We start from the raw sequence: 144,179 nt of genomic DNA, 5'->3' as shown, positions 1-144,179 counted from the left end.
AATTTTTCGCCATATCCACACACTACATAGCAGCGCAGGTGGCCGAGCTATTCTTCAGAGAGGTCTTCAGGCTACATGGTCTTCCTAAGATCATCATCAGTGACAGGGATAGCTGTTTCATGGGCGGGTTTTGGTAGGAGCTTTTCCGGTTGGTGGGGACGGAGTTGACACCTAGTACCAGTTATCACCCACAGACGGACGGGCAGACAGAGATACTTAACAAGTGGCTGGAGGGCTACATGCGTAACTATGTCAGTGGGCAGCAGCGAGAATGGCTAAAGTGGTTGCATCTGGGGGAGTACTACTACAACACTACACATCACATGTCCATTGATATGTCACCATTCTACGCTTTGTATGGATATCATCCTTTATCTTTCGTTGACGTGATGTTTGGTGATAGCAAGGCCCCGAGAGCCAAGATTTGGATCCAATAGAGTTAGGATATCCTTCGAGCTCTCAAGGATAATATGGCTACAACGCAGAACCAGCAGAATCTATATGCTGATAGGGGTCGGGTGGAGAGACAATTTGAGGTAGGAGACTTGGGCTACCTACTATTACAGCCATACCGACAGTAGTCACTGAAGCAGAAGGGAGCTGATAATCTCAAGCCCCACTTTTATGGGCCACACAGGGTGATACACAGGATTGGATAGGTTGTGTATGAATTGGAGCTGCCCCAAGGCAGCAAGATTCATAACGTTTTTCATGTATCATGCCTAAAGAAGGCATTGGGGCAGCAGGTGACAGTGATAGATGAGTTACCACCCATGGATGATGAGGGGCATTTGGTGTTGCAGCTAGAGGTTATTATTGATACCAGGGAGAGGCAGCTACAGAGTAGGACGGTCCAGGAATTCTTGGTGAGGTGGAAGAATTTACCGCATGAGGATGCGACTTGGGAGAGTGAGAAAATTTTGCAGCATCCATCACTTCAGTTGCTTGAAGACAAGCAAAATTTTGCCCGGGGGAGACTATAATATTTCTAATTAGCCATGGCTAATTGGAATATTCAATTTTGCTTAATTTTGCCTTCTATAGTTATTTATAAATAAAAAGGTGAGGAAAGGGGGACATAACTCACTTTATGAATAAAGTCACTTCCTATTAGCACAACGTTGTAACTTAAAAGGGGAGCCAAGGGGGCCCAAGGACCAACTAGCGAAGGGGCCCACGTAGACACTTGGAGGGACTTTGCAGATAGAGAAGGAACACATGGCAAGAGAGAGGCTACGTTGGAGGAGGTGGGCCTTAGGGTTTTGAGAGAGGCCAACACTATAAAGGAGAGAGGAGCCTCCTCATTTTGATCATTCGATTATGTTGCATTTGAGCTAGTCACTTCGACTTAGAGCACGCTGGCTGTTTAGCCTGTTTGCAGCACTGTTTAGTGCATTGAGTGTCTTCGTTCGGAGATCTCACCCTTAGCCCCGGGGGACTTCGAGTGCCTACTCGGGAAAGGTAGTTTCAGCAGTATTTTGTAGGAGGAGCGATTTCTGGAGTTGAGGAGGAACTAAGCATTTTGATGACTGCACAGTCTTGAGAGGGGAGGATGCGTCTCTTTTGGTAGGAGCTCCGGACTGGGTTTGTGTGGAGGATTTGAGCTTGGAGATTGAGCAAGGGATCAGCCCTTGCATATTGGACGATTTTGGGAGAGTTTCGGTAGAGTTTTGGAGGATTCTCTTTAGGGGCAACGCAGAGCCTTGAGAGATTGCGTAGATCCCCAAGGGGGTGATTTTCGAGGGTTAGCTATTTTAGAAAATCTTTCTGGGCTTTTCTGGGTTTATTGAGTAGAGGCTGATTCTAGAGTTTCAACATTTTCTGAGGAGGGAAACAACCCCAAATCTTCATTTGATTCCAGTAGTAGCAGCAGCGCAACAGTTCTCCGACAGTTTGGACGCAGTTCAGAGAGAAGCCATTTCCTTACCATTCTGAGTGTATTTCTTCACTTGCCTTGTGCAAGTCAAGGTGCCATCTTTCTGATCACCTCTTGTACTCTTTCCATTACTCAGTATAATAAAATGGCTTAGCATTTCTCTCTACATTTCTTGAGTATCTGCTTATATTCCAGGTATACATTATTGTATGTTGCACTACTGTTATTTTTCTGGTTGGATTTTGCTTGTGTTTGAGGGATATATCTGATAAGGGATATTACACAATCACAAATCCTCCTATGATGCGATTGAGCCAATGATTGACAGCTTGGGCGATCTTATCCTCTGATGCTTCCAACCTTCACACTAGCTCTGGGGTCCACACAATAGGACCGTCAAGTTTCCACCTTCCTTGGCTATTTGCTAGCTTCACGATCCACTCGTATAGCTCAATAGGGAAGGAGCAGAAAAATATTTTGTGGATCTCTTAATACAAGTATTGGTTCAACCGTTGTTCTTTTGACAGTCGCGGGTTTCTGTTCTCCCGTGCCGCGAATTCATGGATCTTTCGATCCAACCAGTCTCCAATCTCCTTCTTAGTTGGATTCTAGTGATATGACATCACACATCTTTTATGAAAATTCCAGTCCCGACAACGGAACCATTTGTTGGCTTGAAGGGGGCCTGACTCAGGTTCAATGTTATTTAGCCAAACAAATCCCTATACTACTGGCCCTTTCGGCATCAACCCGCGGAGAGCGGATCAAAGTCTCACCTGAAGCAGTATGGGTGTATGTTGTAACCAAGTTTTCGCACCCTTGAGATGGTTGTGACGTCGTTTGATCTCTTCTATCCCTACCTTTGCGCAGGTGATCTCGCTCTAGGCCTTGTGAGACAAACCCTCTGTTCCGGCTTTCAATACCTTCACAAAAATACATGATCGACCTTCGTGCAGCTCTAATCTGTAGCTCAGGTACTTTCACGCTGCTATAACAGCGTGCCGTGCAACTTCCTCAATTATCCTAATTGATTTTCTCATCTTGTCAAATACTTAAAGTTATCATCACGTAAGCAGATATTCGTGATTGCGATCATTTATTCAATGTAATTAAATTCATTCGCGCATCATATAACCATAGTAAAGGAAATTCATACACAACATATCCAAACCCATTAACAAAACAAATACACCAAAATTGCAGAATATGTCCTTTTGTTTATATCTTCCAAGTATTACAGACTCTGTTCACCCTGCGCACACAGCTGCAAGGGTCCACGCACTCAGCAGTGGACTTCTACCCTAGGCCTCTACGCACTCAGCTGCAGAGCCTCTACCTACGCTACAACCCAATATTTAGACTTCTTTCTCTAAAGATATGACTGTATTCCTTGTGTTATCCTCCTAATTACTTAGAGCTTAGCTCTTTTTATACAATCCCATGGTCCGTGGACACTGGGTAGATCTCTTACAACCGACTTTACTTTACAAACCTAAGGGCAGACTACCCTTTGTGACACATAATATCTTCGTGCTCGGCGACCACAAAATGTGGAGTCTTTACAATAATATCACAAAAACTCGACTAAAACATGGGATTTCAGCTGCAAAAATCCCCTTGGGGGATCCTACTCCCAACAATATATAAAAAAGAATAAACAATAGACAGATTCTTTGTGGACTCCCAGACGTGTCACTCTATGCACCCGATTCACTCTTGGACATTTTTCTCGGATCTATATGACCATGATGCCATAATACTGGAATGGTACGATGAACTAGACCATCTGAATCTACCTTTCAAATTCAACACAATGTGGATAAATTACCTAGACTTCCAGCCCTTAGTCCATCAAACATGGTGCGCCCTTGTCACTGATGATATAAACAATCCTATACTGGGGGTTAGGAACAAGCTTATGCAGCTCAAATCTGAAGTCAAAGTCTGCATATATAGTCGTTAATCCATCAAAAAAGGAGCTTCATTTTATTAAAGTCAAAATTGCACATCTCTAGGATCCAATTTTTCCAAATTACTTATCTTTTCAAAAGCAACAGGAAATATTGGACTTGGCACTCAAGCGAGATAAAATTCTCAAACTCTAGGAAGAGGAGTTCCTGGAGTGGAGACAAAAACGTAGGCTAGTATGGATTAAAGGCGGAGATCACAATACAAAATATTTTCACCATGCTGCGTCCACGCAGAGGAAAATAAAATCCATCTAGGAGATGCTAGATGCTTCAAGGAATACTCTATCCAATAATAGAGACATAAAGCTGGAAGCTTTTCGCTATTTCAAACATCAATTTTTGGATAAGGAAACAGATTACATCACAGAAAAAATGGATCTGGTGGACTTGTTCTCGATAATGCTCAACGATGAGGACATAGCAATCATGGACACTCCTATTAATGAAGATGAACTGCTACATTCCATCAAGGAGATGGCCAAGGAAAAGAGCCATGGCCCCGATGGCTGGCCTATCGAACTATTTCAACATTTTTTTGATTTGATGGGCTCTGAGCTGGTCAAAATGGTGGAGACTGTCAGAACCGATGGACATATTCCAGGTGCCATCAACTCTACTTTTCTTACCTTAATTCCCAAAAAATCAAAATCTTTACTTTTCTCTGAATATCGTCCAATTTCTCTCTGCAATTCTGTATATAAAATGATGTCAAAACTCCTAGCCAATAGGATAAAGAAGATTATTTCACCATATATTTCGTTAGAGAAATTTGGTTTTATGTCTAACAAGAGAATCCAGGATGTCGTTTCCATTGCTCAAGAGTGTATTCATTATGTGAAATCCAAGAAGCTAAAATCTTGTCTCATGAAGATTGATCTCAAGCATGCATTCGACTGTGTTGATTGGGAATTTCTCACAATGATTTTATATCATATTGGATTCATGCGTTGTCATTTTTGGTGGATCATGGCTTGCATTAAATCCACTTCCATGGCGGTCCTCATCAACGACGAACCTACATATTTCTTTAAAGTTTTCAGGGGACTCAGGTAGGGCTGTGCTCTATCCCCACTACTTTTCATACTGGTCATGGACGCCCTCAGTAGAAGTATCATCGCCATGAAGGAATTTGGACAAATTACTGGCTGTAAAATCTCAAGAAACTGTGAGGTGACCCACCTCATGTTTGTTGATGATGTGTTGTGTGTTGGGGCCACTGAGATCACAGAATGGGACACATTCCACAAGATATTTGACAAATTTGGAAAGGCATCTGGTTTAGTCATCAACTCCTCCAAAACAGAATTAATCACTGATGACCAAGGCTCAGACATAATCTTGGCTATTGTTGCATCTTTTGGGATAAATATTTGCTCCATGACTGAAGGCTTCAAATACCTGGGATGTTTTTTGAAACCAAACAAATACCTCTCCCATGACTGGGAGTGGCTTATTACAAAGTTCAAAAACAAGCTGACTTGCTGGGACCATCACTGGCTCACCTTGGGAGGCCGTGTTACCCTGATCAAAGAAGTTCTACAGAGCATCCCGGTGTTTTGGATGCATCTCTTTCATATCCCACAATCCATCATCTGCCACATTGACAATATCATTGCTACCTTCTTATGGTCTGGCATAGAGAACAAAAAAAAGATACACCTTGTCAGTTTATGTACCTTATCGAAACCCATAAACTTTGGTGGTTGGGGACTCCTTGACTCCCGAGGCTTCAATATTTCTCTCCTTGCCTCGTCCCTCTGGAGGATTTTTTATGCTAGAGGCCTGTGGTAGAAAATCATGTTCAACAAATACATTTCACAGACAAATATGGAGGATTGGGTGGCTGTTGGGGTGCCCCCTACACCTGGTGCATCTATTGTTTGGCGTAGTCTTCGTCGGAAAATTCCATGGCTATGCAACAACTTGCAGTGGATGGTGGATGGTAGAAAAATTCTTGTCGGCCTAGATGTCATCAAAGGTATGAATGGCTGCCATACACTTACAACACCCTTGATTCATTTTCTACACACACAGGGGATCACTTCACTGGAAAATATTTGGGACAGGGCTTGTCTCCCAAACGCTGCTCTTGCTTGGCCACATGCTGGGAATATTGGTCTACCAAACCAACTAGAAGAGGAATGGGATGAATAATGTTGCTCTCTCCACATGGCTGGAATCCGTCCCTTCTTCGCTCAAGTAAAATGGTGTGGGCAGGAAATGTTGCGACTGACTGCATTATGGTCAATGAAGTATATGGCCACATCACTTCTTGTTCTCAACCACTGCCATTTGATGCTACTACTGCTACATGGTGGAAGTGGAATGCACCACTTAAGATCAAGTGATTCTCATGGTTAGCCCTACATAATCATATTCTTACTTGGGACCGACTGAATGAGAAGGGCTTCATGGGACCCTACAGATGTCCCATGTGTGGGCTGGATTCGGAGGACTACACACATCTATTCATAAAATGTTCTTTTGTTGTGGCTGTTTCGATGGAGGTCTCCATACTTCTTGGGGTCCCTATGTGTTACAGGGAAAAGTGTCTATTTAGAATTGCTCTATCCCACTAAGGTGTGACAGCTGCCTTAGAAACAAACAGAGAAAAACTACTTTTGTATTTCCTTTATGAATTATAGACAGAGAGGAATAGAAAGAACCAACCTGTGTCTTGCGCTAATCCTTTGATCCAATTCCTCTCTTCTTTGATAGTCTCCAGCTACCTGCTCCCTTGCTTGCCCAGCTTCACAAAGTACCTGTAAGATCACAGAAGAAGAGCACTATACAAAGACAAGGATCTATATTCATAAACAACTTAGGATCAGATTTAAGTTAACCACACAAAATGTAACAAGCATCAATGATACAAAAGCATGGAGGAAAACTCAAATAGTTTTTATTGATAAGCAAGAAAAGATCCAGGAGGAGTTACAACCAATGGTTCCGACCCAGCATCAACCTCCCAACAAAGAAGCCCCTCTTCACCTCAATCAAAGCATAAATCACCCAACAATCTGATGTATGTCTCTAGAAACCAAAAACAATTCCTTACAATATGCAAAATTCCAGCCTCTGGCTCTCTGGGATGAGGGATCCATATATAGATATGTGTAAGGAGGATGAGTCAGCTTGTGATTTGATTAGAGTCTTCTCTCTGTCAGTTCTTGCTTCCACTTGGAGACTGAGGGTCTCTTACTCATCTTTGGTCGAATTCAGTGAGGCAAGTGTCACAGGAGAAGATTCTGGAAGCTTCCATTGCCTCTCCACCTCGCGGAATGACACTGCCATTTGTCATTTCTCACCCATCGCACCCTAAAGAAGGGAGTTTTGAAATGCAATGCACCCTCACAGTGTATTTAGGTGCAATGCAATGCACTTAGCTAGTGGAGCAGCTGAAATGATCCTATTTTGACCAATTCTGAGCAGTTTCTGGTGGAGAACTTCTGGGATAAGCTGTAATCTGTTGACCTTGTTCCTTTAGGGGTTAGAACAACACTTTTAGGGACTTAGGAGCCCTTGGTTTATGGACATTTCATGCTTGGAGTTGTAAGGCACAAAAATGTCTATAACAGTTGCCCCCTAAAGTATGAGGCTGTTAACCTTTTGGTGTCAGGTGAAATGCTTTATTATGAGGATCCGAAGTTCTTTCAATGCTGGGAGGAGACCTGTAATAAGATACAATACAATACATTATCTTCATACTATTTTCATGATCTAGCTGAGGCGGGCATTCCCATGCTCAGCTTTATAAATTCATTTTCATGTACATAGGACAGACAATCGTCTGAGTGTAGACTGATGATTCTGATAGAGCCATCATCCTTTTGGTAGGATGATTATCTGTGCTGCAATGCTGTACATTTAATGTCTTTTTTTCCCTGAATATATCTCGCAACCCGGATGGATGAAACTAGATCCGGGGTCTTCAAACTCGTCCAATCTTCACTCGAAGTACAAGTCGATCTATGTGAGAAATGTTCTGAAGTCGAACATGGAAAGACATCGCTTGATTACCAGTCAATGATGTAAACTGTTAACAAGCGCGAGAGGAATCACCGATAATGATAATGATCCTCAAGGTATTGCAGTACAATTCACGTGGTGTGAATAAAGGACTTGGCGTCGAACACCACGCAAAATCTTTCGGTCGAAGGCCATTGATGTAAACCTGTCGCCGGGAGTGAGAAACTTGCCATTGAGGCATGCAAGTTTCAAAGTACTGAATGGGGTGTTCCTAGATCAACTTCTTGGATAATGAGCTGATGTCGACAAGAAGTGATCCGTCATAGGAGGGCCTTAATGAATCCCACATCAATGACACGGAACGGAGCAAATGATTTTGATGGATGTGAAAACGATCTGATGATATAAGGTTCAGGGTGGCGGTCATGAAAGAATGGAGTATAATGTATGGTAGTGGGTGAGACACAGGTGACTTCTCTGGATGAATTCTCTTGAACATATCGGCGACACTGATGTGATGGATTGGTAGCATTAACCCCAAATGTGGATGGTATGGCGTGACCATGGTGATGTGACCGGTGAATGAAACAACCTAACCTGACTTGGACATGGAGCGGAAGTGTCATGTTCAAGAGCGACTTGCTACCAACAAAATTTCTTTGAGTTTTATTCCCAATTTTTCCCCAGTCATTGCTGACCAGTACCTCTTTATTTTTGTCAAGATTGAGGAGGATAACATATGCTTGTTCTATAATTTGCCCTTCGGGCAAACCCATCGCTATGTTTTAACGAGCCTAGCGATAGTGAAACTCGTTCTCGTCTAAAGACAGGTTTGTCGCTCTTAATCTTTTTAACGAGTTTAATGACAAAGATAACTCGGTCCTTTTCAATTTTAGAGAGTCTGAAAAGGAACGTAAAGGTAACTCCAAAATTCCTTTTTCGTCATCTAATCCCTTAAGTCTGAAAAAGTATAAAACAATACAGAAGGGATGAATTTTCGATAGCTTTAACGAGCCAAACAAAACAAGCACTCGATCTTTTTGTGTAATAATCCCTCAGGTCCAAAAATATTAAAATCTAGAGGAGGGATAGCACTTCCTGTCCCTTTAACGAGCTGGAGAGGCCAATGGCTCGGCAATCTTTTCATATTTTACGAGTCAGTTGAAAAGAGCTTAAAGGAGACTCGTCTTTTGAGGAACGAGTGATAAAATGGGTAGCAGCTGATTCCAGGTAAGGTTTGGAATTTTCCAATCACGGCAGTGTCACAAGGATGGCTAGTGAGATCACTCTTCACAGCTGTTCCTCAAAATGGGTAAACAATCAAATGGAGGTGAATGATCGGCCAATGAAAAGTGGAGGTGATGGTGCAAACACGACCAAGGCTTTAACGGCTGAAGTACTACATTCACGATGATTATTTACCGGGGGATAGTTCATTTTTTAATGAGCTTAAACGCGGGTGGAAACATTTTCTCATGTATTATGTTTATTTTTTAACGAGCTTGAACTATGTGCTAAAACTGCTCGATTAATCCAGTCTTGTGATAAGAATGTCTCATATAAAAACGACAACTTTTAGAGTTTTGCCCCACATCCTTTCTTTATGCAAGTTAGGAAACGACCAATCCTACGAGTTTAAAGGGTTAGAGGTCCTAAAACTTTAAAAAATAAATAGTCGCCCTTCGCTTGCACTCCAAAAGGTTTGCATGCCCCCAGGTATAAAATAGAGTTTCAAGGTTACCCCTACTTCTTTCCGATAAAACATTTGTTTTAGCGAGAGAGGCCTACCTCTTACAGGTTACCAAAGATAGTTCTCTTTACGGCGTAAACAAAACACTTCTCTGGCGATGTCTACCGAAATAAACAAAGGTGAGTGACGATGCCCGCCAAATCACATAACTTTGACAAGAGAATCTTGTTCTAGAATAACCCCCTCTTCCAATCACGGACGGGGGTACAGACTAGTCATATTCTCCCGCGGAAACCTACCCTATACCCGAAGTTTTCCTGACGAAGCAGACCAGGGTGCATGCCCCCTGGGTTTCAGTCACGTCCCTCCGAATCACTCGCGCTCATCGGGAGGACAGACTGGAGATTGAGACATTTCTTGCGTGAAAATACCATTCAGGGATGGTATATGACTATTTGCTATGCGTGATCCAAGAAATGAAAGCTGGTCCACGAGCTTGACCACTCTTCCTTCGTGCGGAAAACACATCACTCTAAAGAGTGATGAGACAATGGCTCTCATGCAATAAATATAGTCTCGTCCAAGGAGTAGATTGTAATCCAGGGGTCCTCGAACCACCATTACATTCATGTGAATGGTTTTCCCTCTCAATGTTATGGGCACATCGGGAAGGATCCCTAACGGTCGACTGGTTCCTTTATCAAAGCCTGTTATATTTCTCATCTCAGGCAAAAGCGATGGCGAACCAAGCACTTTCCAAGCAGTTGAGGAAAGGATACTCACAGAAGCCCCCTCATCTATGATGGTTCCAGCCATAACCATTCTATATATCTGAACAATAATCCGGAATGGTATACTGGCTGGTAAACGCGGTTTGCCTAGTTGATTCCAGTTGAAGGAGACAACTAGGTTGCTTGGAGGTGGGACCGAATAGACGGCCGGGTACGACTCTGACGAACCTCCTTCCTGCGGTAAAGGAACAGGTAAATTGTCCCCATGTCCGTTGGAGTCTGTGCTTATGAAAAGAATTTGGACGGTGTCATCCTTGTTCTCTTCAGTGATTGTATCATCTGAAGATGGAACCTCTGAAGGTAAGACCGGGTCAACTGCCGCCTCGACCTTTTGACTTTCGTCTGGTATGGATTCAGATGGTTCATCTTCAATGACAGATGCTTCGGCCGACCACCTGAGCGGGTCAGCCAGATTTTCAACTAGTGACGGACTCGGCAAGAGTTTTTTATATCCAGGAGGAAGTCGTAACGGTGAAACCGGACGATCATCCAAAACTCTTTTAGCTTCGTCTAAGAAGGGACAACGGTGGACGGCATGATCGCCTTCACACAGTTTACAAGGAAATCTATATTTTCCTTTTTGTCATGGGGCTTCACTTTCACTAGTTGACGGTGTGTTTTCAACATGATCATCAGAGGTTGACGACACCGGGTTGTGAAAACGAGGAGACCAGTCCCTTAAGATCCGAGGGATGCAGGGACAATCTCTGTCAAAATGGTCTCCTTTGCAAATGACACATGGCGATTTAGGCCTGGTCGGTGCAGTGTGTGGATTTTCGTTAGACGACACTCGTTTGCCCCCATTCGCTTTTGGATCCTTCTTATTCTTCTCCTTCTTCTTCTTTTCTTTCTTCTCCTTAGGAACTTGACTTTTGGCTTTACCAGCCCCATCAAGCGAAGAGGAAGGAGGAGAGGAAGAATTAGAGGAAGTAGAAGGTTGGTGGGTAACTCTAGACTCGTCTAATTGTTGATTCGATTGTTCAGGAATAATGGTGTTCTGAACGACAGAGGTTGATAAGAGCCATATAGGCAAACCAATCGTCAGTCCTGGAAGCGACAATGTGGCCATATGGGGTGCACCAACATCTCCCCATGAGGAGAAGGGACTAGGATTTCCTCCAAGGGGAATTCCTTGGTTTGTAGACTCCATTTTCTCAACCCAAGATCAACGTAGGAAAGGGGTAATGAATATTCCGTTTAAAATAAATTTTTAGACGCTTTAACACAACTTGTTTTTTCAGTTTTTAAGAGTCGAGAAAAAACAAAATATGACTCTAGTCACCTTTGATTTTTAATGAGCCTGAAGTGACAAGTGCTCCGATGGACGTTTTCCGTTAAGGAGTCTGAAAAGGAACGAAAGGGACTACTCTGGAGATCTAGGTAGAGGGAGTACCAAACAAATCGCAAAACTGCAGAATACTTTTTACGGTATGGCAGTCAATCTTCCCGAACGCTGTGTTCAGTGCATTGCGATCGATAGGGCAGCAGACACGGCTTCCTAAGGATAAAGGATTTAAGCCTATAGGGGTCTCCCAAAATATACTCGACGGTATGTGGGAGCACAAGTCCGTACTGGCACTTATCGTCTCAAAGTGGAGGAATCACCCAACCATCAGTGAGGACAACAATTACCAGGCTTTACGACGCCGGAATACGTCTCTAGCCTAGACCTCTAAATGTTGTGCGTTAAGTTCCAAAGCGTTGTTAGATTCATTGAATTTATTTTAAGTTGATCTTGTTTATGAAGTTTGCCTTTCGGGTTCACCACGAGATGTAGATGTAATTCCTAAAATGCAATCTAAAGATGATAAACAAACTTTTATCTCTTTTGCGCAATGAAAATCCTAGCTACTAGGGGAAAAGAAAGACATAATCTTTTCACAAAGAGCAAAGAGCACACCGTAAATGCACTTTCCTAAATCAAGCCAAACAGACTGTCTATATGCAAATGCACATGCATGTATTTGTTTTTCGACTTTCTTAGTATTGATGCTAAAAAGAAAGTTGATGTACAAATTTGAATTTCTTTTCAAGCGACAAATATAAACAAGCTCTTTTTCGAAATCGAAAAACAGAGACGATTACGACACCTTACGATTTTGAAATGAACACTTGTTCTTGACACTAGAAAATCACAAATTCAGACCAAAAGCAATAGTAACAGTATAATCGACCATCAATAGCAAATAAACTTTCTCCTATGATCGAAATCGACACTTACGACAGATTCAAATCAAAGGACAACAGTACGACTATTCTACTTTTGCAATGGAAAACTGTAAATGACTCAACAAACACATAAAAACATCTACAGTTCTTTTGTACAAAGGAGGCAGAATAACAGTAAGGAAAAGAGGCTTCAAACAGACATATACTGATCACAGGGAGCAAAATTCAAGGATAGAACTGGAAAGAATGAAGCACAGGAACCACAGCTGCACAGAGCTAGTCTGATTAGCGCACCTGTAACACAGAGAATCTGAAATGCAGCGCAGGTTGCCCCTTCAGGAAGTGCGCTGAAATTCAGGATCTCTGAACATTACCTGCGCTGGGCCAGAAACGAGATTCTGTCGGGTTCTGGGTCACAGTTTGCAGTTCAGTCCTTGGTTTTTGGCCGAGTAAAAAGCAATCAGTAATGCAACAATCATGGGTAGATCTAAGGAGGATCTAAGAGCTATCACAAGGGCAATCAGATAGTCTATGAATCAGCTGTTCAAATCATAAACAGATCCAGTGAATGGATTGAAGTAGCAGTTATCTGCTTTGCATTTGTTATGGAAAATTCAGTTCGAGAGCTACTTATAAGTTTATGAAACAAACAACAAAGAGTGATACACAAACAAACTAATTAGACATTCCTCCCCAGTGGAGTCCCCATTTTGTTACAGGGAAAAGTGTCTATTTAGAACTGCTCTATCCCACTAAGGTGTGATAGCTGCCTTAGAAACAAACAGAGAAAAACTACTTTTGTATTTCCTTTATGAATTATAGACAGAGAGGAATAGAAAGAACCAACCTGTGTTTTCCGCTAATCCTTTGATCCAATTCCTCTCTTCTTTGATAGTCTCTAGCTACCTGCTCCCTTGCTTGCCCAGCTTCACAAAGTACCTGTAAGATCACAGAAGAAGAGCACTATACAAAGACAAGGATCTATATTCATAAACAACTTAGGATCAGATTTAAGTTAACCACACAAAATGTAACAAGCATCAATGATACAAAAGCATGGAGGATAACTCTAATAGTTTTTATTGATAAGCAAGAAAAGATACAGGAGGAGTTACAACCAGTGGTTCCGACCCAGCATCAACCTCCCAGCAAAGAAGCCCCTCTTCACCTCAAACAAAGCATAAATCACCCAACAATCTGATGTATGTCTCTAGAAACCAACTACAATTCCTTACAATATGCAAAATTCCAGCCTTTTGATCTCTGGGATGAGGGATCCATATATAGATATGTGTAAGGAGGATGAGTCAGCTTGTGATTTGATTAGTGTCTTCTCTCTGTCAGTTCTTTCTTCCACTTGGAGACTGAGGGTCTCTTACTCATCTTTGGTCGAATTCAGTGAGGCAAGTGTCATAGGAGAAGATTCTGGAAGCTTCCATTGCCTCTCCACCTCGTGGAATGACACTGCCATTTGTCATTTCTCACCCATCGCACCCTACAGAAGGGAGTTTTGAAATGCAACGCACCCTCACAGTGTATTTAGGTGCAATGCAACGCACTTAGCTAGTGGAGCAGCTGAAATGATCCTGTTTTGACCAATTCTGAGCAGTTTCTGGTGGAGAACTTCTGGGAGAAGCTGTAATCTGTTGACCTTGTTCCTTTAGGGGTTAGAACAACACTTTTAGGGACTTAGGAGCCCTTGGTTTATGGACATTTCATGCTTGGAGTTGTAAGGCACAAAAATGTCTATAACACTATGCCTAGTGACTCTGTCTCGATTATGGACTGCTTCACCACTTGGTCTCTACATGCTAAGGCACACTAGATTGTCCCACTATATGTGTTATGGGGCATATGGCGAGCAAGAAACATGCTTATTTTCAAAGATAAACAACCTCATGTCCAACTGGTGGCATTGAACATTGTTGAATATTTCCAAGAAGTCAGCCCTTGTATACATTTGGATCCTGGAAGGAACATCACACTGGTTGATCTAGACAACATCTTCCCCATCTGCCATTTTGATGGGGCTGCCTCAGGGGGATTTTGTGGCTGTGGGGTTTACCTTTCACTTGATCACACAACTCATTACCACTTTCACTGGCATGGTGGTGATGGCGACAACTGCAGAGCGAAATTGATAGCTTTATGGGGTGCACTGCAAGTTTCCTCATGGTTGGAAATGGACAACCTTCTGATCGTGGGTGACTGACAATGATCAACTGGATTAAGGGGAAACACATGTTGGAGGTTCCCTCACTATGCAACTGGATGCAACAAACCAATGATCTCCTGATGACCTTCTCCGCTGTCACCTTTCAGCATGTATACCGAGAACAAAACACTTTGGCCGATGCACTTTCCAAACGAGGTCTTCCTCTTCCCCCCAACTTCATGGTATACGAGCTGGAAGTTGATGGTTGGGAGCGCTCACTAGACTACTTTGAGATCTAATTTTGGAGTATCATCCTGAATGTTTTTAGGTATATTTCTCATCCCTCAAAATATTTTTTCTATGGATTGTTCCCCTTGATGGGACCAGCTTTTAACACTATCTAGTTCGGTTCCTAAGCCATATTACTTTTTTTTTTTGTTGCAGTGTATCGTGCACTGGGCTTGTTTTGAGTTTTCAGATGTAAATAGAGTTTGTACTCTGCGCCAGACTAGCCACACCCAGATTAGTATACACCTGATATATGTTATTTGAACTGTTATAGGGGATAAAGCACCTTGCCATTGTAAAACTTTCACACTTAAATGAATAAAAGTTTCATTTTTTTCTTTTGAAAAAATTCACAATCTCTACCACTAGCCGCGTAATCACATTTTGTTTCCTCATACGTGCATCCAAAAGGTATGACCTGCCCTCCAATACGACTGTGTGGCCTCTCCATAAGTCACAATTTTTAATTATGGCCCTCCTTGTTGTTGAGATTGCGGCCTCCTTTGTTCATTGGATGCTTCATATACCCTCTTCGCGGTTATTTATACCTCAAACACCCTTATTTTAGTCTTACTTCCTCTGCGCTCAAAATTCCACACCCTCACCCTTGAATTTTTGTTGACTCCTTTTTTCATATGTGGAGAGAGGAGGTACGTTTGTAGCTATTGGTGAAATTATTTTGGGTTGATTGAATGGAAGGATGAAAAATTGTTAGACTCTAGGTGCCTATTCAGATTGTCTTGTTGTTTGTGTTACCATGCAGTTACAAATACTGAACACACACAAAAAGCCTCTTCAATTAACTGTGTGGTATGGACTTTCTAGTTTGTATGGCTAGTTGAGCATATAGCATATGGCTCAAATCAGTGTTAAATTGGTTGTAGTCATTCTTGGTTGTGGTCATACTGTGCGTTGGTCAATAATTTTGTGAGTTTAAGCCTCAAGCTATGTTAAATACATCGCTTGATATATCCATTAATTGACCATATTCCCAATATTGTTGATGGAAATACTCTATCCATTCATCGCAGATTGAGACTTAGGTAGCAGGATCCCTTTATGTTATGAGTAGTCACAATGAATGAAGTTACAACTTGGTTTCCACATGCATATTCCATCTCTAGTGAAACTGCGTCTCCCAATGGGGACTCACATGGAACTTTGGTCACATATTGTAGTCTTGACATTTGTTCAAGTATGCAACATGTTCTATCAATTGGAGTTGTGGCTGGTTTTGCACCTTAGGCCTCACCTGTGACATCAAAATTATAAATTTCATTTGTTGCTTCCATCAAGATTGAGGTTCCTAATGCAACATAAACTATTGGTGAAACTTGCGACTAGGTCACAAGTTGCCATGCCAACATTCAATGGAACTACTAATAATAAATGTGACCTACTATAATTGCAACTATGTCATTTTTGATTCACAAATAAAGAAATTGCATGGCTCACATACAAAAAGGGTCGAATCTGTGGGAGAGCTTTTCCCTCATGACACAAAGAGTGCAATGGTTTGATTATTTGATTGGAATTGGAGAATCCAGGTACAATCCACATTAGACTACACCCAATAATAACATGGGTAAAGGTTTTACTGGTAGTAAATTTAATATGAGACTCAATGTGAATTGACTTATAATAGAGAATTATAAGATGTGAACCTTAGTTGGAAAATTGCTTATTGATGATATTAAAAATTATCTTAATACACAAACATTGATAGTGGCACAAAAAATGGCCCCTACTCATGATATGTTTCTTGCCAAAATTTAGTATAAATCTAGTTGAGATGATATCTACTAGGTGGAAGATGATGGTGAGTTCTTTGTTCACTGTCTTCTCCATGTTACTTCATGCAAAGAATGCCTAGACTTACATGCCCCATGGGTTGGCTCATTTTCGTGAATAGGTAATTCTCATTAAAAGCCTTACTAAGAGCTTGATATGTACCTACCATAGAAAACAATATAAAGCTGCAAATTCGAAAAGAAGCTTTCCCTTAACACTGCTAGCTAATACAAAAATGGAAAATCATGATGGTTCATGGAAAATGATTACAACTTAAGAACACTAAACTATCGAGGTACACTCTTTATAGTTTGTGTTTAGGGCATGACTAAGCAAAAATAATGGAAACCATATGAAGACATTGAAGTGACCTTTGGGCCCTTATTAAAATATGAATGAGGAAGAATACTGGTAGTTCTTTTGGAATCTTCTATGAACATTATAAAACTCTCCTACATTGACCCCATACATTGACAATATTGTGGTGTAGAAAGGGACTGCATAGTGGTCCATATTAGTATCATGCTTTTAATCAATTTGTTGTATTTATAATTTTATTATTTATTTGCAAATATGTTTGAACAATGTAGTTTGCTTTCTGGTATAACATGTTTATTTGCGTGGAGAAAGCTAGGGTTTCTTACAAGAGGCTGCGTAACTAGGGTTTCCATTAGCATGCGAGATGGCTCATTACAAGCTCCAAGAACCTTTCATCAATCCCAAATCCATGACATCAAAGTTGGTTGGATGTAAAGGAGGGACAATAGTAGGAAAATAGATATTTAACACTTAGTTCATTGGCCTATGCAAGTATCCATATCATTGCAACATTATTAGCGATAAGGGTTTTAGGGTTTCCATGGACCCTCTGTACTCTCCTCTTGTCTTCTCTACTACCATAATGTAAATGTTTCTCATCATGATTCTAATGGATATGCAAAGATCGATATGAGCATGTAACAACCTATAGATAGTAGAGAGTCATATTGGAGATCAAGAGTTATGAGGGTAGGTGAACAGTAACAATAGGTGAATAATCACCTCATCTTTATAAGTATACCCTCATGCCTCATTTGTTTGGGTGGGGGGGATTTTATCACTTGAGCTAAGACTAGCATTAGATAACTTATTTGCGCTCCAGTGCTAAAGGAACTCAACTCTTGGTAGCTAGTAGAGTGAGCTGTGGTGAGGCTAATGTTTTGCATTGGAAAATGATATTAGTAGCTCATGTTCCACTGTTGGGATTTGATGAATTGAAGGATATGTACTTGTTTTTACAACAACATTAATAAGAATTTCTTCATTCCGACACTGATTCCCATTCTTACTCATACTGATTGTATTGGTTGTCTTATATTTTCACTATATTTGTATGTGTGGTTTCATACACGGAATATGTTATGGACTAGTTTGTAGTTGTTGCATGTGTGTTTTATTTTTAGTTTGTGCTTACTTATTCCATGCCATGTCGATGACCTTTTTTGAACTGATTTGCAATTAAACTCTATTATGTTCTTGTTCATGTATGTGTGAGGTGGTTTTGTCTCACTGATCTTTCTCATGTCATACTTCTTCTTATTATTGCAGTGAATTTATTGTACCTCTTTCTATAGTTTTTCAGTATTGGGTTAACCTTATTACCATTGTATGACACTTATTTCTTGCCCTCGCTCTAAAATTTTTTCATCTTCCATTAATAATCTAGGTGACGAAGAGTGTTTGTAGGGTAAGAAACCAATTTGTCTCACTTTCAAAACTCTCATACATCATGGTGAATTTGAGCAATTGAGAATCAGTTTGATAAAAAAATCTCCTTGTTGACAAGATTAAGCTTGAGCCCATTGAGTAGCATCCTGAATCTATTCATGAATCCCCTCATATTATGCTTCATCATACACCCAATTTCAATGACCTAAGTCTTGTCTTTGATAAATTTGAACATCCTATCAAATCCATGAAGCATGGCATGCTTGTTGGCTCATTGCTTCCTCAAGATGACACCAATGTGTAGAGTTTGAGTTCTGAACCAAACTTGGTCGAAAGTTCTGTCTCTTCCCCTGATTATTTTCATCCATTGTACCCTGATTTATCTGATGAGTTTAACACACTAAATTTTTCTTTATATCCTTTTGATCTATATTATGTTGGTTTTGATTACAATAAGGTAAATAATGATTTGGTATAACAATAAAAAGATGAAAATATTGAATCCTTTGTTCATGATCCTTTCAATCTCTAATCTATAATAGGGGAAGAAGAAGGTAATAATTTTCAAAAGGTTCAGGGAAGCTCGACGATTGATTCATCATCATTCCTAAACCTTCAAGAGTCTCATGTATTAGGTTCCCAATTTGACAAAATTAGTGGCTTCAACAACCATCATCCTATCAACAATGTATTCTTTGACACTTCTGATTATTATTTTACATGTTCACTTGTTGATCTCACTAAGCCACTGTAATTTGATGATTCACCTTATATAAGTTTAGAGACTTGTTAGGGAGTTGAGGCACTTCATCTTCCACTGATGGTTATGTCAGGTTCTCATGACCTTGATGAGACCCCTGAACCAAGTCAAATTAGGGTTTCTAGAATTAAGGTTTCCTCACGCAATTCCACTAGTAGCACCATTTTTCCAAATGAAAGCTCATTTTCAAAAGCTTCTGATATGCAATATCATTTGTACCCTGACTTATTTTCTGAAGGAAGTACAATATTTATTGTTTCAAATAATTTTTGTTCTTTCTTGGATGGTGTTGATTGTGATCAGGTGAAAGCTAGCACTACCCTACCTTCCATTATATGAAAGGGAACAAATCACTTGACTCCTCTCTTTCTTGACACTCAGCATGTTGATTCGTCTCCATCTGATCTTTTGGACAAATAATTAGTCAATACTAAAACATTTGATGAACCAATAATATATTCAACGACAGTTTTTTTGCCACAACTGATGATGACCATATGCATTCATCTGTTAATATTATGAAAACACCCATATTCAATGATCTACCATTTTATGCTTCAAAAGTTGGTATGTACGATGAGGTACTTCGACTCCCGCCGATGGTTATGTCAAGTCCTCACGTCTTTGAAAAAATACATGAACAACCTCAAATTAGGGTTTCCATGCTAGAAACGTATGGTATCTTAGTTGAACTTGATGGATGTCCATATTTGGAAAATTATGATGGTCTTCTAGTTGATCATCTTGAATTTCATGATAGGATTGATGAATGGCTGGAAGAGTCTTATCCAACGAAATCCTCTACAATAAGGCACCATCTTTCCTCTCTTTTGAATGATTTAGGTTTGAACATAAATAGATCCATATCATGTATGGACGATCGCGTTGTTCAATTTTATCATTCGGTTTACTAGGGTAGAGTTGCAGTTTGGATGGAAAATCCTTTTCTAGCATGTTTTCCTGCTGACAAGTGCGACCTTCTTGCTCTTGTGCATGTTTTACATGTAAGAAATTTTGTTTTTGCACAATTCTTTATATTGGTTCTAATTGTGATAGGCCAAGAACTACTTCGGCGATTGCACTAGAAGTTTGATTTCACATGACCTAGTCTACTGTCTAGTTAAATTAGGGTTTTAGGTTTAGGCTAGTTTAGGTTTTTCTAATTAGGGTTTGCTTGTTAGGATTTGGTTTATGGTTTAGATACAATTTACTGTGTTTTCTTTATTGAAGGTATTTAGTTTACTGCATGAAATTTTGCATTCAACATGCATTCATATTTTTCATTGCATTTATAAATTGTTTGCATAAGCATGACATGGATCTCTTAGTTGTAGTTATCTGATTCTTCCTTGCATCTGCATTGCATTACACTACATTGTTTTTTCTGCATCACATGTAGTTTTCTCTATTGCATTACATCATTCATTCATCTCCTTGCATAACATACACTAGCTATTGACATAACATTGCATTTGCTTTCTATGCTGCATACCACTGCATGAGCCTTCACAAGCCATGCTCCTAGTATCACTTGCATGTTGTGATGAGATTTACTTATCCCTCTTTGCACTTTCCGAAACCCTAGAGGATCTCCCCCAACCAATTCTCCTTAATGCTAAAACCTTAACCCTAACATTTACGTGTGGATGTAAAAAATACTCTAGGAGGCAACCCATCAAAGGTCCAATCATCAAAACTGTGTCATGAACATATTTCTTATCAGTCTATCTCATTAGCAAGGAAGATATTAACAAGTTCTCATGGGGGACCCTACCCAGTCCATATGACCTATACCTACAACCTAAACCCTGTGTTCGGATTGGTCTTGGATATTTCGATGGTTTGTTTTCACTATTCACCAGTCAATTGGAGATATGATGTGGAAGCAAGGCATGAGAGAAAACCTAAGTTAGAGAAATCATTTGGTTTATGAAAATAAGAAACAACCTGTCTCACTCGTGAGATAAGTTGGATCCCTCATTCGCCCTAATGAAATGAACACCTAATATATGATGCCAATGTGTATGAAAGAGAAAATCAATACATTAAAGGGTAAATGATTGACAAAATATTCCTGCATAGAGAGGTGATGCAAGTGACTTTGCCGAGCACTGAACAAGTCTGTTGGAAGTGAAGAAACACTTGTGATTTCTTAAATGACTCCACTTGGGTACTGAATAGGCTTGTTGGAAGCAGAGAAAAACCATAAAATTTCCTTAAATTTATGTGTACAATAATCTCTCTGCCTTGTTCTTTGCATCATCATTAATAATTGGCATGCATGAGCACCTGGTATGGTGTTTAATGATTAACAGAGCCTAGTTAGGAGACAGGGGAATGGAATATTTATAAATGGTCAGGAAGTTCAAGGAGTACCCATAGTGTCTGTTCAATACTTCCTTGCACTATTATCAATATTCTATTTGTTAAATGGACAAGGTCAGAGATACTGGATTATACGAGTGGTTTTTCAATTGTTGTAGTTGCTACGACAACACCCAAATTTTTTGGGCATATCCAAAACTTTTGGGCCCCGCCTCCTGTCTGCGTGAAGCCATAAGGGTTGTGATCATGTTGTGTATTTATTATACTCTCCATGACTCAATTACTATCAAACTCTATAGGTGCACCCACTCATGCGATGTATATGGAATTCATTAATCATGTTTCATCTCAGGTTCGACCTTATGATTTCATTAGGGTTTTGGGAGGTTTGTTGCTTCAACGACACATCAAGAGTTTCACATGACTTCAAAGTTTACACTTCTATAATATGCCTTGTAATTAGTGGAAATACCTTGTATTAATGAACAAAACTTCATTTTGGCTTCCATTTTGTTAAGGTTTGGGAGATGTCATTATACTTATCTACCCTTGGAACCCTATATTGTCAAAATACAAGTGCCCTTCATGTTTTAACCTAACCCATACGCCTCTATGGGTGCATTCTCAACAAATTTAAATGACACTTCCATTACATCATGGTGTCATCAAGAATCACAATGCAATACCCTTATCACTCCGTGACCACTAGGTTTTTTCACTTGCTTCCATATCGAACCCTATGATTTCTTCAAAAGAAAGGTGTGATTTTTCTTGTGAAATTAAGTTCCTATAGCTTTTACCTCTTTCATCCTGTGTAGCCCTCTCAAGGGAGACCTCCTAGAAATTTTTATCATAATAGTATGTAAAACCCCTGATGACACTCAATTCATTCAATTAGATTATATCTCCTTTTGCTATGTCTATTGTATATTCAAACTTTTAATATACACATTTGGGAAAGCTCATCTATAAGCTCCACTAATTTACTTTATGTTTCATCATGAAAGAATTTTTTTCTATTCCTATATGTGCATAAGCTTCACCCTTTGATAAAATTGACCTTCAAAGATTAAAAATGACCTTCCACCACCTCTTGGCATAGAAAGCATTAGGTGCATCCCGAATTTGGTGGGTAATAGAAGGGACATCATTTTGGATACACACTATCGTGCAACACATGACTATAAAAGGGGTGTTGAAAACATTCTAAAGGTTACATGGTTTCATGAGCAAATCATTGAAAAAAAATTAACATTAAGCGCTTCCTCATATGCTTAGAAGTAGCCTAGGCTACATTGAAATATTACACCAGAATTTCATATTAAACATACCTTATGGTTATGCAAGGCTATCATAAAATATCCTACCATAATAATTCAAATGCATTCAAATATGTTGAACATTAATGGTATAGGAAACACCTATAACAAAGGAATCACATTATGGTAGCATCAAATCCCTTAAAGGTTGCTTCGAAAGCCAACAAATATGTGTTGGAAAGGATATATAAGAGAAACGGTTAGGAGCCATCAACACATTTAGTAAAAAAATAATGCATAATGGCATGAGTGGCACATGGAGGGTAACGTGTGCAAGGTTAAAAGTTTATGAGATGATTGGTAATGAAGAACATTATGTCCCATCTCAAAAAAGACATGATGACACATCATGGAGATACAAAGGCCCAAAGATGTGATTTATCACTTATGATCATATCTCATATGGATATAGCGACTAAGCACTGGGTGTTGATTGACACACTTATATCGACGAGAGCTCAATCACATAGAGAACGGATGCATCAGAATGGTTACACTGATCACGTGGCATATACATGAAAAAGGGAACACCCATATAACCATCGCACATAGTTAGAAATGCAACCCTCAACTACTGCATGCTGACACACAACAAAGAAAATGAAAGTGTGGTTGCTATTATGAGCTGGGATAAATTGGAAAACCATATCATTTAGTCTTGTGGATGAAATTTGGTAACATTATTAAAGACTGATGATAAGATTCCTCATGCAGCTATTGAAATCACTAGAAACATAATATTCACTATACATAATATTTTATGCGTGATAATGTCACAGAGGAGTTTCATTAGATAAAGACAAAGAGTTAAACAAAGCATAAAATGTTGGCAATTTTTAAATGCTTCCTCTGAGAAGATGAATAACACCAATGAAATTAAAGAAAGTGATGAAGATAAATTTCCACCTTCTATGGAGACAATCCAAAAATATTTGAAGGATATTATATGTCATTGGATGACTTATCAGCCAATGAAAGAAAATATTTCTTGCGGGCTGTAGCATCAGTTGAAACTTTCTACATATACAATCTCTATTTCTAGTCAAATATGTCAACTTATTCAGTCACTGGACATATCAAATGATCGAATGTCAAGGGTTCTTAGTCCAGGAGTTGCAAATTTGGGTGAGAATGACCTGAGTGATATACCAGCTGGTCCGGAGAATCCCTTATCTTCAGTAGGGCAATTGACTAAATCGGATCCATCACCCTTACTGGTTGTTCATATGGTTGACGTGATATACAGTTACTGCTTTACTCTTCGGTTCTTTAATGGAGACTGGAAAAGTGATCCCCTGGATGCAACAATGGTTTTTTTAAAAATTGTCTGTAGTATTAAGTTAGGTGGCTTTGTTAGAGAATGCTAGTGAAGCTTTATCAAAGTTTTTATAGACATCATGTCCTGCAAGCTTCAAACATGTGAGTGGATTGAGATTATGGATTTACCCTTTTGATGATGTGCATACTTTTCTTAGCCTAGGTTGGGAAACCCTTGTATGCACACTTATGGACTTATACATGCTACTCGAGGTTGTTGCAAAGGAGGAGAAAAGGATCAAATGTGACCTGTTCAGTAAACCAAGAGTGCGATTAGGCCATATTATTTTCACGAGGTTGCGAAATTGTAATTTTGAACTCCAACACGCAACCAAAAAGTGTGATTACATTAGAATGTGACTGTGCAATTGATCCTAGTCACATCCCTCACTTGCAACCTCTATTAAGTCACACTTTTGATCTATGAACTCTCCTAAAGTCATAAAATCACACTTTAAAGCCTTAGACAAGCCACCAAAATTTCAATCTCAACTAAAATACAATTATGCAACTTTTAGTAGTTGTACTCTCTACAACCTCCACAAGTCACAATCTCTTCCACTAGTTGCATAATCATATTTTTTTTCCTTATATGTGCATCCAGAAGGTGCCACCTGCCCTCCATTATGACTATGTGACCTCTCAGTAAGTCAAAAATTTTAATTGCAACCTTCTTTGCCTTCAATATTGCGACCTCCTTTGTTCATTGGGTGCTTCATATACCCTCTTCGTGGTTATTTATACCTCGAGCACCCATATTTCCTTTCTACTACCTTTGCGCTCAAATTTCCACAGCCTCACCCTTGAATTTTCATTGACTCCTTTATTCATATGTGGAGAGAGGAGATATATTTGCAACTACTGGCAAAAATATTTTGGGTTGATTGAATGGAAGGATGAAAATTTGTTAGACTCTAGGTTCCAGTTATGATTGTATTGTTGTTTGTGTTTCCATGTGGTTACAAATATTGGACACACATGAAAAGCCTCTTCCATTAAACATGTGGGATGGAATTTCTAGTTTGTATGGATTTGAACATATAACATATGGGGATGTAGTCTTTCTTGGTTGTGGTCATATTGTGCATTAGTCAATGTTGTTGTGAGTTTAAGCCTTGAGATGTGTTAAATACATCACTTGATATATCCATTAATTGACCATATTCCCAAACTTCTTGATGGAAATACTTTATCCATTCATCATAGATTTACCCTGAGGTAGAAGGTTCTATGTATGTTTTGATTAGACATAATGAATGAAGTTACAAATTTGTTCCCAACATCATATTCCATATGACTAGTGAAACAATGTCTCCTAATGGCGACTTACATGGACATTTGGTCACAAATTGAAATCCTGACATCTCTTCAGGGATGTGACTTGTTCTATCAGCTATAGTTGTGGTTGGATCTACACCTTAGACATCACCTATAAATCACAATGATAAAATTCATTTGTCGCTTCCATCAAGACCGAGGTCCCTAGTGCGACTTAAGCTACTGGTCAAAATTGCGACTAGGTCACAAGTCGTCATGTCAACATTCAGTGGCACTACTCATAACGAATGCGACTTACTATAATTATGACTAGGTCATATTTGATTCAAAAATAAGGCAATTGCATGGCACACATACAAAAATGGTCGAATCTATGGGAGAGCTTTACCCTCATGACACAAAGAGTGGAATGGTTTGATTATTTGTCTGGCATTGGAGAATATAGGTACAATCCACATTAGAATACACTCACTAATAACATGGGTAAAGGTTTGACTGGTGGTAAATTTAAGGTGAGGTTCAATGTGCATTGAATTATAATAAATAATGATATGATGATGCACCTTAGTTGCAAAATTCCTTATTGATGATATTCAAAATTCTTAATATACACAAACAATGATCGTGCCACAACCAGTGGCCCCTACCATGATATGTTTCTTGCTACAATTTAATATAAATCTAGTTGAGATGATATCCACTAGGTGGAAGATGATGGTGAGTTATTTGTTCACTACCTGCTCCATGTTACTTTGTGCAAAGAATGCCTAGACTTACATGCCCCATGGGTTAGCTCGTTTTGGTGAATAGATAAGTGTCATTAAAAGCCTTTCTAAGAGCATGATATATACCTACCATAGAAAACAATATAAATAAGTAAATTCGAAAATGATCTTTCCCTTAACACTATTAGCTAATACATAAATGGAATATCATGATGGTTCATTGAAAAGGATTGCAACTTAAGAATATTAAACTGTCAAGGTACATTCTTTATAGTTGGTGTTTAGGACATGAATAAGCATACAAAATGGTAACTATATGAAGACTCTGAAACAACCTTGGGGCCCTTATTAAAATCTGAATGAGGAAGAATACTTGTAGCTCTTTTGGAATCTGCTATGAAAATTTTAAAACTTAGAAGGATCCTACACAAACCCCATACATTGATAGTATTATGGTGGAGAAGGGGATTGTACATGGGTCCATATTAGCATCACATTTTTAATCGATCTTTTGTATTTATAATATTATTATTTATCTACAAATATGTTTGACTAGTGTAATTTTCTTACAGGTAGAAGATGCTGATTTGTGTGGAGAAAGCTAGGGTTTCTTATAAGAGGTTGTGCAACTAGGGTTTCCATTAACAAGCGAGATGGATTCTTACAAACTCCAAGAACCTTTTAGCAAGCCCAAATCCATGACATAAAAGTTGGTTGGCTGTAAAGGAGGGTCAGTAGTAGGAAAATATATATTTAACACTTAGTTCATTGGCCTATGCAAGTCTCCATATCACTGCAACAATATTGACAACAAGGGTTCTGGGGTTTCCAAGAACCCTTTGTACTCTCCTCATGTCTTCTTTGCTACCATAATTTAAATTTTTCTCATCATGATGTTAATGGCTATGAAAATATCAATTTGGGCATGTATCAGAATCTATATAATATAGAGTTGTATGGAAGATTAAGAGTCATGAGTGTAGGTGAACGACCACAATAAGTGAATAATCACCTCATGTCTATAAGCATACCCTCATGCCTCATTTGGTGGGGGGTGGGGGGGGGGGGGGGGGGGGGGGAGACTTTTAACACTTGAGCTAAAACTAGCATTAGATAGTTGATTTGAGCTTGAGAGTTAGAGGCACTCAATTCTCGGTAGCTATTAGGGTGAGCCGTGGCGAGGCTAGGGTTTTGCATTGGATAATGGTATGAGTAACCCATGTGCCGCTATCGGGATTTGATGAATTGGAGGATATGTACTTGTATTTGAAGCAATATTAATAAGAATTTCTTTATTTATGGTACTAATTCCTATTGTTACTAATGGTGGTAGTATTGGTTGTCCTGTATTTTCACTATATTTATATGTGTGCTTTCATACAAGCAATATGTTGTTGAATTGAGGCTTCTGTGATCCATATCAAGTTTAAGAGAAGTTTTTCGGCGTAAATCATAAGATAATTCATTTGTCGACACGTTTCAAACCAACAAGTGTGGTTCATCGTCAGGACAAGTTGAAAAATCAGATCCATCTTTACCTGTTGAATAGCATGAGCAGAGCCTCCAACGGCTAACAAGGGTAACGGTTAAATTTGACTAAGGATCCAGGTCAAACAAACTAGTAAAAATAAGGGACCTTACCTTTACCTATAATTTATAAAAATAAATTAATTTTTAATTAAATTGGTGCATGAGTTAATAAATAGATAAAAGAATTCACTATTTTATAGATAAATGGAAATTATAAATACTAGAATAGATCATATAAATAAAAATATCTAAAGGAATAACTAACTAATTAAAACTATATAAATTATATGTATAAATATATATAATTTTTAAATGAGGGGTTAAGTAAGTTGAAAAAAATAAATAAATAAAAACAAAAATAAAAATAAAAAAATAAAAAAATAAAATAAAATAAAATAAAATAAAAAATATAAAAATAAATAAATAAATAAATAGATAAATAAATATTTAAATAAATAAATAAATAGATAAATATTTAAAAAATAAATAAATAAAAAAAATAAAAAAAAAAAAAAAAAAATAAATAAAAATATAAATAAAATATATATAATATATATATATATATATATATATATATATATATATATATATAACAAACAATAAATATAAATATTATAAACAATTTAACTAATTAGAAAAAATTGTAAATATTCTAAAAATCTAAAAGATCAGGAAGAAAGCAACTAGGAAGAGAGAGCTGGGACCCAACACCTACTAATTTTCCAGCCATCCTCTCTATTGAGATTACTTGGTCTCTTTTCAATCTCAAGAGCTTCTCTAAATTTCCGATGATGGAACTGCGAAACTCTAGCAATGACACTAGCCTCCTTAATACAAACATGATGATTGGTTTTTTCCGCATGCTCAGCTAAAGCGAAAGACTTTGATCTCCTATAATTGAGGTCAGCTGCGTGTCCACTGATCCTTTGATTGATGGAGCGACCTATCTCACCAATATAGGGGGTCCCATAGGAACAAGCGATAATATAAACCCCTTTCATATCTTTAGGGTCGATAGGGTTCTTTGCTGATCTGAGGGACATACGAATGGTGTTAAGGGGCCTAAAGGTTACAGGGACACTATGCATAACGGCTTTGAAGTCCATTAGATTGGAGGAAATTCGGAAGCAGAATCAGATGTCTAAGTTTCAGAGATTAGCTAGAAATTCATTTTTTTTGGGTAGAGCCACGAATGGGGTTTCTCAGAGCCGTATCTCTTCTGGTCAGATTTCAACGATTAAGGAATGGTTATCTGGTAGCTGAGAAGGTCAGCATGCTACCCTCGCACCATGCAGTTTGGAGCATGCTCTCGCCAGACCAGATCCAGCGTTGAACAATGATCGGTCTTTTCTCTGCTCTGAGGGTAATCGTTCACTTGTTCCGCCGTCCAATCCAGAGAGTAGCGAACGATCTTCTTCTCTCTGCGTAGAAAGTGATCTCATTCCCTGCGATTTGGAACATGCTAGTCCTGATCATACCCTTGCAGAGAAAAGAGACGTTACCTCGTCTCCTCCTGTTAGCAGATTGGCAGATCGCGTAGTCGTTTCCGCGTCTCCTCCTGCTAGCATATTGGCAGATCGCGTAGTCGTTTCCGCGTCTCCTCCTGTTAGCAATTTTGTAGATCGTGGAGCTATCCCCCATGTGTGTCAGCTGATTGATGGGAACCCGGTAGAGGACAGGTCTATCTCTGGGTGGAAGGTCGGGGTTCCAGGCTTGCGTTCTAGTCCGGCGGTGAGCAGTTCCGAGAGCTCCTCATCCTCATTGCGTTGTCACATCGTGAAGTCGTCCATCCCTCTTCTTAACTCGTTCAGTGGCATTCGCCCTCATAATAATCTCACATATAAGAATATTAATAATTATTATAATATTAATAGTAATTTTAACATTAACAATAATTATTTATTTAACAATAATAATATTATTATTATTAATAATAGTTTGTTTAATAATAATAATAATAATAATAATTTATCCAACACCCATAATAGTAATAATGGTATTACTAATAATATTAATATTAATAATTATGATTGTAATAATATTCCTAATAATAAATTTAATAGTGGTAATAATTTATTTAACAATTATAATAATAATCATAATATTTTATTTAATAAAGATATTAATAATAGTATTATTAATAATATTAATAATAGTAATCATGATTGTATTAATATTCTTAGTAATAATAATAATAGTGGAAATAGTAGTAATAAGGATAATGATAATATTAAGGGTACTTTATTTAATAAGGCAAATAACTCTAACATGGTAGGTAATAAGATATTAAATATTAATAACAATAGTTTAAATCCTAGTTCTAGTAAATTTCCCCCTCCTTCTCATGGTAATAATAAGGTTATTAACCTTTCTAGTTTCTTTTTCCCCCCTTCAGTTTTTAAAGTTTTGGGTAAAGGATTAAATTTTGCCTTAGCCCCTAAGAAGATTCCTGTTGATGATATCATTTGTGACATTGAGTTTGGGATCAGAGGTTTACCTGATAAGATCAAGGACACTATCAGGCAAGATTGTGCGGTTGTCTTGAGAAAGGCTAAGCCCCCTAAGAGCAACCTTAGCAAGGAGGAATCAGTAGCCCTCAGATCCTTAAACCAGAACAAAGATATCGTTGTTCTTAAGGCAGACAAGGGTGGGGCTGCCGTTATTCTTAACAGGGTTGATTACCGCAATAAGATGTTGGATCATCTTCATAATAGTGGTAGCTATAAAAAGCTCCCCAAAAACCCGTTAAAAAAGGTCGCTAGGAATGTGGCTCTTGCCATTAAATCCATTAGCTCAGTGAGTTCCTTGCACCATAAACTCATTGAGAGCAACCCTATCACTCCTAGGATCTATGGTCTCCCGAAAATTCATAAGGAAGGAGCTCCATTGAGGCCCATTGTCAACACCATTGGAGGTCCTACCTACCTTCTTGCTAAGTTCCTTGCATTAAGGCTTAAGCCCCTTGTTGGTCATACGGATTCATTCGTAAAAGAACCTACTTCCTTTATTGATGAACTTGAGGGCATTAAACTTAACCCTGGGGACATCCTTGTTAGTTTTGATGTGGTTTCCCTGTTCACCTGCATCCTTATTAATGAGGCCTTGGAGGTTATCAACCGCCTAACAGATCCTGACACCGCTCGGTTAGTCGAGATCTGCCTCACTTCCACCTTTTTCTATTTTGAGGGAGAGTTCTTTAAGCAAACCTGTGGAGTTTCCATGGGCTCACCCCTATCCCCTATCGTTGCGAATCTTTTTATGGAAGATTTTGAGTCTAGGGCTCTAAACTCTTCCCGTCTCCTTCCTAAGCTTTGGAAAAGGTATGTGGATGACACGAATGTTATTTGGTCTCATGGCCAAGAGGAATTAGATCTCTTCTACTATCATCTCAGCAATCAATCCTCGACCATTAAGTTCACTAAGGAGCAGGAATTTGATGAGGCTGCAGGAATTTGATGGTTGCCTCCCTTTCCTGGATATTCTTATTTCTAAGAATAGTGATGGTTCTCTCTTCCACCAAGTTTTTCGAAATAAAACGCATATGGAGTAGTATCTTCATGCCAATTCCCACCATTTCCTAGCTCAGAAGATGGTTGTTCTTAATACCCTTGCTACTTGGGCCCTAAGGATTTCAGATAAAAAGAGTTTTGAGAAGGAAAAATCCCATCTCCTTGATGTCTTCGTTGAGAATGGTTATAGTAGATACATGGGTCAGAAGGCGTTCCTAAAATCTGCCAAGAATTCTCTTGTTAAAAGGGAGCCGAAGGAGCGGATTCCAGGTGTCCATCTTCCTTTTGTTCAAGGGACCACTGACAAGATTGCAAGGATTCTTAAGATGCATAGTGTCCCTGTAACCTTTAGGCCCCTTAACACCATTCGTATGTCCCTCAGATCAGCAAAGGACCCTATCGAACCTAAAGATATGAAAGGGGTCTATATTATCCCTTGTTCTTGTGGGACCTGATTTTTCAACTTGTCCTGACAATGAACCACACTTGTTGGTTCGAAATGCATCGACAAATGATTTATCTTGTGATTTACGCTGAAAAATTTCTCTTAAAGCAATATGTTATCGACTAGTTTGTAGTTTTTGCATGTGTGTTTTCTTTTGAGTTCGTGCATACTTATTCCACGCCATGACGATGACCTATTGTGAACTAATTTGCAATTAACCTTTGGCATGTTCTTGTTCATGTATGTCTGAGGTGGTTTTGGCTCATTGATCCAACTCATGGCATACTTCTTCTTATTCTTGCTGTGACTTTCTTGTACCACTTTTTGTAGTTTGTCAATCTTGGGTTGACCTTGTTTCCATTCTCCGGGCATTTCTTTCTTTCCATCACTCTGACATATTTTCGTCTTAAAACCAAGGTAAAAACATTCATGGTGGCAATCAGGCCCACATACTGAATGAGGCTCCTATCCAAAATGGTGTGAGGTTTAATTGGGAATTCACACTAGGGACAACCGTAACTATTGGCAAGACATCCAACATTGTCAACACAATCTCTTTCACATAAAGATATAGTTAAACAAGACAAATATTGATGCTCTATTTGACTCAGATTGTAAGCAAATATCATTTCAATAAAGTTGGTCAAAAAATTGGGATTGAAAGTTCATGATAATCCAAACCCATATTCATTGGGATGGGTAAATAAGGATGCATAGTTAAAGGTAACAAAATAGAGCAAAATTAGATTTGCTATCAGCGGTAATTTTATTGATGAAGTATAAGTAGATGTAGTTCACCTTAATGACTGTAGGATGGTGTTTCAAAGTACCTACATGTATATGAAAGATTCAATATTCATGCGAAGAGCCAACCAATATTGGTTCGTTAAGGATGGAAAATAGTTCACCATAAACATGCATAAAGGAAAGTAAAAAATTTCACTAGTAGTTGCTAATGAAGTCAAGAAACTGATCAATTAAAGCAAGAAGTATGTTTTACTATTTTTGAGAGAAAATAAGTCTATAGAAGAGTCAGTAAGAGGAAATGAATTCATAGAGGGGTGTACTAATAAATAAAAACAACAATTGGAAGAGTTTCTATAGGTATACAAGGATGTGTTTCAGGATACTAAAGAGCTATTTACCAAGAGGGAAGTGGAGCACAAGATCCAAATATTTTTGTACTCCCCATTGCCAAAAATTGGGTTGTATAGACAATTTATTATAAAAGAAAGTGAGGTGAAGACAAAATTGTAGTAGTTATTGGATTAGGGTGTCATTTTATTGAGTACATCATTGTGTGGGTCTCCCATCATCATTGTTCTGAAGAAAGATGGGACTTGGCGAATGTGCATAGATTATAGGACGTTGAAAAAAACATGGTCAAGAATAGGTACCCCCTGCCCAATATAGATGATCATATGGATCAATTGCAACAAGAAAAATACTTCACCAAGATGGACTTAAAGTTTGGATATCACTAGGTTTTAGTCAGCAAAGAAGATGCATGGAAAACCACCTTCAAAACCATGCCAAGTTTGTATGAGTGGTTAGTCATTCCATTTGGCCTATGCAATTCACCAAATAGGTTCATGAGGTTAACGAATGACATACTACACCCTTTTATAGATCCATTTATTATTGTCTATTAGGATGATATACTTGTATACAATTCTACGTTGGAGGGGCACATCTCACATTTTACACAGGTGTTGGAGACATTAAAAAAGCACTACCTATTAGAAAATCTCAAGAAGTGTGAGCTTCCACAATTGTCTTTGTTGTATTTGGGGTTTGTGATAGGTGGAGAAGAGATGAAAATAAATCCTACCAAGATGGAAGCCATCATGAAATGACCAATGCCTACTAATGTTTATGAAGTTATGAGTTTTTTTGGGGCATCACAATAATTGAGGAAATTCATAACCTCATTTTTAGTGGTATCAACACCAATCCATGCTATAATATTAAGTGGTAAGAGTTTCCAGTGGGGAAAGGGTCAACAAAGGGCCAAAGGAGAAGATCAGTCAAGCACTAGTTCTGGAATTACCAAATTTGCAAAATCCATTCAACATGTAGACAAATGGGAATCGATATGCTATGGGAGTGATCTTGTTATAGGGAGGAAGGCCTGTATGCTACCATTATGAAGTATTTCATGGGGTTATTCTTAATTACCCCACCTACAACAAGGAGCTTTATGCACTAGTGAAAGATGTAAATAAGTGGAAGCAATATTTAATGGGAAACTAGAGAGTAATCCACATAAATAACCAACCACTACAGTACCTACATACATAGAGTAGGCTAAAATAGACGAGGCATTGCAAGTGGATGGGGTTTCTATAACAATTTCATTTAGTCATCAAGTATAAGAAATGAAACACAAATAAGTTTTTTGACATGCTTTGGAGGCCACCCACACCAAAGATCACAACTTTGGTAATTCTGATGCACATTCAGCCATTAAATCATGATTCATACAAAGAGGCATATCCAAAGGATGAGGACTTCAAGGAGGTGTTTCAATAGTTTCAGAACCAGAGTGATGTGCACAATGGTGACAACACCATTGAATACTATATCTAAGATGGGTTACTCTATAGGCTAGATAAGTTATGTGTTATTAAAGGTGAGTGATTAGAGTTGATCAAAGAGGCTCACACCTCTAAGGTTGTAGGGAAATTTGGTGTAGGGAAGACAATGGAAAATTTTCAAAGGCATGTGTATTGGCCCAAGATGCAAGAATATTTAGCTAGGTTCATAAGGATGCATTCTTTGTTGTACCAAAGGGCCTGATAACAAGAAATATGGTCTATATTATCCCCTACCTATACCCGTTCATCCCTAGGAAAGAATTTCCATGGAATTTGTGAGAGGCTTACCAACAACTAGGAAGGGACATGGCTACCTGTTTGTGGTAGTTGACAAGTTCAACAAGATGTGTGTTATAATGTCCTATAAAAATACCATTAGTGGGAAATACGCATTGAACTTATTCTTTAGATAGGTATATGTACATTTTGGGATACCAAGGAGCATCGTTTTAGATAGGGACACAATATTTATCAATGAATTTTGGACTAAATTGTTGGAGAATATGGACAAAAAGTTAAATAGGTCCACAACGTTCCATCCTTAGATAGATGGGAAGACAAAAGTAGTCAACAAGACTTCGATGCAAATTTTGAGGGGTTAAAATTAGAAGAATATGAAGACCTGGCATGGAAAGTTTATAGTGTATATACAACACTCTTATAACAAATCAATCCACACTTCTACTGGTAAGTCCCCATTATAAACTTTTTTTGGATATTTTTCACTTCACTTTTGGATATTACATATGGGTAGCAAGGAGGAGTAAGGGAGGATATTAAAGGGGATTCCTTAAGGGAAGAAAAATTTGTAGAAAATATTAGGAAGATCCTTATACAAGTTCAAGAAGCATTGAAAAATTCACAAGAAATATATAAGGCCAGGCATGATCGTCAAAGAATAGAGAAGTCATTCAAGGTGGGAGATAAGGTATGGTTATAGTTGAACAAGGAGAGGAAACAAGGTCTCGGAAGGAAAAATCAAGGCTCTATAGTATGGTTGTTGGATTAAGTTTTCATTAATGTCAGTGATGGAAGATGATGAAACCCTACAATTGTTGAAGATGATGAACCCTAAAGTGTATGGATAAAGAATTATATGTTAATTTTGATAAAACCTTACGTGAATGAAATAGTCCCTAATGATGAGTGGCTCTGTGTGAACTCGTCATGGCTGGAAAGTATGAAGATATTGTATTGGATTAGTGTTATGCAACCAACTAACAAAAAGATAGATCAATGAAATAAAAAGTATCATTTTCAAGGGAGAAACCTCCTTTACATTACATAAATGAACAATTCTTGGATGATACAAATGACAAGACTTCCTTTATATATATAGGAGTATAAGGGGCCACAATATAATCAGAACCTACATAATAATAATAATGTAAGGGAACAACAATAACAATAGTGGGCCTATATAAAAATATGGGGGATACATGGGCACAACAATAACAATAAGGGGGCTACACTAACAATAACAATAAGGGGGGATACACTAGTATTATAGGGACCTAACATGCCCCTATACTTCAAAAAAGTGTTGTCCTAAACACTTGAGTAGTTCTGGATGCTTCTATATAAAATTCTCATCCTCCCATGTGGAATCTTCAACGGGTAAGTTCTTCCACTTAATGAGATACTCTAAAATTAGTCGATTCTATAGCTGTCAGGTTCTTGTTTCCGGGACTACTTTAGGCTCAAATATGATTTTTCTTTCTTCATCAAGTTCTGGAAACATTGTTTGAACTGGAATCTTGTCACCAATAACCTTCTTTAAGCATGAAACATGGAAAACTGCGTGTACTTGGGAAGATGTAGGCAACTCAAATTTATATGCCATAATACCAACCTTTTGCAAAACCTTGTAAGGAACATAGTACTTGGGTGATAATTTATTATCCTTCTTCTTAGCTTGCATGTGAGACATTTGTTTGTATGGTTGTATTCGTAAAAATACCCAGTCACCTACAACAAAACTTATTTCACTATGATGTTGATTTTCTTGTTGTTTCATTCGATTCTGCACCATACTGAGGCTATCCTTTCAGAGTTGGAGAAATTGTTGTTGATGCTTGATGTGATCTTCCACTACTTGAACCTTAGAATTTTCTCTTAAAGATGATGTGACGAATGGTGGATGATATCCATAAAGGGCCATAAATGGGGTCATTTTTGCTCCAGTATGGAAGGAAGTGTTTCAGCTAGAGGTAACCACTTGACCCATTGTGTTTGTTTATTAGATACAAACAAACAAATATATCTTCCCAATTTTTTTTTCACTATACTAGTTTTCCCATGCATTGAGGATGATAAGATGAGCTATGACCTAATTGAGTACCAAGATAAGAAAATAATTCCGTCCAAAAATTTACAGTGAGAATGGGATCTATTTCACTTACTATAATCTTTGGGTTTCCATGAAGCTTTTGAATTATTTCCATAAATGCTGTAGCAATTATATTGGATTAAAAGGATGAGATAATGCACAAAATGTGCATACTTGGTAAGTCTATCAACCACTACCACGATGACACTCTTTCCTTCAGACTTAGGTAAACCTGTTAGAAAATCCATTGAGACCTCCTCCCAACATTGACTTGGAATGGCTAAAGGTTGTAATAGAGCTAGGGTCTTAATTATCTCAACTTTATTTTGTTGGAAAACAAAAAATTCAGCCACAAACTTCTAAATATAAGATTTAAGGCCAGCCCAAAAAAATTCCTTCTTGAACCTATTGTAATTTAAAAAAAATCCCGAGTGCCCTCCTAAGGGAGAGGTGTGCAACTGAAAAACAATATTTTGTTTGAGATGGGAATTATTACAAGGATATAAGCGAGCTTTGTACCATAACAAATTATTTTTCTAGCTAAATGTAATAGATGTACTAGGATATTGCTGTAACTTTTGAATAAGTGACCACACCTCTTCATCATTCTTCCATTCATCCCTTGCTTCAGTTATCCACTCAGGTTGGATAATAAAATGGCACAAAGAAATGCTTCCACATCCTCATCCTTTCTTGAGAGTGCATCTGCAATAACATTTTGCTTCGCCTTTTTGTAGATGATTTCAAAGTCATAACCCAAAATATTTGTCACCCATTTTTGTTTCTATTCTAAAGATAATATTTGTTCCAAAAAGTATTTGAGGCTATCATGATCTGTTTTAACCTTGAAGTGTCTTCCCATGAGGTAAGGTCACCATTGGTTTAGTGCATGTAGTATTGCAACATTTCCTTCTCATAAATAGGTTTGTGTAAATACTTTCCTTTGATTGGACGACCTTTGAAAGTAATGGGTCTTCCTTCTTGCATTAAAACAATTCCAATTCCATTTCCCGAGGCATTACATTCCACACCAAACGTTCTTTTGAAGTCTGGCATAGCTAAGACCAGTGCTTGGCACATTACCTCTTTTAGATGTTCATAGGCCTTTGTTTCTTTTGGAGTCCCAGAAAATGTATCTTTCTTTAGTAATGATGTTAGATATGTCATGATTCTCCCATAATTCTTAACAAACATGCGATAATATACTGTCAACCCAAGAAATCCTTGAATATGCTTTATGGTTGTGGGGATTTTCCATTCCTTAATGCATTTAATTTTGTTAGGGTCTACCTTAACACCCTCATGAGATACAATATGACCCAAATATTCCACCTCATTTACTCCAAAGAAACATTTGGAGGTTTTTACATATAATTGTTTCTCCTCCAATAGTTTGAGCACCCTGTCAACATGTTAAACATGATCCTTTCAAGACTTGTTGTAGATTAGTATATCATCAAAAAATACTAACACAAATTTTCTAAGGAAGGGTTTTAAAATGGAATTCATCAAAATGTGGAAGGTGCATTAGTAAGGCCAAAAGGCATGACCAAAAATTCACAATGACCCTCACGAGTTTTGAATTCTAGTTTTAGAATTTCTTCAGTCTTCATTCTAATTCGATGATATCCTGAACGAAGATCCAACTTAGTGAAGTAAATTGCTGCATGTAATTCATCCAACAATTCATCAATGACAAGAATGGGAAATTTATCTTTAATAATGAGCTTTTTGAGCTCCCTATAATCCAGAAACACACACCATGATCCATCCTTCTTGTGCACCAATAATATTGGAGCAGAGAATGAATTTTGACTAGGTTGAATTATAACAACCTCTAGCATTTTTGCAACCATAGGCTCAATTTCACTCTTTTGAGAATAAGGATATCTCTAAGGCCTGATGTTTGGAGTAACACTTCCTAGAATTAAATGAATTTCACGATCATGATCACAAATAGGTGGGAGGCCTTTGGGAGTTTCAAACACCTTGGAATGATTGTCCAAGGCTTTTTGGAGATCTAGAGAAATAGATGATTCTGATGTTTGAACCACTAGTGAGCATGATTGTGCAATTATGCCATGTTGTTATTTTTTTATAAGCTTTGTCATGCCATTATATATGATTATCTTTTCTATTTTCCCTATGATACCTCTTAATTCAACTTCCTTTCCTTCCCAAAAAAAAATCAAGAAATTTTCTTGAAAATCAAAAGCTATCATCGACAAATATTGTAACCATTTGACTCATAGTACAACATCAACACCACCCATTGGAATGGAAAGCATTGGATTACATATTTTCCCATGGTTAGATTTATATGATGACACTTTCTAGAGAAATTTATAGTTCCTCCTTTTGAAACCATCATTTGACACTCTGGTGCTGGATATAGGAAGCAGTTCAATTCCTTGGCTATCTTACAATGAATAAAATTATGGGTCCTATCCGAATCAATCAATACTATTACCTTTTTATTCTTGACATATCCTTCTATCTTGAGAGTTTGAGGAGTGGTAATTCCTGCTAATGCATTACAAGATATGGTCAGATTCATTTCTTCTTTCTCCGGGGTTGATTCTCGCTGTATATCCTCCTCTTTTGATGTTTCTTGTTCCTTTTATTCCTCCTCTTCACAATCTATGTAGAATAATTTCTTGTTAGCACACTTATGACCTTTAGTGTATTTTCTATCACAACTGTAAAAAATCCATTTTTCTCTTTTTTCCTCCAATTTTTGCGGTGTTAACTTTGTAGATTGTGGAAAATTAGGAGAAACAACACTTCCATATTTATAATTGCAAGTGGCAGACTTCCTTGTTGCCATAATTTTTCTTTCAATTTTTCTTGCCACCATAAATGCCTTCTCCAACGAATCAGGTTCCCAAAGGAGAACCTCATGTTGGAGCTTATATTTTAAAGTCCCTATGAAGACATCAATTCTATGCTCTTCTGGAATATCAGTTACCCTAATATTCAATTTTTGGAAGTCTTCAGTGTGCTCTGCCATTAAACCATTTTGTTTAATATTTATCAATTGGCTAAATAAGGTGTTTCTCTTTGTATCTTCATAATGTGCTACCATTTCCTCCTTAAAAATTGACTAGGTGACAATTGGTTTATGATAACAAATCCATCTATACTAGACAAATTCATTGGGTTCTAAATATAGATATGAAATACGTACATTTTGTGAGGGTTGCACATTTTGTAGATCAAAATATTGCTCCATCTATAGTATCCATGTTATCATATCCTTGCCATCAAACTTCCTCATATCTATATATGGAATGTGGTGTTTCTTAAAACCCACATTGGAGTCTCTAAAATAATTGATATTCCTTTTGTCCTCATCATGATTTACATGGATTACCTTATCACTTACTGGAAGAATTTCTTGCAACAACTTTTTCAATATTTCCATCTTGACATTCATCATTGCTTCCATGTATGCTTTTAAACCATTCATGTCACCTTTTATTTCCTCCTTTGTATATATAGGAGTCTAAGGGGTCACAACATAATCAGAGCCTACATAACAATAATATTGTAAGGGAAAAACAATGACAATAGTGGGCTTCTATAACAATATGGGGGCTACACTAGTATTATAGAGACCTAACAATTAGATCTATGCTTGTGAACTTGTGACACTTGGTTTGAAGTATTGAAATCACTTGGGAGAAATCCTATGGATATTGTTTGGACAAGATTGAAGGTGGCAGATTCTGTGATCATTTGAAAGCAGGTTTTGTGGAGCAGAATTGAAAAATATAGTGAAGGACACTCAAGGAGACAAAAATAGTAAGGATATAGGTCTTAGAAAATCATCTCTTATCTCTATTGAAGGAGTTTACACCAGTCTTGAAGGTGCATTTCTTTTGAGGTTTAATATTAGACTTGGAGTAGTATTTTTAGAAAAAATAGTGATCACTTTAGACCATCCTTATTGAAGTTATTGAGAAGACCTTTGAGGACTTTCTTGAAACAGTCCCTTTGCATATTTTGGACTTATTTTTGAGACAAGTTTGAAGATCATTTGAAGTTACTTTTATGATAATATTTGGAGAAAAGAAATCATCTTGGAGCATTGTTGGGAACTTTGGAGAGGACCTTGAAGACTTATTTGAAGAGGACTAGCTGCGTTTGAAAACTTGTCTGGAGAGAAACCTTAAGAACTATTTGGAAATGACCTATTGAGCACTCTTGAATATCCCTCGAAGTAGTCATCTATGGAGCCTTTATGAATAATTTTTTAAGATTGGAGAAACATTATTGAAGTTGATGATAAGGATTTGGACACTTTCACAGAGCCAGATTAAAAAGGGCTTGAGTATAAAAACTTTGAAGACATATCGAAAACCCTTTGAAGTTAAATTTGAAGAACACATTGGAGACATTCTTTAGAACTTGCGAGATTTTATTTAGGACTTATTGAGGAAATATTTTGGAAGTCTTGAGAATCCACCTGGAAGCATAACCAGATTGAGAGGGTTGGAGCCCTAGAGGATTGGAGTCCTCACACAAGGTTGGAGCCTTATGGAAAACTAGGTTGGAGTCTGGATTATTGGAGAGGATTGGAGTCCTAAAGAAGACCAAGTTGGAGCTTGGTGAAGTACATGTTGGAGCCTGGCTTGATTAAAGATTGGAGTTTTCATCTAAGGTTGGAACCCTGTAAAAATTATAAGTCTTGTTGTATAAATTGATTGATGTAAAAATAGGATTGGATTCCTCCCCATTAGTTTTAATAAAACTATTCTTTTGTTGTTCATTTTGTGTTCTAGTTTTTAAGCGATCTTAATTGGTATAAAATACAAATTGTAAAAGCAAATACTAATTCACCCTCCCTCTCAGTAATTCCAACAATGGTCCTTTTTGATATATTGGAAAATTTCATAGATAATACCTATAGACTCATTATACCCCCACACATGTATGTTTAATCATTTGTGAATGTAGAGAATCTGAAACTCTTTGAGCCTTCCATGTTAGATCAAGAAGAGGAACATGTCCTACCTTCCTTAGATATTTGGCACCCGATGATCAAGAAGAGTTGAAAAAAGATACAATTTTGTGGAATAGGTATGGAACTACAAGACAGGGGCAACATTACCTTTTGAAGATTGGGTTTAAAGGAAACTTCTAGGAAAGGCTAAATGGTACACTTGAGAGAAGGTGGAGGAAAATTTTCATCACCTCATTCAATAGAAGCTTTTAGGGGCCAAAATCCTCCCAAAATGCAGAGGTGTGATTTATATTAGATAATTATATTGTTTTTAATCTATGCCAATGCTCTAAGAGTGGAAAAAGTGGAGGAATCAACTCACATGACCATTTTTACCGACGAGACCTAGTTTTTTGGGAGCATTTTGAGGAAATAAATAGAACTTTTTGGGGGTGAAAATTTGATACTTTAGCACATAAATATATTTTCCTATTATATACACAAATTAATTTCTAATGGTTTAAGAATATCTTGAATCAAAGTCTACATGTAAAAGTCACTTGGAAGTTGACGTTCCTGTTTAAGCCCCCATAATTCGAGAGGATGCCACGTCAACCCCCATTATTCATGGAAAAGGGTCTAGACACATGATTATGATGAAGAAGAATCTAGAAGAGTCCATATTATATCTCTTGTTAAGTGTTGATGTACTCAAACCTAACCACTAGTAGGATATTGAGCTATGTTATAACCTGATCACTAGGAGGAAAAGGGGTTCCATTCTTTTCGAGTGTATCTTGTTTTATAGATGAGAAAAGTAGCCAAGAAGGATATAGAGAGAGAATACAGAGAGGATTTGTGCAATGTAGGAGCCCACATGCCATAGGCCATACTTCTTTTCACTCGTAACCACAATATATTTAGAGAAAGAGAGCAGAGTGACCACACCTTCTTATTGGGTTTTTCTCTCGAAAGGGTTTCCTAGGATATATCTTGTGTCGATCATGGTTTCTGAATTTTATTTTGGTATTGTATATTTTCTACATAATTATAAATTAGATACATACACAATAAAAAATCATATATATATATATATATATATATATATATATATATATTTAAAGAGGACTAAACCCTAATAGTGTAGATTTCATATTTTTAAGTATAATTTATCATATTTGTTGTGATGAAATGTCTAGTGGAATGTCCATGGTAGTTTGCGAATCAGTTCAAGAAACCAATATGCTTTGACATCAAAGGTATGGGAATTTGTATATGCAGTGTATTTCTCATTTGACTAGAGAAAAGTTAGTGGATTATCTTCTAGAGATTTGACAAAATAAATATGGAATTTATGAAGCTTGTTAGGAAGGAAAGAAACACCGAGCTTTATTTGATGAAGAAAAAACTTGGGGAGACAAGGAGGTTTTCAAAGTATTTATATAGATGTTTATGGGCCTATGAAAGCAATATTGGTCTTCAGTGCTAGATGTTTCTTCTTGTTTGTAAATGATTTTGGTAGAAAAATGTGGGAATAATTTTAAAGTTTGAAGTATTTGTTGAATTCAAGAAGTTTAAAGCAATGGTGGAAAAATAGTTTGGGGGTTGGATTAGAAATATTAAGTTTGATAATGGTGGAGAGTTTTTCTCTAGGTCATGTAATAACTTTCGTAGGCAAGAAGGTATTTAAAATTAGTACACCAAACTATACATTCCATATCAAGATGGAGTAGTAAAAAGGCATAATTGTACTATTGTAGAGATGACACGTTGTATGCTAAAAAACAAATATGTTCCTTTTAGGTTTTGCACTAAAGCAATGTGCATAAAGGTAAGTTTTCTTAATAGATATTTGACAAAGGTAGTACAAAAGAAGAATCTAGAGAAGCATGGTCCAATTATTAGAGTAAATTTGGGGTCTAAAATGGGCCTCCTAAGGAAAATATTAAAATCATAGGGCCATGCCACCACTAATGATATGCCATATTACACCACTATTACACTAGGGAAAGGTGTTATTTAGAGAAGGTTATCTACATTGTCTTGTTAATTATAGTTGTTAAGTATGTTGGGTTAATAAATAGTTATGGGATGAGGGTTAAACATACTAATGAAATATTTATATCCTCATTTGAATATTGTTTTTCAAGGTGGTCCACAGACACAAAGTGGTCACTACATCCATGGGAAAATATAGGTATATCAACCCGAAGGGATCTATCCACTGGCCAAACTAGTAAGGCCTAACCCCAAGAGTGTCGAGGAGATTTGACCCCGTGACCTCCCGATAGGTGAGGCACTTAGCAACATGTACTTGACCAACTTAGCTATCCCTTGGTGCTTCCTCATTTTGCATATTATAAACGATAAAATAATATACAATATTATTATATTTATTAGTTGTTCTCTTTATATATATATATATATATATATATATATATATATATATATATATATATATATATATATATATATATATATATATATATAAACAAGAAAGAGTATTTTATATTATACATTCGTGCTTGGTCATGAAAAATACAACAAAAATACATCACTTTTTGCTTCATATTATCTAATTTATGACCTCTAACTGTGATAAATTCAAAGCTATCTACTAATACATGCCTTTGTACATCAAAATTGGGGATTCTACAAGTGTTTATATTGCATAATTTCCCATCGAAAGACTTTAAAGGAAAATATTTTTTTATAACATGTTGATATTTCCCATGGAGACACTAGACTAGAATCCTACTTGGCTAAGAGGTTAAATTGACTAGCTCACCGACGCTATTGATCTATTGCTTGAGTTGATCCTTCAACTCTGAGATTTATTGACCAAGAGCATCCATATTGTCCTCTTGATGACCTGTCTGGTGCTTCAAAATATTAATAATACAAACTTGATTGCAGAGGCCAGACAAGAACATCGAAATTTATTTGGAACTTCCCCTCTAAACAGACCCCCAAGCCAACAAATAAGATTCGATGGAAAAAAACAAAGATCTCAGTGTTTTCCAGATAAGTGTACTCTATACTCAAACATGTTCCTTGAAGCGTTACTCTTATGTTGTAAGGGTTTAAATATTGGATTGATGTACAAAAATCTTAATCTTTTTGATTGGTGAGGTATCCACCTAACAAGAAGAAAAAAGTAGAAAAATATGCTAAAACCTTGCAATCTTCAATTTAATCCTTAGATCTACATAAAATTGTTAGAAAAGTACAAAATAAATTGAAAATATCCAAAGATATATCTATCTATCTATCTATCTATCTATCTATCTATATATATATATATATATATATTGGAATTACAGATATAACACCCAATGGAAAGGAACATTTTTATTAATAAATTTCACCTGAGGATAAGAATGTAGACAGGGGCCTCTGAATTCCTCTTCCATGGGAGGGTTATTTTGATATCCCTATGCTTTGCTTGGCTATTTCTCTCTCTCTTGGTTGTAGAAGAAGATAATGGACGTTGAGCTCACAATGGAGGGCTCAAAAATAAGAAGATAAAAGTGACAATGATGATAATTATGATTGAAATATTGAATCCGTTACAAGAAGGATTTTATTTATTAAAATATATGAAAAAAACTTGTTTGATAATATTTGGAACCAACATTTCGGACTACACAAGTGAGTCCATCATCAGGGTGAATGAAAACCTAATTGAGAAGATGGAAACGAACTTGAGGGAATATACATATTACATTAACAGGTTGACATTATGTTGGCTAGTTTAACATTATCCTCCAAGTAACCTGTTATGTTATTTACCTTTTTCCAAAATTGGTTTCCATGTGCTACTTATTCTAAGACCCTCATCCCTATTCATGGTATTGCTTCTTTTTTCGATCTCTAATGCTTCTTTTATTTTTATTTTAAGATATTTTTCTTCTTTACGGATTAGTTTGGAATTTTCAATACAAATATGGTGAGATGAGGAGTAGGCATGTTCTGCAAGAGTTGATATGGAGGTTCTATTTTTGTGTATATTAGCCATATGCCCTTTTAATCTGGTGAATATGGACCTCCCTGATTCCCCTATGTATTATTTTCCCTAGGAACATGGTATCATGTGTACACCTTTGTGAAGTTTTGGGTCTATGGAATCTTTAACAGAGTCTACAAATCTTCTTATGGAGTTTGGAGGTGTGAATTCTACGCTAATTTTTTGTTTTGTTTTTGTTTTTTTTTTTAAATTCTAGCTATTATATCAATTGTTCCTTTGATATAAGGTAAGGTGATATTGGGAAAATCTTAGGTGTTTTTATTAGTCTTATTTCTCATTTCTAGAAGGATGGTTTTATTTATAGAGTTTTCTTGGTAACCATTTCTTATAAAGACATTGCGTATATGGATTAATTCTTGGTTTATATGTTTTGGGTCAGAAATTTTGGAGGCTCTGGTTGCAAGGGTTCTAATGATACCATTTTTTGTTTTGTTTTGGATGGTGATGTGAATTAGCGTGGAGGTATCCGTTTGTATGTGTTTTCTTTCTATATACCTGAAATCCTAGCTTTCCATTCTTCTTTGAGAGGAGGACATCTAAGAATGCTAATTGGATGTATTTTTCAATTTCCATAGTGAACTTGATGTGTTTTGAAAGGTTGTTAATGTGTGAAATAAATTCATTGAGTTTTTCCCTCCCATGCCTCCATTTTGAAAAAAATCATCCACATATCTCTTCCATTCATCTGGAGTCAGAGGAAAATAAATAAGTGCTTTTGCTTCAAAATGTTCCATGTAAATGTTAGCTATAATTGGAGATAATGGAGATCCCATAGCCTCTCCATGGGTTTGTTCGAAAATTATTTCTTTGTAGTTGAATTATGTAGATATGAGGCACAAGATTATTAGGTCCATTGTCTCATTATCGCAATTAAGGATCTCATTACTTCAATGGCTTCGTCAACCGATATATTATTGTAAAGAGACATAATGAAAAACTAACGATAATGTCTTCATTTTTAATATCAATGTTCTTTGACTATTGAGTGAAAGAGGTTGAGTCTTTAACATAAGATGAAGAGTTTCCTGATAGAGGTCGAATCTTTTTTGCAAGGTATTTAGCAAGAAGGTATGTTGGAGAACCAATGATGTTCACTATTGATCTCAATGGAATACCTTCTTTATGTATTTTTGGAGAACCATAAATTCTAGGTATGATCGAGCTGTTAGGGATTGTTTTCCTTTTTCTGTCCTTGTCAAGCGATCAATTTTTTTATCATTTTTGTTACCTCACGAAGGATTTTATTGCTAGTGTATTTATCAATAGGTCTGTAGAAACCACTAGAGCTGAGGTGTTCCTCCATCTTCATTTCATAATCTATTATGTTCATGACTACTGTAGCGTTACCTTTATTTACTTTTAATATCACTATGTTGTTATTATTCTGAAGATTCTTAAGCACTCTCCTTTCTTCTTTTGATATATTGTTGACAGGAGGTTTGGTTCATTTGAGCAGCGTTGCCACATCTTGTCTAACTTCTTCATCCTTTGATTTTTCAAAGATTTTAATAGCTACTTCCATGCTGCTGGTGATTTTGTCAACGAGGAGCTTTATGGGTGAAATGGAAAAGTTCAAACCACATTCTAAAAGATGTTGCATAAGTTTATCCAACGGCTCACTTATTAGGTTGATAACTATGGAGCATGTCATGCTTTCAGCGTTCTTGGATGGGTTAGAGAAAGGATTAACCTTAGCATTCTTAATTTTTGTTAACTTAGCACTTTTTTTTTCAAATTATCAGTCAGCCACTTCTTAGTCTTGATGAACGAGCCAATGTCCAAATTGATCCACAGGTCGTATCTAAGAGACGTCGTTAATTTTAGGTGTAATCTAAAAATTAGTTCTAAGGTTTTTACTAGCCAAGATCTTGTTTTTTTAATTTCATTTCTTATGAGGGTGTCATTCAGTTTTTTAAACACAGTGAGGTTTCAACCATGACGTAAGGGATGTCTGCACGAAGTGAATATTGGAGTAACATTATCATCTTTGCATTGTTTTAGGAAACATAATTTGGAAAAAAGTTTTACTCTTAAAAATCATAGCTTCTCAAACAATTTTGATCTCTCCACAACGTTCCTTCCATGGTGGGACATGGTCAACTGAAAAAGTGAATCCATTACAGGCTGGAGTTTATTTATTAAAATATATGGAAAAAACTTGTTTGATAATATTTGAAACCAACATTTCGGACTACACAAGTGAGTTCATCATCAGGGTGAATGCAAACCTGTTTAAGAAGATGGAAATGAATGTGAGGGAGTATAAGTAGTAGATTAAAAGGTTGACATTATGTTGGCTAGTTTAACATTAGCCTCCAAGGAACCTGCCATGTTATTTACCTTTTTTCCAAAATTGGTTTCCATGTGCTGCTTATTTTAAGACCCTCATCCCTATTCATGGTATTGATTCTTTTTTTAATCTCCAATGCTTCTTTTATTTTTCTTTTAAGACTAGTTTTCCTCTTTATGGATTAGTTTTTCATTTTTAGTACAAATATGGTGAGATGAGGAGTAGGCATGTTCTGCAAGAACTCATTTGGAGGTTCTATTTATATGTATATCAACTGCATGCTCTTTTACTATGGTGAATATGGATCTCCCTAATTCCCCTATGTATTCTTTGCCATAGGAACATTGTATCATGTATACACCTTTGTGAAGTTTGGGGTCTATGGAATATTTAACAGAGTCTACAAATCTTCTTATGGAGTTTGGAGGTGTGAATGCTACACTATTTTTTTTTTTTTTAATTTCTAGCTATTATATGAGTCATGCCTTTGATATAAGGTAAGGTGATATTGGGAAAATATGAGGTGTTTTTGTTATTCTTCTTTCTCATGTCTATAAGGATGGCTATATTTATAGAGTTTTCTTGGTAACCATTTCTTATAAAGACATTATGTATATGGATTAATTCTTGGTTTATATGTTCTCGGTTAGAAATTCTAAAGGCTTTAGTTGCAAGGGTTCTAATGACACCATCTTTTTGTTTTGGATGGTGATGTGAGTCAGCATGGAGGTATTAGTTTGTATGTGTTTTATTTCTGTATACCTAAAACCCTAGCTTTCCATTCTTCTTTGATAGGAGGACACCTAAGAATGCTATGTTAGAAAAATAATAATATTGAGCAATGGAAAACATAAAATATTGTAGAAATATAAACACATAAAACACATAAAACAAGAGAGACATAGATATATGTGGTTCAACCAATTTGGGCTACATTGGAGAAATATCCAATCCTTCCTTTATATTATCCAGCAAAATGAAGAGATACAACCTACAACAGATCCATTGTAATTGCCTCTTCGCTCTTACATAATCTCCTCTCTCTTTCTCGTTCAGAATACACACACATATCCAGCCGTAATAAAATTCCGTCATATATAGCGAGGGGTTTCCTTCTAGGACAAAAAAACCCTAAATTAAACATAACTTCTACTTTCATATCTTCGCCTAATGAACGACTGAGATTGACTATGAAATTACAACATTTTACAAGGCAATTTTACATCTATTTTTAGCTTCGGGGGCACTACCCGCGAACCCCTGTCAAGGCGGGGGGGGGGGGGGGGGGGGGGCGAGGGGAGGGGGCAAGACAGAGATTAAATGATGGGCAAATTTGTCGCCACGTTATGAACTGGGTTCTATCACGACAATACCTTTGAATAAAGAAGATAATCAGGATCCACACCCAACATGCTAATTGGCTATCTTTTTCAATTTCCATAGTGAACTTGATGTGTTTTGAAAGGTTATTAATGTGTGAAAGAAATTCATCGAGTTTTTCCCTCCCATGCCTCCATTTTGAAAAAATATCACCCACATATCTCTTTCATTCATCTAGAGTCAGAGGAAAAGAACTAAGTGCTTTTTCTTCAAAATGTTCCATGTAAATGTTAGCTATAATTGGAGATAATGGAGGGCCCATAGCCACTCCGTGGGTTTGTTCAAAGTTTCTTCCTTTATAGTTGAAGTATGTAGATCTGAGGCACAAGCTTATCAGGTCGACTGTCTCATTATCAGTGAAGGATCTCATTACAGGTAGGAGATTATTTATCACGTGTGTAGAGTGAAGGAAAAACCTCTCTATTTATAATAAAATGTTAGGATAGATCTAAATCTAGTCAAATAATAATATATTATTAGACCAATTCAAGATCTAAATGTTATGACTCTTTTATTATATGTAGGAGAGGAAAATATTAATGAAATGGTAAAAAATGTTTATTTACTGAACTAACTCAAAAATAATGATTAATTAAGTTAATTAAGAAAAGTTGTTAAAGTATCTTAATAACTAAATATGATTTATTAATTACTTTAAGGAAATCTGGTCAAGGTGAGTTATAAATAATTACTAAATAGTGATTTAATAATTATTTCATAGGAGAAATGTGTAAAGACTAATGGATAATAAATAAAATAATGGTTTATTTAATTATTCCTATGGATGAGTAAAAATATTTTAATTATTTTCACTAAATTGGTAAAAATATGAAAATAACGTGAAATTAAATAAATAATTTTTGGGTTATTTTCAAGTGGGTAAATCAAACCAAAAAATAAAAAAAATGGTTTTCTAAATTATTTCCTATGGTGAAAGTGGGTTTTAATGTGTAAAATCCATACTACATAGTGTATTTTGTTCATCCTAGTAGAAAATGGTCAGGTGCTCACTTTTTAGGTGATAACATATGTTGTTCATAAGTTTGGCATAAATAAATGACAAACTTTGAATGTCAAGCTTTGAAATAGTGTAACCCTATGTTGTCCTATCAAAGGGATTTCTCATAGTAGAATAAGAATCCCCAACACATTTATATGGAGCTTTATTTTATCTATCAAATGTTAGCTGAGACTAACTTGTAAACCACTTGTGAGTGCCAACAATTTCCCTAGAACAAAAGGTAAGTTCTTGAACTTTTGTGGTTTTTTGTTCCTTCCTTCTGCTTCTCAATGGGATTGAATGACAAGTGATACTTCCATGGACATAAAATCCCACATCCATGCTAGTACTTTGTTCATGATCCCTTCATTATTTCTCTCCCATAATTTGGTTGTCCAGTCCTTACAATTACCATCCTCATCAATGAGATGGTTTTTTGAATTAATTTGATAGGATATGATGACAATGCATGATTATGCACACCATTGATTGCCACTAGGCTTCTAACATCCCCAATTTCTAAACATTTTCCATACAATTAACTGCACCTTTTTTTATAGTATTTAACCTTCATTAGGGGATAATAAATGGCCTTAGTTGGCCATTAATACACATATCTCCCATATTCAACTTACAACCTTCATTGGTTAGCTTGTCAACTTCAGCATTATAATCTTGTAAAACATGGGAGAAGGATTTTGTTGGGATGGCTTTCATCTACTCATACACTTTTTTCATAATTTTCTCTAGGGATTTTTCCTTAGGAAGTGTGTCTCTGGCTAGGTTATGCATAAGGAGAAGAGAATCTCCCAGAATACTAAGCTCTTGCACCTGGTTGTCCTTGGCTATCAGGAGGCCTTGTTAAAGACCATGTATCTTTTTCTAGTTGTTGATCATGATACCAAGTCCCCATGCATATCAGAATACTGTGTTATCCTCAGAGCTACAAACATCCCCTCCCCTTCCTACCACCCTCTATTTATGTTTATGTTATCCATCAAAGAAGAGAGTCCATCCTTGTCGAGAGTTTGCCAATCTCTGAACTATGTCTAAAACATTCTAAGTTTCCAACTTTATCCCTACTTTTTTCAAATTCCAATAGTTGGGATGGTGGGTGACCTTTACCCATGTCATTTATGAAGTCAATATTGATCCAGATGGTCTAATTCTCTTGATGGGGCACTTTGAACCTGCTTATGAGCTACAAAATTTGCACACAATGTTATTTCTTTAATTGCAGTACTATGAGGTGGGGTAAGATTATCATTGAGAATTGCTTCATTTCTAGTGAGCCATAATTTCCAACATATAAATTTTGTAAGGTATTCCCAAAACAATTTAAGGAGAGGTGTTTGAGAAAGGCTACCTTTGTAATATTTTTCCCATGAGGAACAATATTCCTATAGATCTGAGGGCCATTTAAGCTAGTTATGTATAGGAGAGATTGCTTCAACCCAAATATTTCTTGTCTATTCACATTTTAGGAATATGTGTGAGATGTATTCTACTTGGATCTTACCCAATGGGAACCTTGAGGGACCATAGATTCCTCTTTTTTCAATCTTTTTAGCAGTTAAAATTTTCGGACGGGTAAGAAGCCGAAAAAGTGAATTCACCTTTGGATTCACATTTAACTTTCATATTTTTATCCAAATATTGAGCTTTGGAGAAACTATGGACTTGAAGAGAAATTCAGCATAGTCTTCGTTTACAGGATGTTCTGAGATTTTCCACTAAAGGGTGTCTTCCACATATTTTCTCCAAGGAACACAACCAATGAGACGAGCCCAAAAATTAGTAGCCACTCACTTGACGTTTGGAGGTACATTCTTCAAATCCCAATCCACCCAATTTCAAACCTTGTCCCAAATGGAGATATCAACCAATGGAATTCTCTTATGAGAGCATAGATATTCTTGTAGGGGTAGAAACTCCTAGAATCTCTCAAGGGGTTGCTGATGCATGATTTATTAGACCATAGATTAATTTTAGTTCTATTTCTAACTTCTAATGCAAATCAAAACATATGAGGGAAGAAGTTGAAACTAAAAGTTTCTAAATTAATGAATAGCCTTTCACAAGCTAAATGGTACCCAAACACCTAACTATGTCTCCCTAGATATATTTTGACTTCAAGACAACTTTCCGCAAGTCCTCTTCCTGTGTAACAAATCTCCATATGATTTTTTCCCATATTTCCTTGTTCATAAGCAGTCAATCCTTGATTCCCAACCCCACATGAATTTTAGGGGCCTTCACCAAAGCCCACTTGATAAAATAGAACTTTTTCTTGCTTGTCTTAGCTCCTTGCGATAAGAATTTGTGGATTAATTTTGTTATTGAATTGAGTATGCTTTGAGAAGCCAAAATCACTGACAATTGATATAGGGGTAGCGCAAATAGTATTTATTTAATGAGAACAATACATCCAACAAGATTGAGCGAAAAATCCCCCCAAGAGGTATGTTTCCCTTTAAATTTTGCTAAGACCCCTCCCATACTCGAGGAGAGTGCACCTTTAGACATATCATAATTCCAAGATAATTTAATTCCTTCTATGTTTCTGCTATATTAAAGCCCATAATTCTTCTAATTTGTGTTTTCTTCCTTAATGATACATCCATGCATAAATATGAGATTTTCCTGATTTTTTTTGGTCTCCAAAGGCCTCTAGGAAGAGATCGAATACCTTTTTGGATTGACAAGCTATTATGATAGATGCACCTACCAACATAATCCTACAATCCATTAATTGAGTATGGTTGATACTATTTATACCTCTTGAAAATCTGATTCCACGAAGGTTCTCACTTCTTCTTTCATTTTCTAGCTCGTGACTAAGAAAATATGTTATTATAATACATAGGAAGGGAAAATGTGGAAAACCTTAATGGAGCCCTCGAGAGGCTCAATAAAATCGAATCACTCTTCCATTTACTATAGGAGCAATTCATGGTGACTTTATGCACAATGCAACCTAGTTTAATAATTTAGAGTCAAATCCAAATTTACCCATCACTTTGAGAAGGAAATCATGACTTAACCTATCAAAAGCATTTTCCATATATAATTTAATGATAATTCATTTATCCTCCCTATGCATGTTGAATTTAATTCCTTCTTACACTGTAATTATGTTTCCAAAGTTTTCTTCCTGTTGAACAAAGCATCCATAATTTTCTTAAATAATTCTTGGTTGAATTGGCTTCAGATCTTTGTCAAAATATTTGAAATCACCTCATAAGAGACATTGCACAATGAAATCAAATGAAATATTGAGAATGAGGTTGTGTTAAGCTCTTTTGGGATAAGAACCAAGAATGAGGTGTTGATTCCTTTCCCCACACAATTTTTTTTAAAGGTATATCCAACCATTTTTCGAAAATCATATTTTATGACCTCTCAAAACAACTAAAATAAATGTGCAGAGAATCCATCTAGGACTGGTGCTTTGTTTGGATTAAAGGAGAATACCACATGGAAGATTTCCTCCTTGGAGGGTACTTTTGACAAAACCTCATTTTCGTCTGGCATGATTAACTACATAATATAATATAGCATTGATCGTTTTGCTACAAGGCTACATGGGTAGCTATCACTATACAATTTCATTGAAATAGAGGATCACCTCATCTTTAAGCTGAAAAAAGTTTGAGATCATGATCCCTCTTGTAGTAACCTGAATTATGTGTTTTTCCAAACTAGATCTTTTTCTTGCTTATAAAAGAATTTGGTGTTCATATCCTCGCAATTTAACCAAATGCTTCAAGACTTCAAGCACAAAATAACTTCTTCTTATTTAAGAGACGTGTAATAGGATGTAAACTCTTATATCTATTCTTGTAGCAATTCAAGTGTTGTTGGACCATTCTCTAAGATCTGTTGTATAATTTCCTTTCTTCTTTCATGCTCTTGTAACTTCATTTGTCTTTTTGTATGCAGATATTTCACTCCTTTTTTAATGGCTAGCTTCAAGTGCTTTATCTTTGTTTCCCAAATTGTGAGAGAACTGACCATCACCCATCCTCTCTAAGCATGTTTTACTAGATCTATGAAACTTAGCAAATTTCCCCAAATTGAGCAATAGTGAAAGGGAAAGGGACCATAATCAGATTCCTCTAATATATCCAAGGCAATTGTCCTATAATCCGAGCTATTTCAGGGAAGGATTCTGGAGCTAACCATTTTTTTTTTGATAACCGTGTATTTGTATGTTTAATGCTATCAGAAATGGTATATGTTACACAGTCTATTTTAATTGTCAGATCGGGGTTGGTAAACTTGTGAGGCCCTCTGTGCTATATACATAAGAGGGAAGTCCTCACACTTATTGGATGAACTAAGAAAAATATTACATGGGAATTTGGAATCAAATGAGAGGATCAACCTACAAACAATGCACAAAACAACTACATGTCGCTACAATCACCTGGCTTCTCTAAGGGTTAACTCAATGTCACCGGGTGTAAGTTAGATAATTCTACAACACTTGATTCTACCGTGTTGGATTCTGCGACTCCTGCTCATAGAGAAGGATTTCAAAGTCCCTAAGCTACTTGGTTAATAAAACCATGCATTCACACTTTCTTGAAAAGAAAACTTCACACTAAATGGAAATAAAATATGACACCGACTTGGAAAGCAAATTAACTCACACTTTTGTAATGATAATGAAATGAAATTTGAAATATTATAATAACAACTGCAAATCTACTTACACATTAACGAAAAATATTATTGGCATAAGACCATACCTTGAGTGGGCCCCTGCTTAAGGACGACCTGTGCCTCTACACTCTTAGAAGCTCAACATAGGCAAGAACTAGGCTTCCAAATTCATATGAGATAACAAAATAAAATGATATAATGCATATGAACACACACAAAGTAATGTATATTAATTGAGAAAAATTGATAATAGACAGAGTGTCTCCAGAGTCCTTTGCTTAAGGCGCTTCACATGTTTATACAAAATTTATAATTACTAAATTTAAACAATTAATAGTAATGGTTTTGTTGTACCCACATTTGTACCTAATTTTTTTCTATTTCAAAGTATTTAAATTTTTTAATATATATCTCCTCCGCCACGAAATTGGCTAATAAAATGTATTATTGTTTGAATTCTAAATATTTTACTTGCAAGTCAACACAGTCTCGGGTCTAGAGTTCAACATAAATGGTTAATTATAACATTCTAATCCAGATATCATAATTTTTCAAAGTGTAAATATATTAATAATTTATAGAAACTAAGTTAGCCCGAGTAATATATAATTGATATATGCAAATCTTGTTGTTTTCCTTTTGAGCACAGATCATTTTATAGTTGTGCAAAACAATGAATCTTTGTGTGCTATCGGATGGAAATAAGAGGTCTTCGTTAGCACCTCCCCCTCTATCCAAATCCATTCAACGATTGTGGTGAATCTAATCCAATGGTCAACGATTGCTTGGTTGTAACTAGCACGAGACTTAAACTAATGTTCTCGACCCCAAATGATCAAACGTTTGTGGGTGTTTTGATCCAATGGATGCTGAAACATTTCAAGGGGGGAAACTTAGGCCTGATTAATGCCCCTTGCCACCCTAAATGATCCAATGATGGAAATTTCAACCAACTGATGAATTATATTCTCCTTTAGGTTGCAACTAGCAGCTATCTTAAGAGCGATACTATATACCTTAATCTCCACACGATTCATGGTGTCCTAGTCGTAAGGATGCATTTAACCCATAGTCTCATCACATTCAAACCTTATCAATGAAAACAAATGTGGCATATAGTTCAGTAAATACATGGTACATGAATTCTTAATTGATTTTTGAATGTAGGAAAGGCCAAATTTTTCACTTTCACTTATGTTGAGCTCTAGCTTTTGGTCATTCTTTGAATGTTCAAGATTCTCATCATGAAGCCAAATAAAGCAATTGGAATCCTGGTAAGCATGTGTAATCCTACCTTTGAATTTTGCATTATTGTTAGCTTTTTCTTTTTGAGCTCATAGCAAGAAAAATGGCCCAAAATTGGGGAGAGGAAGTTTTATTTGAGCCTATGACCCATGTTTGATATATGCAAGTAGAAAACACTAAAATGTATACATTAAGAAAGGATTTAGAGACTAGTATTAGTCATAGCAAGAATCAATATTGAAAAAATGCTAGAATCCTCTAGGAAACCTTACCGTCTGTGCATTTTGACCCAATTCTATTATGTTAATTGCTAATAATTTACACTACGAGACACGAAACATCACATGTCCCATGAATGGTTAGGTTTTCCTTGAAATTTATCAAGAATATTTAGCTAAAATGTTGAATTTACCTACTTCTAGTAAGGTTTTGTCAGATAAAAAGATAAATGAGGTATCCTTATTTGGCCCGATGAAGAAAAATTGAAGTTTTTATAGTCTACTAAAAAACCCTAGTGAAGTCTCTAAAATTGTCATGCCTATATCAACCAAGTCTCTTAAAACTTTATACCAAATGTTATCTCACTCTTAGCAATTATCCAAGGATAATCATATGATTCGAATATGGATGAGTCAATGTTTGCATTTATGAGGGAAATACTGATGAACCCCAACAAAATTACTAAGAATTTCCCACGGTACTTAGGTAGGAATATTTATGTGAACTTGATTGCAACTCTCAGTTTTCATATCTTCAGATATTGTATATATTTGATACACTTAGTCTTATTTAATTATACTAAGTAATTTACCAACATCAGATTGATAGAACTAAATAAAGATGAGACTAGAAAGGAAAAAGAGATATATTGTTGGACACAAACATTGTATCCAGGAAAAAATCCTAGAAGTTATTCAATGTTCATGGATTGTTTCTCTCTCTATCTACATATTAAAATGTTACAAAACACCCTTGATAGGATATCAGTGGAATCAAGGATAATTTTATATCTAACAAAGGAAAATAATTTTGGTCAGTGGTTTTTGCTACTTGATTGCTTTTTCCATTCGAGCTTATGGTTTTGAAGGTGAGCCATACCATTTTCCCAAATTCATCCCTTCCCAACTATTTTCTTTAGAAATTGCTAGACAACAAATAAATCTTAATGAGTATCATTTTTTTTTCGAGAAAAAAAAGGTTGTGATTCAAACACCTTTGCTATAGGTCCTTTAATGATCAAACAAAAATATCCTTTGGAAATCATAGAAATGGAATTATTATCTTTTGGTCTTAAAAATATATATATCTTAGTGGTTTGATCCTTTCCAAATTATATCATATGCGAGAAAGTCAGATGGTTTGGTTGTATATGTACATGATCCAAAACATGAGCTTGAAAAACTAGTTAATATTAACTGTTCTTCTCATAGTGATATAAATCTAGCTGAAATGCAGGTATTTGAAGTGGCCATGGTTGAGATAAATTGTGTCAAAAGGGGCCATGTGAAGCAAAGTGCATCTTAAATAGTTAACGAATGGAAAATAATTTAGGAAGAAACAAATATTATAATTGATAACCCTCAGGGTAATCTTCTAAAGAGAAAGGTAGAAGAAATCAACCCTGATGAAACAAAGTTTTCAATAAAGATAGTAAAGGATAATATTGACGATGATAAGGAAGAAATCATGTTCCAAAAAACCAATGATGAATTGTTGAAACATTTGGACGATACATTGGAAGAAACCAAGCGAAAGGAATATGGAAAGAAAGCTATATCAGTTGATAATAGTGTAAAAATAAAAAACTTATAAAGGCCAATGGTAAAGAATTAATGTTAATTGTTGGGTCCCTATAATACTAGTGATTACCCCATTACTATTGTAGTTATACCCCTTATTTATATTGTTGTGCCCCTATTATCCCCATATTGTTATTTATGTGCCCCATAGAATCCCTCTATTGTTATTTTTGTGGCTTTATATTATTATTGTTAGGTCGACTGGATTATATTGTGACTCCCTAGACTCCTATATATAGAAAGGAGGTTTTGTCATTTGTATCATCAAAGAATTGTTCATTTATGTAATGTAAAGGAGGTTTCCCCCTCGAAGAGGCTGAATTCTAAGGCGTTGATCTATCTTTTCTATCTTTTCTTGAGTTGGTTTCATAACACTTGGTATCGGAGCTTTGGATTCTAGGGTTTCGCTACTCCAAACAGGTCATTGTGGCATTTTCGCTATAACGTTTTCTCTGTGACGTTTCAGAAGTCGAAAAAAAAACCCATTTGAGAAGAAATCACGCTGAACCTTGGGTCCGAATTTCAGAGCTTTTTGCGCGATATTTGCGGAGATATGATCTAAGGAAGAAATGCTACATGATATATCAAAATTACAAGAACAAGTGCAACAAATGTCATGCTCACAAAAGCTAACAGAAGCTAAGATAAGTGGCGTGGAATCTAAGATAAATGGCATGGAATCTAAGATAAATGGTGTGGAATCTAAGATAAAGGGCATGGAAGCTAAGATAGATGATTCAGAGACAGATTTGAAGAGAGACATGGCCGATTTGAAGATAGATATGAAGACAGACATGGAAGAATTGAAGAAGTTGCTACAAGAAAGGGTCACTAATGGTGAAAAGGTAGTAAAGGAAACTCATGATGAGAACAAAAGAAATGTTAATCATGATTCCATAGAAGCTAATGTTGGATCGAAGAATCACCATATTCCAAAAATCGATATGAGGAAGTTTGATGGCAAGGATCCCGCCACATGGATATTACAGATGGAGCAATTCTTCGATCTCAATAAGGTGCAAAACGCACAAAAGGTACGTATGGCAACTGTATATTTGGAACCAAATCAGTTTGTATGGTATCAATGGCTTTGCTCTCGTAAACAATTTATCACTTGGGCAATTTTTACGGAAGAATTGATAGCACATTATGAAGATACAAAAAGCAACACTTGTTTAGCCAATTGATAAGTCTCAAACAAAAGGGTTCAGTAATGGAGCACATTGAGGAGTTCCAAAAATTGAACATAAGGGTAAAAGATATTCCAGAGGAGCATAGGATTGATGTGTTCATAGGGTCTTTAAAGGATAATATCCAACATGATGTTCGCCTTTGGGAACCTGATTCATTAGAGAAGGCATTCAGGTTAGCAAGAAAAATGGAAAGAAAAATTATGGCAACCAGGAAGCATACCACTCACAACTATAAAGACGGAAGTGTTGTTGCCCCTAGTCTTCCACAACCTATAAGGTTGACACCACAACAATTGGAAGAAAAAAGAGCAAAAGGGCTTTTTTACAGTTGTGATAGCAAATACACTAAAGGTCATAAGTGTGTTGAGAAGAAATTATTCTACATAGATTGTGAAGAGGAAGAAGAAAAGGAGCAAGAAATGTCAAAAGAAGAAGATATACTTCAGGAACAAAGCCTGGATGAAGAACAAATAAATCCGACAATATCTTGTAATAATGTTTATTGATTCAGGAAGCACCCACAATTTTATTCATTGTAGGGTAGCAAAAGAATTGAATTTCTTCCTATATCCAGCACCAGAGTGTCAAGTGATGATTGCAAATGGAGGAACAATAAATTGCTCTGGAAAGTGCCATAATATCAAGCTATCCATGGGAGAATATGTATTGACTAGCCCAATGCTTTCCATTCCAATGGGAGGTGCGGATGTTGTACTAGGAGTCCAATGGCGACAATCCTTGGGTACAATAGCTTTTAATTTTCAAGAACTTTTCATCAAATTTTCTACGGAAGGAAAGGAAGTTGAATTAAGGGGTATTGCAGGGAAACCAGGAAAGATAATCAACTCTCATGGTATGACAAAGCTTCTAAAAAAGGAGCAAAGAGGTGTAATTGCACAATTATGCTCGCTAGATGTTTCCACATTGGAATCATCAATTTCTCCAGATCTCCAAAAATTCTTGGACAATCATTCCAAGGTATTTGAGACTCCCAAGGGTCTCCCACCTATGCGTGATCATGATAATGCTATTCATCTGATTCCAGGAAGTGTTCCTCCAAACATCAGGCTGTACAGATATCCCTATGTCCAAAAAAGTGAAATTGAATGTATGGTTGCAGAAATGCTAGAGGCTGGTATAATTCAACCAAGTCAAAGTTCTTTCTCAGCTCCAGTAGTATTGGTGCACAAGAAGGATAGATCATGGCGCATGTGTCCGGATTATAGGGAGCTCAACAAGCTCACTATTAAAGATAAGTTCCCCATTCCTGTTATTGATGAATTACTGGATGAATTGCATGGATCAATTTACTTCACCAAGTTGGATCTTCGTTCGGGATATCATCAAATCAGAATGAAGGTTGAAGACATTCCGAAAACGGCATTTAGAACTCATGAGGGTCATTATGAATTTTTGGTCATGCCTTTTGGCCTTACTAATGCACCTTCAACATTTCAAGGTTTGATGAATTCAATTTTCAAACCATTCCTTAGAAAATTTGTGTTAGTATTTTTTGATGATATACTAATCTACAGCAAGTCTTGGAAGGATCATGTTGAACATGTTGACAGGGTGCTACAACTATTGGAGGAGAAACAATTATATGAAAAAAGATCCAAATGTTTCTTTGGAGTCCAGGAGGTGGAATATTTGGGTCATATTGTATCTCATGAAGGAGTTAAGGTAGACCCTAGAAAAATTAAAGCCATTAAGGAATGGAAAATCCCCACATCCATAAAGCATCTGCGAGCATTTCTTGGGTTGACAGGGTATTATCGCAAGTTTGTTAAGAATTATGGGAGAATAGCAGCACCTCTAACAACATTATTGAAGAAAGATTCATTTTCATGGAATCCGGAAGCAGCAAAGGCCTTTGAACCTCTTAAAGAGGCAATGTGCCAAGCACCGGTCTTAGCTACACCAGACTTCACAAAAAGCTTTATTGTGGAATGTGATGCTTCAGGAAATGGAATTGGTGCTGTTCTAATGTAATATGAAAGACCCATTGCTTTTGAAAGTCGTCCAATCAAGGGAAAGTTTTTAAGCAAAGCTATTTATGAGAAGGAAATGTTGGCAATACTCCATGCACTTAAGAAATGGCGACCCTACCTAATGGGAAGACACTTCAAGGTAAAAACGGATCATGATAGCCTTAAATACTTTTTAGAACAAATATTATCCTCTGAAGAGCAACAAAAGTGGGTCACAAAGATGTTGGGTTATGACTTTGAAATCATCTACAAAAAGGGGAAGCAAAATGTGGTGGCAGATGCACTCTCAAGAAAGGATGAGGATGTGGAAGCATTGTTGTGTGCCATTTCTATTATCTAACCAGATTGGATAAACGAAGCAAGGGAGGAATGGAAGAATGACGAAGAAGTGTGGGCACTTATTCGAAAGCTACAACAAGATTCCAGTACTTCTAATACATTTAGCTGGCAAAATGATTCGTTATGGTACAAAGATCGCTTATACCTCTGTAAGAATTCCCAGCTAAAACAAAAGATTCTTATGGAATTGCACACTTATCCCTTAGGAGGGCACTCAGGATTTTTAAAAACTTACCACAGGGTTAAGAAGGAATTTTTTTGGGATGGCCTTAAATCAGATATTCAAAAGTTTGTGGCGGAATGTTTGGTTTGCCAGCAAAATAAAGTTGAAACAATTAAGACACCAGGTCTATTACAACCTTTATCCATTCCAAGCCAACGTTGGGAGGAGGTTTCAATGGATTTTATCACAGGTTTACCCAAGTCTGAGGGAAAGAGTGTCATCATGGTGGTAGTTGATAGACTTACCAAGTATGCACACTTTTGTGCATTATCACATCCACTTAAAGCCAGTACAGTTTCTACTGCATTTATGGAAACAGTTCAAAAGCTACATGGAAACCCAAAGATTATTGTAAGTGACAGAGATCCCATTTTCACTGGAAATTTTTGGACAGAATTATTTTCTTGTCTTGGTACTCAGTTAGCTCATAGCTCATCTTATCATCCTCAATCTGATGGGCAAACTGAGATAGTAAACAAATGTTTGGAAGGATATCTTCGTTGCTTTGTATCTGATAAACAGACACAATGGATCAAATGGTTGCCTCTGGCTGAATGGTGGTATAACACTTCCTTCCATACAACAACAAAAATGACCCCTTATGGCACTTTATGGGTATCAACCACCATCCATCACATCATATTTAAGAGAAAATTCTAAGGTTCAGGCAGTGGAACATCACATCGAACATCAACAACAAGTCCTCCAACTCTTAAAGGATAACCTCGTGTTGGCACAAAATAGAATGAAACAACAGGCAGATCAACATCGCAGTGAAAGAAGTTTTGGTGTAGGTGATTGGGTATTCCTACGGCTACAACCATATAAGCAAATGTCCCTAAAGCAAGCTAAGAAGGATAATAAATTATCACCAAAGTATTATGGTCCGTACAAGGTGTTGCAAAAGATTGGTACTATGGCATACAAATTGGAGCTTCCCGCAGCTTCTCGATTGCACCCAATTTTCCATGTTTCATGTTTAAAGAAGGTTATAGGTGACAAGATCCCAATTCAAACAATATTTCCAGAACTTGACGAGGAAGGAAAAATTATATTGGAACCGGAAGCAGTCGCAGAAACAAGAACTCGACAGCTACAAAATCGATCAATTTCAGAGTATCTTATCAAGTGGAAGAACTTATCTGCTGAAGATTCCACATGGGAGGATGAGAATTTTATGCAGAAGTATCCAGAACTACTCAAGCGTTGAGGACAACACTTTTTTGAAGGAGAGGGGCATGTTGGGTCCCTATAATACTAGTGATTACCCCATTACTATTGTAGTTATACCCCTTATTTATATTGTTGTGCCCCTATTACCCCCATATTGTTATTTATGTGCCCCATAGAATCCCTCTATTGTTATTTTTGTGGCTTTATATTATTATTGTTAGGTCGGCTGGATTATATTGTGACTCCCTAGACTCCTATATATAGAAAGGAGGTTTTGTCATTTGTATCATCAAAGAATTGTTCATTTATGTAATGTAAAGGAGGTTTCCCCCTCGAAGAGGCTGAATTCTAAGGCGTTGATCTATCTTTTCTATCTTTTCTTGAGCTGGTTTCATAACAGTAGTCTATGGAGCAACCAGAGTCACAGATGATGTTGCAATTAAGGAAATGAATTTGTGTGCATGGCCAAGGTTTTTATCAAATATTGACTTTGATAATAACATGTTTAATTTGACTGTCCCTTAGCTATGGATATATGCAAATGCACTGTTGCTTGGTTCCATAGATACTTCCATTAACATCAACATATTCAAAGTTAATGACATTTATAGAGTTGATTGGTACAAAAAATTAGGTGACGTAGTGGCTAAGAGATGACTGGAATCTACTACCAATAATAAAAGGTATCAAACCCTTACTGCCAAGGCCCAAGCACAAATCAATCATTCTAAGGAAGTTAAAACTAGAGTTAATAAGATAAAGCACCTTGTATATAAAATAATCAAACAATCAAGCATGCCAACACATGGTTCAATAACTAAGAAACTGGTGGAAGATAAAGACAAAGAAATCAAGAGTGTAAATTTGAGTATGAAGAATCCATATTACAATATGACTAAACTAGTGGATAGCTTTCAATAGAAAGAAGAACAAAAAAAACTTGCAAGAAATGGAAAAATCATTGACTATAAGTGATGCTCAATGAAGAGAATTGAAGGACAATATTGACAAGTTTATTAAGGAATCAAATGAGAAGTAAAAATGATACCTAGATGAAATATAAAATTATAAAAGGACTTTCGATACAACTTTGAAGGCAGAATCCTCAGGAAATGTGGATCCTGACAAATTAAAGCTATTTGAAGCCAAAATTGATGAAATATAGGAGTTAAAAGAGAAGAAGCCGGAAAGAGAAGAATTAGAAAAGGGTTGGAACAATTAGAATGAATCAAAAAATAGTTTCATTGAAGGGTTGTAGGCTATCCAAGTAAATAAGGAAGATGAAATTTAATCTCTCCAAAAATGTTTGTTAGATTCTACTTTGGGGAAAGAGACCCTAATGCACAAGATCTGGGACGTGATCAATGAGAAATTCCTTCAATGGTGTCCATATGTGAATATCTTAGGAGACCATGAAAAGACAATAATTTTAAATTTGATTATAGATATTAAGAAAATGAATCCTCCAGTCAAAGAAATATTGAAGTATGTTGATTGGATCATTGATAGTTTTAACTTTGTAACATATTTGGAATTGCAAGAAATATATTTTTCTAACATGGACAACTCTATCACAGCCCTCATAATGGTCAAACAAAGTAAAAATTTGATTCAAGAAACAAATGATCAGATTTATAAAGCTATGGAAATCATTGACTATTTTAAGGTTGAATGGAACTATATTCAAAGATTTTTTATCTTGTCTCTTTGGACAGATACAAGTTGGGTACTAGGAGAACAACCTTTCTCGGAAGCATTAAAAATGGAAAAACAAGACCTTATAACTTTCTCATATAATGAAGAAGGAGCTATCTCTATCTAGGTAATTGTGGATTCCTTTATAAGGGAATGCAATATCCTAACACTCATAGATAAAATGATATAACAATTACCAACTACCATATACCAAATCAGATTAGAATTCATTGTTACTTAGTCAAAGCCTAAGAACATGCCATGGGTATAAAATCTTGATTGGTATAAGTTCATGAATTTTACAAAAGGATTTGAGTGGCCTACTATTCCGACTTCATCTCTATAGATTGTTATGCTAATCCAACCTTTACATCTACTATTGAACAAATTGAGGATTTAGATACAAAAGCTACAATCGTGTTCCCTAATCCAAAGAATAAGAACGTGTTTATTCTAGAGATTCTAGTACCAACTATTATTCCAAAGAAGACATCAAAAGTTTCTAAAAAATGCGTAAAAAGAAAGAATATTTTTAGTTTATTTTATTTATGTTATTAATTTTCTAGTTACAAAGACAATTTTTAAGAGAATTATCCAAAATTTTGTATATAATTCCCTCATTTCTCATTTGAGGGGGTCTAAATTTTGAGGAGAAGAAACTTGTGTTTCAACGGTCTGAATGTACCTAATACACTAATTGATCATGATGATTTTACGATATTTTTTTATGAAATTCTAAATATAACATGTCCTCAACTTCCTTTTTATTTCTATTTTGTGTGATCATATGTTGATTCATGTTGTGGTTTTCATAATTGACTTGATCAATTGTTTAGACCATTCTACGTTACTCGGTTTTGGTTCTTGGCCAAATTTATTGCAGAAGTGTTTTCAATCAAAATAAGAGTTTAATGCAATTGTTTCTCCTGCAAATCTTCTAGGATTTTCTAGAGCCACACAATTTCCTTTGTTTCTTCAACTGCTACCACATATTCTGCCTCAATAATGGAATCTGCTAGAACTGATTATTTGCATGACCTCCAGGAGACAAATCCTAATCCAAGACTCATAACATAACCTGAAGTAGATACCCCAGTTTCTTTATCTCCGTGGAAATATGAATCAGAGTATCTAATCAAACTAAAGTCACCCACATATGTATACTTGATTCCAAAGTCTTGAGTTCCCTTCAAGTATTTTAGAACTATTTTTGCAGTAGACCAATGACCCTCTCAAGGCTTTTGCATAAACTTGGAGAGGATTCTAACAATAAATGAAATCTATGGTCTAGTAGTAGTTAAGTAGTTGAGACTTCCTACGAGCTACCTGTACTTTTTTGCATTCTCAAATTATTTTCCTTTAGTGGATGTGAGATTTAAGTTCTGTTCCATTGGGGTAGTCAAAGGATTGCACTAAGCCATGCCAAACTTGTTCAATAGATCTCCAATGTACTTCTTCTAAGAACGAAATATAAAATTTGGATGTTGGGTTACTTCAATACCAATATAGTAGTGAACATAACCCAAATCTTTCATTTTAAAACCTTTCATCAATTCTTTCTTTATTGATGCAATGTAGCTCTCATTGTCCCCTCTCATTAGAAGATCATTTACATACACCACAAGATATACAAATTTCTTTCCAACTTTCTTGATAAACAAAGTTGCATCATCAAGATCATAATGTTTGAAGTTGAGTTTCAAAAGATGCTCAGTTAACGTTTCGTACCAGGCTCGCGGTGCTTGCTTGAGACCATACAAGGATTTTACAATATTGCATACTTTATGTTCCTAACCCTTCACAACAAATCCTTCTAGTTGGGACAAAAAAATACTCTCTTTCAGATCTCCATTCACGAAATCAATTTTTACATCCATTTGAGGGACTTTTCAACTGTCTTGAGCTTCTAAGGAAAATAGTGTACGAATGGTATCCCATTTTTCTGTGGGGGAAAAATTCTCCTCATAGTCGACCCCTTCCTTTATGAAAAACATTTTTCCACAAGCCTATATTTATGCTTTTCAAGTGATCCATCTGCTTTATACTTGTTCTTGAAGACCCACTTGTAGCCTATTGGTTTGGTTCCTGATGGAGGATCAACCAACTTCCAGGTGCCATTCTTTATCAAAACATCATATTCTTTCTGCATTGCTTCTTCCCATTCATCATGAGAAGCAACTTCTTTGAATGAAGTTGGTTAAAAATCTATGGACAAATTCAGTTCACAATCATAAGAAACATCCATATCAAAAGGTGAACCATGATTGTGTACATCACCTCTATCCTGTCTAACATAGATTCTTGTTCCTATTTTTCCAACCTCATCAAGACAAACACTTTCAAGTGTCTTTATCAACCATTTTGGAGGACCTTTCTGAGATGGCCCAGACTGCTCAGTTGATTGAGTTGGGGCTGAATCAAGATTTAGTATCCCAATTTTTTCAATCACATCACTCAAAGTGTCATCAGTGCCTGGAGCTTCATGCGGCGGAGAGAGTGCTTCAAAAGAAGATTCCACATATTGATACAATATAGGGACCCCCCCTTCAAGATGTGGAATCTTATTACCAAACTCTCAAAAATAGTTTGCATGTCCAAATCTATCCAAGTGATCAAGCTTCCGCTCAATAACATTGCCAGTCTTGGAAGATTCAAGAAATATCACATCTATAGATATTATAAACTTCTTATTCACTTCATCATGGAGACAGTATGATTTGGAGGTGTTTGAATACCCAAAGAAGATAAATTTGTGACTCCTTGCACCGAGTTTGTTTCTATGTTCCTTGAGTATCAAGGCATAACAAGTGGAACTAGAAACCTTGATATGCCTCACTGAAGGAATGTGTCCATACAACATTTAATAGGGAGTCTTGTTTTTTATATCATTAGATGGACACGTATTATTTATATATACAACAAATAGAACTGCATCAACCCAAAACATCAATTTAACATTCTTGAAAAACATCATGGAACATACCATATTTAAGAATGTCTTATTAATTCTTTCAGCTACTTTGTTCTGTTGGCGATTATAAGGCATGATTGTTTGATGTTTGATCCCATGTTGAAAAATATAGTTTTCAAATTCATTTGATGTATATTATTTTCCATTATCAATATGAACATACATGCATGAAAATTCTTGAATGTTTCAAAAGCTTCAGATTTGTTCTTCAATAAATAAACCCAACAGATTCTGGTGTAGTCATCAATAAATGTCATCATATATTTATTACCATTTATAGAAGGAATAGGAATTGAGCCACATGAATCAGAATGAATGAGTTCAAGTTTTATATGTGCCTTGGAATGAGAATCATGAAAAGACTATTTGTTGTGCTTTCGCAAGATACAAGCATCACATTGCTTAAGTTTCCTAGGAATTGTAGGAAAACCAGTAACACCATTTTTCTTCAACAAAAAAAGTTTGTCATAGTTCAAGTGTCCAAATATAGCATGCTAGAAAAGACTTGATGGAAATTTACCTTCATCATAATGAGAAATATATGAATAGTTTTGTACATGAGGAGAGGTTCCTTGCAACTTCAGAAGTCTTTCTTCTCCTATGCCAGTCATGACAAGTGAGTGATCTGATGCTTTTTTGACCTCAACCTTTCCATCAAATATGTGAATGGAGTGTCCTTGCTATAAGATGTGTACTAAAGAAAGCAAGTTTCTCCTCAAATTTGGGAGGTATAGAACATCATGTAGAAGAAAGTCTGGAAGACTAGGTAGTTTGAGCCTGATGGTGCCAAGCCTTGATGGCTTGAGTTTTGAATTTTCTGTAAAGTATATTGCTCCATCAAAATTATTAGTAAATTCTTCAAAGAAGCCTCTTTTGAAAGTCATGTGTCAAGTTTCTAATGAATCAAGAAACCAAGCATATTTCCATGAAACAAGTGAAGAATTAAATAAGTCTTCATTTAATCCATTGTTACAATGTGCCACAACATAATGAGCGGACTCCGGTGATTTTCCTTTCCCTTTGTTTTTTGTCTGACCTTTTCCTTCATTTATTTCCTACTCAATTATATCCCAAGGCATCTTACATATGGATGCATCATGTCCATCTCTATTGCATCATATTCAATGAATATCAAACCTTTCTCCTTGGAAATGTCTACCCCCCTGCTTCTAAAATTATTCCTTCCTCTTCCTCTTCGAACAACTCTTCCTCTAGAAGAATATTTTGCATGGTTCTTCTCTTTCTGTGCAAGGCACACAACTTCTTTAGAAGATTGAGGAGTTGTCTTCTTCCCAAAATCCCTTTCTCTTTCAACAAACTTCTTCTCAAGGGAGTCAAAGGTAATCTCTTTAAGGTTTCCACTTGCTTGCAATGAATCAAGATAATGTGAATAGGTGGGATATAATGCCTTGACATAATCTATAAGAGGATATGTATTTCAAAACCAGTGGATTTTATTTCATGCATAATGGATCTTACATCTGATGCTAAGGCAAAAGGGTCATCATTTTTCAACTCAATATTGAACAACTTCAAGTTCAAAGGGTGAGTCATACAATTCCTTAAACTTCTTTAAGGCTTAAAAAGAATTTGAAAATGGATAAATATGTTGACTCACCTCTTCATTTGCTGACACTGCAATCAAGGAATAAGCCTTGTTGTTCTTGTTTTCCCAATTGGAAATATCCTTGGTGCATTGTCTCCTTCTCCTTCACAAATTCCTTTCCAAATATCATTGAAAATGAGAGTCTGTTTTATATTCTAGGACCACTCATGATAGTTCTGTTTTCTAGAGAGAACTACTCCCACAATATAGATAAGTGAATGCACCATAAAATTTTAACTGGGCCCAAAATACTTGCAATAAAATTGATATGTCTCTGCAGCTAATTTGCATATAATTATGCCTTCAAATGCAATCTCTCATATGCTATCATATATCATATGGCATATAATACCATATGTCCCATTTATAAAAAAAATCAATTAACATACGACCCTTTATATATGTATATACCATATCATTGATGTAATCTTTTCACCATTAAAAAAAACCCATATGGCCTTCATAAAAACAAGGATTTTTTCACCATTTAAAAGCAATATTTGGTCTTCATAAAAATGGATAACGCATTGTCAACAAACGATATATATGAAACACACACAAAATTCATTTTTAATCAACACATCGTTGAATATATAACATACCATACACAGATTCCAACACTCTGTGTTTAAGGTTTCGACCAACATACATCCCAACAACCACACCAAACGAACCATACACACGACTTGCAGGAATTACTACCACACCGCTAGGAATTCCATAACGAATATCAAAGATACCAACGCACAACCAGGAATTAAACAAGGGATAGCATAGATACCCACTGAACAACACAGAGAATGGATATGTAATCAAATTCATCATCCCCACGAGCAAAAAAGAGAAGCATTCAATGTGTTTCAAAATTTTAGGACTAGTGTATACAATGCATATGATAGACCAATGCTACAACACACATATAACACCAATATTTGACCAACACAACAAGGAGCACGAAAATGAAGCTACATCAACCAATGTAGAATCTAAACATTCCAATGGATCGGTGTACACAGTACTCAACACAGAGGGATATGTGACCACAACACCATAGTTTGGAGATATTCAACGTTCAAGGAGTATACACTAGTGGATAAATGATAGAGAATTCAATGGACATAGAACAAAGCAAGGAATCTAGACAATTTTTCTGTTAAGGAAGAGAGGAGTTCCGTAGCAGAGAGTGGTAGGAATTACAATAGAAAGAAACTAAATTTGGGTCCGTGTTTTGATACCATGTTAGGCCAAGAGTAACTCCATGATTTTGATTGGGTTTTCATTAAGACAGAACATGAATATCTATAGAGAGGGATACTATTGGGTTTCATCTCCCAATGTCTCTTCGTCTACCAATTCCATTTATTTTACTATTTACAATATTTACATGGATTTACCTAATCCCAAAGATTAGGTGTCAACATCAGGGGTAAACAAATTGAGATATTTACATGACTTCTTGTTAATTGAATTTCAAATTCTTGATATCATCATTTATATACTTATGTCTTAGTATATGTTAACAAGGTAATAGTTGACTTGATTAATATTATGTTGTTGTAGCCAATAGGAGATTCATTTTTTTATTGATATTAATATTATCATTGGATGATCATATTATTGGCACTTGTATTTTGGTTAAGTGAATGAGAATTAATAATACTTGATATTATGCTTTTCATACTTTTCGTTATGATAAGTTATCAATAAAGGCTATAAGCATAACTTGCTTTATATTTTCATTTTCTTATTTATATTTAATTGTTATTTTCATTTTTAATCTTGTGAGATGTTATTTTCTTATTGCATAATTAATGTTTTAATTTGAAATTGATGATTATATGTAATATGTGAGTTTCTTCCACCTGTAAGCCTTAACATTCTATACCTCTTTTTATGATTACTAATTTGGTGATATATAAATTTTCTTATCTAAATATATTTTACGAACTACTCACAAGGAATACCCCCTAAGGTGGAGGGAGACCAACCTCATCAAATATAAAGAGGGAGGATTTTATCCTCATTGAATGTGTTTTTGAGTTGTTCTTTGTCACCAGAACAATTTGAAAAACAACATTCCTTTTGGCACCATTGCCAGGGAACAATAATTTTGTGTTAGCTCATGACTATTAGTAACCTTGTACAACCTCATATTCTTATTGGGTTAGTCGATCAACATAGTGTTATGAACGAGCTTTATAATTTGACTTTGCAGGTTTCCAGTACCCTAGAAGAAATTCATAGGATTTTGGAAGTTCTAGCTGAGGAGGATGAGTGGGCACAACCAAACCCACAAGTTCCTCAATGACAGGATAGACTGAGATGATGAAATTGTTTAGAAACAAAATATACGAACAATTCATGTTCATAACAAACTCAACCTATCGAAACAGGTAGGCCTATTGTACATTTTAAATTTGAAATATATAATTGTTAGTATTACTTGGTAGCTCCAAAGTAAAAATCGATCCCCTAAAACGAATTACTCGATCACAATCTAATTTTTCTCATCTACCTCTCGAGGATCAAGAGGATTTGGTAGCCATTGTAAATAGAATAAAAAGAATTGAGACATTTAGACAAAAACTTAGTGATCCTATTTCTCTTAACCCTAATTCACAACAAATATTTTGACCATCGACACCTCCTAAGGGTTCGACAATTGCCTCTCATCAGACATGAACTCAATCTAGTTCCTCATCAACTTATTTACCCAAACCTCAATATATGTTAGTTCATCCTCCTCCTACAAACATGAATGCTTGGGTTAATGTTCATTATCAACCTTTACACTTTCCTACTCCATTACATGATATTCCTTAAAAATATGATAAGAATTTTTCATAGGTTTGATAATGAAGGGGAGCATATAACTGAAGAGCATGTAGTCAAACTCTAGGAATACTGCGAAAACCTCAGGGTAGATTACAATGATATTTATATGAGACTTTTCATACAAAGCCTAGAAGATGATGCTCATAAATGGTTCCAAACTTTAGCACAAAATTTTGTTGATACTGTGGAAAGACTATTAGAATATTTTATCAAACAATTAAGGGTTAAAAAAAGTAACCAACTATGGTTAAATGAGTTTGGTTCCCTCAAAATTAAACTTGATAAATTAGTAAATGAATTAAATAAGAGATTTAATAAATGTTATAATAAATTACCTGATGATATAAAACCATTAGACTTTGCTACTTTGGTAGCATATTCCACATCCCTTGACTCTGGTGTCTCATGGATGTTGAGAGAAAGAAAGCCTACAACACTGTCAGACACCTAGAATAAGGCTTGTGCCTAGGAAATTAATATAATATTCACTGGGAAATGTGGGGTCATGTTGAGGGCCCTGAAATCGGGTCAACAACAAGGGGGATACCCACCCAGTCGGGAACCTGGTTGGCGGCTCTGTGCCCGTTTGGTGTAGCGGGTCCGACTGGGGATAACGGGACCAGCTTCCCGCTCTAAGGGGTGTGTGTGTGTGTAGGGTTTGATTATGTTGTTTCTTTGAGAACTTTTGAGAGCTAATTTTAATCTAACTCATGATTTGACTATAAGCTGCTGAAATCTAATGAAAACAACATGTGCAATCTACGCTAACCCGGGGTATATCTTTTCCATCATGCGATCTAAAAAGATTTCATATAATAACTGGTAATGAAGATTATTCAGCTACTATAAGAATATAAACCATTTAAGATAAACCATTTTGCATAAGAAGTTAAACAGGACAGTTGTGGACTGCATATCGCATGATAAATCATTCATATGTCAAGCATGAACAAATGACTCCATCATACAAAAGTGCCAAATGGTAACCACACATTTATACATTAACATATAAATAACATCAGCTGTATATCACTTTAAGCAAATAAGTAGAAATTCATCAAGAGATAAAAGTACCATTTATGACTGATTTTTACTCACAAACTTCAAGCAATAATGATTTACTTCTACTTACTTTTAACACCTACTAAGAGTACAGAAATGCAACATCAGTAGCAGACATTAAGATGCAAATATGAATAAATCCGATCCTTCCATTCATCAAAACCTCCTCTGAGGTGCAGAAATGCATGTTCTGAGGACAAGTTTTTGACAAATTTCTGGACCCTTCTCCAATGCAATGAGAAGGGTTAAAATACTATGTCCTAATTCTAATAATAGTATTATTACAAAATTAAGGATTCAGTTTTCAAACGACCGTCCTTTTTCTAATTTAACTAGAAACAAAAAGAAACAACATTCTAAATAAAACTACTTGTGGATTTGGTCTTTGAAGTTGCATGTTTCTAACATAGGCTTGAGAAGAGTCGGCTGGTTAATTTCCGTTCTGAGCTGGGCTGCGAAAACGACATCTATAAGAGCTGGCGCTACCTTCTCGGCTGCGTTCATGATACACTTTACCGTCATCCATTGGCTATGTGGTTTAACCAGGTACATCCAGTAACTTTCCCAGTTCAGTCTAGCCAGTGCTTGGATAGCTTTCCTTTTTGCCTGTGCCTTTTGCCTCCATTCTGTCTCCAGTTTCAACTTGTTTGGTAGGTATCCCGGGGTGGTCTCTGAAATCAAATTGGCCCTGTGTAAATTTTCATTTACACAGTCGATAAGAATACTTGCCTGTGTCGCTGCTGTCTCTGCTGCTTGCTCTGCCTGCGCGATCTGCTCGTCCCATTTACTAAAGAGCATTTCTTTATGATTTTCATTAATTCTAGGCGCTCCTGCTCTTTTTCCCTCCTCATCATCTTGCCAAGTCAGATACTCTGTCACCTTCTTGTCGTTCTGATCATATTCGCTTCGCAATTCCACCACCTGACTGGTGATTTTGTCGCTTAGCTCACAGAAGTGTCTCCACTGTGATATTTTACGCCCCAATTCTTCTTGTTGCTGCAGTAGTTGCTCGTTCAAGCCGATGGACTTTGAAATAAACTCTGCAAGCTTAGGTTCATCTTTGTGCGTTTCTTGCTCCGTCTACAGTTGTTTTTCTTTTTCTTCAAGACTCTTTTGGTAGCCTATTTGCATCTGTTGGAAGTCTTCTTGGAGCTTTTCGAGCTCTCTGGAAGCTTCATTGTTTGCATTGGCTTGCTGTAACTGTTGTTGTAGCAGTTGTATGTGGTTTTCTTGTTCCTTTAAGAGCTGCTGAACTTCAGAGGCCTTGTCAATAGTTGCAGAAGCATACGCTCCTGCAATTTGAGACAGCTTCGTAAGATTTTTTGTTGGATTATTATTTGGGTCTTTCCACAAGACGTCTAAATGTTCAGCGTCTTGAGACAGTGCGTTTGCGAGCTTTCTTTTCTTTCTTTGTCTTCTCACAACTGCTTTGTGCTGGGGACTGTAGAACACATCTAGTGGGGGAATTTCTTCTATGTTAAGTAGAAGTTCTGAGGATGGAGTGATGGAGAGGTCTTCTGCTTCTGTGGTAACGCTGATTATGGTTGGAGCAACTTCTTGCACCTCCTGTGTATCATTCACAGACGTCTTTGGGACTTGCCCTTCGAGGTTGATTAATTCATTGAAGGACTCCCACTCTTTATCTAGCTCTGCTGTGACAAGAGGAGCTTCGATAACCGGAGGGGGAACATCTCTTGGTGGCGAGGTGATAACTTGTTGCTGAAACATTACACTTGACTGAGCTGTATCTTTGACTGCTTCTTCGTTAATTCTTTTGTCATGCACAGACTCTTCAGGATGTTCGAAACCTTCTCGCGCGGCGTTGGACTTAGATCTGGAAGTGTTGGAGTTCTCGCTGAGGCTGATGCTCGGAGTTGGCTCTCTAGTAGGTATTCACAGCCTTTCTAGTGGAATGCTGGCCAGCCTTCTATCTCTATATGATGTGAATTTCTGGAGTTCACCTGGATATAACCTTGACTGAGCTTCTCGCAAAATCTCTTTGAGTGAGCTCTTACCCTGAAAGAGATCGTCGAACAAATCTTTGTGTCCGAAGAACACTCTTATCTTGACGTTCGTAGTAAACTCTTGGGCAACTTTATTTGGGTCGAATGGCCTCATCGGGAACTTATATAATTGAAGGCACGTCACGTTTTCCACCTCACCAAAAGCGTGTCCTACATCGAATAAAGAGAAGGCCCCACAATTGACGGGAAATTGAGGCCAAATGGCCTTTTTCTTATCTTTTAATTCTTTGGTTAAGCCGCCTTCAGAGCAGGTTTGATAAGCGATTTCTCGAGCCAAAATCTTATCAGGGACATACAAGGGTAGGACATGTGGAGGTATAGTGCTTCCATAAACTCAAATGTAAGTAAACCATTCTTCCCCAAACCATCTTGCGATGGAGATGATGTTTGTCTCGGCTTCGGGAGAGCATCTTGGGGGATCCTTATCATATATCATTCTATATATGGGCAATATAAGCCCATGGAAAATCTGGTAAAAATGAGGGGCAAACTGGGAATCCCACAAGACTTTGTGATAGACGTGAATAGGCAATGGGTCTTGGGTAGTCCATTTCCATCACATAATGGGGAAATTAGATACAAGGCAAACAAAATCCATAACATAGGCAGCCAAATAGAAAGGAGGATAGACCCTTTGAGAAAAGGATCTTTTGGACCTGTAACTAACCATAGCCGTATATAGAGTATCGGAAAGAATTTTAGCCCAATCTACTATATCAGCATTTGTGGCAGTGTCAATTAATGGCAGCCACTCAGATGAAAACTTGTTGATATCGGGCATACCAAACAACCTACATAGCATGGCTGCAGCAAAACAATATGGAGAAGTAAGGGAACCAGTGCTGTACATACCGTTCTTATCCTTCTTTAACGGCTCATCTCTTCTAGACCATTCTTTAGTGGTGTCCGATAGATCTGGGTTCTCCATTGCGAACTTCCTAAGAAATTGTGCATTATAGGTCGCTTGCGGTTCGGGCAGATGGTACATTAGCTTCAGATCTTGGGCGGCGAAAGATCCCACGAGCCCATGTCCCTGAATCTTGAATTGTCTGTTGTTTAATTCTGCATCATCCAGAATCCACTTGACCATATCTGTGTATGGTAGAATCTTAGGCCTTGCCGCTATTCTGTGAAGGAATGAACATGCTAGGTCTTCTAGGGTTGCTTCAGAGGAGCGTGGTGCACCTGCAACGGCAGTCACCTTCATTATTCTCGGCTTCTCCTCTTCTAATAGCCTGTACATGCCTTCCCATGTGGAGATTCCTGCATCTCTGTTGCAGGCTGTATCTGTGTATAGGGGCGCCATCTCCTTGGTCTTCTCTCTTGCTTCGGAGCTTTGAGCTTTGTTCTTCTTTCCCATCTTTACTTCGTGCTTCTTTCTGAGTCGTCTTTGCACTTTGTTCCTGCAGATTACAAGTGGAATGGAATGTCCGATCAGAAAGTTGATGGGAGAGTTTTAAATGCAAGAGATAAATCAATCACGCCACCTTACGTGAAGCAAATATCCAACAAGGCACGCGTCTTTAATCCTCTTAATGACTGACAACCAATTCATTTACTAACATTAAAAGCGCATGATTTCAGGTCATGTTATGGTAAGTGGCTTTTCCTTTGAAAGGCGCACCCGAAGGATTCATACTAAGGTGATTTTATGATTTGCTGACGTACCCTCGCATGTCGCACGATCGCGATATCACAGATCGCAAAACTTAGTGCTTGCCAAACCTCGTCTGGCTTGTTTCTGCGATATGCGATCTAGCGATCGCAATATTGCAGATCGGTGAATTTCTTGGCTTTTCGCTATGGACATTAGTATGGTGCGATGCGATGTCGTTATTAATCATGAGGGTGGCGCGTATTTTGATTTTTAGAAGAGTAACGAAGATGTTTCCTATCTTTTTGCATACGTGACTTTTAAAAGACCTATTGTCTACCATAGAAAAATATCTAAGATGCCTTTTCTAAATTATGATTTGTAACTCTAAAAAAAGAAAGTCTAGCTTTTCCTAAATTTTTTTATCTAAGGGTCCCCATTCATTTGGAGTCATGATTTGATACTAAATGAATAAAAAAGGGGGGGGGGGGGGGTTGTTGCTGGCCACAACAATTGGCGATTCACTTGGGAGAACTAGTTATCTCTGCATTTCTATTGACGCTTTTAAAAACTTCTGAAAAATTTAAAAACTTTGAACTTTATTATAAAAAGATAAGACAATTGAGACTTCAAAACCGCATACGATGTTTTGTTTCAACCTCCTTCTGTTTTAATTATTTGTACACCCAGTTCGTCTTTGCATCTAAATCAGCTGTTACTTGGTCTTTATGAAACTTAAAATAAAGTCTTCTCTGTTTATCAGTCCTTTAGTATGCTCCTTAGTCACAGGTAGAGCCTCTGCTGCCAGCAGGCGTCCATAGCCTCGACAGGGTTACCTTTTAACCAGCAATGATCCTCTATCCTGCTTGAGGTTACTCGCAACATTCTAGAGAAAAATCCTTTTTGACACACTTTTCCTTTTTTAATTCTCTAAAGAACAATGTCTTGGTTTGGTGGCCAAATTATGACACAGTCATTCACTTGATTTACACTTTTGCTGAACAAGCCGGCTCGTGATGAGACCTCTTGTCTTTTGATTGCAACAATCTTAAGTCGTTGCCCTGTTTTGATAGACAGTATTGGCAAAGTCAGCAAGTTATAATATCTGTGATCATGATAAGCCGGCTCGTGATGAGACCAGTTATTCTTTGAGATATAGTGTTTTTCTTGGGTTGTTTCTCTGAATGCTGTAATTCCCTTTTAGCAGGGAGGAAGTCATTGTTTTTCCTTAAGAAAGTTCTGGACGACAATGATAGGGCAATAATGGCTGTTTTGACAGAGAATACTTATCTTAAAATTGATACCTTTCATTGTGTTGACTTAAAAAAAATCCTATACTGAGATAGCTTTCTTTAAAATTTTGGAGTTTGAAACTATCATCATATATGGGTTGAAGTTCTAATGATAATAAAGACCAAATTTTTAAAAGATTCGCTGTTGATAGTAGCAGAAGTTCCAAATTTTCAACAGAGACAAGGTATCTTCAGTAAATGTCAAATGTTATTGAACCAGAACAAACATTATTATGGCGGAAATTAAAAAGGAATGATAGGCAAATATTTTCTAAGGTTATGAAGGGAACATGTATAGCTTTGCCTATCAGTTATTAAAACAAAAACCTAACTAAATTACTCCTACTCCTACTCCTACTCTAACCATATACAGGAAATAACTATGTGAAATGATATTTCCAATGGAACCATCTATTCATTTTTATCCCTAGCTGAATGAATCTTCCAAGCATTAATAAAAAGAATCGAATTTTTCTTGGATTGTAATTGTTGGCTAAGAAATAAAAACACAGAACCTCAATTGGAATTCTGGCTGATTTTCTTTTCTTATGCAAAGTTGTTTCCAACTGGGTACCTATTGGATCATAAAAATCAGAATGAATTTCGTTTGTGAATTGATGATGTCGCAATAGGAAGGATAACAAGTCAAATGGTGGACAAGATTTTTATATTTCAATGACTTGTAACCTTTTATCTGTTAATTTTGAGTTTTTTGTGATTTTGTTCGAAAAGAAAATTCTCATATGTAAGTCGCTAAAACATAATCTATCAAAAGTTTGAAGATTTGAAAAGAAATCCGATTTTGTACATAATGAGTTTGAGTGAGAAAGGAATGATTGGGAATTTATACAAATAGTGTTACATCACGACTGGGTTTTACTTGTAACATCTTGTTTTTCACAAAAACTGGCCAGGTTTTGTGAATAGGGAACTAGGTCATGATTACAAACAGGGATGGGGCTTTCCTCATGATACGAATCATAGATCGGGGTATTACCTGGGATAGTAAAATCATTTAAGTGATCTTATACTTCGAGATGAGGGTGGACTGACATGATTTATGATTTAAGATGTCCTTTATCCTCTGACCCTAGTTGAGTTACCTGAGAAAACTCAACAACATCATCATTGTCAAAGTAACTATCGCAAAAGACTCTACAGATTTCCCTAGGTTCCTCCTTTTCATTGTATGTTTTCTGACAAGGGAGGTTAGGCAATTCCTTTTTGTCCTTGATCGAAAGCTGTGTTAATGCGATCTCTTTAACTTGAAAACCTAATGATGAGTCATTTAAACAACCCTCTGTAGTTTTTGAGATATCTTGAATATTAAGAGGGGAAAGATTGTCATCACTAAAAACATCAGGATAACGAGAAAAATGTAAATCTGGAACAATGCATTTGAAAACGTCATAAAAGAAACTTTGTTCATCAGATCCATCACAAATGTCGGGCTTTAGATCATACCTTTTTGTGCTGATACTTTTTGAAAGAGAAACAATTGATTGATCTAACCTTGGCATGTGCATTCGTTGACTTGAAATTATATTGTCAGAGTCATCTTCTGTTTCCAAGGTAATTTTCTTTTTAGCATCCTCATTTCTCTTTTCTGGTAGTAGAGCATGCATGACTCCCAGGCTTTGTAGATTTTCTTCATTATGGATGCTTTGTGTATTTGATTTGGAATGATCATTCATATTAGAAGAAAAGCTAGCAAAGGTAGAATTAATTTCTGATTGGTCAGATACAGGAGGTAGGAAATACTCATTGTAATTTGAAGATTCTTCATCTGTGAGCTCATTCTTGAGATCATACTGTAGGCATTTAAGATGAAATCGCATATTGAAATCCCTTACGGGTTCATCTTGTTCTCTAAGATAATCAATTTCATCATATATCTGGTCGTAATCATAACAATCAAATTCCAAGATGAAAATCTTAACGAAATGGTCCCAGCTGTGAATTGATGCAACTGGGAGGGTTCTGCACCATTTTGTAGCTTCTGCTGTGAAGGTAAGAGTAAAAATCCTGCACAAAATGCCTTCATCAATCTTCTGAGTATCAGAAGTTGAAACTTTTTGCATGAACTGAAGGGCGTGATTGAATGCGGAAGAGTTTTTCTTACCATTGAACTTTACCTGAGACAATAGCCTTACCACGTCCGGTGGAATGTTGGAAGAGGTATGAACATAGATGCAACTCCAAATAGGAACTTCATGAGTAGTCATCCTGTTTCAAGATTTATAATTCGAAAAACATTCCAACAGGTATTATGCTCAGGCCCTCCTTCTAGCGCCAAATATGTTGAGGGCCCTGAAATCGGGTCAACAACAAGGGGGATACCCACCCGGTCGGGAACCTGGTTGGCGGCTCCGTGCCCGTTTGGTGTAGCGGGTCCGACTGGGGATAACGGGACCAGCTTCCCGATCTAAGGGGTGTGTGTGTGTGTAGGGTTTGATTATGTTGTTTCTTTGAGAACTTTTGAGAGCTAATTTAAATCTAACTCATGATTTGACTATAAGCTGCTGAAATCTAATGAAAACAACATGTGCAATCTACGCTAACCCGGGGTATATCTTTTCCATCATGCGATCTAAAAAGATTTCATATAATAACTGGTAATGAAGATTATTCAGCTACTATAAGAATATAAACCATTTAAGATAAACCATTTTGCATAAGAAGTTAAACAGGACAGTTGTGGACTGCATATCGCATGATAAATCATTCATATGTCAAGCATGAACAAATGACTCCATCGTACAAAAGTGCCAAATGGTAACCACACATTTATACATTAACATATAAATAACATCAGCTGTATATCACTTTAAGCAAATAAGTAGAAATTCATCAAGAGATAAAAGTACCATTTATGACTGATTTTTACTCACAAACTTCAAGCAATAATGATTTACTTCTACTTACTTTTAACACCTACTAAGAGTACAGAAATGCAACATCAGTAGCAGACATTAAGATGCAAATATGAATAAATCCGATCCTTCCATTCATCAAAACCTCCTCTGAGGTGCAGAAATGCATGTTCCGAGGACAAGTTTTTGACAAATATCTGGACCCTTCTCCAATGCAATGAGAAGGGTTAAAATACTATGTCCTAATTCTAATAATAGTATTATTACAAAATTAAGGATTCGGTTTTCAAACGACCGTCCTTTTTCTAATTTAACTAGAAACAAAAAGAAACAACATTCTAAATAAAACTACTTGTGGATTTGGTCTTTGAAGTTGCATGTTTCTAACATAGGCTTGAGAAGAGTTGGCTGGTTAATTTCCGTTCTGAGCTGGGCTGCGAAAACGGCATCTATAAGAGCTGGCGCTACCTTCTCGGCTGCGTTCATGATACACTTTACCATCATCCATTGGCTATGTGGTTTAACCAGGTACATCCAGTAACTTTCCCAGTTCAGTCTAGCCAGTGCTTGGATAGCTTTCCCTTTTGCCTGTGCCTTTTGCCTCCATTCTGTCTCCAATTGCAACTTGTTTGGTAGGTATCCCGGGGTGGTCTCTGAAATCAAATTGGCCCTGTGTAAATTTTCATTTACACAGTCGATAAGAATGCTTGCCTGTCGCTGCTGTCTCTGCTGCTTGCTCTGCCTGCGCGATCTGCTCGTCCCATTTACTAAAGAGCATTTCTTTATGATTTTCATTAATTCTAGGCGCTCCTTCTCTTTTTCCCTCCTCATCGTCTTGCCAAGTCAGATACTCTGTCACCTTCTTGTCGTTCTGATCATATTCGCTTCGCAATTCCACCACCTGACTGGTGATTTTGTCGCTTAGCTCACAAAAGTGTCTCCACTGTGATATTTTACGCCCCAATTCTTCTTGTTGCTACAGTAGTTTCTCGTTCAAGCCGATGGACTCTGAAATAAACTCTGCAAGCTTAGGTTCATCTTTGTGCGTTTCTTGCTCTGTCTGCAGTTGTTTTTCTTTTTCTTCAAGACTCTTTTGGTAGCCTATTTGCATCTGTTGGAAGTCTTCTTGGAGCTTTTCGAGCTGTCTGGAAGCTTCATTGTTTGCGTTGGCTTGCTGTAACTATTTTTGTAGCAGTTGTATGTGGTTTTCTTGTTCCTTTAAGAGCTGCTGAACTTCAAAGGCCTTGTCAATAGTTGCAGAAGCATACGCTCCTGCAATTTGAGACAGCTTCGTAAGATTTTCTGTTGGATTATTATTTGGGTCTTTCCACAAGACGTCTAAATGTTCAGCGTCTTGAGACAGTGCGGTTGTGAGCTTTCTTTTCTTTCTTTGTCTTCTCACAACTTCTTTGTGCTGGGGACTGTAGAACACATCTAGTGGGGGAATTTATTCTATTTTAAGTAGAAGTTCTGAGGATGGAGTGATGGAGAGGTCTTCTGCTTCTGTGGTAACGCCGATTATGGTTGGAGCAACTTCTTGCACCTCCTATGTATCGTTCACAGGCGTCTTTGGGACTTGCCCATCGAGGTTGATTAATTCATTGAAGGACTCCCACTCTTTATCTAGCTCTGCTGTGACAAGAGGAGCTTCGATAACCGGAGGGGGAACATCTCTTGGTGGCGAGGTGATAACTTGTTGCTGAAACATTACACTTGACCGAGCTGTATCTTTGACTGCTTCTTCGTTAATTCTTTTGTCATGCACAGACTCTTCAGGATGTTCGAAACCTTCTCGCGCGGCGTTGGACTTAGATCTAGAAGTGCTGGAGTTCTCACTGAGGCTGATGCTCGGAGTTGGCTCTGTAGTAGGTATTCGCAGCCTTTCTAGTGGAATGCTGGCCAGCCTTCTATCTCTATATGATGTGAATTTCTGGAGTTCACCTGGAGATAACCTTGACTGAGCTTCTCGCAAAATCTCTTTGAGTGAGCTCTTACCCTGAAAGAGATCGTCGAACAAATCTTTGTGTCCGAAGAACACTCTTATCTTGACGTTCGTAGTAAACTCTTGGGCAACTTTATTTGGGTCGAATGGCCTCATCGGGAACTTATATAATTGAAGGCACGTCACGTTTTCCACCTCACCAAAAGCGTGTCCTACATCGAATAAAGAGAAGGCCCCACAATTGACGGGAAATTGAGGCCAAATGGCCTTTTTCTTATCTTTTAATTCTTTGGTTAAGCCGCCTTCAGAGCAGGTTTGATAAGCGATTTCTCGAGCCAAAAGCTTATCAGGGACATACAAGGGTAGGACATGTGGAGGTACAGTGCTTCCATAAACTCGAATGTAAGTAAACCATTCTTCCCCAAACCATCTTGCGATGGAGATGATGTCTGTCTCGGCTTCGGGAGAGAACCTTGGGGGATCCTTATCATATATCATTCTATATATGGGCAATATAAGCCCATGGAAAATCTGGTAAAAATGAGGGGCAAACTGGGAATCCCACAAGACTTTGTGATAGACGTGAATAGGCAACGGGTCTTGGGTAGTCCATTTCCATCCCATAATGGGGAAATTAGATACAAGGCAAACAAAATCCATAACATAGGCAGCCAAATAGAAAGGAGGATAGACCCTTTGAGAAAAGGATCTTTTGGACCTGTAACTAACCACAGCCGTATATAGAGTATCGGAAAGAATTTTAGCCCAATATACTATATCGGCATTTGTGGCAGCGTTAATTAATGGCAGCCACTCAGATGAAAACTTGTTGATATCGGGCATACCAAACAACCTACATAGCATGGCTGTAGCAAAACAATATGGAGAAGTAAGGGAACCAGTGTTGTACATACCGTTCTTATCCTTCTTTAACGGCTCATCTCTTCTAGACCATTCTTTAGTGGTGTTCGATAGATCTGGGTTCTCCATTGCGAACTTCCTAAGAAATTGTGCATTATAGGTCGCTTGCGGTTCGGGCAGATGGTACATTAGCTTCAGATCTTAGGCGGTGAAAGATCCCACGAGCCCATGTCCCTGAATCTTGAATTGTCTGTTGTTTAATTCTGCATCATCCAGAATCCACTTGACCATATCTGTGTATGGTATAATCTTAGGCCTTGCCGCTATTCTGTGAAGGAATGAACATGCTAGGTCTTCTAGGGTTGCTTCAGAGGAGCGTGGTGCACCTGCAACGACAGTCACCTTTATTCTCGGCTTCTCCTCTTCTAATAGCCTGTACATGCCTTCCCATGTGGAGATTCCTGCATCTCTGTTGCAGGCTGTATCTGTGTATAGTGGCGCCATCTCCTTGGTCTTCTCTCTTGCTTCGGAGCTTTGAGCTTTGTTCTTCTTTCCCATCTTTACTTCGTGCTTCTTTCTGAGTCGTCTTTGCACTTTGTTCCTGCAGATTACAAGTGAAATGGAATGTCCGATCAGAAAGGTGATGGGAGAGTTTTAAATGCAAGAGATAAATCAATCACGCCACCTTACGTGAAGCAAATATCCAACAAGGCACGCGTCTTTAATCCTCTTAATGACTGACAACCAATTCATTTACTAACATTAAAAGCGCATGATTTCAGGTCATGTTATGGTAAGTGGCTTTTCCTTTGAAAGGCGCGCCCGAAGGATTCGTACTAAGGTGATTTTATGATTTTCTGACGTACCCTCGCATGTCGCACGATTGCGATATCGCAGATCGCAAAACTTAGTGCTTGCCAAACCTCGTCTGGCTTGTTTCTGCGATATGCTCTAGCGATCGCAATATCGCAGATCGGTGAATTTCTTGGCTTTTCGCTATGGACATTAGTATGGTGCGATGCGATGTCGTTATTAATCATGAGGGTGGCGCGTATTTTGATTTTTAGAAGAGTAACGAAGATGTTTCCTATCTTTTTGCATACGTGACTTTTAAAAGACCTATTGTCTACCATAGAAAAATATCTAAGATGCCTTTTCTAAATTATGATTTGTAACTCTAAAAAAAGAAAGTCTAGCTTTTCCTAAATTTTTTTATCTAAGGGTCCCCATTCATTTGGAGTCATGATTTGATACTAAATGAATAAAAAAGGGGGGGGTTGTTGCTGGCCACAACAGGTCAACTAAAGAAAAATGAAGGTAAAAACAAAGTTGTTGACTATAGCCCTAAAGCCCCAGGTATGAAATATCCTCAAGAATAGAATATTGAGGAAATGGCCAAATCAATTAAATCATTGTCAAATAAAATTCAAAGGCTAGAAGTAGGAAATAGGGATCCAAGCCCGGTACCTCAAAACCAACCTCCCTAGAATAATTTTCAATATAATAATAAAAACTTACCGAATAGAAACCCTAACGTCCCGTTTAGAAATCAAGTTCCTTACAACAAACCCTTTAACCCCCAAATTCTATAGTGGGGTCAAAGAGGATATCAATCCCCCATTCAACCCCCATTAAGGAATAATGCGAATCTTCTAGAAGAGTTCAATTATGATACTGCTAGTCAAAAAATGATTCTCAATGGGGAAGAATATCCTCAACTAAATTGTTTTAATCAATACAAAAATCAATATTATCAAAATATCGACATAGATCCTGTTAATTATAATGAAAAAGAGTTTCACGCTTCATATCTCAAGCATTTTACCGAGCACCTAGAAACACAAATGCAACATAAATATGATTTGAGACCCAAAATAAATAATAAGATAATTTAAGCTGCTAATTGTAAGGAAGGTCAAAAAAATCAACTTTATCAAAGGATAAGATAAAAAAAATGAATAAAACCCTAAGGAAATTGGGCGAGATGCCCTTAATCCTTGAAATTCGTCTAATTTTAATTTACAAAGCAGGTTAACAAAGGTTAGAATAAATGTACCATTAACTATAATCATAAATATACCTACTTATAAAAAGGAAGTCAATAAATTCATTCGAAATCTTATGATCAAGTGGATGAAATATTGGGTACTATACCATTAATATATAGGAAGACACTCCGAAAATAATTATTGGGCCTCACATTGAGAAGGAAGATAGCTTGGTTCCCCCTTTTTACATTAGTCTATAAATACATGACTTTACTCTCCACAATTGTATGCTAGATTCTAGAGCATCACATAATTTTATGCCCAAAGAGATTATCAATAACTTGGGTTTAGACATTACACAAGAGTACAAATATTTGTTCTCGTTTGTTTCTAGGAGAGTAAAGTGTTTGGGAATGATTAAAGATATGGTGGTTCTCTTAGTGCAAGTACTAGTAAAGAGTATTGTAATGGATGTAGTAGTAGAAAATGTTCCCCCTAAGTTGGTATGCTCCTACCTAGATCGAGGGGAACTAAGCTGGAAGGATATTTTCAACTTGATTTAACATATGATACAATCCATATTTTTGGGGGTGGAACCCGTCATTTGTATAGGGAGTCATGGTTAACATATACTGGGTTTCGAAGGAAACCCTAACAATTTTCCTGTATATGTTTTTAATTATAATTTATAGAAATTTGTTTTGAACACATCAGGTGAAGAAAAAGTATTAGTACAAAGATAAGAAAAACCAATGGAAACTATAAATAATGCAAATTTTGTGTGGAAGATGTTTTTTTTTGCGCTTCATTAAAAAGCGGACTTGGAGTGGGAGTTATTTTCATTTCTCCTAGTCAAAATATGTTATATTCCATTTTAAATTGAATTTTGAAACTACTAATAATGTTTTTAGTATGAAGCCTTGGTCTTAGGGATTGAGGTTACAGGTAAACTCAATATTAAGAATCTGGCAATATTTGGGTATTCTAAATTAGTAATTAAAGAAGTCATGAATAAGTGTCAAACAAAACATCCAAGATTAATGACATATAGGAATCAGGTCTCGTACCAGGTTGACAATATATTCTCGGTAATAAATTTTACAATAGCCCCTAGGAAAAGGAACCAACTACCTGATGTGCTGGTAGTTACAACTGCAACCTTTATTCCCCAAAATGAGACAAAGTTAAAATATTAAGTCGAAGTGATGTATCACCCATCCATTCCTAATAATGTGAAGCATTGGCAGGTCTTCAAGGATGATCATGAAATTACAAAAAATATTGAGATTATGGGAGTTTTTTTGATCTGTGCATAGAGGGAGATGATGATATAGGTTAGTAAAACATTGATTCTTCCCAATTTAAAGGGAAAATTGGGAAGCATGAAATAGTCCAACTAAAGAATAATTACATCCTAAGGGGATTGATCCATCGTGGAAAAAAAATTGATCAAAGGGACACATTTTCTTTTCCCACATTTAATCCTTTGAACATAGAAGTTGAACAGGTTAATGTGGGAATCAAAGAGAATCAAAATTAATTAATTTATCCTAATCCCTTCTTGAGAAATTTAGAAAAAAATACATGTGTATTTTTTAGGATATTCTAATGTATTTGCTTGGAGTTATGAGGATCTGAAGACATGATAAACAAATCAATGAACATAAAATACCCTTGAAAGAAGGGGTTAAACCCTTTAGGCAAAATTTAAGGAAAGTCAATCCATTGTTGCTTCCTTCTATAAAAAAGGAATTAAAAAAATTACTCGACACAAAAATAATAGTACCATTAAGGTACTCTAACTGGGTTGCTAATCTGTTAATTTTAGGATAACAATGGTATGTTCTATGCTTAGAGAAATTTTACTTCAATTTCTTCATTAGCCCAATATCATATCCAGATTAGCAATCAAATCAACATGATAGTAAAATGCAGATAGAACATAAATAATAATAGTAGAAGACAAGCTAACACAAGAGGACACAGGATATGGCACCAGCCAGGGACAAACCCCAATGTGGGGAAACCCTTGATCAATTCTTCTTATAATTCTTCAAAAGTTTAGCAGCGAGAGAGAGAGAGTGAAATTTACGATATTCACTTGCCCAAACCGATAAGTCAAAATAGCATAAACAGAAAGCCCTAACCAGAAAGTTAACATTGGTCAATAGGGCTGAAATTGACCTCCAAAAAAGTTCAGTCAAATTTGGTCAAATCAACCTCCAACAGTAAGATAATGTAGCCCAAAATAGTTCGAAAATAACCAGTCAAATATGGTCAACAAAAGTCAACACAACAACTTTAATTAGGACAGTCAACGTTGGACAATGCAGGGGTAAAACTGCCTCGGTTTTTATGCCCAGAATAGTGGCCTGCCCAAACAGAAGTCTCCCTCACAAAACCAAATTCAAATAGGGTGAATGCTAGTAAAAGTCAACCTCCTAAAATTTCGGCGTCCTAAAATTTTGGTCAAATCTAGTCAACGCAATATCTAGAAAAGACAATCTTCCTTTTTCACGCATGGAGAGAGAGAGGCTGTTATGAAACCAACTCACAAAAAGATAGAAAAGAGAGATCCACGCCTTAGAATTCAGCCTCTTCGAGGGGGCAACCTCCTTTACATTACATAAATGAACAATTCTTGGATGATACAAATGACAAAACCTCCTTACTATATATAGGAGTCTAAGGAGTCACAATATAATCCAGCCGACCTAACAATAATAATATAAAGCCACAAAAATAACAATAGAGGGATTCTATGGGGCACAGAAATAACAATATGGGGGTAATAGGGGCACAATAATATAAATAGGGGGTATAACTACAATAGTAATGGGGTAATCACTAGTATTATAGGGACCCAACATGCCCCTCTCCTTCAAAAAACTGTTGTCCTCAACGCTTGAGCAGTTCTGGATACTTCTGCATAAAATTCTCATCCTCCGATGTGGAATCTTCAGCAGATAAGTTCTTCCACTTGATAAGATACTCTGAAATTGATCGATTTCGTAGCTGTCGAGTTCTTTTTTCTGTGATTGCTTCCGGTTCCAATATAATTTTTCCTTCCTCGTCAAGTTCTGGCAATATTGTTTGAATTGGGAGCTTGTCACCTATAACCTTCTTTAAACATGAAACATGGAAAACTGGGTGCAATCGAGAAGCTGCAGGAAGCTCCAATTTGTATGCCATAGTACCAATCTTTTCCAACACCTTGTACGGACCATAATACTTTGGTGATAATTTATTATCCTTCTTAGCTTGCTTTAGGGACATTTGCTTATATGGTTGTAGCCGTAGGAATACCCAATCACCTACATCAAAACTTCTTTCACTGCGATGTTGATCTGCCTGTTGTTTCATTCTATTTTGTGCCAACACGAGGTTATCCTTTAAGAGTTGGAGGACTTGTTGCTGATGTTCGATGTGATGTTCCACTGCCTGAACCTTAGAATTTTCTCTTAAATATGATGTGATGGATGGTGGTTGATACCCATAAAGTGCCATAAATGGGGTCATTTTTGTTGCTGTATGGAAGGAAGTGTTATACCACCATTCAACCAGAGGCAACCATTTGACCCATTGTGTCTATTTATCAGATACAAAGCAACGAAGATATCCTTCCAAACATTTTTTTACTATCTCAGTTTGCCCATCAGATTGAGGATGATAAGATGAGCTATGATCTAACTGAGTACCAAGACAAGAAAATAATTCTGTCCAAAAATTTCCAGTGAAAATGGGATCTCTGTCACTTACAATAATCTTTGGGTTTCCATGTAGCTTTTGAACTGTTTCCATAAATGCAGTAGAAACTGTACTGGCTTTAAATGGATGTGATAATGCACAAAAGTGTGCATACTTGGTAAGTCTGTCAACTACCACCATTATGACACTCTTTCCCTCAGACTTGGGTAAACCTGTGATAAAATCCATTGAAACCTCCTCCCAACGTTGGCTTGGAATGGATAAAGGTTGTAATAGACCTGGTGTCTTAATTGTTTCAACTTTATTTTGCTGGCAAACCAAACATTCAGCCACAAACTTTTGAATATCTGATTTAAGGCCATCCCAAAAAAATTCCTTCTTAACCCTGTGGTAAGTTTTTAAAAATCCTGAGTGCCCTCCTAAGGGAGAAGTGTGCAATTCCATAAGAATCTTTTGTTTTAGCTGGGAATTCTTACAGAGGTATAAGCGATCTTTGTACCATAACGAATCATTTTTCCAGCTAAATGTATCAGAAGTACTGGAATCTTGTTGTAGCTTTTGAATAAGTTCCCACACTTCTTCGTCGTTCTTCCATTCCTCCCTTGCTTCATTTATCCAATCTGGTTGGATAATAGAAATGGAACACAACAATGCTTCCACATCCTCATCCTTTCTTGAGAGTGCATCTGCCACCACATTTTGCTTCCCTTTTTTGTAGATGATTTCAAAGTCATAACCCAACATCTTTGTGACCCACTTTTGTTGCTCTTAAGAGGATAATCTTTGTTCTAAAAAGTATTTAAGGCTATCATGATCCGTTTTTACCTTGAAGTGTCTTCCCATTAGGTAGGGTCACCATTTCTTCAGTGCATGGAGTATTGCCAACATTTCCTTCTCATAAATAGCTTTTCTTAAAAACTTTCCCTTGATTGGACGACTTTCAAAAGCAATGGGTCTTTCATTTTGCATTAGAACAGCACCAATTCCATTTCCTGAAGCATCACATTCCACAATAAAGGTTTTTGTGAAGTCCGGCGTAGCTAAGACCGGTGCTTGGCACATTGCCTCTTTAAGATGTTCAAAGGCCTTTGTTGCTTCCGAAGTCCATGAAAATGAATCTTTCTTCAATAATGTTGTTAGAGGTGCTGCTATTCTCCCATAATTCTTAACAAACTTGCGATAATACCCTGTCAACCCAATAAATCCTCGCAGATGCTTTATGGATGTGGGGATTTTCCATTCCTTAATGGCTTTAATTTTGCTAGGGTCTACCTTAACTCCTTCATGAGATACAATATGACCCAAATATTCCACCTCCTGGACTCCAAAGAAACATTTGGATCTTTTTGCATATAATTGTTTCTCCTCCAATAGTTGTAACACCCTGTCAACATGTTCAACATGATCCTTCCAAGACTTGCTGTAGATTAGTATATCATCAAAAAATACTAACACAAATTTTCTAAGGAATGGTTTGAAAATTGAATTCATCAAACCTTGAAATGTTGAAGGTGCATTGGTAAGGCCAAAAGGCATGACCAAAAATTCATAATGACCCTCATGAGTTCTAAATGCCATTTTTGGAATGTCTTCAATCTTCATTCTAATTTGATGATATCCCGAACGAAGATCCAACTTGGTGAAGTAAATTGATCCATGAAATTCATCCAGTAATTCATCAATAACAGGAATGGGGAACTTATCTTTAATAGTGAGCTTGTTGAGCTCCCTATAATCTGGACACATGCGGCATGATCCATCCTTCTTGTGCACCAATACTACTGGAGCTGAGAAAGAACTTTGACTCGTTTGAATTATACCAGCCTCTAGCATTTCTGCAACCATACGTTCAATTTCATTTTTTTGGACATATGGATATCTGTACGGCCTGATGTTTGGAGGAACACTTCCTGGAATTAGATGAATAGCATGATCATGATCACGCATAGGTGGGAGACCTTTGGGAGTCTCAAATACCTTGGAATGATTGTCCAGGACTTTTTGGAGATCTGGAGAAATAGATGATTCCAATGTGGAAACATCTAGCGAACATAATTGTGCAATTACACCTCTTTGCTCCTTTTTTAGAAGCTTTGTCATGCCATTAGAGCTGATTATCTTTCCTGGTTTCCCTGCAATACCCCTTAATTCAACTTCCTTTCCTTCCACAGAAAATTTCATGAAAAGTTCTTGAAAATTAAAAGCTATTGTACCCAAGGATTGTAGCCATTGGACTCCTAGTACAACATCAGCACCTCCCATTGGAATGGAAAGCATTGGGCTAGTCAATACATATTCTCCCATGGATAGCTTGATATTATGGCACTTTCTAGAACAATTTATTGTTCCTCCATTTGCAATCATCACTTGACACTCTGGTGCTGGATATAGGAAGCAATTAAATTCTTTTGCTACCCTACAATGAATAAAATTGTGGGTGCTTCCTGAATCAATCGACACTATTACCTTTTTCTTCTTGATTTGTCCTTCTATCTTGATGGTTTGAGGAGTGGTAATTCCCGCCAATGCATTACAAGATATGGTCGGATTTATTTGTTCTTCATCTAGGCTTTGTTCCTGGAATATATCCTCTTCTTTTGACCTTTCTTGCTCCTTTTCTTCTTCCTCTTCACAATCTATGTAGAATAATTTCTTCTCAGCACACTTATGACCTTTTGTGTATTTGCTATCACAATTGCAACAAAGCCCTTTTGCTCTTTTTTCTTCCAATTGTTGTGGTGTCAACCTTGTAGGTTGTGGAAGATTATGGGCAACAACACTTCTGTCTTTATAGTTGTGAATGGTATGCTTCCTAGTTGCCATAATTTTGCTTTCCATTTTTCTTGCTAACCTGAATGCCTTCTCTAAAGAATCAGGTTCCCAAAGGCGCATATCATGTTGGATATTATCCTTTAGAGACCCTATGAACACATCAATCCTATGCTCCTCTGGAATATCTTTTACCCTTATGTTCAATTTTTGGAACTCCTCAATGTGCTCCATTATTGAACCCTTTTGTTTGAGACTTATCAATTGGCTAAAAAAAGTGTTGCTTTTTGTATCCTCATAATGTGCTATCAATTCTTCCGTAAAAATTGCCCAAGTGATAAGTTGTTTACGAGAACAAAGCCATTGATACCATACAAACTGATTTGGTTCCAAATATAAAGTTGCCATACGTACCTTTTGTGTGTTTTGCACATTATTGAGATCAAAGAATTGCTCCATCTGTAATATCCATGTGGCGGGATCCTTGCCATCAAACTTCCTCATATCGATTTTTGGAACATGGTGAGTCTTCGATCCAACATTAGAGTCTATGGAATCATGATTAACATTTCTTTTGTTTTCATCATGAGTTTCCTTTACTACCTTTTCACCATTAGTGACCCTTTCTTGTAGCAACTTCTTCAATTCTTCCATATCTGTCTTCAAATCTATCTTCAAATCATCCATCTTAGCTTCCACGTCAATCATCTTAGTTTCTACGCCTTTCTTTAAACAATCCATCTTAGCTTCTACACCTTTCTTTAAACCATCCATCTTAGATTTTGTTCCTTTTTGTGTAAGGGACAGTTGTTGCACTTGGTCTTGTAATTTTGATATATCATGTTGCATTTCTTCCTCTTCTTCATGAGTCATGCCCAAGCTTTCAGGTTCCTTACTAGGTGTTTGCATTTTCTTTCCTCGGGGCATCAGTTACCGATAATAATGCTCTACTATGCCCTTTGAATTCCTTCAAAATAAATTTTCAAACCAAGCTTAAGCAAAAATTTAAGAAAATCTACACACCTTTTTTCACTTTGTAGGAGCTCGAGATTGCCTCTGATGTATCTCTGTACTCTCTGATTATCTAGTCCTGAATTTGTGACCTGTAGTATCCCTCTGTGTCCTCTTTCCAATGCCACAAGTCTGACCCAAATTGGATTCTCCAAGGAAGAGTTATGCGAAATCTCCCACAGTGACTTGATTATAGACTAGTTCAGTAGAGCGAAATTGTACGGCGTGCCACGAGTCACTGTTTCGACCTTTGGATCTGAAAAACACCCACAAGAAACTACAGTCCGTCCTCTTTCTGTACCTTCTTAGAAACTTCAATCCGATCCATAGAGAGAAAGTTATGACGATTTTCCCCAGGTCACTTGTTTTAAATGTAATTCAGGAGTCTGCAAAAAGACCAACTTCCTCAGATCATATCTCCGCAAATATCGCGCGAAAAGTTCTGACATTCGGACCCAAGATTCAGCACGATTTCTTCTCAAATGGGTTTTTTTTGCCACTTCTGAAACGTCATAGAAAAAACGTTATAGCGAAAATGCCACGATGACCTGTTTGGAGCAGCGAAACCCTAGAATCCAAAGCTCTGATACCAAATGTTATGAAACCAGCTCACAAAAAGATAGAAAAGAGAGATCCACGCCTTAGAATTCAGCCTCTTCGAGGGGGCAACCTCCTTTACATTACATAAATGAACAATTCTTGGATGATACAAATGACAAAACCTCCTTTCTATATATAGGAGTCTAAGGAGTCACAATATAATCCAGCCGACCTAACAATAATAATATAAAGCCACAAAAATAACAATAGAGGGATTCTATGGGGCACAGAAATAACAATATGGGGGTAATAGGGGCACAATAATATAAATAGGGGGTATAACTACAATAGTAATGGGGTAATCACTAGTATTATAGGGACCCAACAGAGGCCCAGAAATATGTACCCAATCAAGATGAGAGAGAGAAAGATGAATGAGATGAGATGCCAAAATGAGGAGGACACACCTTATATTTATATGCAACATTGAAGGCTGGAGGAGGCTAATTTGATGGCTGGTCAACTTTGACAATTTGTCCATAATCAAAATAAATTCATAACTTCATTTGTACATGTTAGAATGGGATGATATTTAGTCAATCCTACACCTCTCAGAAAGAGTAATCTAAGAAAAATATCAGCTTCATCATAAGAGCTATCCAAAGTGATGTTTGGCCCTAGTCGCCAAATTTAACACTCCCTCTCAACTAGGGAGAACATCACTTGCCAAATTGTCTGACAATCTGTACCATCCTTGTCACTTCTATGCTCTACTCTGCTGAACCATGAAGAAACAAGAAATGATCGAGAATGTATCATACCATTCTCCACTGACCCAAAGTCAGTCTCTAACAATAAAGAGTGTGTCGTACCACTCTTAACTAACCCAAAGTTAGTTTCCATTGATCCCAGATCAATATCAACATCCTAAAATAGGGAGCACGGTAATACACAGTGTTTCCATCAGTAGTAATTTGGTCTCTATCCTCATTTACCTACTAATTGGATAGATAAGAGGTACTTCCCATGAATCTGGCACTGCATGGGTAGGATGTTTTGGCAGGATAAAGTGAACCATTCATCCTGCTCATTTGCCATAGGGGAGCATGAACCACTCAGCCTATGCATATGCCACCATGGGGTATCACAGGGGAAGGAGAACCATTCACCCTATACACGACGCACCAGTAGGGGAGGGTGAGTCACCCTACGATCGCTCATCACTCCAAGAAGTACCCCAAGCCTCCCAGAGCTCCCAGAGCTCAACATCCATCTCATACGGGACCCTCATAAGAGGGTCTCTCCATGACTCCAAGTTGTTCATAGAAGGTCAAGAATTTTACCTTTCCCAGGGGCTTCGTGAGAATATCGGTGACTTGATCATGAGTCTTAATGTGTTGGAGCCTTATTGCTCCATGTTGTACCATATCCCGGCTAAAGTGGTACCTGATATCAATATGCTTGGAGTGGTCATGAAACATGGGATTCTCATAAAGACGAATCCCACTCTAGATGTCACCGAAGATCATAATGGTATTAAGTACATGTTCAAATAGCTCACTAAAGAGCTTCCTCCAATGGATAACTTCATAGGAGGCCAAACTAGCAGTAATGTATTCAACCTAAGTGATGCTTAAAGAAACCGACTTCTGCTTCCTTCTCATCCATGATATTGAAGCAGAACCTAGAGAGAAGCAACATCCTGATGTGATTTTGCGATCTACCACACTACTAACCTAGTCTGCATCAGAGTAGCCATGAAGCCTTACACTCCCGAAAGTGTATATCAGTCCATAAGTGATTGTGCCTCGGAGATATCTCAAGAGATTCTTGGTAGAAATCCAATGTATATGATGAGGCTCGACCATAAACTGACCCAATGTGTTCACTGCAAAACATATGTCTGGACGAGAGTTCACCAAGAACATTAGGGCCCCTATGTGTTGAAGATACTGAGAAGGATTTGCCAAATCGGGCTCGACAACACTTCCACATAACTTCTTGAAGTTAAGTTCCATCGGAGTAGTCATGGACTTGCAGTCCACCATCCCAAATCTTTCAAGTAGCTTCGCAATATATTTTCTTTGAGAAAGGAAAATCTCGCCTAACTATTTATAGAACTCCAACCCTAGGAAGTAATGCATCAATCCTAGGTCCTTCATCTTGAATTCCAAAGCCAACTCCCTCTTACATTGATGAATAAGAGGGTCTGCACCAGTCAGAAAGAGATCATCCACATAGAGTACCAAGATGAGAGGTCTACATTCTCAACCTTAAAGTAAAGGTTTAGATCAACTTCACCTCTTGTAAAACCCAGTTTAATTAGATAGCTATTGATCCTCTCATACTAAGCCTGGGATGCTTTCTTCAACCCATATAGGGATTTATTTAACCTATATACATGTGATTGATTATCTTGAACTTCGAATCCCTAAGGTTTTTTTACATAGACTTCCTCAAGTGAACCATGTAAAAAGGCAGTATTGACATCCATTTGGTGAAGATTCCATCCTTGTGAGGTAGACAGGGCTATAATTGAATCGATGGTGGTGTAGTGAGAAACGGGTGCAAATATCTCAACATAATATACACCTTCCTTTAGAGAGAAGCCTTGAGCAATAAATCTGGCCTTGAACTTCTCAGCACTTTGTTATGAAGTAAAATTATAAGTGTAGACACGAACGAATTCATCTAGCTCGATAATGGGTCTAGCCACAACAGATACATTCTATGGAATATTTCCTTAGGTTAGAATAAATCAAGAGGGCCTACCTCTTGGTCGCTCATCTTGTTTGATGATGTCCTCGCTTTCTCGCTCCAGCAATCTTTCGCTTCCTTCTTCAAGTTTCTGAAACAAGTCAAAAACAACAACAAACAAACATAATAATAGACAAATTGCAGTTCAACCTACTTAATGAGTCAAGGAGCATCAAGACACAAATATGTAATACTACAAAACATGTAGGAAATCAATTGATAGTTGCATATATTAATATTCAAAGAGAGATTACAACCATTCATCTTGACGTCACAGTCTTCCTTTGACAAGACCAGGTTCCCACACACTTCTGCTAGCACCTCATGATGGCTTCAAACAACAATAGTTTAAAGACTCTTCCCTTTAGGCTTCACTCCAAACCAAACACACTTTTCCCTCACACAACTAGATGGCTACAACTAGTAATAGCTTGCTTTTCTAAAATAGTATATTCACAGTCAGTCAAAACTCTAACTCTGATTTTTACACTATTTTGTGCTTAGGAAGAAGGGAGGTTTACATAGAAAAGATGGATGGGAGATAGATCCTCTTCTCATGGGAGAAGGACTTATCCCTTGGGGTAGTTCCATCATTATAGGGGAAAGGATCCCAAACTGTCATCCTCGACCCCATCCGGCCAAACCATTTACCAAACTTCCGTTATAGAGCTTCTAGAGATGGAAGCTTTAGCTCTAATTTAAAAAAATTTCCATAACAGGACCAGCGCGAATGGAACACAACTCAGTTGCATTGATCAATGTGGGGAATAGTGCTAATATCTCCACATCAGCGCGGCGGAGACAAAGGTCATTAGTGCCGGTCTTGTAAATTGGGCAAAACAGAAGTTTCAAGGGAAATGGTGCAAAAGGGAAATGATTTGCTCATGAAGAGGGACATAATGGGAGTTTTTCCATGAAGGAAAAACATGCGGAGTTCACTATAGAGGTCATCCAAGATAAAGGAATGGGGAGTACAGGGATAGTGACAAAATGCTGTGTAATAGATGCCCCCTAAAGTGTGAAGGTCGAGCTGGAGTGAGGGATGAAATGCTTTATAAATTAGTGCAGGGAATCAGTCTACCGTCGGAAAACCTGCAAGCAAGTACAAATACATATACATAGACTGAGATCTCTGTCAAATGATACATAAATCATGGCATGGATGCAGCCATCCAGAGAATGATCATGTAAATGGATCCAGGTATGGGCGTAGCCATCCGATAATGAGAAGGATCACATATGATAACTCATGGTCTAGTCGCAGCCAACCATCTGAAAGAGACATGCATATCATCATAACCATGTCACATTGCTTCGCAACCTGGAATTTTTGTAATCTGAGTCCAGGGTATTGCGCTCCAACACAACCCAATCAAAGTACAGATCCTAGCATGCGAATAGATGTGTTTATGTCGAACATGTTAGAAAGTCACTTGATTACGAGTCAATGATGTAAACTGTTAACAAGCACGAGAGAAACCACAAATAATGACAATGGCCCTCAAGGTACTATCAACACAATTCACGGAATGTGAATACAAGAACTGAAGTTGAACACTTTTGAAATCACTCGACTGAAAGCCAATGATGTGAACTTCTCGTCGAGTGCGAATAACTTGCCATTGAGGCATGCAAGCTCTAAGGTACTGGAAGGGAGTCTCTCAATCAACTTCCTGGATAATGAGTTGATGTTGACGGAAAACGACCGTGTCGAAGGAGGGCCATAATGAATCCCACATCATTGACGTGAGACGAGAGGATGCAAAATGATTTTGGATGATACAGAGAATCAAAGGTAAATGTAACTGTAGAAGGACAACTCTTGAACATATCGACAGAACAATTGGAAGTTTGGCAGCTTTTGGATCCATAGGATTGGTGGTCATGATGACATCGCAGAGATCAAATGGAAGGCAAACTGAATAGACCAAACCCAGGCAGGTCAACGATACAAAGGGAGGATATCCCAAATCGACACGAAGCAAAGAGTGTCATGTTCAAGAGTGAGCTGCCGACACGACTCGATAGATTTCCAAATTTTCCCCCACCATTTCTGGCGAGTACCCCAATTATTTTTTACTTGCAAGCTTGAAGGGGATAACATATGCTTGCACTGTAAGTTCATCCTTCGGATGAATCCAACCTATTAAGTTTAACGAGCCCTAGGAAGGAGAAGCTTGTGTTCATCATGGTGACGAATTTGATGTCGTTTAATAGTTTAACAAGTCTGAAAAAGGTGTAACTTAGTATCTTTTTCATGTTTAGAGAGTTTGAAAAAGGAAAGTAAAAGAAAACTCCACATTGTCCATTTTCGTACATTTGTGTCTCTCAAGCCTGAAAAGGTAGAAAACAATACTTGAGAGAACTACTTGGCCATTTCAGTCAAGGAGTACCTTTTTCGTAAATAGTGCGTCCCAGCCCGAAAAAGGGGTAAACTTATAATGGGTGCATGACGTTTCACATCCATTAACGAGTTTGAAACGACAAGGGCTCGACCATCTTTTTGTTTTTAAAGGTCAGAAAGGAGCTGAAAGCGGACCCCCCATTTTTATTCTCTTTAACGAGTCAAAAAGGGAAAAAATACTTGGCAATATTTTCATATGAGTTTAACGAGTCGATAAAAGAGTTGAAATGCAACTCATCGCCATCATCGAACATCCATCACCTGTTGCTGCACAAGCAAGGCAAAGTGTATTATCGAGTCCTTGAGGTAAAATAGGTCAAAAATATTTACAAATCCTGATCTTTTCATGAAAAAAATGAATAAAAAGGGGAAAAGTAAATATATTTTTACCATTTACCATTTTACCTTTGCAGTGAAGACCTTTTACCCACTTTTGCCCTAGTTTTTCTGGAACAGATTGCGGGAGATCCATGAGGTCAATTGACGAGCCGTCAGCTCTAGGTAATAGCCGAAGTCCTAAGCTCCATTTTCATGCTATTCATTTATGTTTTTAGCCATTTTTTTGGATTTTTAGGGAGGTTTTTGAGAAAATTTTTTGTCCTCGGCCGGTGTGATTTTTGGGCACAAGACCGCACCGGCCATGGTGATTTGAACAGGTGGCTGCGACGACCCATGCGACTGCTTCTAAAATAGGCGCGCTGATGCCTTGAAAGGGGAAAAATCAATTTTCCTCAAGAACTGACCATTGAAATTTGGATTTTATGTGCCAAAATCGATCACTAACTTAAATAAATAACTTTTGCAGGAGAGAAATTGTCGAAAATGGTGGATTGGAAGGAAAGAGAACACGAATATGTGGAAAAACCAGGCAATGAATGATCCAAATTTCCTGGAGGCTTTAAGGGCTTACGGGCTCCTCAAATTTTCCTTACATCAGGGATGTAGGCCCAGCGCAAATTGCTTCGGTACTTGATAAGCCTTTGGGACATTAATCGTGAAATTTTTGTCATTGGGGACTAAGAGTTGGATTTGATAACTTCAGGCATCTACATCATCATTGGGATGTCCCACAGAGGTGAGCCAGTGGACTTGTATGGGTCATGTCTGATCGGGGCAAGCATATCTTCCTTGCTTTCCGAGAATTGTCCTAAGGCCTTGAAATCCAAAAGTGGGAAGATCGAGATTTCCAGTGTGCAGGATTTGACACTGAGGGTGATTCTATTGACCATCAATAGAGTGGAGGGATCCCAGGCAGAACATGAGAATAACAAGTCGAATTTCCTTTACGCTATTGACTACACAACTCCTATGATCTTTAACTAGGCAGAGGCCATGAAGATGAACATCAAGCGCCAATTGTCCAAGGCCAAGGCGGGAAATCTGAAGCAATTTGGCTTTGGATCAGTAATTGTGACCTTTTTCCTGGAATGAGTGCTATTGTTCCAGTATCAGTTGACTGAGGTTGATCCTCCTACGCCACGCGATCAGCGGATGGCCCACTGGAGTCATTTGATGCCCAGGATCACTGGGGCTCGACAGATGTCCTACCGACCAACATTCTTTTTGTGGCTATAATGATAGAAAATCATCATGGAGGACTGGCCATACAACAACATTGATTTCCGTGGAGACCCGGATATGCCCTTACCAGATGGGGAGGACTTTGATGAAGAAGGTAAAAACCAAATCAAATTTTTGATTTTGATGTTTTTTTTTAAATTGTTTTTGGTATATACATTCTTATAACATTTCTCTTGTGTGTGCAGATGTTGGACCAGAGTGACCAAACGGGATGTCCCCGATATCCAGGTGCTATCCCTCTCCTATTGATGTTGTTGCCCCTTATTAGGAAGGGAGTGATAATGAGGAGGAGATTGCGAGGAACCTCGAGGGGTTGAATCATGGTATCCTGGAGTATCCTCATATAGGAGACATGCCTCGGCGGTACTAGAGGCACAAAGTAGGAGTCTCAGATCGGATCTGCCGATTGCTGAGTCATGTCGTACGAGATGTCTTATGCTATCATGACCACCATGCTGAGTAGATCCTAGGTCCAACACTTACATATTTTTGAGGCCTGCGTGCCACGGATGTACGAGGCTTGCGAGCCGCTGATGTTATTATGGACATACATATTATTTTTTGGGGTTTTGATGTATCAAACATTCTCACATGTATATATGTTGTATTTTCCTGTTTATTATGGTACAAATGGTTTGTCTTTATCTTTTATATGTTTCACAAATGTCTATCCAACACGTAATTAGCTGATGCATCTGTTAATGTATTCATGCGTATAGGAATATGATGATAAGTAATATAATCAAAATTTCTCTCCAATAGATGGATATGGAGATACATTCATAATATTTGAGGGTTCCGGACGGAATATTGCAAGTTGAGTTGAAGGATGACAAGCTGTGAATCCAGGTTGAGACCAATTCTTTGATGCCCAGAGTGATGGCTTTTGATAATAGTTTAATGGCCGCACTATATTCAATAATGTTATTGGTTGTACGACCTAGGTAGATACCTTGAAGGTCAATCAACTTACTGTTAGGGTTGTACATAGCCCATGTCACAGATGATAGGTTCCGGGTACTTCGACAAGCACCATTGATGAAACCAACCTGAGGAGCCGCAGACATCTGCAAAGCAAGAAAAGCATAGTAAACATAAGGGCTGTTTGAAAACTTATCACACAAAACCACACTGTATAGAAATTAATCACACACTAATGTACATAAGTAACCATGCAAGATGACCTAAGCATAGTACTTTTTGAGGTAAATCCTGTTGCGGGGCTTATCGAGAGGATTTCCTTCATAATCAATAAGTTCATAGGCTCCTTTCTGCAAAACGCATTTACAATATAGGGCTCATGCCACATAGGTTCAAACTTTCCTACCCCCAACTTATAATTAGCTTGTTCGTATAGCAGGACCAAATCACCCTCAGAGAAAGCGCAAGGGGAGACCGACTAGTCGAAATTGGATTTGACCCGTTTCTTTTGTGCTTCGATGACCAAGGCAGCAAGACGACGAGTCTTGTCTAGTCGTTCTAAATATAAGAGGCATTCCTCTTGAGGTGATGTTTCAGGGAGGATTTCAACAACTAACTTAAGTGAAAGAATCTCACATTCGATTGGTAATGTTGCTTCCAGACCATAGACCAGCTGGAATGGTGTGAAACCAATTGCGTCTTTGGTTGAAGTTCGGTAGGCCCACATAGCTGAAAAAAACATGAGATGCCAATTTGACTTGTGCATCCTAATAGTATGCTGAAGCATGGTGACTAAAACTTTGTTAACGACTTTAACTTAGCCGTTGGCCTGAGGGTAATATGGGGTCGAGCCATCGTGGCCCAAGCCTAATGCAGATGTCAGTTTTGCCATCATGTAATCTTTGAAATGGGAGCCATAATCTATGACAATGGCTTGGGGTACGCCAAAACTGGAAATAACATGGTTAAAAAGGAATTGTGTTGCCGTCTTACCATCTGCAAAATATGTAGGCATTGCTTCGGTCCATTTGGTGAAGTAATCCACAGCAACGATAATGTATTTGTAAGCAGAACTTCGGCGAAAATCATATGAGGAAAGACCTTTTTCGACGCGTTTCGAACCAACCAGTGTGGTTCATCGTTAGACCAAGTTGAAGAAACAGATCCAGCTTAGCATGTTAAATAGCTTGAGCAGAGACTCCAACGGCTAAATCGACCAATGGCTAATTTTGACCTACGGTCCATAGGTCAAATACTATTCATTAATTTAATATTATTATTATTTTTTAATATTAATACATAAAATATTTTTACTGGTTAGTTATAAAAATTAATTAATTTATTAATATATATATATATATATATATATATATTAAAGTTATAATATTAGGTTAATAATACAAGTTAGGATCCAAAATAAATAAAATATTATTAGTGGTTAGTTTAAGAAGATAATTCGCTTATTTATTTAAATTATCCATTGATTATTGTTGATATAAAATATATATATCATATAGTTAAGGTTAAAATTAGTTAGAAAAGGTAAATTATTTAATTTAATAATATAAGTAATTTTTGTTTAATTAAGTTATTTATTAAATATAATCAATATTATATTAGTAAAGCTTTGATAATACTATATTATTAATATCAGCAGGGAAAATATTATTATTAATTTATTAATATTAATATTATTATTATTATTATTATCTATGGAAAAAAGTTAAATTGGGTAAGATATATAGATAAATTATTTAGTTTATTTAACTAAATTATTTATTAATAATTATTAATATATATATATATATATATATATATATATATATATATATATAATTATAATTATTCATTGAGTATTATAAAATATATATATCATATAGTTGAGGTTAAATTATTTTATTAAATGGTTAGTTAAAAAAGGTAAATTATTTGATTTGATAATATAAGTAATTATTTATAATTAATATTATATTGGTAAAATAGCCTAGATAATAATATATTATTAATATTAGTAGTGAAAATATTAATATTAATATTAATATTAATATTATTATTTATGGAAAAAAGTTAAATTAGGTAAGATATATAGATAAATTATTTAGTTTATTTATCTAAATTATTTATTAATAATATATATATATATATATATATATATATATAATCTTAGGTTATTTAGATAAAGTTAGGTAAAAAGTTAGGTAAAATACCGTTGAATATATATATATATATATATATATATATAAATAATAAAATAAAATAAAATAAATAAATAAATAAAAATAAAATAAATAAATAAATAGATAAATAAATAAATAATAATAATAAATGCACGTAAATATAGGTTATATAAATAAATAAATAAAAACAATAGAGAACGACAAAAAAGGGGGAAGGGACAGGAAAGAAACCAAAAGCGACCATAGAGCAAAATGGATCAACCCCAGGAGGAAGGAAGGCTCTAGGGGGAACACAGAAAACTAAGACGACAGGGCAGGGATCCAACAGCTACTGATTTTCCAGCCGTCATCTCTATTGAGATTGTTAGGCCTTCTTTCAATCTCAATAGCTTCCCTGAATTTACGATGATGGAAATGAGCAATCTTAGCAACAACCTTGGCCTCCTCAATACAAACCTGATGCTTGGTCTTTTCCACATGCTCTGCTAACGCTGAAGACTTGGTTCTCCCATGTCTTAAGTAAGCTACATGTTCGCTTATCCTCTGATGGATGGAGTGTCCTGTTTCCCTGATATAGGGGGTTCCACAAGAGCAAGGGATCAAGTAGACACCTTTCATGTCCATAGGGTCAACAGGATCTTTTACCGATCGGAGGGACTTACGAATGGTGTTGAGGGGCCTAAAGGTAGAGGGGATATCATACCTCTTAAGGATTCGAGCAATTCTGTCTGTGGTTCCTTGAACATAGGGAAGATGGACCCCTAGTCGGCGCTCCTTCGGTTCTTTATTAATCATCGCATTTTTAGAGGCTTTAAGGAAAGCCTTCTGACCAAGGCGCCTACTGTAGCCATTCTCCACAAAGACATTAAGGAGATGAGATCTCTCCTTATCAAAGCTCTTATTATTAGAAATCCTCAGGGCACGAGTAGCAAAGGTGTTAAGAACACCCATCTTTTGAGCAGGGAAATGATGGGAATCAGCATGAAGATACTGCTCAGTATGCGTTTTCTTCCGGAATACTGAGTGGGAGAGAGAGCCATCCATATTCTTAGAGATAAGAATATCCAGGAAAGGGAGGCAACCATTGACCTCTTTTTCCATGGTGAACTTAATGGCAGAGGATTGACCGTTGAGGTGATTGAAGAAGCGATCCAGCTCCTCGAGGCCATGGGACCAGATGACATTAGTGTCATCAACAAACCTCCTCCAAAGCTTAGGAAGGAGACGAGCCGAGGCTAGAGCTTTGGCTTCGAAATCTTCCATAAAGAGATTGGCGACAATAGGGGAAAGGGGGGAGCCCATGGCAACACCACAAGTCTGTTCAAAGAACTAACCCTCGAAACAGAAGAAAGTGGAAGTGAGACAGATCTCCACCAGATGCGCGGTATCGGGATCTGTTAGGCGATAGATCACTTCCACGGCCTCCTTTATAGGGATGCAGGTATAAAGGGAGACCACATCAAAGCTGACCAGGATGTAGCTATGCTCTTCGGCCGAATGAGGGTTACATGTCATATAATTGATGGCCCATTTGGCAAAGGGACCAACGGTAATGACGGGGTGTAGGTGAGCAGGTCACACGTGCATCTTACGTTGGTAGATTTTGCATTCGTGACACTTGTGGACAACAAGAATGTAGTGTTTGAAGATGGGCGGCCAGAAATAACCAGCGCGAAGGATTTTATGAAATGTAGCATAACCAGACATATGACCACCACATGCCTCAGAGTGGCAATCATTGAGAACTCTTTCAGCTTCCTCAATCATGAGGCATCGACGAAGAACATAATCAACACTGACATGGTATAAAGTATCAACTATAATGCGGTAGGGTTGAGAATGATGCCGAATCCTTCGACGATAATCTTTGGTCAATGCGGACCAAAATGTGGAAGTTTGGAGATACATGATGATATCATCGTACCATGGATCAAGGGTGATAATTAGGAAAAGGGTCTCATCTTGGAGTTGTTCATCTGCACCAGTAGGGAGAGCTTTGGAGGGAAGGGAACAAATCAATTCCGTGAAAACAAGTGACTTCTTAGATTTGGCCGTAGTGAAGAACAAATCGAATTCTTGCAGGATAACGATCCATTTAGAATGCTTTCCCCCCAACAAGTGACAAGTCAGAATGTGGGTCATAGGGTTGCATTCAGAAATCATCGTAGTCGTTCGTAAGAGAATATAATGCAGAATATGGAAAATTTTAGGGGCGAATTTTCGCCCTTAGGCGAAATTAAGGGGTTTTAAATTTTTAGTGGGTGAATATTTTGTATCATAGTACATTTTTACGAATCGCCTCAAATTTACTTTATAAAAAATTAGGTATGGAGGTTAACCTACCTTATTTTAAGGGAGATGGTAAAATAGGTAAATTTAGCCCTTGAAATTAGGAGTTACAACGTTCCATTCGCCCTAATTTTCAAGAATAGGTTTTATTTAAGTGAATCCTATGGGCCAAATACCATATTTATAAAAGAGGTATGGTAAATTAATAAAAATATAAATAAATGAGAGGTATGGTAAATAAATAAAACATTTTTTATATTTACTCCATAAGTCACCTTATATACATGCAAGGGTGTAAACAAATAAAAATATAAATAAAGTGGAGGTATGGTAAATAAATGAAACCTCTCTTTATACTTACTCAAAAGGTATGGTAAATAAATAAAACCTCTTTTTATATTTAGTCCATAACCCTCTTTCTATTTATGAAGGCTCAAAAAAGAGGTTTTATTTAAGTGAATCCTATGGGCCAAATACCATATTTGTAAAAGAGGTATGGTAAATTAATAAAAATATAAATAAATGAGAGGTATGGTAAATAAATAAAACATTTTTTCATATTTACTCCATAAGTCACCTTATATTTAAGGACACTAAAAAAATGTGTTATATTTAGGTGAAATCTATGGGCAAAATACTATGGGCCAAATACCATGGGCTAGATTATTATTAATATCATGCAAAAAACTTATTAACCCTAACATTAGTATTAATAAAAATAAAAATGGCACATGGTATTGACCCATGGTATTCACGTGGAATGTAGCCAATTTAAAAGGGGGAATTAAACGAGCATAGATCCATCTTTACTCTAGATCTACTAAGCCCCGAGAGGGATCAAATATCGTGATATGCAAACTAGCATGGAGTGAAAAAATATTTGATCCCGGGGCTTGGTGGATCAAGAGTAAAAATGGATGTTGTAATTTAATGTATGTTAAACATTTTAACTTGGTTAAAATAAAAAATAAAATAAGAATCAATTATTAATTTTATTAATTTTTATAAATTACTAATAGTAATTTTTAAGCTCTAGGTTTAGGATAACCCATGTTATTGACCCATGGTAATACCATGGTATTCATGTGAGCATAGACTATTTAAAGGGGAAATTCTATCATCTTAGATCCATCTTAATTCTGGGTCTACCAAGTAATCAGAGGGATAAATAGATTTCATCCCTCTAAGAGTGGTAGATGTGGAGTTAAAATGGATATAGGTTGATTTTTATGATAATGAAGATACTAAATAGACTTAGGAAATTATATTGTAGAAACATCTTAAGGTGAATGGTTAATGCTACATTTAGTCACTTCACAAAATTTAGTAAAAAATACCAATATCTCCATTAATATTGGTTTTTCTGATTTAACAAAAAAAATTCAAAACAGTGAAACCTTACCACTCTTTCCGCATCACCCTCGCAGAAGATTTCCCACCATTTTTCAAACATTTTCAATATGATATATTCATGAAAAAGTTTAGGTACTGATGTTGGATTAGTTGTTTGAAAAATAAGCTGGTTTGTACAACCTTTCATCTTCTGTGCTATTCTTAGTTTGTCCTAATGATTTGTAGGGGTTGGAGCCTCTACACCATATTTTCCTAAAAGGTGGAGATTGTTCGCCAAAAAGGAAATTAATCTACATGTTACAACACTGCTAAACGTATGAGGGTAGTGAATTATGCTAATAAGCAATTTATATTGGGAGAGACGTAATTAAATTTTATTATTTAATTCAAGATTTCCAATTAAAATAATAATAAATCTACATTTATATATTCATATATTGATTGGAAGGCTTCTCACAATGGTCACTTCTTTCAATTAGATCCCCTTCAAGCCTTTGGAATACCTAATACTTTCTTATATAATATAGTTGAGGCTTGCTACTTGTTGGTGTGTTGGGGTAAACAAACTTGATGTGTTTTTTTATCTCGCAGTTGGAGTCTATGGAATAAGAAAAAAATTTGATAGCTTGAAAAAAGTGGTAGCTTGACAAAAGTTGTAGAGAAAAGATTAATCTCTCCTACCTTGACAGAACTCGTGGTCAATATCAACACCTACAAGAACTTTGTTGTGGAATATTGTCAAAACTAATAGAAGGATATGAAAGAGTGTGTTATCAAAAAATCAACCCTGAAAGGCTGCTGATTAGGTAGACCTTGAGTAACTATTTCAAACCTACTTTTGGCTGAGGCTTAGCCTCCTCAACTTGAGAGGGCTCTCTCAAAGGATTAAAGATTTTGATAATGAATAAGATGGCTAACTCTATGAAACAAATGAAAAAGTGTAAATGGTTGAAATACAATTAGAAAATATTCATTGGGCTTATGGAGTCAAAATTGTTTTAGTATGACAATACCAATAGCCTTACATGGAAGTCAGGGCATCTAGAATTCAACATATTGAGAACACATTGGAAACATATAGGACAACACAGTTTATAAATGCATGAAGGAAGTTAAAGCAAAATCAATGATTTCTAAGTAATCACACATTCATACCACTGCAAATACTGAGAAGCGGACAATACAAGACATTCTGAACATTGAATTCCTTCTGATTCCTGAGAAGCAAAGCCAAATATTGTATTACTAAAAACAGAGTCTTACACAAAGCACAATATCCAAGTTTCTCTGAAATATTCCAACCCTTTGTACATTAGATTTCTCCTATATATAGAGCTCCTTACATAACTGAGGTTCCTCCTCCAGCATGAGGGGAATTCGAATTCTTCCTACTATGACACCTATTGACACTTAAAACTAACTATTAAATGTAACTGACCGCTAACTGGAAGTTCTAGAGACCTAAAACAATTAGGAGTATAACTCATCATCATGTTGGTAGTAGCATTTATTACAATCCAAACTCGTTCTCTGACAAATGGCCTTCTTCAGTTTAGCTTTGGTGGAGGTTTGAAACTCCTTGTTGGCCCTTAATGCCTCATCCCTTTACTGTTCCTGGAAATTAGGAAGCTGCTCCTATTTTTTTGCTTTTGGTCTCCATAAGGATCTTCAAAATCCATTATCTTTGTTGTTCTTATTAATTGCATAAAAATGCATTGGATTATCTTGTTCTTCCATACACTGCAGAATTTGCCCATATACACGTGGTAAAACAAAACTTCTTTAATGCTGCCTGAAGCCTCATGAACAATACTAGCTATGAAATAATGATCACTTATATAACATATAGCTTAGAGTTCATAGATGTCATTCCTTCACTTAATTTGCCTTTGCTGGATGCTTACACTTTGTAAATGCTCCTTTTCAGAAACTCCTCTTCAAAAATATTTCCTTTTGTCTCTCAAAATTGATCCACCAAATCATAATATGCAACTACAGCAGTTTTGTAGCGCGCTACGAAACTGCTGTGCATTAGGCATCACCTACAACAGTTTCGTAACGCGCTATGAAACTGCTGTGATTTCAAAAACACAGTTCAAGGCCAAAATTCAACTCTCTTGATCTTTCTTTTCCTTGAAATGGCTTTTCCATCTGCCATGAAGTTGTTCAAAACTGGAAACATAGACACCATTCTTGAAGGTAAACTTCAAAAGGTAATCTATCAAAATTTAGGACTTAGCCTTACTTGCTATACAATTTCTCTTAGCTAAGAATGTCCTTCATGCTGGCTTAGTTGTGTCTTCAGATCTTTGATTTGCCTCTTCATAATTCTGATTCCAGCTCTCAGTTTTTCATTGACCTTTCTGATGTATCTTGCTTCTTTTATTGCAGGGACTGTCCAGGTATAGTATTGAGCATGACAATTGACCACTTCGGGTATTGAAATCGTTTTATCTTCCCACAGGGCCTCCATTTTATTGAAATAAGCTTCCTTTATTGCATGTTTCCTTGAGGTTTTTCTCAGTTTGGCAATTTCAAGATTTGCCAAATTCAATTTCATCTTCAACTCTTCAAAAATACATTCCTCTTGTTGAGAGATGGCTGCCTTACCTCTGTTGTTTTTATGAAGCTGTGATGATGTTTCTGATGCAGTCATAGGTCCTTCATGAGATTTTGTTACCTCCCCTGTTTCACTTGCTTCTGGCTGCGCCTCTTGTATCTCTTTTGAATGCCTTGTCACAGGTCTTCTTGGATTAAAAACAAATTTAGAAACCTGATCATCAAATTTGAGCTTTTTAGAGGTTTTGGCCCTTTTGGTTTTGTCTTTACCTGTTTCTATCAAGTCTGCTCGAACCAGAGGAGATTCTTCAATGTCAATAGCTTGAAGCAAATCATTCAGACTTCCTTTTGAAACCGAGCTTCTCTTAGTAACCACTGTCTTGCCTTTATCTTTAGCTAACTAGCTCCTGGTTACTCTTCTCTGGACCGTTTCACCTGTAGATTGCTCTTGCACCCCCTCTTTGATCTGAGCTTTCCCTTTTTCTGACTGTTGGGGTGTGTCTTGGATTACTAGTGGTCTTGTGGGCTCCTTTACCTGTTTCCTAGCTTTCAATTTCACGAATCTCCTTGATCTTGTTTCTGTACGATGATTAACTGATGGTGGAGAAATCTTCGTAGCCTGAGGGCTGAGGCCAGTTTCATTATTGAAGCCAGCCATAAACACGAACATGGACCATTTCCTATCTATTTTCTGGAGCTCATGCAAAACGATCAAATTGAATAAGCTGTGATGAAACAATGAGGTCTCATAGGTTTCCTTCTTCGACTGAACCTTGTCACACATTTTGCCTAGGCTACGAAACAAATAGAAAGGCAAATCAAGAGATATATTTCCAGTGAAATGAAGTAGAAGCTTGAAGTGATAAGAATACACCTTATGATACCTCCCCTCGTAGGTGAAGTATCTCTGTATGCAGGTAAGTAAACTGGCATATGAATCTTTGACAAAACTCCTGGGCACTGACTTGTTTAACTCTGAATCAATGAACTCTGGCTTCAATAATTCTTTCCAGGGAGTCATATCAAAATTGAAAATTTTAAACCACCTCTCCTGTCCGTTTGGAATTTCAGTGATTGTAGATATAACCTCTGGAGAGATTGGCAATTCAAGCACCCCAACTTTCGAATTCAATCCTGTGAAATTTAAAGCAAATTCTCTGGTGACTTGCATATGGCCTCCTTGAAGTTTTTCACAAAACCTCCAACAGCCAACCTGTTTGAAGGTTTGTTCAACTTCATTGTTCTTTAGGATGATATCTAAGCCTTCAGGTTCATTCCTCAGACACCTGCCTGACCTATGATCTCTTCTTTCTATAGATCCCTCCATGGAATTCCAGCAAAGTGAAGATTTGAAAAAGCTTGCACTGTCTCAATCTCGATCACTGCCTCGCTTGAAATGGATAAGGAAAGTTGCCTCGCTTGATCTTCAAAGAATTCTAATTGAACGCATGTCAATTTTATTCTCATGCATGAACCCAAACATAATCATAACTGTAAATACTTGGCTCTTTTTTGAAACTTGTAACTTGAGCGTACCAAGACACCTAATGAACCTAATGTTTCCGATGTAAGGCTAACATTATTGTCATACTGAAACAATTTTGACTCCATAAGCCCAATGAATATTTTCTAATTGTATTTAAACCATTTACACTTTTTCATTGGTTTCATAGAGTTAGCCATCTTATTCATTATCAAAATCTTTAATCCTTTGAGAGAGACCTCCCAGGTTGTGGAGGCTAAGCCTCAGCCAAAAGTAGGTTTGAAATAGTTACGCAAGGTCTACCTGATCAGCAGCCTTTCAGGGTTGATTTTGTGATAACATTTTGTTGCGTCTGCTGGGAGCCTAAAAATTATTCATTCCAGAAATCAAGAGGCTGAACTTTTGAAGGTAGCAGGAGCTCAGAAAACTTTTCGAGGCTGCAATCTACCTTGGTGACTCCATACATTTTCAAAAAGTTTAAAAGGTGGCTTCGAGAGGGAGATATACACAGAGCAATCCTGACCAAATCCACCTACCCCTGTGGACAATCCATACACACTTTCAAGGAGCAGACAAAGATTTACTGAAACACCAGGTACTCCATCTTATTCAAAATCTTTGCTCTCTAAATTTTCAAGAAGTCCTGAGGATAAAATAGTTGATGACAGAGTGTATTGTAAGAACCTTGACAAACACGACCAATATTATCAAAACTAATAGAAGGATATGAAAGAGTGTATTGTAAGAACCTTGACAAACATGACCACTAAAACTTGGAACATTGTTTGTAGGAAGAGAAAATTATGTTTCTTTTTTCCAAACATGTATGTTAGTATATTACAATTTAATGAATATGTTTTCTTATTATCATATATGGTTTCATACTTTAACAAAACATTCACCAAGACTTCACAATGTTTTATTATTCAGTAAAATATTTTCCAAGATCTTACAAGATTTTATAATTCATTGAAAGATTCTCCAGCACTGTACAAGATAATATAATCTGGTGAGAGATTTGCCAAAAAAATTATATATACATATTATATTATTGATAAAATCGCCTCCCATTTTTCCTATGTATCATGGGGATTAGCCCATTTATTATACATATAAATTTAGGGTGGTTCTTAAAATTTTCCCTGATACCGAAAACGTGGAACAGTCTGGACGGTGGCCAAAGACAACTTCTTGACATGTGCATAATGCGTTTCAGTGTCGAGGAGGTTCCGACTCAGGTAGTAAATCATGTGTTCACCTTCTTCGTTGTCGTCTTGAACCAACACCATAGCTATGGTGCTAGGGCCTGCGGCTATGTAAAGGAAGTAATCTCGATAATAGTCTGGTGGATGCAACATAGGAGCATTTATGAGGACAACCTTAAGATCATCAAAATATTTTTGGGCTATCTCATCCCATGCAAAGGGCGTTCCTTGTTTGAGCAACCGGGTAAATCTTGTAGCTAGCCTGACATAGTTGAGTATAAAATGATGAAGAAAATTGGCCTTTCCCTGGAGACTCTAGAGTTGGTGTAGTGAGGATGGAGGGGGTAAGTTTACAATGGCCTCAACTTTTAGTGGATCCAGGCGAATCCCATCCTTGGAAACAACGAAGTCGAGGAGTTGTCCTGATTCCATGCAGAAAACAAATTTGTGTGGATTTAACCAGATGTTATAGTGTCTACAGTGTAGAAAAATCTATCGAAGGTGGTTTGGGTGATCCTGTCACTTATGAGAATGGGTAGGAAGGTCATCCAAGTAAGGTTGGACAATGTTGCGAATATCATGAAACGCATAAGACATTGCCCGTTGAAATGTGGCCCCGACATTTTTGAGGCCGAAAGGGAGCTTCTTGTATGCGAACGTACCCCATGGGCAGATAAAGGTTGTCTTCTCTTGGTTGGCTGATGCGATATTGATCTGGTTGTAACTAGAAAAACCATCCATAAAGGAAAAGATCTCACTCCTGGCACATTCATCAATGATTTGATCAATGAAGGGAGTAGGATAGTTGTCTTTAGGACAGGCATGATTAAGATCTCGATAATCCACGCAAACACAGATCGTGCCTTTATTTTTATTCATTGGGATGATATTGGACACCCAATTTGTAAGGGGAATGGGATAAATGAACCTAGCTTTGAGAAGATTTTCGACTTCACCCTTAATAGCAGCGGCCTATCTAGGGTGCATCAGACGAAGCCGTTGGCTAATGGATTTCGCATTCAGATACGTTGGTATTTCATGCACCACAATGCTGGGATCAATGCTGGGAATTTCTTCGTAAGACCACACAAATACATCACAAAATTCCTGAAAAATATGAGTATATGTCTTGATCTCATCTGGAGAAAAAGATACCTTGATATGAACGTGTTCAATGACATCAGGTTTGATATAAATGTCAATCGACATTGTTTGGGTAATATTACCCAAATTTCCTTCCAACCATACTTCATGAGTAGCATTCGGTGGTGGAAATGGAGAAGAGGACTCTTCGAAAGAGGTATACATGACCATTGAGCATGGTAGGAATGAGGAGCGATGATGGGTATCGATCCATGTCAGTTCCTCGAGAGAAATGATTTCCATGATACCTTCATTGTCGAGGAAGGTTTCGGCTAAGGGATCGAATAATTCCAAAGTGCCAAGCCAAGGGGATTGAGAATACATATCGAGAGAGGTCTTCAAGATATGAGAATCAAAGGATGCAGAGTTCACAACCGAAACAATTTCCACATAATTGACTTCGGCGGGACTAAGCGGCATGATATCGCCCCAAGCATCAATAAGATCTGGTGCAGGTATGACTCAGGGATCATATTTGATTGAGATCATGTTAACGGAGGCAACATGAGGAGGTGGGAGTGGAAAAATCCCCATTAAGGCAGAATCTTTAAAGAGACCTGCCCCCACACTCTCAAAGGGAGCACCACAGTGCTTAACATACAAAACGTTGCCATCAGACGGGGAAGAGGAAAAGAAAGACAGCTAATCAATGGTGAAAATTATCCCTTGATGGGGAAAATGGATCACACAAAACAAAGAGGAGGCCACGACATGCATGGCATGGGTCCAACTTCGGCTAAGTAGAAGATTATAGTTGAGATTGGTGTCAACAATATCTACCTTGACTTGCACTGTCTTGCCTTACAGGGTGATGGCAAGGTTGGGTAAGAGACTAAAGGGTCACGAATCATGGCCATCGAAAGCTTCCAATGTGTTTGGAGACTGGTTCAGTGCAGGGGAACTAATAGCCTTCCAACACGCCATTGACATGATGCAGGTAGAAGCACCTTCATCAATGACAATGTCGTGGATGGTATTTTCATTAATGATTACCTGAATAAGAAAGGCCATTTGATGAGGGAGTCTTGGAACATGGTTCTCTAGATCAAAACAAATAAAATTAGAATTGGTGGGATCAATGCCCCTGATATCTGACAGCAAATATTTCCATTGTGATGGGCAGCTCTGGAGTACCTCGAGAGCCGACATAGCTGACAAAACCTTAGCCAAATCTTCAACAATATTGTAATGCTGAGTGGCTTGGGTATTGGGATTATACGAGGATTTCTGTAGCACACCTTGAGAGGGTGGCCATGTAGCAGAAGCACGGTTAGGGCGCTCGATTTGCAGAGGGCCAGAACTTGGGGTAGAAGAAGAAGGTGGAGCTTCTTTTTCTTTCCTTGTTGTGGGCGCTGGATTTTGATAATCCTTCGATCGAGTAGCCACATTAATGGGCGTGCTCATCATGAACAGTTGAGATCCAGAGGAAGCAGACAACAGGGGTCCCCTTGAGCAAACAACTAACTTCGGATCATTGTGGACAATCCTTAGTATAGTGATCCTCCTCGTACATGAAGCAGGGATACTTAGGTTTCCGTGGTGAAGATTCACTAATAGAAAATTTGGGAGGACCCTGCTTTGGGGCATCGGATTTAGCTTTGTCTTTGCCGTTTGTTTTTCCTTTCGAGGATTTCTCCACTGCAGTAGATTGGACAGTGTGTACCTCTGAGGTTTTACCAAGGCCTAGAGGGTTTTGAGATGAACTATTGGGAGCAGTATTCGAGACCGACTTCTGTTTGGAAGAAGTTTTGGCAGGGGCCTAGGATACTGAACCAATAATTCCATCAACAGGAGGAACATCGTGTGACTTCGATGTCATAGGATCAGATGATGGCTATAGAGCATTGGGTAATAATTCGTATAAGGTGCCAGACTGAGAGTAGACCAGGTCCAAGTACTGGCGACGAGTGACGACTTTCTCTTCTGTGACACATCCACCCATGGCTATATTGTGAGAAATTGGGGCTACAAATGATTTGTTAAACCATTCGGTGAGCAAATGATAAACTATCTCGAACTTGATCAGTCGACGTCTACATCTTCATTCATGGATATGATCAGAGATGTGCGTCGCAGTGTCTTTCTTAAGCGGTGTGAGCAGATAGGTGCCCGTTTCATAACAAACCGACAACTGAAAATGCTTGAGAAAGGCCACGGCTAACGAATTGAGGTCATGAAAAGTACTTCAAGGTAGCTCGATGTACCATTTTTCTGTGGAACCCGTGAGGGTTCATTGGAAAAGACGAAGACGAATGGAATCATCCACGTATGAGTTCGACGAGCACCAGAGGTGATATGTCATCACATGGGCCTAAGGATCTTCTTTAGCTTTTCCATCTAACTTTGGGCAATCACTTGGTATCTTGGATGACATCAGAGGCCAGTACAGCAAATGAAGTATCAGATCATTCGTAAGACGCGAAACATTTGGCTACTTAAGTGTAGCCAAGAAAGGTAATTAAGTATTAAAAGGTATGGGAGGTCAATAGGCAGGCCCATAAGGAGGCGCCAATCCCTACTGGTAAGGATTTTGACCCCACAGTGGGGGATTTCAGCCATATGGCATCTAAGGCTACCCCCATTGCGGATTACCTTGACCAAAGGGAGGATTCGGACCTTGAATACCTTGAAACTGTCTATGCACAAGTTGCTGATGGGAAACGTATGGGTTAAAAGGTTGCTGAGCCTATTGATCATGGACATATGGGTATGAGACCTGTTGTCCTGGAACATAGGGATGTTGGGCTTGTTGTCCCTGAACAAGAGGGTTTTGGACCTGTAGTCCTTGGATGTATGGATTTTGTACCTGGTGCGCTTGGCCGGTAGGATTCTAAACTTGTTGGCCCTGGACAAGAGGATTCTGCACCTGCTGATGCAAGATTTGACCTTGAACCTATCCCTTTTAGGGTTTCCCTTGTTGATATGTATACAAGGGTTTCTGCTACCCGGGTTGGTTTTGCTGTTGCAAAATTTTTCCCTGGGGTTGCAGAGGTTGGCTCTGTGAGGGTATGGCTTGAGAGGTATGCAGAGCATATTGCATTTGTTGCTGCGCGACCTGCTGCAACTGTTGAAAGGACTGAACTTGCAATGGTTGCAGGTGACCTTGCTGTAGGATAATCTGCCCTTGCGGTTGCATGGAAAGCCCTTGCTACAAAAAAGGTCGCCCTTGTAGTAACAAAGGCTGCCCTGGTTGTTGCAAAAGTTGTCCTTGCGATTGCAAGGGTACTTGAATAGTGTCTGGGAAATTATCGAATTGAATCTGGCCGTAGCCAGGTTGGATGTACTGCCCAAGTTGGAGGGTGTAAGGTTGATTAACCAATCCTTGAGAACCATATGGAACATAAGTATTTTGGTATTGGACTTGAGCCCCATAGGGCTGCTGATACTAAATATTGCTCAATCTAGACGGACCACCAGGATTTTGGACGTGTTGGTACTGGACATTACTTGATCCAGTAGGGTCAACATGGTTGTAAATAATACCTGAAGAGGGTTGGTTTATACCAAGCATGTGAGCTTGTGAGCCACTCACATTAGTGGCACCTGACACCATAAAGACATTCAGGTTCTGCCCCCCAGGCGGTGGCACAATCTGGCCACTAACTAATGGGACAGAAGAACTGGCAGAGACAATATTTGAAACCATCGGTTGAGACTGACACGTAACTGGGATTGATGATACAAGAGTGTTCAGGATGGTAGGTTGCACCGGGACTAAATTAACAACTGGTTGGGAAGTCATGTTCGTGACGAATGGACCTGACGCCAGACGCCCAAACATAATTATGGTAGATGATGGGACAGAAGAACTGGTAGAGACAATCTTTGAAACCGTCGGTTGAGACTGATGCGTAACTGGGATTGATGATACAAGAGTGTTCAGGATGGTGGGTTCCACCGGGACTAAAGTAAAAACTGGTTGGGAAGTCATGTTCATGACGAATGGACCTGATGCCAGACGCCCAAACATAATTATGGTAGAGTGATGAGGCACTAAGTGTGCCTGAAACCAAGTGCCCTAAAGACACATAGTCGGGTGGCAAGCTAGTGGGAATACCTTCTAAATAAGGGAAACCCTCGGGAGGGAACTGCAACTGCAATTCTTCCCCCTCAACGGTGTGTGGAGTTGAGACTTCAGACTCATCCAAAGAAGTGACTGGAGCGTCGCCTTTGGGTTCTGTTATCACAAAATCACAACTGAAGGGCTGCTGATCAGGCAGACTCTGTGTAACTATTTCAGACCAAGCTTTTGACTAAGGATTAACCTCCCTAGCCTGAGAGGGCTCTCTCAAGAAAAGTTATTGATTTTGAATGTTGATAAGAGGGCTAACTCTTGTACAATAGATTTAATGTAAGCATAACTGGTTGGAAACACACCAAAAGATATCTCATTGGGCTATGGAGTCTATAATATCAAGTAAACAAGAAAAACACAGTGAACTCATAGAAATCAAGGCTCTTAGCATTACAAGTCAAACATATTCCACCACACATAGCTTGCTGTATACACAGGAAGTCAGAGCATATAAGTATGAATTCTGAGTGATTGCATACAACAAAACCATAAAATAACATAAGGTATAACACATCATCACTTCATTTGACCATGACAATCCTTCGAGAATCTTGAGAAGAGTATAACTCTGTTTTTACTATTACTGTCAAAAAAAATCTTACAGTGGCCCAAAACAACACACTTTTTCTATTAATTATCCAACCTTTTTTACATCTAAGTTATTCCTATATATAGCCTATCAAAACACTGCTGTACGAGACTCCTCATCAAGCATGAAGGGAGCTCGGGCTTTTGACATAAATGACCTTAACAATAACATAAACGAACTAATTTATTACAAGAGATATGATGCTACGAAAACAGAGGATTCCATCATATTGGCACTTTAAGTCTTCTTCCTTGTATACCCTGATGTGTCCTTTGAGCTTGCCACCTGTAGTACTGCAATAATAACCATATCCAAGCTTAAAACAGATTCAATGTACATACAGCTCCGGATACTTGATGCATAGATGACTTCAATAACCGAAAAGAAAATGAAGCCTATATTCTTGGTTGCTGCCTCCCCTCGGTGTTCATATATTAATGATCCATCTTTAAGCCATTTAAACCTTGGATAGTCCCGTGTGACTGAAGAAAACTCATAACCCAGCCATCCCACAACTGGACAAGTGTATCATTTAACACCTCAGCAGCTCTATCCAAACCCTAAAATTTCGGGGATAAAGTGACTTTTAGGCAAAAGACAAAACTTCGACTTTTTCTTTGAATATTTACACCTGACCTCCTTTTCAAAATTTCTGACTGATCTTCTATAGTCTACATGCTGACATTAAACCATCTCTTTGAATATATGCTGATCTCAGCATTCCAACTCAAGCTTTAAACCTAACCAGTCATCTACAGCAGTTTCGTAGCGCGCTACGAAACTGCTGTAGGTCATCAAAATTAAATATATGAACCTCAAAACAGCAATATTTCAACTCTATGATTCCTTTAGTCTTTCCATACAGGTGTGAAGACACAAAAAAGTCTCAAAAACTTTTAAAAAGACAATGGCCTAACATATATCAAAATTTGAGAAAACACATTCCTCCTTGAATCATTTAGCTAGCTTGTCTAGCTTTTCTTTTAGGCTGATGATTTCCTCCTTCAACTTCTTGTTCTGTGCTCTTAGACTTGCATTCATTTGTTTCATAGTTTTTGCCTGTTTTAGAGCTGGTATTGTCCATACATAGGCGTCAGATACCGAACTAGCTTGACTGATCAAACTTGTTTTACCTTTCATCACAGCTTTCTTATAACTAGTATATCTCACTGCCTTCTCTTTAAAGATATTATGAACCTGAGGTATCTCCTTACTTGCTCCAGCTTGTTTTGTAATGGCAACCACATTTCCACTTTGACTGATAACCACCTTATTGTCCTTATTCTTGTTTTTAACTGCTTGGACTATTCCAGAGAAGATTTCAAGTGCCTCTGTCCTAGGCTTGTCTGAAGGGACTTTCTCTTTTTGAGCCTTTTCTGCTTCCTTTATTTGCCTCCTAGTCATTGGTCTGCGAGGTTTAAAGGCATACTCTTTACCTGGTTCTTCAAACTTTAACCTTTTGGAAGCCTTTGACTTCTTAGAACTCTCAGGTGAAGATTTTGTTAGATCAATATGCATAGGTGCCACCAATTGATCTGGTTCTATTTCAAGCGGTTCAAACTTGGATTGGATGTTCTTGTTCTAATTCAATGGCTTCCAGCAAATCATTTAGATTACCCTTAGAAACAGGACTCTCTTCCACATGAGCAGATTTTCCTTTTTCTTTGTTCAGCTGGCCTCTAGTTCTTGCTCTTGAAACTCTTTCAACTTCACTAGACTTAATTTCATCTTTTCTTTTGTGAGTCTTCTGTTTAGATGATTCTGGTGTTTCCTTAAGCGGCAACTTAGAGGCTTCTTTTTCAGACACTTTGGATGATTTCGAAGTTTTGACTACTGATGCCTCAGGAGTTTCTTTGACTGCTAACTTAGGAGTCTTCTTTGTTGATGCTTCAGGTGTTTCTTTGACTGTTACAGACTTCTCTGGCTTCTTTGTTTTAGCTTTGGGCTTCTTATGGTCTGTTATTTCTTTCCTAATCTCAGCCAAAGTAGTATCCTCACTCCTATCTTCTCTTTCTCTTACAGGTAATGGAGTGAGGCCCGTTTTACTAGGGAAACCGGCCATGAATACAAACGAATCCCAGTCTTTACCAATTTTATGTAGGCTATCCAACACCAATAATTTAACCAGACCATGATGAAAAAGAGATGTTTCATAAGCTTCCTTTTTCAACTGAATCTTGTCACACATCTTAGAAATACTCCTGAATAAGTAAAAAGGGATGTCTATTGAGCTCTTACCAGTGAAGTGTAGTAGCAGCTTGAAATGATATGAATAGACTTTGTTGTACCGACCTTCACATGTCAAGTACTTCTGGATGCATGTCAATAATGTAGCATAATTCTCCTTAAGATAGCTCCTTGGGACAGCTTTAGTAAGATCTTCGTCTACATATGGTGCCTTTAAGAACTCCTTACACGGACCCATATCAAACTTGAAATTCTTGAACCATTCTTGGCCACCTCTTGGGATTTCTGTAACTGTAGAAATGACTTCAGGGGAAACCGGAAACTCCAGCATGGCCACCTTTGAATTTAATCCCGTGAAGTTCACTGCAAATGCCTTGGTCACTTCTGCATGTCCACCTTTGAGTTTTTCACAGAACCGCCAACAACCAGCAGCTCTGAACGCCTTTGCTACTTCCTCATCACTGAGGGTTACATCTAATCCCTCCGGCTCTGTTCTCACACATCTACCCGAACGGTGCTCCTTTCTCTCCATGTTCCTTTGCACAATTCTACACAAGGAAATGCCGGTGGTTTGCAGCACGATAACACTCCTTGGCTGTAGAACTCAGGCTCGCTTGCAGTAGTCTGATTAGAATAAAGCTCACGCTTTTCATAGAGTAGAAGACATTCATATGTTATGAAAAACACATTATGGAATGACCACTTCCTATAACGTCCTCCAAACTGACACATAACTCAATGAAATCAGACCTGATGGCAAAGTAATGGCTAATCATGACACGTAAATGGTGTGAAGAAACAATCATAACCGGATTCGTGACTCACCACTTCTCGGATTAGACATTTCAGGAAAAAAAAAACTAGACAACAGCCCGAAACCCCGATTTCGTAGCGCGGGCAGTTCAAATTTAAAGGAATGCGCTACGAAATCGCTGGCAAACGGGCCGCTACGAAAACACGCAAACATTATTTAGCAGCATAACTGACCAATCACACTCGCGCTACGAAACTGCGCAAGTACCTAAGAGATCATACCCGTGCTGCGAAACTGCGCAAGTACCAATGACATGACATGACATAACTAACCATGATGGAAGATGACTAATGCCCTTGCCTTTACACGAATTTCATTCATAACTCTTGAATTTCAAAATTTGAAATTGACATAAGTTAACAAACTTATTTACAAGACCTCAAGACTTTATAAAAACTTATGGATAATTAACATATACATGAACTATAGATTCTAGTGATAACAGGTTCCATGTCTGGAAACAAACGACGATGAACAACCGAACGTGTACTGGGGGATAGTTCCAATGAACACTCAAAACAATTGTGAGTTGAACATTTTGGTCCTAAAATGGCTCTAATAACCCAGGAAGCAGCTCCTCAGACAATCTTTTAGACGGAGGAGAGGAAGAGGAAATGGGTGAACTAGATGGTTCACCCATGATGAACTTGTCTTAGTTGACATAACAAATAACTTCAAGGCTTCAAAATGTCCCTTTAAGGGAACTCACGATTTGGTCAAAAATCTAATAGGATGTTTTGGATCGTGGGCAATCAATTAATTACGATGCATAAATGACTGATGTTCTTTCATTTTTTAAGAGTCAAGAAAGAAACAAATATGACTCTATCGCTTTCAATTGGAAATGAGCTCGAAAGGACAAGTGCTCGGATGATATTTTAAGTTTAATGAGTCAAAAAGATCAAATGACTACTCTGGATGATCTAGGTAAATAGGATTACCAGGCAACCATGAACTGCAGAATACCTCCTAGCGAACCAAGAAGTATGAGTAGGAAATCTCCCCGAATGTTGTGTTTGGTGTATCACGTTTGCAAGGTGGTGGACTCGGCTTATTAAGGATAAAAGGATTGCAACCTAGTGGGGTCTCCCATGCCGAAGCTAATGACAGCTGCTAGGTTTACAGACGTCGAAACATGTCTCTAGCCTAGACCTTCTAGATGTGATCATTAATGTCAAATGCGCCTTAAGTAAATTGAATTCATTTTAATGTTTATCTTGAGTTAATTTTCAGTTTTCAGGTCTTAGCGATGCTACTCGAAAAACCTAAAATGAAACTAAATGGGACAAGGCCCTTTCAATTCGATGAAATTCCTACACTAGAGAGGGTAGAAACTACTCAATCAAATGTAAACAATCAAGCAATTGAAAATGAAATGATCTTTCACTACACTTTTTCGAAAAAATAAACTAATGTAAAATGCATGCCAATTCCTAATTTCCTGACAAGCACTTATCTATTAGTCCTTTCAAAATGAAAACAAATTTCTCTTCCTTTTCAAATGTTGATGCAATTCTAGTTTTTAAGAGATGAGAATCATAATGATGCAACAAGCTAGAATTTCACACTTTCTCATGAAACAAAGAAACAAGATTTTCACATACAATATTTTAATGAAAAAGTTTCCGAGACTATGAGCTATTTAAGTAGATGAAAACATGAAAAGAGAAGTTCATTTAGTTCAATGAAACACCAAATTTACCAAACACAAGACCAACAATGTAATCTATGCCGGAAAAGGACGTTCAAATCAGTAAACAAATCTTTTTCAAACTTGTGAAAAAATAGGTCAAAATCATAGAGAGGACCAAAAAAAAATGCAAGGAGCAAACACACCCACAACTGGAATTGATGAGTCCACAAACTGCTGAATGGGCGACTAGCTAGATGTCCTAGTGTCGCTAGCCATTTCAATGACTCGATCAAAATAGCAAGATGACAAGCCTACAAGCAAGAAAAAACCAAACGAAAAGTAGCTTTCTAATCAGGGAGAAAATAATCAAAAGGCTCATAGGGTCAAAAGCACAAGAGCAGAACACATTGGCCAAGATTTGGGTCTAGCCCTAATATTCACTTATAGGGATCAGCGTGACTGCCTAACTGACAACAAGAACTAGATGTGGATCGGTGCGTCTATTCCTCTGCAATTCACACTAATCAACACGACTGTCATCCGATTAAACACACTGTCTGAGGGAACTAAGAAAAAATATTTATTTTTTTCAAAACAGGGACCAGATCTGCTACTATGGATTTTAGACTCAAGCTAGTAAGTAGGAGAAAAGAAACAAAACAAATGGGAAAACACGAAACTAGCAAAGTTCTCACAGAATCATGAAATCCAAAACCAACAAAAGGATGGGATCTCCCGAGTGGAGTCACCAATTTGTGGTGAAGTAAGATTATAGGTGTGGACATGAACGAATTCCTCTAGCCCGGTAATGGGTCTAGCCACAACATATACATTCTATGGAATATTTCCTTAGGTTATAATCAATCAAGAGGGTCTATCTCTTGGTCGCTCATCCTGTTTGATGATGTCCTCGCTTACTCGCTCCAGCAATCTTTCGCTTCCTTCTTCAAGTTCCTGAAACAAGTAAACAACAACAACACACAAACATAATAATATACAAATTTCAATTCAACCTACTTAATGAGTCAAGAAGCATCAAGACACGAATATGTAATATTACAAAACATGTAGGAAATCAATCGATAGTTGCATATATTAATATTCAAAGAGAGATTAAAAACCATTCATCTTGACGTCGTAGTCTTCCTTTGACAAGACCAGGTTCCTACACACTTCTGCTAGCACCTCATGATGGCTTCAAACAACAATAGTTTAAAGACTCTTCCCTTTAGGCTTCACTCCAAACCAAACAGACTTCTCCCTCACACAACTAGATGGCTATAACTAGTAATAGCTTGCTTGTCTAAAATAGTATGTTCACACTCAGCCAAAACTCTAACTCTGCTTTCACACTAGTTTGTGCTTGAGAAGAAGGGAGGTTTATATAGAAAATATGGATGGGAGATGGATCCTCTGCTCATGGGAGAAGGACTTATCCCTTGGGGTAGTTCCATCGTTATAGGGGAAAGGAGCTGAAACTGTCATCCTCGACCCCATCCGGCCAAACCATTTACTAGACTTCCATGATAGAGCTTCTAGAGATGGAAGCTTCAACTCTAATTTAAAAAAAAATCCATAATAGGACTGGCGCAAATGGAAGATAGCTTAGTCGCACCGATCGGCGTGGGTAATAATGTTAATATCTGCACATCAGCATGGGGGAGGCAAAGGTCATTAGTGCCGGTGTTGTAAATTGGGTAAAACAAAAGTTTTAGGGGAAATGGTGCAAATGGGAAATGATCTGCTCATGAAGAGGGACATAATGGGAGTTTCTCCATGAAGGCAAAGCATGCAGGGTTCATTGTAGAGGTCATCCAGGATCAAGGAATGGGGAGTACAGGGACAGTGACAAAATTTTGTGTAACACACTTCTATCAGCACCATGCTTGATCTTGTAAAGACATTTAGAAGTGACAATAGATTTGTCTTGGGGTCTAGGGACGACATCCCATACATCATTCTTCATAATTGACTCGTACTCTTCGTTCATAGCATCCTTCCATACTTGTTGCTTCACAACTTCTTTGAATGAGCAAGTTTCAAACTGAATAATGGTTCTCATAGCAGTTAAGTACCCTTGGTACCTATTAGGCTTCTTGATTTCACGAAATTTCCCCCTCGGTGCAACATGTCTCTCAACATCTTCGAGAGTTTTGCTTAGCCATGAGGGTCTCCATTTGAAGGAGGAGGGATCATGAGGAAGAGGATCAATGGGATCCATTGTTGGCTTAGGGGGTCTTGACCCAAGTTTAGAGTTAGTTGCACCAAAGAAATCCCTACTCTACTGGCCCTTTCGCCATCAATCCGCGGTACGCGGGTTGAAGTCTCACCCGAAGTAGTATGGGGGGGTGCTGGAACCAAGTTTTCGCACCCAAAGATCAATGTGATGTCCTTCTACGACCTAGATATGCCTTCGTATAGATCTTTAAGCGCTTATGGCTTACGACAATAACTTCCTCGAATCGGCCTCTAGAGCTTCGCAAAGGTCTACGACTGGATTTTTTGGGCCCTGAATAGGCGAATTAGCTACTTACGCACACCATAGATTACTTTAGACCAATATTTACTCAGATCCGCCTAAGTGTTTGATAACTTTAAGAGACAGTGTTATGATCTTCGCGTAATCACTTAACATTAATTGTGTTCAATAATAAGATGGATCGAGTAAATTCACACATCAATACATCATTATTTTATAAAGACATCATTCCATCACAATATATATCGCTATCATACATAATAGAAGTAAAGAGATAAAAAATAGGAGTTTATGTAGTAATCTTCTTTATTGATCTTCAATATAGGTTTACAGACTCAATACTTCCTTGTGCACTCAGATGCAGGGGTCCGCACACTCAGTTGTAGACACTACTCTAGGTCTTTGCACACTTAGCTGCAGAGCCTTTCCCTCCTCTAAGAATTCTATCTCTATGGTAGACTTCTTCGCTTGTACCCATAGACTTCTTCTTACTTTATTCCTTTAGACTCTCTAAGACATGCCTATTTATACAATCCCATGGTCCACGGACCACGGGTAAATCTCAAAAGCCGACTTAACTTTACATAAAGGAGGGTAAAAAACCATTTTTGACTCTTAACTAGCTACATGCTCCATGACCATAATTTGCGAAGACTTTACATATTTTTACATCAAAACTTGGGCTTTTGCCCCAAAACTGACCCCCAGGGACTCCATCCCAATAGGCCCCCAACATAAAGGCCGTGACTCACCCTCAAGTCACTCAGCTCGCATGGTGATCTTGTTGCGAAGATTGCCTAGATCGACCTATACAACCACTACTTTAGCCGCGCTTTCCGTGGTTGCCTGCTTTACTTGCTCCACTAGCTGTTTTGTGGTTAGTCCTTCACCGACTCAGTTGATGTTCTGCTATGTAATCTGCAAGCTTGTCACCTTTTCTTGTATGTTGTCTGAGATTAGGTAGGATTCATCCAACCAAGGACCTAACCTAGCCTTAAGGACTGCTTCCTTTCTCTGCGTGGCTTCTACTTGTCCAAGGAGATGCTTTGCCTCCTGCAATTTAGCGAGGCGCTGTGCTGTAGCAATGGTGTGTGCCGTCGCCCTTACTTCATCGTACTGCTGCTGGAGCTCACAGATCTCAATCTTTAGTATGTACATGGTGGGATCCTCCTGCAAGCTCGTCACCACTTCCATGGCCTGTTCAAACAACGTTGTACACTCAACCACTGCGGTGTACACAATAGCTATCCCTTCCTTGACAATAGCTTCACACTATTCCCTAACTTTTAGTAGAGTTGAAGGTTGTGACTTAAGCTCCAGTTCTATGATTTTCATATTAAGCTCGAACTAAACTCTGGCCACCTCTGCCTTAGCATCGTAGACACCTGCAACAAGTTTCTAGATCTTGGCCTCGAGAGGTGCCTCCTCAGGTATGTGCAACTCCAGCACTATCTTGCATGCTTCTGCCACCATGCTGCCAGTTGGGCGCTCTGCACCTGGATCGTTTCCTTTGACTTTAGGGCATCTATATTTTCAGTGAACATTTTCTCATTGTTCACCCTATACTCGCTGATTAAATTGAGGCCACGCAACTCTCACACTCTCAATTCTACTATCACATCGGTCTGCAACGCATGAAGGTATTCGTTGGGGAGAAATTCAATGTTGAGGTCGATATTATTTAGAGTGATTATGATGACCTTGTCATCAACTGATTCTGTGCTCAGGGACCCTTTAGGTAGTGCGATTGTCCTGTGGTCCATTGACCTGACAAGTTCTGCAGCCTGACTTGTCCCTAGTTCCAGGCTTGTCCATGCAACACTCACCTGACCTTCTCCCACTTGTATCCTGCTAGTTTGGATCTACAGTTCATGCAAATCCTTCTAAATAGTACCTAATGACTATAGGTGCTATTTTTTAAATTGCTGTAATAGCTCAGCGGTGGTGTCGCACACTTTATCCCTTATCTCGTCGAGGTCACCCTCTATTAGCATAATGTGATCTAGCGGTGGCTTAGACGCCTTGGACTTCTTTTGGGGCTCCTCCGTCTGCTGTTCTCTATACCTCTTGACCTGATATCTCCTTTCATAGCATAGCTACCTTCGCACCGCCTCTAGCACTGTGACACCACCCTCTTCCGCGCAACCCCTCTATCGCGTAGCTCCCAAAACTAAGAAGCGTAGTTTATAGTCCCATGCTCCCTTGCAACTTCCTGGAGCACTAAGACTGTCCTGCGGTCATGTAGTCATTCAGCCGGGTCTCCTACATACGGACTCAATTGGCTCCCATTCACTTTTCCCGGGAAAGGTTCTCCATTCAACTTTGCAAGTTGAATCGCGCCCCCATCTCTGATTTCTTTGATGACATATGGTCCCAACCGGTGCATCTGAAGCTTTCTTGAAAATTTAGCGAACTTACTATCATATAATAATACCAAATCATTTACCTTGAATGTGCGCAACTTGATATGTCGATCGTGCCATGATTTCTCATGTTCCTTCTATACTTGCTGATGAAATCCACCCAAGAATATGTCCTCTCCGAGTTCCATCAGTTGCGTGAGCCGTTCTTCCAAGGCTCTGCAGTCTAACATCCATGTGAAAGCTGCTATTCGTAGACTAGGAACAATATATTCCATAGGTATCACATCTTCAATGTCATAGACCAACCAGAAATGTGTCTGACCTGTTAGTTTTTTGCAAGTAGTCCTGTACGCCCATAATATTGCTGGTACATGCATGTCCCAATCATTCCACTGCGCGTTGCAAACCTTTTTCAGTGCATTTTCCAATATCTTATTGAAGTCCTCCACTGTTCCATTAGCCTGGGGGTGATATGGTGTACTCTTCTGATGATAAAACTGAAATTCTTTGTCAATGGGCTGATCGTTTCATTGAGGAAGTGCATACTGTGATCACTCATCAATACTTTTGGGCACTCAAACCTAGTTAGCACGTACTCAAACAAAAATTTAGTTGCTATAGCCCCTGTAAAATCCTTTATAGGCCGTGCCTCTACCCATCTGGTCAGATACTCTGTCACGGTGATGATGTAGTGTGCACCTATTTTCTTACTGGGAGGCTGAATTAGTCCTACAAAGTCAATAGCCCATTTCTCAAATGGCTATAACAAAACCTAAGGATTCATAGGCAACTCATCCCTTCGTGATGGCTTGCCCATTCTTTGACATGCATCACATGCCCTACAATATACTTTGGAATCTTTATGCAGCATAGGCCACCACAAACCAGCACATAAAATCTTTTGTGTTGTTTCCTTTCTTTCATAATGCCCTCTTGCAGCGCCTCCATGAGCCTACGCAAGGATGCTGTTTCTTTTGAAGTAGGGCACATATCATCAGAGTATCTCATCCAATCCAATTTTATACGAATGTCTAGAAATTGTTGAGAAATCAACCACGCATACTACCAATTCTTTCTTCTGCTGGCTGGTGTAGCCTTTTGGAGCTGTCCTTGTGGTAAAAAAATGGATAATATCTGCAAAGTGGTTGTCCTCTATGTGAACCATAAAGAATTGCACGTCGGGCAACCCTTCCTCCAAATTAGTAGGCTTCTCCCCATGCCAATGTATGACAAATGTTCAGGTCATGCATTCAACCTTCATGAATTGACAATTACCTCAAAGTCATATTATTGAAACAACAACAACCATCTGCATATCTCCCCCCCAACACAGGGTTATTGATTAGGTACTTCAAGGTGGAGTGGTTTGTGTACATCTTGAAATGTCCGCCCAAAAGATAGTGTTGAAATTTTTGGAGCACGTATACCATGGCCAATCCCTCATGCTCTGTTGTTGTGTAGTTATTCTTAGCCTTTGATAATTTTCTTCTTGCAAATGCTATAGGGTGATCCATCTCTCCTTCGCTAGCCCATGTCAGCACTACTCCCAGCGCAAGACATGAGGCATCAACATGCATATGGAATTCCTTCTTCCAATCCGGGAAGACCAATATTGGTGCGGTGACCATCTTTTCCTTCAAGAAATCTAGACTGTGCTGACATTCTTCATCCCAACAGAATGTAACGTCCTTATTTAACAACTTCTCCATGGGCGTGGTAATCTGAGCATAAGCCTTGATGAACTTTTGATAGTACCCAGTATGGCCTAGCATTGTGCGTAGCTGTTTAACACTCCTTGGGGCTTCCAAATTGATTATTACTATGATATAGGCAGGGTCTACCATGAGTCCTTTCTTTCATACCACATGACCCAACAAAATCCCAAAGGGGACACAAAACAAGCACTTCTTCAGGTATCCAACATTAAGCACATATCCAACATTAAGCGCAGACTGGCTACATGGTGCTTTACTAGCCTAAACACTATCCAGTCATCAAAATATACCTCCAAGAATTTGTGAATAAATTCTTTGAACGCCACAATGACTACGCAAGAGAATATCACTAACGCATTCTTGAGTTCAAATGGCATCACCGTATACTGAAAACACCCCCATTCCATTGTGAAGGTTGTTTTACTCCTATCTTCTGGCACGATATTGATCTGATGGTATCCAGAGAACCCATCAGTAAATGAGTAGGCCTCCTTCCCTCCAACATTGTCTAGTACCTCATCAGTAAATGGTGTCGAGAAAGGATCATGAACGCAGGCATCGTTAAGCTTTCTTAGATCTACGGAAATCCTTATCTATCCCTTCTTCTTCTTTTCCTAAACTACCATTGGGCTCACCTAATCAGATTCCTCCACTAGTTCAATAATACCTTCCTCAAGCATCTTGTCCAATTCCAAGCGGACCTTTTCCTTGTATTTGGGATTAAGGTGATATGGCCTTTGCTTAATGGGCTTCGCATCCAGTTTCAAAGTTATTTTCATCACTACCAAATCTCCTATGATGCCTTTCAAGTCAAAAAATTTTATAGGAAAAAGATCCTGGTACTCACAGAGTAACTCAACAACTTTATCCACTGTGGCATCATTGAACTAATCCCCGATCTTTGTGAATTTAGGCTCCGCTTCAGTACCAATGTTTACCTGCCTAGTTTTCAGTGACACGGTGATATATAGGTTCTATATATGTGGATCTTCAACCTCGCCGTGGCATTCCGCTTCTGGGATATTGATATTCCTTGGATCCTCATCCTCATAGGGGCTTCACTAGGGAGCAATACCATACCACGTGTAATCATATTGGGGTATATATTGAGGAAAAAATGACATAATATATTGAGCATATAATAGGGGGTAAAGGGTTTTTATATTGGCAAGTATAAAAAATGGAGCTCAAAGTTAATGAAAAAATATAAAGGGGTATAAAAAATGTTAATGAAAAAATGGATACCTATAATATCTAGTGAAAGTAGAGGTGTTTTAAATTGGGAAGGTGTATTGGGTTCGTATTGGTAGGGGGTTAAATAATATGATTTTAGAGGTATTTTTCAATATGTAGTCGAATTATGGGTATTGTTTAGTATGCCACGAATGCATGTGTTATGTGAGAGGTTCATTGATTGAAGTCCCCGTGCTCGTCCTCGGCTTCAACAGTCATATTATAACATTCCAGCGCATGATGCAGTTGGGTGCTCCAATCCATTGAACCAATTCCAAAGGATCCTGCAGAATTCGGAAGATCGCTGTCTTAACCTCTTGTAGCACTTCATCAATGCTTTCAAACCTATATTCAAAGCTAAAGGTCATCAAGAATCCTTCTCTTAAGATGTCCCACTCCGTGGTGCCGTGGCAGAGCTCCGTTTCCAAATATCAATTCATAGGGATTATATCTAGAGTGTGACAGAATGAATGCACCCATTTTGGTTGTGGCTCCATTCCATACAACTTAGTCCATTTGGCCAAATGATTGCACAGATCATTCCTCCCATGATACTTCTCAGTTAATGGTACTTTAGGGGTCAACCTCTGTAGGCATGCTCGTGTTTGGCAGTTTGTTCTAACTCCTTGAGGTAGGGGCTTTAGGGAAGCTTTTCTTCACTTCCATGAATGTTTCCTTTGCATGTTTCAGATTGAAACCAATCTCCTTTTTTGGGGCCTTGCAGACCCATCCACCTTATTTAGGTTCTTTTCCCTTATCATCACCAGTCGCAATCCCGCTTCGCAACACAATATTCACATTCGGGTCCTCCTCGTGGGTCTTGGCCCTCATCATATGTAAGTTCTGGGTAGGATGTTGAGACTGCACCTTTTTCTCCTACATCTTGACCATCAGCACAGGACATTCTTCAATTGTGTGGTCAAACTGAGTGAAATATTGACATGACGAGCATTTCTGATTCGTACACTCCCATGCGTAGTGTCCTAGCATTCCACAATTGTAGGAACTGACCTACCCACGACACCTACCAGGTCCTCCTCCTACTCGACCTCGTTTGCATCCCTGATATCCTCTGCATGCTCCCCTAGCACCCTGATATGGAGGTTGAGTTTCTACCTTCATTCCATACATAGGTGTCCTCTCCATCATTTATTCGTAGCTTCAAAAGTGGCGTTGATCGTGGCCCACCGATTTGCAGAAATCACAGAACAATTGTTGTGGTGTCTGCAAAAATTTTTGCAGTAAGTGACAATTATTTGTTACATGTTTTCCCACCACTTGACAAATATCACACCATAGCGCAGACCCTGCACTTGGTCCTACTAGATCCTCCTGTCTTAGGGGCATTGGCCCCCCTCCTATGATGTAATTCACAAAGACAGGGAAGTGATCTTTATCATGCCCTTGGTTTTTACATTTGAGACACCAAACTTCTTCGCGCACCTCCGGCTGCGCTGCTTTTTATTTTTTCAAGCTCTGTAGTTCCAAGCAAAGGTTCTGTAGTTCTGTGTGTATCTGTTGAACCCCTAATGAAGCATCCTGAATAGGACTTTCATGCAATCTCATCGCAATTTCTAGGGCTTCCCCCTAAGTTCCTATCTTTTGCTGTGATAAAGCAATCCTTAAGTGGGGAAGGAGCACGGCTATAAACCAATTGTGGTGCTGACTATTTATGAGATTCATATTATCTTCATGATCCTAAACTTCAGCCTTTGATCTAAATCCCATGATGTTTCATCAGGTCTCATCATGATTTCCTTAAATCCAATTACTAATTGCAAGGAAGACTTAGGCTTACCAAATTATTTTTTTAAAGCAGTCTAAGTATCTGCTAATGATGCCAATGGATTATTGGCATAGTACTTAACTTACCATGTCAGCGCGCGATCCTGCAGAGTGGTAACCAACTGTGCCCTTTTTATATTATCATCCATAATTTGTTGTTCTATCCACACAACCTTCGCAACAAACCAAAACTGATCCAGATCCTCACTTCCTAAACCCTTGAAAATTGGCAACTTCATTGTATTTGACATGTTGACTAATGAAAATTCTAGTGTTGGTGTGGGCGAAGGTGTATGTTGTGGAGGTGAAGGTGGAGGTGGTGTGGATCGATGAGGTATCTGTGAAAAACCCTGCCTTATCAACTCGACAGTGCTCTGCGGTGAAGCTTGTGCTACTCCCTCGTCGTCACTTACAGGAGGTTCAACCAAAGAGCTATATTCAGGGCCTGTTCTACCCCTATTCCTGAAGAGATTCCCACTTCGCGTAGCTCCAAACATCAAGGTAGTGGCATAAACTATTTTTCACACAAAAACATCTTAATCCAAGTATTCAAAGATCTTAGATGCTTACCTCGCAGTACTTTGAAGGAACATCACTCTACTTCACTATAACTTACTGAGGTGTCGACCGCGAACTCTGTAACAAATCCTCCTATAACCTGATCAAGCCAATGGTCAACATCGTACACAATCTTATCTTTTGATTCTTCCAGCCTTCACACTAATTCTGGAGTCCACACTATTGGACCGTCAAGCTTCCACCTCCCTTGGTTGTCTGCGAATTTAGCTATCCGCTTGTATAGTTCAATTGAGAAGGTGTAGAAGAAAATTTCATGTATTTCAGTGTACAAATAACTGTCCAACCACTATTCTTTTGTCAGGCATGGATTCCTATTTTCCTGCGCCACGAATTTGTGGATCTTTCTCTCAATTTCCTTCTTAGTCGGATTCCAGTGATGTGACATCACACATCTCTTTATGGAGATCCCGGTCCTGGCAACAGAACCATTTGTTAGCTCAGGGGGTACTGATATAGGTTAAAAGTTATTTGTGCCAAACAAATCCCTACACTACTGACCCTTTCGGCATCAATCCATGGTGCGTGGACTAAAGTCTCACCCGAAGCAGTATGGGGGGATGTTGGAACCAAGTTTCCACACCTAGAGATTAGTGAGATGTCCTTCTGTGACCTAGATATGCCTTCGCGCATATCTTTAAGTGCTTATGGATCACGCCAATAACTTCCTCGAATTGGACTCTAGACCTCCATGAAGGTCTACGACTAGCTTTTGCGGGCCTTGAATAGGAAGATTAGCTACTTACGTGCACCATAGATTACTTTAGACCAGTATTTACTCAGATCTGCCTAAGTGTTCGATAACTTTAACATAGAGTGTTATGATCTTCGTGTAATCACTTAACATTAATTGCGTTCAAATAATAAGACGGATCAAGCAAATTCGCACATCAATACATCATTATTTTATAAAGACATCATTCCATCACAACATATATCGCAATCATACATAATAAAAGTAAAGAGCTAAAACACATAAATTTCTGTAGTAATATTCTTTATTGATCTTCAATATATGTTTACAGACTCAATACTTCCCTGCGCACTCAGCTGCAGGGGTCTATGCACTCAGCTGCAGGGGTTCACACACTCAGCTGTGTACACTACTCTAGGCCTCTGCACACTCAACTGCATAGCATTTCCCTCCTCTAAGACTTCTATCTCTACGCTAGACTTCTTCGCTCATACCCATAGTCTTATTCTTACTTTATTCCTTTAGACTTTCTAAGACACGCCAATTTATACAATCCCATGGTCCGCAGACCATGGGTAGATCTCAAAAGCCGACTCAACCTTACATAAAGGAGGGTAAAAAACCCTTTTTGACTCTTAACTAGCTACGCGCTCCGTGACTATAATTTGCAGAGACTTTACATCTTTTTACATCAAAACTTGGGCTTTTTCCCCAAAATTGACCCTAGGGGACCCCATCCTAACATCCATTGATTCTTCAACATCGGGCATCGGCTCATCTCATGAATCTCCCTGATTTCTTGCATCTGCTTCTTTGTCCTTCTTTGGAATAGAAAGGTTGCTAATCTTCCTTAGGGCAGCATCCTCATCGAAGGTGACGTCATGAATCAACTCTACTTATCTTTGACCAGGCACATAGATTCTATATTCCTTAAAAGTTTCACTGTAGCCCAAAAAAGTTCCTTTCTTCCCAGATGTCTCCAATTTACTTCTCTTTTCTTTTGGCACATGAAAGTATACGGGACTACCAAAAACTATAAAATGATAAACATCAAGTTTCTTACCACTAAAAACTTCTTAGGGAGTTTTGGAGTCCAATGCTTGATGAGGGCATTGATTTTAAATGTACACAACAATGTTTGTAGCTTCTCCCCATAGGAACTTTGGAAGTCCTTGATCATGAAGCATGGCATGAGTGGATTCTATAATGGAGCAATTATTCCTTTGAACGACACCATTTTTCTCAAGAGTGTATGCAGTAGTAGTATCCCTCTTAATGCCAGCTTCCCTGCAATAGTCATTGAATTCATTTGACTCATACTCGATTCCATTATCGGCCCTCAATATCTTGATCTTCTTCCCTGTTTGATTTTCCACTAAGGCTTTGAAGGCACGAAACCATGAGAATATTTAGTCCTTCTTATTCAAGAAATATATCCAAGTTTTGTGAGAGAAGTCACACAAAGAAAAAATAATATAAATAATAAATATCCACCTAATGTTGTCATAGACAACATACCCGATAGATCAGAATGAACCAATTGCAAAATGTCTGTGGTCTTTCTATCACTTGAGGGGAATGGTCTCCTTGTATGTCTTCCCTTGGTACATCCCTGAATACACCTTCATGCTCTATTTTGAATTCGGGTATACCTGTAACCATCTTCCTTGCATCGGGTAGAGACTTATAGTGAAGATGAAAAAACCTTTGGTGCCATAGTTCAGATTGAAGAGATGTGTCAAAAGGCATGGCTCCTAGTGGACTTACTCCACTTGATATAAAATGTCAACCCTAAATCCAAGAGTAAAGGATTCTTTGAAAATTATTTTCCACACATGCACCTTTCCATCAATGAATTACACCTTGAATCCTTTGTCTTCCATCACCGAGATAGACACTAGATTCTTCTTTACATTAGGTACATATAGTACTTCTTGAAGATGAACGGTGTTACCTTGATTCAATTGAAGGGTAGCATTCCCAACTCCCTTCACGGGATAGGCGACATTTTCTCCAAGGATAATTTCCAAATTTGTATCCTTCTCTATTAGTTTGAAAGAGTTTCCTTATACCTGGTGAAGTGCCTTGAGGCACCACTATCAATCAACCAATTTCCCAAAGTATCTGGAGGAGAGGCAATAGAGAGGGAATATATAAGATAAAATTCCTTTTGGTTAGAATTTACAACAATAGACTCATGATACCTGGATTTTCTTGTTCTTTTAGAAGCATCTAGTCAGAAATTATTCAAAACTTAGAATCATGTCATTTTTAAGAATAATAGTGTTGAACACATGCCATTCTCGAGGGAGTCCTCCAAGGGAAGTGAGGGTAAGCTCCCGATCAACAATAGTTTCTCCAATCAAAAGAAGATAATGTTTTATCTCAATAATCCTCATGAAGTAGGATTGAATATCCTCATCTTTGAAGTGTTCAACTCGGAAATGTAAGCAACTAAGTGCTTATGAATATAATCCCTAATGATATTATTTTCTTTGACTTCACCCTTCTTGTACTTTGTCTTAGCAACAACCAGTGACTTTGAAGGAGGTTCTAGAATCTTTCCCTTCACATAATCCATGGCATCTTGCTCTTCTACAGTCAAATCAAGAGACATCTTCCATGCATGATAATCAGACTTATCATGAAGCTTATCATCAAACTTTAAGTAGGATGTGGAGGCCATTGAGACTTTTTATTGATCAGTGATTGCTCCTCTTGGTGATTTCTATTCTTACTCTTGCTTGGGATTTGTCTTGCTTGGGATAATAATGATATGTTATATGCGTAGACCAAGTTTACTGCAATTTCTTCATTAGCCCAATATCATATCCAGATTAGCAATCACATCAACATGATAGTAAAATGCAGACAGAACATAAACAATAATAGTAGAAGATAAGCCAACACAAGAGGACACAAGGGAACCAACCAAGTACAAACCCCAATGTGGGGAACCCTTGATCAATTCTTTTTATAATTCTTCAAAAGTTCAGCAGAGAGAGAGAGAGAGTATATTTACGATATTCACTTGCCCAAACTGATCAGTCAAAAAAAAAGAAAGAGAAAGCCCTAACCAGAAAGTCAACGGTGGTCAAAAGGGATGAAATTGACCTCCATAACATCTCGGTCAAATTTGGTCAACTTGGCCTCCAATAACAAGATAATACAACCTAAAACAATCTGAAAATAAATAGTCAAATCTAGTCAACAAAATTCAATGAAATAACCTGAATTAGGGCAGTGAACGCTGGTCAACATAGAGGTCAAAATACCTTGGTTTTTGTGCCCAAAATAATGGCCTACCCAAATAGAAGTCTCCCTCACAAAACTGAATTCAAACAGGGTCAATGTTGGTCAAAGTTAGCCTCCTGAAATTTTAGTCTCTTGAAATTTCGGTCTCCTAAAATTTCAATCAAATGAGGTCAACGCAGCAGTTAGAGAAGGTTGTCTTCCTTTCACACGTGTGGAGAGAGAGAAGCCCAAAAATCCGTACCCAATCAAGATGAGAGAGAGAAAGATAAATGAGATGAGATGCCAAAATGAGGAGGAGGCACCTTGTATTTATATGCAACGTTGAAGGCTGGAGGAGGCTAATTTGATGGCTAGCCGACCTTGACAATTTGTCCATAATCAAAACAAATTCTTAACTTCATTTGTACATGTCAGAATGGGATGATATTTAGACCAATCATACGCCTCTCAAAAAGAGGAATCCAAGAAAAATATCAGCTACCTCATAAGATCTATCCAAAGTGGTATTTGGCCCTAGTTGCCAAATTTAACATAATCTAATATTCATTAGAAAGAAAAACAGAGAGATTAGAATTTGTGTTGATTTCAGGAATTTGAATATAGCCTCTTTGGGATATAATTATCCCTTGCCTAAAATGGATTATACTCTCTGGAGAGTAGCGGGAGCACACTAGATCTCTATGATGGATGGATTTTCTAGTTATAATCAAATAGCCATTCAGAAAGAATGTAGGTATAAGACTGCCTTCACCACCCCCTGAGAACATTTATGTACAAAAAGATAAATTTTAGATTAATGAATGTCGGGGAAGATTTCCAAAGGACCGTGGATATCATTTTTGTAGAAAAAAAATATCACTTTCTTGTGATGTACTTAGATGATATGATTGTATTTTTGCAGTTTGATGAATTTCACTTAAAGCATCTTAAGGCAGTATTCCAAAAGTGTTGGAGATATGGTTGATCTCCAAATATCCAAAAGTTATTATTTTCTCTGAATGAAGGTAAATTACTCAGGCATATTATGTCCAAATAGGGAGTTAGGATTGACCTTGAGCGAGTCCAAGCCATTGAAAGAATTCCCCTTCCTCGGACCAAAAAATAAATTCAACATTTTTGGGAAAATATCATTTTTTAATGATGCTTTATTCCTAACTTCACTAAAATTGTTAAAAAATAAAAAAAAAACATGCTTAAAAAGGGTAAATAAATGAAATGGAATGAATAGGAAAATTTATCTTTCTCTCAAATCAAATAGGCTTTGACAAAGCCTTGGTCCTCATAAGCCCATATTATACAAAAAAAATTATATTATATTTCCTTTTGTGTCAGAACACACTATAACTATTGTCCTTTTGTAGAAAAATTAACATGGATATGAAAAACCCATTGAATTTTTAAACAAAGCTTTATAGGCCACATAGATCAAATACAATATAATTGAAAATTAAGCCTATTCTTTTGTTAAATCCTTAAATGCATTTAGGGAGTATATATTGTAGTCAAAATCTATCATATAGTTTCTAACCCAGATGTAAAGGACATTCTAATACAACATGATGTAGAGGGAATATGAGGTAAGTGGATTGCATAAATCTAGGAACATGATTGAGAGCTGAAGCCCATTAAGATCATTAAAGGATAGGGCCTCACTAAATTATTAACTGAGGCAGATTTCGAGGTACTTGGTGTTAATCAAATAACTCACTTGAGATGTGTTGTTCAAGTTGAAGGCACAAAGCAGGATACGCAACCAAAGATGTTGTTATCTCATTCAAATCCTTTACCAATCAGTGAAATATTTCATTCTTCTGACTGGTATGATGATATTATAACTTACCTTATAGTGCCCTTCTCACTTGAGTATATATTAAAAATGATCGTTAAAATTGAAAGCTATGAAATATAGTATTATAGAAAATAAATTGTACTTGAAGGATCTAGTAGGTGTTTTTTCAAATTGCATTTTACCGTAAAAAGTTGATTACCTTATCACTCAACATCATAGTGGTGTTTTTGGTGGCCACTATTCCTGGAAGGATACCAGACATAAAAAACTTAAGGAGCGGTTTTTACTGGCCAACATTCTTCTCTAATATAAACAAGAAGGTCAAAGCCTGGCATCGGTTTCAATTTTTTTCTAGAAAGTAGAATATGGCTGCCATTCCTCTAAAACCCATTATGATAGAAGCCCCTTTCTAATAATGGGGGCTAGATTTAATTGGGAATATACACCCCTCATCTAGCGGCCAACATGGTTAGATCATTATTGCGATTTATTTTTAAATGGGTTGAGGTTGATCCTCTTAGAAAAATAAATGATAAGGTTGTCATGGATTCTAGTAGAGAATATTTTCTCTCATTTTGGATGTGCTAGGAATATTATCACTGGATAACACTCAACCTTTTTGTTCAAAATTTTTGAAAATTTGTGTTACAATTATAATATTGGTTTGGGGCATTCAATTGCTTATTATTTGCAAGGGAATGGGTTAGTTGAAACCACGAATATAAATATCATGAAAATTATCAAGAAAAAATTACTTTAAGACAAGAGGAATTGGCACGTTACTTTGAAATATGATGTATGGGTAGATCAGGTAATTAATAAAAGATACACATGTACATCAACTTTCCAACTAGTATACATTGTAGATGTTGTTATTCCATTATATTTTGGCTCTAAAATAATGAAAATGTTACAAGAAATAAATGAAGAACCTAATGATTTACAATGAAGAGTTAATTAGATAATTCATATGCAACAAGAAAGAGAACACATATATAATAAGCGATGGTGAAAAAATTGTTTGAAAATCAAGCCAAAGAAAGAAATTTAGGCTCCTAGGAGTCTAGGTATTAAAATGGGATAAGCAGAATGAGGAACCTGGAAAGCATGGAAAGTTTGATAAACTTTGGCTAGGACCCTTCATAATTAATAAAGTGGAAGGAGAAATTCCTTTTCACTTAAAATTTTTGAAAATTAAATAGTTAGCCCTCCTATGAATGACCAATTTCTTAAAAATTACTTAACCTACTTAATTTTCCTTTCAAAAAAAATTTAATAAATTAAACCATTGTTGTGAAAATACAAGTTTTTGACACAATTGTTCAAATCCTATGTATTGTACAAAATAAGAGTGAAATTTTCTAAAAGAGTTATTTGGATGATCTTTTTATTTTCAAAGTTCATGGTTAATACACTAAAGCTAAATCATTCAATTGTATTCTCTATTTTATATATATATATATATATATATATATATATATATATATATATATATATATATATATATATATATATAACCAATAACAAAATAAGAGTAAAATTTTCTAAAAGAGTTATTTGGCTGATTTTTTTATTTCAAGGTTCATGGTTAATAAACGAAAGCTAAATCATTCAATTGTATTCTCTATTATCTATCATGAGATATTTTAGAAGCACTAATTTCATATTAAATTTGACTTTAATATCTCATAACCCTAATTAACTGGATATTCAAAGGAAAATTATCTATTACGTTATACCTCACACTAGACCTTTCATTTCCACCTGTGCTATTCCAAAAAATAGATACTTATGTTTTCTTGGGTGGGGTATGCTAATATCTCCGCTGGGGCTATATACACTCACTGGAAGTGGAGCAAGGTTAGTGGTATTGGGCTAAACCCAGTGTAATATCATTCCACTCCTTTATGAAGAGGTCTTTGTTGGGGCTATGAACACTTGCTAGCAGTGTAGCAAGGTATGTTGTACTAAATCCAAATCTAGTGCATAATCCTCCCATCACTTTCATATATATATATATATATATATATATATATATATATATATATATATATATATATATATATATATATATATATGTGTGTGTGTGTACTTGCACAAGTTGAATAAAGGATGTCTTATAACATAAAGAGAAAAGAAGAAAGCATAAAGTTTTTTGTATTAGGGTAGTGGATGACTCCATTGGGGCTATTTATGATCGCTGGTAGCAGAGCAATGTTCGGCATGAAAACTCATGTAGTTGGTATCCGAAGGGATTAAGCCTCTCAAATATGATCTTTAATGACCACCAATTATTTTTAAGAGATTTAAAGTCAAACATTTCTCATTGATCTATCTCAAATTTCAGCATGAAAACTCATGTAGTTGGTACCTAAAAGGTTTAAGCCTCTAAAATATCATCCCGAATGGCCAACAATTATTTTTAAGAGATTTAAAGTCAAATATTTCTCAAATAATGCCATGATTTCTCTATCTAAAATCATAAAATGGATGCAATTATCTATCATAGCTATAATATGAATACATGAACGATGAAGTCCATAAAAAACCAGCCAGGTCTCGTATTTCCGTACATATATACAAATAAATATTCTTGATTTTGAAATTAAATTAAATTTTAATACTCAAAATACAAAAAAAGGTAATTTAAAAAGTGACCTGATTTCAAACTTTATAATATCCGAGTCTAAAATTTGGTTCAACACATTCAAAAATACAAAGTTTTCTGTAAAATTAAAAGGGATGTGAAACCCATTATACAAATTTCATAAGATTTACAGTCTTAGAATATCTCCTCATAGTTAGAAATATTATTTAGTCTAATATTTCTATAATATCCTTTGGTGAGTTGCATGAATCTGCCTGAACATCTCCTTGAGCACTCACAACTTGCTGTAAATTTTGGATAACATGGAGACTTCCTGGTATGATTCTAAATTTCTCTTCCATTGAAGTTAGTTTTATTTTCAGTTATTCTAACTCTTTGAGCACATTATCAGGCTTTGAAAGAAGCATTTCTCCTTGAGAAATTCTCACTCTATAAGGCCGGTCCATTATTGTCTTTGCTTCAGTAATTTTGGCGTAGCTTTCAAGCTCCAATATATTGAATGCATGAGGAATATATAACATATTATGAGCAATTATAATTCTGGTCTTATCACTCTTTAGTAAACACGTGAAATCATGTTAGCCAACACTTCATAAGGCTTTCATGTCAATGACCAGTATAGGGAATTCAATGCACACATACAAAATAGATTCGTCGATATAATTGAACGTTGTTAGTTACTCACCCAACTCCACGCCCCAAAAAAAGGAATCTGATCTACCACTTGACAGTGAAGTAGTATTCCTAGTTGGAGCCAAATTTTGTAGCCACATTTGTACCTAATATTTTTCTATTTTGAAGTCTTGAAAATATTTTGATATATATCTCCTCCGCCATAAAATTGGCTAATCAAATGTATTGTCATTTGAATTCTAAATATCTTACCTACAAGTGACCACAATATAAAATTCAATATAAATGGTTAATTATAAAGTTATAATCCATAGATCATAATTTTTCAAAGTGTAAATCTATTAATAATTTATATAAACTGGTCAAGCCACATTAGAATTAATATACACAAATCCTTTTGTTTTGCTTTTGACCTCAAACCATTTATAGTTACATGAAACAACAATTTTTCATGTGCTATCAGATGGAAACAAGAGGTCTTTGTTGGCGCCTCCCTTTCCATCTAAACTCATTCAACAGTTGGGGTGAAATTAATCCAACAATGGATGATTACTCGGGTCATAACTAGCACAAGAATTAAACTAGTGTTCTTGACCCAAAATGATCAAAGTTCGCAGACTTTTGATCCAACAAACATTGACACATTTTGGGTGGAAATATGGGGCCTCATTAATGCCATCCTTTCCACCCAAAATGATCCAGTGAGAGAAAATTTAACTGATAAACGACTTATATTCTTACTTAGTTCATAACTAGCATCTTTCTTAAGATCTATCTCTATACCCAATACTCTATACGATTCACAATGTTCTGTTCATATGGATGTATTCAACTCACAGTCATATCAAATTTAAACCTAATAAATGACAAAAAAGGTGGCGTACAGTGTGGTAAATAAATGGTACATGAATTTTTAATTGATTTTTGAACATAGGAAATTCCATTTTTTTCACTTTCACATCTACTGAGCTCTAGTTTTTGGCCATTCCTTGAACGTTCAAGATTCTCGTCAGGAAGCCAAGCAAAGTGCTTGGAATCCTAGTAAGTATGTGTAATCCTAGATTTGAATTCAAACATTGTTGTTAGCTTATTATTTTTGAGCTCATAGGAAGAAAATGGCCCAAAATTTAGTAGATGAAGTTTTAATTGACCCTTTGACCTATTTTCGAGATACAAAAGTAGAAAAAATTAACATTTATACATTAAGAAAGAATTTAGAGACTAGTATTATTCATAGGATGAACGAGTGCATGATAAAGATTGGAATCCTCCTAGAAACCTTGTCATTTTTTCATTTCAATGCAGATTCAATTATGTTACTTTCTAATAATTTACATCACGAGTCAAGAAACATCATGTGTCCCAGATTGGTTAGTTTTTTTTTTTTTAATTTCTTAAGAATATTTAACTAAAATGTTGAATTTAGCTACTTCTAGTAAGGTTTTCTATGATAAAGAGCTAAATAATTTGTTCCTTATTTGGGATGATGAAGCAAAATTTAAAATTTTACAGAGTTTGCTCAAAAACCCCAGTGAAGCCTCTGAGTTTATCATGCCTATATCAACCAATTCCCTTAAAGATTTATACCAAATGTTAGATTTATTCCTAGAAGTTATCCAAGGATATTTATATGATTCAAAGGTGGATGAGTCAATGTTTGTGTTTATGAGTGAAACACTGATGAAACCCAGTGAAATTACTATCAATTTTCTAGGGCACTTAGCCAAGAATATTTATGTGGACTTGACTGTAGCTCTTAGTTTTCATATATTTAGGTATTGTACATATTTGATACAATTGGCCTTATTTAATTATATTGAGTATTTTACCAATGTAAATAGATAGAAACAAATAAAGATGAAATAAGAAAGGAAAATAGATAGCCCACTCGATGCAAATGTTGTACGTAGGAAGAATTCTAGGAAGTTATTGAAAGTTCATACTCCATTTATCTCTCTATCTAGAGGTTAAAATGTTATAAAACGGTCTTGATAGGATATCATTGGAATCCAAGATAATTTTAAATTAAAAAAGGAAAATAGTATTGGTTAGTGGTTTATGTTGGTTGATTGTTATATCATTCGAGCTTATTGTTTTGAAGGTGAACCATACTATTTTCCCAAATTCATCCCTTCCCAACTATTTTCTTTGGAACTTTCTAGAAAATGAATACATATTAATGAGTATCATTTTGTTTGAGACATCAATTGGCTAAAAAAAGTGTTGCTTTTTGTATCCTCATAATGTGCTATCAATTCTTCCGTAAAAATTGCCCAAGTGATAATTTGTTTACGA

This window comes from Pinus tabuliformis, chromosome Q (genome assembly GCF_031772625.1).
Source record: "Pinus tabuliformis cultivar Carrire ecotype Pingquan chromosome Q, CPIR1, whole genome shotgun sequence".
NCBI lineage: Eukaryota > Viridiplantae > Streptophyta > Pinopsida > Pinales > Pinaceae > Pinus > Pinus tabuliformis.
The sequence above is the reverse complement of the archived record's forward strand: the minus strand, read 5'-3'. Positions refer to the sequence as shown.